The 123716-nt window shown below is 36.4% G+C and overlaps 3 protein-coding genes across 3 annotated transcripts; 1 reads left to right on the top strand and 2 right to left on the bottom strand.

Annotated features, from left to right (window-relative positions):
• Positions 1 to 5018: 5018 nt before the first annotated feature.
• Positions 5019 to 10888, bottom strand: LOC140152543 (uncharacterized). Its single transcript, XM_072174924.1, has 2 exons — positions 10761 to 10888; positions 5019 to 7720 (listed from the first exon to the last, which is right to left on the bottom strand). Exons 1-2 carry the CDS (start codon positions 10823 to 10825, stop codon positions 6880 to 6882), a joined length of 906 nt encoding a protein of 301 aa, XP_072031025.1. The 5' UTR covers positions 10826 to 10888; the 3' UTR covers positions 5019 to 6879.
• A 65-nt stretch (positions 10889 to 10953) lies between these two features.
• Positions 10954 to 36696, top strand: LOC140152544 (sec1 family domain-containing protein 1-like). The gene is made up of 21 exons (XM_072174926.1): positions 10954 to 11006; positions 13569 to 13639; positions 14390 to 14478; positions 15019 to 15109; positions 16326 to 16448; positions 16833 to 16920; positions 17253 to 17398; positions 18412 to 18497; positions 19648 to 19747; positions 20318 to 20454; positions 20729 to 20819; positions 28343 to 28416; positions 28785 to 28866; positions 29570 to 29734; positions 30630 to 30709; positions 31294 to 31432; positions 31916 to 31969; positions 32393 to 32445; positions 32742 to 32844; positions 33420 to 33503; positions 34035 to 36696. Exons 1-21 carry the CDS (start codon positions 10976 to 10978, stop codon positions 34062 to 34064), a joined length of 1917 nt encoding a protein of 638 aa, XP_072031027.1. The 5' UTR covers positions 10954 to 10975; the 3' UTR covers positions 34065 to 36696.
• A 2207-nt stretch (positions 36697 to 38903) lies between these two features.
• On the bottom strand, positions 38904 to 111402 carry LOC140152542 (uncharacterized). Its single transcript, XM_072174923.1, has 13 exons — positions 111113 to 111402; positions 97056 to 97153; positions 93403 to 93448; positions 82352 to 82452; positions 60382 to 60501; positions 59374 to 59524; positions 58743 to 58888; positions 53992 to 54114; positions 52988 to 53129; positions 51705 to 51871; positions 49753 to 50890; positions 48516 to 48644; positions 38904 to 47772 (listed from the first exon to the last, which is right to left on the bottom strand). Exons 1-13 carry the CDS (start codon positions 111309 to 111311, stop codon positions 47735 to 47737), a joined length of 2598 nt encoding a protein of 865 aa, XP_072031024.1. The 5' UTR covers positions 111312 to 111402; the 3' UTR covers positions 38904 to 47734.
• Positions 111403 to 123716: the final 12314 nt, after the last annotated feature.

Below are 123716 nucleotides of genomic sequence, written 5' to 3'. Positions count from 1 at the left end.
TTGTACATTATGGTCTACATGTACAATGTATATACATTAAGCCGAAATGCAGCCTGCTTCCTTACACCTGAAAAATATATTCAGAGTCGACACTATTTAGGGTAGGTTGGGTTACGCCAATCAAACATATTTTGCATAAGCAAACCCTTTCCAATGCACTGTACTATCATTTCCATCAAATGTCTTAAAATTACTTCTTATTCTATCTAATCTAAACCTTCAGTTTAGGATTATGACGATTTTGACTTCAGATAATACTGTGTTTTGAATGATTATGCATCTAAATTCCCACTATAACTTTTCATTTCATCATTTTGCATATGATGTAGAATCAACTGGAATGTAATGCCAGTGATGTTGTTGACTCACTGCTGCTCTTCTGAATTCATTTATAAAATGTCCGCTCCAGAGTCCCAGACCAAGGTGTGTTACCCAGATTGAATACTGAATATTGAAAAAAAATGTTATCAATGTGTTAAACGGGTGTCATCATGCAATATGTATGAACAGATTTTTTGAAGGGTTTAAAGAATTTGTCAAGTCTACTTGTTTGGAAAGTTTATGTGACCCAACACCAATACATGAGGCAGATGCTGGTAATTGCATGTTTAATTTTTGGGAATAAATGTCACATTGAGGATCGATTGGTCAATTTAGTAATATTTGCTGATTATACACCGAGTAATGTCACCAGAAAATGTAAAAAAAAGGTGTAACTGCTATTCCAGTTATAATTCATACACCATCCTCTATGGAAGACATGACCTTAATCTTCCATACAGTGAGCGCACATTTCAAATTGTGATACTAAAATGGGTGACTCCATTTGATATCTACACACCCTGTGTGAAAGAAAATGTTTTTGCAGATGACTTGTTTTTTAAAACACAATAAGAAGCTTAAGGGCTGGGGTATGAGCGTTTGGACAGTATTTATTTTGGGACATTAGAGCACATCAGACATATCGAATTGCATTCTGAATACGAAGAATGTCTTTCTGATATCAAATAATTTTGATTTTTGAAATTAGCAATTTAATACATAATTTATGGCAAATCATTAAAAATTGATATTTTTGATATTTAACAGTACTTAAAGTAAACTTTATAAATCTGATGATTTATACTTAAAGTGTATGTAGGTGGGATGAAAACCCGACGATCAATTGAAAATTTTGACCTTTCAGATTGAAGATATGGATTTTTTTCCAAAACACCAAAAAAATTAGGTCTTTTTGGGAAAAAATCCATATTTTCAATATGAAAGGTCAAAATTTTCAATTGACCGTCGGCTTTTCCTCCCTGCTACATACACTTTAAGAATATATCATTAGATTTATATAATTTACTTTGAGGACTGTTATATGTCAAAAATTTGAAAAATATAAAATTTTTATAATTTGTCATAAAATTTGTATTATATTGTGATTTTCAAAAATGAAAATTATTTGATATCAGAAAGACATGCTTCAGATTCAGAATGCAATTCGACAGGTCTGAGGTGCTCTCATGTCCCACAAAAATACTGTCGAAATGCAATGAACGCTCATTTTAGATCCCTTAATGTATTTCTGTATTAGAATAATACAAATTATAATTATTTGTAACCTAAAATGAAATACAGTTGACATTTATGGTATCAAAAGGTCTTTTAGTTTATATAGAATATCTAGTATTGTAATGTCAGTAACTCAATTTCAACCAATACTGATAATAGTTAAGCTGCTAAGCCAAATAATTGTGCACTTTCTGATACAAGCATCATAATTTGCACACATGCAGTACATGGTCCATAAGTTTATTTTAAGCTGTGGAAGCATTTTGGATTTGACCCCTTTACTTTTCACCCCTGTATGACCTTTTGTGACCTCTGGTGGTCACTTGGGGTCAAATCCAAAATGCCTCCATACATCTTAAAATAAACTTTGCACCATGTACAGCATATATATCGAGGGTATATCAGAAGGCCTTAACTCACAAAGGAATCCTTTGTGAGTTAAGGCTTTCTGTTTGTCAACCCTCAAATTATATGCAAATTATGATGCTTGTATCAGAAATTGTACCAAATGTGGGAGCTTAACTGTAATGTTTACAGCTTTGTTTCTGATCAGAGAAGATATCTTGCCCTTCCCAGAATCCTTTGCATCATGACACATTACCTCATTACAGTAAATGACACTCCTATTACTTTGTACAGGTTTTCTTTGGTTTGGTGAGGAGACTAGACTGGACAAGTATGGGTCGATTAGCCAAGAAATAAACATAGTTTGCAAGATCTGAATGTACTCTGTACTTTTTGTGCCTATCGACCCATTTTGCACTAGATAGCAAATCCGTACAAAAAATTTAAATGAAAGAAATGCATTGTGGGAAGTATAAGATATCTTCTTTGGTTTTGTATGTTTAAGTTCAGGCTGGGTCCAAGTTAATCAGTGGGGAGTACAGTGCATTCAATTTGAGGCTATTCAATTGATTTAATGAAATCAAGCATGATTATTTCTTATTGTTGTAGTTACTTAATAATTTAAAATGTTATTGGGTATTTTATACATGTTTGTAATAAAGATGAAAGAAGATGAAAACCAGCAGGCATATTGCAAGAGTTCTAGATCAGTGTGTGTGATGAAGTTTGTGTTTGGTTAGGTTCATTCCAATAGACTGGTTCTATCAAAAATGTGCTTATTTAAGTGGCTAGTTCATGTAAAAGCTGGCAACCAAATTATTTTTGTTAATTCAGGTATCCTGAATTCAAATATTTTGTCTGCCAAGCTGTATTTGAGCCCCATAGCCGTAACAAAGGACTCCCACAACCCCTACAGGATCATAGGGGCAAAAATTAAACATGTCCCAAATTCACTAGAAGCATATCAAATTATTCGCCCAAGGATCACAAAAATGAAACAAGTGTGTGGACTGCGGAGGACATATACTAGTAGTTACCAAGTTATGAGGCTCAACAGGTAACAATATGGAGGCAAATTGTTCAAGTTCAAGGGATTTGGGAAAAGAATAGTTTTTGCTATCTGCGATGTGAAGTTCAGATGATAAATGCAAAGGCCATTGAATCCTGCATCTTTTAGCTCTTTGTTGTGTAACATACCAACTAGACATTACAGATAGTGCATACTATTCTTTTTCTGAAACCTCTACTGCGGCCTATACACGATCAATTTGATTGAACAATATCAAAGACCCTAGATACAATAAAATCAAACTATATTAGATCTCTTCAATAATATTGAAGAATAATATTATTGATCCACGTTGAACCAGTTGCTGTAGTTTAGAACCAGTGGCATAGCAAGATTTTTGGAGTGAGTGAGGGGGCAAAGCCAAATTGCTGTTCCCATCTGTCAATTTTTGTAATTTTAAGGACGCTTTTCTCTTTGCCAGCCCATTTTAATCCCGAAAATTTATGTTGGGGGTGGCTTACCCTGGCTATGCCTGTTCAGAACTTGCATGCCAGCATTTCAGCTTACCTGGATATTTGTGTTAAATGGAAGATCAATTGCTACGTAAGTTTTGTTTAAGGCGATATAATACCCTGATTTTCATCAGTACCCCTCTTCTTTTTTTTCTTCCAAATTTATTAAGTACATATATATGTTTATCACCTCATGTCCTGAACTTATAAAATATATCTACATATAAAGTGACTTTCAACCATTTTAGTAAGTAATTTTAGCCCTATATATTTTTTTGTTTACTGTAACCTAGTAACTCAGATCTGTGTTTCATAACAAACCATAATTTATTCTTTACAAAATGTTCAAGTAGGGTACATGAATAGAATACATTAAATCCTTTGTTATACTCTCTATAGAAAATCTATAGTGGTGCATGCAAAATACCTACCATGATATAACACTGAATAAATTAAATAAACACTTATACAATAGATGCATAGTCATTAGTTGTTAGGAGAAGAAAAGGCTATTAGGTCACCGTATGTCAGGTTATAGGTCAATTGGTTCAGGTCAAATTTAAGCATCAATTTTGAATACACATGTGAGAGTCTGTGATATCATATGAGGCATAATTTTGATATTCTGTCTTTAACTGGATATATATCGAGAAGTGCATGGTGGATATACTAATATACCTTGGGATGTAAATGGTGAGTACAATTTAGAATGCCTAGTTGAGACGGATTTCACAAATAAATATAAAATAGTTACCAAAATCACAAAAGCTAAGCTTACGGAAAACTACCCAATATGGTTGTATAGGTGACAAGAAATTTTTCATCATTGCTGTAGTATGGTTGTTGTAACCTGTTACCTATGGCTTAATTAAGTTTCAGTGCAATAATGTCGCAAGTTAAAAATACAAAATATAGCTCAACATTGAAAATAGAAGCATTTTAACCAGTTCCTTTTTGATAGTTGTGGAGCACCAAGTTCATGAAGTCATAAAAGAAATCAGGAACCACTTATTCCCATTTTACATATCAACTTTATTTCCCTAATGTGTTAGCAACACATACCCAAAATTTTAACGAAATCCGTTGATAGTAAGCTTTCCAAAATGAAGTGAATTTAAATCATCAGTGATGTACCTCCTTTTGGCTTCTATCTGTAAAAGCATGTAAGCTACATTGATACCGATACCACCAATAAAACGAGAAGATTTGCCCCTTCATTTTGCATACCACTTTGTCCAATTTTTTTTTGTAATTTCTTCACAAAATGCAAAAAAATGCAAAAAAAAAAATCAATGGGTGTAGTACCCCCTTAAGGGGCACAAAGGATCACTCAAAGTGGGAAATTTTAGACATTGCTTTGTATTAAAAGACTAATGATGATCAGTACATTATTAAGTATATTTTCAGGAGGGAAATGATGCAAGGAACTAATGCAAAAATGAGCAGTTTTTGGGAAAAGCGCCAAATCTGATTTTCTGGGCCATTTTTTTTTTATCATAACAACTTACCCTAAATATCCAAATTGATGAAAATTGCATTCATGTGTTCTAAAGATACAACTCTACTAACAGTTTCCTCAAGTAAAAAACACTTCATTAGTGAGCTGAACAGGTCTTGTTCTCTTTTATTTTTTAAAACAAGGTAACAAACAAGTTCAAATACATTAAAAAAAAATCATCATTCAATGTAGCATGTGATAGGGAATCTTTCACCGTTGTTGGCATGTGCTGTCTACTGTAGATAGCACATGATATTGTCTACTTCATTCAGGTTAGCATAGTGAATCTTTTACCATTGTTGCTTATAGCACATGATTGTGTATACTTCACTCAGGGTAATATGTGATGGGGAATCTTCTTAAATTGTTTCCATCTGCTTTCTACTGTAGACAGCACATGCTTTTGTCTACTTCACTCAGCTAGCATTTGATATAAGGCATTTTTTAAGTACTCTTTCCCACCTGTTATATACTGTAAATAATACATAGTTATAGAGTGAATATTACATGCTTAACTCAAAGCTATAAAAAGTGTGCCACATTTATGTTGATCATCCTGTGTTGCCTAAGGGAGTATAATGGCAGAGAGGGGTTTTTGATCAGGATGATCAGGTACTTTATGTACTTTGATAAACCCAGGCTTCCAGAAAAATTCTGCTGTCTGGGAACTTGATGACAAGTGCTTAAAATTTTCTGTGAAATAACTGAAATAGGTCTATGTGCGCGTAGCGGACATCACGAGCACGAAGTCCTAACGGCCGAGGTCCAGGGCCCGCTGAAGGGTCCTGGAAGCTCTCAGGGTTTAGAATTAGATGCTCTCTCATGCAATCTGAGCCTTATTTTGGAACAGTTTTCTATAAAAAATTCACACCCTTTTTCACAAAAAACACAACTTAAATTTCAAAGTATATTACTGTCAAAACTCAAAAATTTCCAACAATGTTGTCAGTTTTTTGTCGTAAGTCATAGTACATATAGTATATGATTGATATAATCACATCTAGGGCTCAACCGATTATTGGATCGGATATCGTATCAGCCCAATATTTTCGATATCAATATTGGATCGGATGTCAGTAAAAAAAATTCAAAAAACACATTTTTTTAAATTTTTAAACATTTTTTTACAAGTTTTCTGCTACTTTGAAGAACCACTGGACCTATTCTGTAGGGCTAGGATTATTCACAGTTAATGGTTTGCATTATATACAGGATAACAAACTATAATTTTTTTTCTGATTTTTTTTTTTCATTTTTTCAAATTAACTGTGAATGATCCTGAAATTTCAAAGTCACCGAAAACTTTTTTAAATTTTTTTTTCTGTGACCTCAAGCACTTTCTGGGAACGCCATTCCCGCGGTTTTTGGAGGCCTGGATAAAGCATTCTATAATATGAACCACTGAGATTATATTTATGCAGCATTACAAATTGTCCTGCCTATAACTTTATTTTATAACAATGGGTCTTTCCTTCAGGTGAAAATGAAGATGTTAGACTCAATTTTTAGTGATGTTTCACCACTACACTAGTTGTTTCAGACTGGCAACTCATCACAAAAGGAAAAGACTCTCTAAACAAGGACGAGGGGGCCTACTCACTCAACAACATCTTTGACCAACTCATCATGCCCTCTACGGTGGTTCCTGTTGCCTAAAAAAGGAAACGGTCAGATGTGATGAATTGCCAGTCTGATGAAACCACTAGTGTATAGTGGTGAAACATCACTAAAAATGTGAGTCTAACATTTTTTATTGAAATTATAAAAAAAGAAATATGTTAACTGGCAAAACTGTTTTTGCCAAGCGGTTAAAACCACAGTTTTTTCCACCTACGGCAAAAACCTGTGAACCCATGTTCAGTTTAACATTATTACTGTATCACTACTGTGCATGCGCTGGAAGTTCAGCTCAAGTAATTCCAAAATAAACCCATAAAATGTTTAAGAATTGATGGAAGTCATTTGATGTTCTGCTTTTCCTCAAGCGTTTCTAAAGCCTTTGTCAAAGTTGCAATTTTCTGTTTTTGACGCCTTACTGTCTGTTGTAAGCCCTTGATTTTCTTCCTTAAACTCGATGGATTCTTGGCATATGAATGACTTCTTGGCATGCTGGATTTGCAATTCTTATATCTTGGATTCTGTTTGAGTATTCGAGCAGTAGCAGTTTTTGCAGATGTCTCGGATGAGTTATGTTGCCAGAAAGTTATAACAAAAGAACTGTTTGTTACAGAAGTCCTTTGATTATCAAAAGAACTGTTTGTTACAGAAGTCCTTTGATTATCAAAAGAACTGTTTGTTACAGAAGTCCTTGGATTATCCAAAGAACTGTTTGTTACAGAAGTCCTTGGATTATCCAAAGAACTGTTTGTTACAGAAGTCCTTGGATTATCCAAAGAACTGTTTGTTACAGAAGTCCTTGGATTATCCAAAGAACTGTTTGTTACAGAAGTCCTTGGATTATCCAAAGAACTGTTTGTTACAGAAGTCCTTGGATTATCCAAAAAACTGTTTGTTACAGAAGTCCTTGGATTAACAAAAGAACTGTTTGTTACAGAAGTCCTTGGATTAACAAAAGAACTGTTTGTTATAGAAGTCCTTGGATTTTGAAATAAAGATGGTACAGCAGTGTACTTAAGGCGTTTAAGGCGTTTGCCTGCTGAAATGTGCGACGGGCCCATGAAGTAATCATCAGATGTGAAATGCTCACTGCACACAATATGGTAGGTTGGCTTGAAGTCTTCAGACAACTTAAGAGCTTGGATCCACTTAGATAATAAGTACTTATTTACTTTAGGAAATCTGCAATGAAAAAAACAAAAACAACACACTTTGAGTATAATAATGCTGTGCCATTTTTTCTTTTCCCACTGAGAATCATCCACTACATAGAGTCTTATACAATAGGGTCATTTCATTTGCAATTGCTTCAATAGTTGGGGGGAAGGGCATTATGTATCCTTAGCCCTGGGTGCCACAACCCTTAGCTACGCCACTGCCCGCGTCAAAGATATTCTCGGGTGAGGGGTAGGGGCGCCAATTTTGTTTCTTGCCCCGGGCGCTGCCTAGTCCGAATAATCAGACCCAGAACAAAATATTAATTTCTGACATGATCGTGTACTGGGTCTGAACTGTTTACACAAATTGGACAATAGAAGCACATGGTTCTACGTGACAGCTTTTTAATCCCTATTCAGGTTACGTGAATCACGCTATTGTGGACCATCCTTCTGATACTTGAGTGTTTGGACAAGCGGAACGGTTTTTGTCTACCTCTCTGTTTGTAAACAAACCAGGAGGTCGAAATCGTCCTCCTCGCCGAATACGAAAGTCAGCGTAATAGTACGGCACTGGGCGCTACCAACACTAGTTACCGGTACGATCACAAAATGCCCTTTTAAAAATGGTCTAGATATACTATGTTGCAACAAGGGTGATTTTAAGCGGGCGACGGGCGCCGTTTGGCCCCCAGAAACCAGGCAAGTGCGCTCGTGACAAGGCAAAATAATATAGACGGGCGACACCCATTTTCTCCCGAGTGGCGCTCGTACGTCTCCAACACTACCTGACTCTAAAATTTAAGTAGAAATTACCTGTAAGCTTAACAAGTTTTGTTGACGAAAACATCGCTTTAAAATCATGAACTGCGACATACGTAGAATTCAGTGCCCAGGTCAGTCTGCATAAATTATTGTAATTTAGTTATCGGCAGCTTTCGATCGTGCACGAGTTGGACTCGGGAAAAGATTTCATTCATGGAGTTACCCCCGAAGATTTTCGGTAAATTATCGACTATTTCCGGTGGGGATGACGTCATGAACATGAACCATGACCCCATTAAATATTAAAATGGCCGTCACATACAGAAAAAACTATGGAAATTGATTGAGTTTTCGCCAAGTTTTTGCACCTTTTTCTGACCACGTTTCGGAACAAAACTGACATGGAAATGAGAAAATGTATCATAGCGACTAGTGATGGAATATCACGGCGGAAATGCACTTTAACGTTTTATTTGAGCAATAAAGTTTGTACAACACCGCACAGTCTGTGCACTGTGTAGTGGGGGAGGTGCACTGCAGAGAGCACGTGTTATGTGAGCGTACTGCACGGTGTAATTTTTTAATTAATTTATTTTTTTATTTTTTTAATAACATTATACTGCAGTGCTTTTATTTTAGATCCCCAAACTTGAAATAATAATTTTTAAAAAAAAGTGGCCCCTGGTTCATCCAAAGTGGCCCCTGGTTCACTCAAATCCAGGAACCAGGGGCCACTTTTTTGCCAAAGTGGCCCCTGGTTCACGCGCTCTTATTTTCACCCTTGTGTTGCAAGCGCAGCGATCAGGAAAATTTGCATATTAAATCGTTTCCGTACTGCTTTCCCGCTTTTTTAGAGCGTTTTATTGAAAAGGCGCCCCATCATGAATGCATGAATTAGGTATCACAGGGAAACCTCAGTTAACACATTTGTTAGTCAGTCAAAATGGCCTAAACCGGCAATACAAATTTACATTGAAATTAAAAAGAAGCTTTTAAGAAGGAAACCTTCATAAATATGTTGTCTATACTTCACTTGACCCACATATATGATTTTTTTTGGTGATGAGTGACTCGCACATGGAATTTCAGAGAGATTTTGATAGCAGTTCCATTAAAAAAGGTGCTATCGTCATGAGACTAAGATCTAGAAACACCCCCGTAAGGCCGTATAAAATTAATGTTTTGGTTCTCGTCCAGAGGATTTTCATGAATTGATGTGGGAGGGAGGTGTTTGTTTTTTTTTTTTTTTTTCCAATGTAAAATTAGCATTGTCAGTAGTTTTCGGTCTTCTCCAACAGTGCTCGAGGAAACGATGAGGCCCTTTTTTTTTTTTTTTAAATGTGAGATTCTGAGGGATAAACCCCTAGAGTACCACAAAAAGACTTGGAAGTGATGCTTGTTCTCTAACTTATTTATATGTATGAAGATTTCATAAATCATTCCAAAGTCTAAAAAATTGAAAAATCTAAAAAAAAAAAAAAAAAAAATCTGACAAATCCCAGAAATTGAGGAGGAGGGGACGAGAACCAAAATATTAATTTTACACGGCCTAATGCTGTTTTGGGGAATTTTGCTAGCAGAATCTTTTTGATGAAAGTCAATCTTTGACAAGATGTAACTTTGCTACGGAAATTGCGATGACATAAAGGTTTTCAGTGTTGGCTTTCTTTACTCAAGGGCTTTAATTTGATATATAAAATGATGCAGTTTGATGGCAAATTTGAATTCACCTGGCATACCTACATGAATGTGTGCCAAAATCACTTGCACCCCCCACCAGCCAAAAATTGCTTGCCCAATGCCCACCCCCTTTCGGCTCGCCAAAATTTCTTGCCCCTCCCCCAATTTTACCTTCCCCCAGCAGGGTTTATAATTATTGCACAGCCCACCAGGAATGGATCCAATGGATAGGCCTACTTTAAAGCTTTAAGGAAATTCGAATTTAAGGGTTCGAATCCCAGGTCCGGCTCTTTGTGTCCTTGAGCAAGACACTTCACTCTACTTGCTTAGTGCTTCGGAGGGCACTTTAAGCTGTCGGTCCCGTGTACATGCATATTTTCTCACATTAATGTAGTGTGCACGTTAAAGAACGTCACAGGCTATTCGAAAAGAGCAGGGGATCATCCCGGTCATGTTGACTGTACTTCAAAATACACTCATCTACTCTAGGTTCCAGAGTAAAAATAAGTACAGCTTGTCTGTACGCAGTGCGACAATACTCATACATATGAGGGAGGCACTTATAAGGAAGAAGAAGAATTCCTATAAAAATTATTCGCCCATTTTACAACAAAACTCACTTGTGAAAGTTTCTCGAGCCATCAGACGGCCTGTTCTTACAGCCCTTTACGATACAAGTCGGCATTTTGCAACAAATCTAGCGAAATTAAAATTCCCCTGAATTTCAGCTGCTGAATTTGGCTGAAACACCTGACCCGGGTACAAACATGTGGCTGCTTCCGGTGACGTCCTTCCAAAATTGATGGCGCTGTTGTTTTGATGTGGCATTTTCAAGATGGCGGCTACCATACGAGAGAAACAGATCGGTAGGTCACACATTTGTTTAGTTTTCTATTTTTATAGACATAAAAAGCTATTTTCACACAGACAGTATTGTAACGCATGTCACAAAGAGTGTAATGAGCTTATGCAAGGTGTGATATATAAATCAAGTGTTGCGTACGGGCTATTCAAATCTCCCCTTATGTTAAAGAAAGAGCAGAATTCTGCAGCCCATGCATGCATGAGCCATTGCGTTGCCCTAGGCCTAGGGCCTAGGCCTAGAACTCTGGCCATAGCATAGTATTTTCTTCATGGACGAAAGAGTAACAGACCGGGTACAACCAGTCAAAGTCCCTGTGTATTGTATGCTGTGAGTTCTCGCATATTCATGATTCACAGGACATGATGATGAGGGCTGATAGTTCGATCATGCCGTGTCTGACAATCACGCCAGCATGGGCCGTTGGCGTTGCTTTTGCATGCCTAGGCTTCGGCTTCGCCATGTTGAACTGCAATAGAGGCTTAGAGCGTTGCGTGCCTTCGCGATTACGTGATAGACCGTAAAAATATGCAGTAAACTTGTGCGTAGCAGTCTTTCCTGATTGCATTTCATGGAACAATCGGCCCTCATGCATTAATTATCAGGTGATTCTCTTGGTCGGGCGGACGTCACAAAGGGGAAATAGCCTTGTAAAACCAGTGTGCGCATGTGCAGTTCCCCTTTCTCGAGCTGGTTGCTATGGGCGCGCTTGTACAAAGGGGACGAAGGGGACAATGTTCCCGGATGTCCGACCGAGTGAATGCTGAGACTTTGACCAGTAGCAGGGGTTGATTTAGCCACTGGCCCCTGGCCAGTCGTATTCTAGTCAAGTCAGGAGATTTTCTGTCTGGATGGCACAATGGGCCAGTTGGAATTTTGGCAATTTATGAATTTATGACATGTTACGTATATCAGCAGTCATTGGCAGTGGATGCCCTTGGGCCAGCTGGAAACCTTCCCAGGTGGCCCTTGGGTATACAAACTCATTCGTAGCACATGTACAGCATAAATTGTCCCAATAATATTTTTTTTAGTACCGTATCAGATCATTGGAACGATTTGGAAATTTTGCTACACGCGCCCTTTATCAGTTTTTTTGTGCGCTTATTCCTTTAATAAGCGAATTCAGGTGACATGCAGCTTGGAAAAAACTTGGGTTACAGTTGTGGGGGAGGGATGTATCATGTCTTCTATCCGAAGAGCCACAGATGTCAATCATGTAGGTAAATCCAGCCATATACCCCGCAAAATTTATTTCTCAACACCCCCTGAGAAAATGGGCTAGCGAAGGATCTGGTGCTAAATCCAAAATTATGGATGGGCCTTTGTTCACTTTGCACCAAGTATTTTTGATGCACGGCGCTCTGGCAGACATAGGCCTAAAGGTACATATTCCGAGGAGCATAACAAACACCAAATTGGTATCGTATGACCTTTGATATGCATGCATTTTTTTGTCGAGAGTGACATGGTCTTTCAATTTGTGCCGAGTGTCCTTGGCAGACTTGACTCTGCTTCAGTACCGGTAGTCATGAAAGGATTCAATAGATAACATCTGCCCCACTAATCCAAAGCTATTGTCTGAAATTGCTCCTCGGAAGATGTATCATAAATAAGAATTCAGTCCTCAAAAGATAAGACTGCCTATCATTGAGGACTGAGTTCCGCAGTCTAGCGCTCCTGGCTGTAATAGGCCTAACTGTCAGTTTTTGTTCAATGTAAACCTGTAATTTCAGTCAGAGCCAATCGGGCCATCTGACTATGCATGGCGAATTGGTGGACATAGCTAATGCATGATTCTCTGTCTAAAATTTGTGGCCAAAGCATGGAATGTTTGCTTTTCATAGAGCAGAGATGAACAAAAGATATGTACTGGTAAATACAAAATCTATTTTTAAAATGATGATTCTGACAGTGTATATTTATAACCTTGCATGCTTGATGTGCGATATTTCTTCTTCTTCTTCTTCCTTATTAGTGCTGGCCTCATATGTACTTACATTGTATTTATCTGGAACCTAGAGTAGATGAGTGTATTTTTGAAGTACAGTCAACAGTACCAGGATGATCCCCTGCTCTTTTCGAATAGCCTGTGACATTCTTTAACGTGCACACTGCATTAATGACAGAAATACATGTACACGGGACCGACGGCTTAAAGTGCCCTTTGAAGCACTAAGCAAGTAGAGTGAAGTGCCTTGCTCAAGGACACAAAGAGCCAGCCGAGCTCAGACAGACTTCGGATTCGAACCTGTGACCCTTGGATTTACAGTCCAATGCCTTAACCGCTCGGCCACGCTCTCCTTAATTTCTATTCATTCAATGAATGTGCACTGTGCAGTACACCCATCGAATGTGTGTCATCGGCCCAGTCATCGGCCCTCAGGTGACTGTAGGAACCCATGGATTCGATCCATGTAACTGTGCAGTAGCACACCATAACCATTCATTGCTATCTACATACATGTATAACCAGTTTTCTTTCACAAGCAAACTAAAAAACCCAAAATTAGCCATTTTAAAAGCTGAAAATTGTAAGAGTTATTTTTTTTGTTTTTTTGTGCAGCTTCTTTGAAGCGTATGCTGAATTTGAATGCCCTACCTACAAAAGCATCGCTACAAGAACCAGTATGGAAGGTATGGTAATCTACATTGCTTGTTTTATAATTCAACACCTCATTTGTCATGAAAATATCCCTTTTTATTTTTAGAAATTGGAGAAGACTGAACCGGTCAGAGCTAAAGGTGTCTTAACTATTTGATTTTAAACTTAGGTTGTAACAGGATGACTTCAGCTAGGTTGTTAACTTTAGGAATAGACAAATCAAGAAGCAAACAGGGTCAGAAATTCGCAACCAAGTGCGAGAATCCTTTTGGATTCTCCCGGTGGAATTTTGCAAGAATCCATGGATTCTCGCCAATTTACTGTGTATGATAAATTGAAATATTTACGAGAATCCGTTTAGATTCTTGCAATTTTGTTGACGAGAATCTTTGCGAGAATGGATTCTCGCCGAATTTCTGACCCTGAGCAAAGGATATTGTGAAAGACAAACAAGTATCTGGCAAACAAACACATAAACAAATCCAAATGGGACAAAACTATTGAGACCACAAACAGGCAAATTAAACGTGAAAACATCCAGAGATTCTAGCAAATATTCTCCATTTTAGTATGCAGCAACAAACAATTAGGGTACACAAATTTTGTTTATTTAGTTACAAAAAGCTAAGTAATTTAACAACATTAGAACCAAAATAATGTATTTCTGTAATTCTGCTAATGCCATTAAAATGTATTGAGTGTACATTTTTGTTCTAAAGCTTAATAGATTCATTTTAAGTGGCTTCTGACATGTATATTTTGTTTATTTCTGTGATCATCAGGTGTTGGTGTATGACCGCTTTGGACAAGATATCATATCACCATTACTCTCTGTGAAAGAGCTTCGTGATATGGGTGTTACATTGCATTTGTAAGTATTAGCATTATATCAATAATTAGAGATGCCAGTTTTCAGGTTTTAACCTGAATTCAGGTTTTTTGTGAGTTCAAATTCCCACGTTTTTATTTATTTTCAGCCTGTTTTGGGGCTTTTTGGCCTGCATTCATGCGCTTTTTCAGATTTTCTGACCAGTTTCAGAACAAAGGTTTTTTGAGTGAAACTGAGTGGCATCCAAAGATCTTTTAGTAAAGCTAGATGAGAATTAGTGTACATGTTCATGTAACCCCTTCAACCATTTGCATAGAATTGGATACCAGGATCGTATTCTGATTCGTTGAACTTCTAATTAGCATACTTTTGGATACCTCCCTATTTGGGTTTACCTAATTAATTATTAATGACGATTACGTTGTTTACATCCCGATTGTAGACAAGATATTATCACAGCATCACCATCTGCTGAAGACGCTAGTTGAACTAGTGAAAAAGTTAAGTGAGCGAAAAAGTGAAGTGTTGAATTTAAGTTCTTTAATCAACTCACTTAGCTTGTGTTGTGTTTTTATCTTGTAGATTATTACATTCAGACAGAGATCCGATACCAGATGTTCCAGCTGTTTACTTTGTTTTACCATCACAAGAAAATGTACAGAGAATATGTCAGGTAAGCGTGGTGCTCTGGCCTCCTGAAATATATATCCTATCCACAATGCAGGAATATCAGAGAAAGGATGGATTACATATGACTTTAGCATGTTTAGTGTAACATAGAAATGATCAATTGAGAGAGCTAATACTGATTGTATTTTTGCTTAACTTAACTAAAGAAAATAGTATAAAAAACTTGTTAATTCCTAGATGGTCATGGGGGCCACACAAAAATTACTGGCAGGTCTAATGTCGTTTCTGTTCCAGATGGTTTCACATAACTAGGGCAATAACATTACTTAAAGTAGAACAATAAGGAATTGTCAGAATAATTGTAGATCATGTTATATATGAGACGTGTGAGTGAGACAGGCTGAAACTATACCTTTATTCTCATTTGTAACTGCTTTTGTTCTTTAGTGGTAACAATGAATAGATAATATAAAAATAGGTATAATAAGAAAATGTGTCATTGGGATTCATTTACCTGGACTTTAGAGTTGCCAGCCCAATTATTATTATCACCCTTGTATCCGATTTATTTGAGCATCATGCATGAGGCAGTATGCATTAAGGGTTAGATTAGGTATTGTTGGTCAAAGCAACCAAAAATCCATTTTCATTATCTAAATCAATATATTATTGAAAATGACTCTTTGATGTTTTGCAAAAGTTCATTCTACAAATCATACTTTATTGTTGTTAATGAGTTCTGTACGTTTTACAAAAGTGTTGTTGTTTCAGCCCTCTTTACAACATCACTCAAGAACCACAGGACCTACATAATACATATATATGATATTTGAATTGTTATACACACTCGCTATGAAGTGATCAATGCAATTTTTGCCAAAGCCTTACCATTCGCAAGATGCTGTGAATTACCAAATCGCAACAGTTCAAAATAGGTAAGGCAGGCATTTGTGGTCTGGTACAAAATTACTTGAAATGCCTGCCTTAGTATGCATTGCACATGCTAATGTTACATTGTCTCATATTCACCAGCGAATGTGTAATCCAATTATCACTATGTCAACTGGATTGCGCTTTTGAGTCCTGAATCATGATCGAAATGATCGCAACACAAAGTCTATAACATGTACTATCAATTCCAAAAGGTGTGTGATCCAGTTACCAGAGAGTTATGTTCTTTGCTGGCGAATAACATTTTCAAATGTGTAAGAGATTACATTTATTGCAATTTTTTTCCTTGAATTGATTTATTTATGTAGGATTGTCAGAGCCAGCTGTATGAGTCATACTATTTGAATTTTATCTCGGCCATATCAAGGCAAAGACTAGAAGACCTTGCCAGTGCGGCACTGCAAGCTAATGTCGTTAGTCAAGTATCTAAGGTATGTAAATGATTGGTGCAGAAAAATCCTCATATCATTTTAAAGATTTTTCTGTTTGAGTACTTCATTGGAATTTTGGCTCTTTCTTGAGTTACTCCAGTCAAATTGAGTGTATTTTGTGATTCTGATTTAACATGGATCTAACTTTCAAGGGAACCAACAACATAAGAAGATATCATGAATAAAGAAATGAGAATTGAAAATTTTCTCTCCCCCATGTGGTGTGAAAATGAATTCAAAAGTTGAATTGTCCTGATTGGCTTATTGCACCAGGTTTAGAATGTCATGCAACATCTCAAAGAAGGAATATTGGCAAAATTGAAATTGACAGTTTCAGCAATTTAGTAACTAACATAATGGTATCCGTTTTGACTTGCTCTGCAGGTATTTGATCAGTATCTAAACTTCATCTCGCTGGAGGATCACTTCTTCACTGTACGACATCAGAACCGAGATGCTATCTCATATCATGGTAGGTGTATGGAGATGGAGCCATTTGTATAATGCCTGGAGATATTCTTGTATTGAACTTGTCTGCTAGAAATTTGGGCAAGTCTTCAGTATAATTTTGGGGCCCCCTAAGGTGTTAGGACTTAATTAGGGTTAGGATTAAGAGACCAGGGTTAATATGAAGTTGCTCAAATGTGAAATGGGTGTTGATATAATCTTTTTCCTTCTTGTCTTAAGTATCTGATTTACCAGAACTATATCAGCAGTTGATGGTGCTATAATGACCTTGGTTACCAAGCATAACAAGTGTTATTGTGTTTCTGATCATAAAGTTAATTTGTCTCCATATTTCAGCCATCAACAGAGGAGATGTTAAGGATACAGAGATGGAGAGTATGATGGATACCATAGTATCCAGTCTATTCTCAGTGTGTGTTACATTAGGTACAGTACCAATTATTAGGAGTCCTAGAGGCAATGCAGCAGAGATGGTTGCAGAGGTGAGTGTAATGGATACCATAGTATCCAGTCTATTCTCAGTGTGTGTTACACTAGGTACAGTACCAATTATTAGGAGTCCTAGAGGCAATGCAGCAGAGATGGTTGCAGAGGTGAGTGTAATGGATACCATAGTATCCAGTCTATTCTCAGTGTGTGTTACACTAGGTACAGTACCAATTATTTGGAGTCATAGAGGCAATGCAGCAGAGATGGTTGCAGAGGTGAGTGTAATGGATACCATAGTATCCAGTTTATTCTCAGTGTGTGTTACACAAGGTACAGTACCAATTATTAGGAGTCCTTGAGGCAATGCAGCAGAGATGGTTGCAGAGGTGAGTGTAATGGATACCATAGTATCCAGTTTATTCTCAGTGTGTGTTACACAAGGTACAGTACCAATTATTAGGAGTCCTAGAGGCAATGCAGCAGAGATGGTTGCAGAGGTGAGTGTAATGGATACCATAGTATCCAGTCTATTCTCAGTGTGTGTTACACTAGGTACAGTACCAATTATTAGGAGTCCTAGAGGCAATGCAGCAGAGATGGTTGCAGAGGTGAGTGTAATGGATACCATAGTATCTAGTGTATTCTCAGTGTGTGTTACACTAGGTACAGTACCCATTATTAGGAGTCCTAGAGGCAATGCAGCAGAGATGGTTACAGAGGTAAGTGTAATGGATACCATAGTGTCCAGTGTATTCTCAGTCTGTTACACTAGGTACAGTACCAAACATTAGGAGTCCTTGAACACAAGTCCAGAGCATCCAATAACCTCCCTATTGTGATGGTTGAGTGGGGGAATTTGTTATCTTGTGTTCATCAGTCATTGTATTACCCTACTAACTGTATTAGTGCATTCAGTCTGAATTATGGAAAGAATCAGCATATATTATGTACTGCTGTTTTCCTAGTGGAGACTCACTCAGTATCACAAAATTACATGTACCTTGTTCTTTCTTGAACACAGACTTAAAGAATGTTATAAAGTTTACTTTTTTTGCCTTACTTGCAGAAACTTGATAAGAAGTTACGAGAGAATTTGAGAGATGCACGGAATAGCCTTTTCACAACAGATTCCATGCAAGCTGGGCAATTCAGGTTAGTGGGTAGTGTAGTAAATGACCACCAATATAAATATGCATGATGCATTCAATATTGAACAGAATAGTTGCAATACAAACACACCAAACATAGCGCTTAATATATAAGTGGGACATGTTGTACTGCATGTGTCAACTCTGTTTACTTATGCACTTGAAAAAGTAAGAAATGAATAATTCCTTGCTTACGAATACTTACTTGCTTAAGATGAGTGGTGTCCTCGAACTACAACAGCACGCCAAACCCTTCTGTCCTGTATGGCCGTTCCCAAATCCATAACATCCAGTCCAGTGTCCTGTTTCAATACATCCACGTATGTTAGAGGGTGTCTACCAGGTTTTCTGTTTCCATGTTTTGGTGTCCAATGGATCAGCTTAGCTACAGGTTCATTTTTGCTTCTGTATGCGTGCCCAGCGAAACGTGTCCTCCTCTCTCTGATCTTCTGTGAAAGTTTTGGTAGTTCCTGTCTAATTTATATAGGTGCTGTGATATCTGAAGAAATACTAAATAATTGGTTGGCATTTTTCATTGTTCGTTGTTGTTCCTTGCCCAGCATTATGGGTGCCTAATGCGCATCATGTTGTGTGGAAAACCTATGTGCTTTCAAAACATGCACCAAAGCAAGTATTCACCAGCAAAAATAACAATTGAAACATTCCCACCTATTTGGCACTGATGAAACTATAGTTATTGTGATATGTGATGTAATATAGAGATGGTTGGCACTGTTCCATGTTCTTGCCCAGCAGTATGGGTGGCCATCATGTTTTGTTGAGGATGTGTGCTTTCAAAACTTACACCAAAGCAAGCCAGCAAAATCATTATATAACCCTCTGGTAACTCAATGATGCACATTTTGGAATTATTACATATGGTAGACTATATGTGGCGATCATTAGATACTGGCGATCAATATAAAACTAGATTTGTATGTGCTTTGTACATACCTTATGTTATTTGTTATTAAAGTTTTTGTTTGATGTATTTGATGCACTTAGAGGCTTCTCCTGCATTTTGCGCTTTATAAATTTGTTGTTTTATTATTACACATGTTTATAAACACCAAGGTCACTTCATCTTAGCATTACAGCATAACATACATATAGAATCCAACCAATAAATCTGTATTTTGTACTTTTACTTGCAGTTTTCAGAGGCCTTTATTGGTAATTCTAGACAGAAATATGGACCTAGCCACCCCATTACATCACACATGGACATATCAAGCTTTAGCTCATGATGTCTTGGTAAGTCCATACGTATGTGGTTGATAATGAGAGCAGTGTACATTGTTGTCAGGCTGTTGGCTGATAAGATTATGCACCTTACAATAAGAAATGGAAAGAGTGTCTGAGGCCACCATGATAAGCAACAACAATATACAAAAGAAACATTGAAATGTGACGATTTTGGTTTCACATGGTGGGAGAATCAGTTGTTCCTGTCTTGTTTTTAATCACTTATTCTTTCCTTCATTTCTAATCATGGCTGTTTAGGGGACAAATTTATGTACTGTGTAATTTTGGTTCTCCAATTATACTATCAGCATATGAATGCCCAGAATTTAGTATTTGGGGGTAATGATGAATACATTGACCCTGTTAAGCTTTTTTTAATTAACAAGTTACTTTTAAGTACTGACCAAAGTGTTGATAAAATCTTACATTTCTTTAAAAAAAAAAAAGGGGGTGGGAATCAATTGGGTTATGTTTAGAACTTCTAAGTGAATAATAAAAGCAAATCTCTGTTGTTGGTATTTTATTGTTTTAGGCCCAATATCTTATTTGCTGTGTTTGTGTATTTTGTTTCCTTTGTAGGATTTACAACTCAACAGGGTAGTGATAGAGGAGACAGTAGACATGGGTACACCAACCACAGGCTCTAGACCAAAGAAGAAGCACAAAAGTTATGATTTGTCATGTACTGATAAATTCTGGATGAAGCAGAAAGGAAAGTGAGTAGCAAATAAGCATGGTGTGCATTACATTATATGTCAAAGCGACGGTCCTTCTTTCAACCCACAGCATTTGTTGAATGACACAAGTATACTGTCCCCATTGCGACATAAATAATATTACAAAATTTAGTATTTGCAGTTGTATTTTCATGTAGATAATACCAATATGAGTCCAAACGATATTTAAAATGTTTGCATTGCTCCCCTAATTCTAGCTTGATGACTTATAGCCATAGACATTGATGATGTGTGTGTTTATATTACTTCACAGTCCATTCCCTGAAGTAGCCGAGGCTGTACAGAATGAGTTAGAAGCTTACAGGTCATCGGAGGATGAAGTCAAGAAGTTAAAGTCTGCAATGGTAAATAAGTTAACTGAGAAGATGTCATGAACTGAAAATTATAAGGTTTCTTACTGAAAAAGTTGTCTTTTGTTGTACATTATGATAGTCAATATGGCTGCTGTAAGCTGATGAGGATAGGTACATGTAGTGGCAATATTAAGTTTGACTAAATGTGGTTTTGTCACAATAAGGTTATGACCAATTTAAAACAGATACAGAAGGACATGCCAGTTGAAACATTGTAATTTTCAGGTCATGATATGGTATATGATTTAGTTACTCTGCCAGTCCCTAGGTGGGCTATTATCTGTTTCAGCTATATAATAACATGTTGTGCATGTTATTATTAATGGGGAAGATTTTTGAATAGAGTGGTATATTTAATTGCTGATACTCAGAGCTCCAGGTAAGTAATATTGGTAAATGAAAGTGAAATTATGCTACTTATTAGAATATATCAAACAGACCAAGGATATAATGATGGGACACCATAGCTGGAACAGATTATATCGGATTAAATCCCTTTTTTGTGATGTGATCAAGCAACATAAATTGTTTGTCATGCACATTCAATATTGATTTTCCTACACATTTTGAAGCTAATACTTTGTAAACACATCAGTTTCAGAAAACCGCATCAAAATCAGTTGTTCCTGAGATATGATCAGCTAAAATATCACTTAGACAACTTTAAAAAAAAAAAACCTGCATTTTGTTTCCTGTGTACAAAAATTGACCTTGCCAACACAGGACTCTTCTGCTTCTGCATATATACTTCACAATACTCCAAATGGAACCAATTGGGTAGAAATAAGGCATAATGCTTTGAAGTGATGTTATTAGTCAGGACTTCAGGATCTCTTACTCTTAAGGTCTTTGAGTCTTGTATATCAATGTGGTTTTGTTGCATGTAATTCCATTCATTTGTAGTGTTTGGAACGTTTGAGTCGGCTTTTGTTTCCAGTTGGACAAAATTACATATGTTACGATAATATACTAGTATACATGCATTGCGTATGAAATATTACAAATGCAAGTGTACTTTAAGAATCTGAGAAAATCAGACTAGAAGTCTGAAGTCATACACAGTTGTGTCCCTTCTGAACTCAGTGGGATGTTGATAGACATAGCCAGGAGGCTTGTGATGATGAAAGATTCTGTGATTGTGTCTATGCTCAAAGAGAACAGCCATTGGGGGCTAATGTTTTTATCTCTGAAGACAAGGTCCATCAAGATGAACATTGCCACAAAATGTTAACATCTATGTCTATCACTTGGATTGTGATGTTTCATCATAGTATAGTATTTGTTATCCTCAGCCATTAGCATTTTAGATGTCTTCATATGTTTCTGAAATCCAAGTAGTCAACATTATCTCCAATGTCTGGTTTCTAATTGACTTTTTTTGTCTGTCAGCTTGGTATGTGATGTTGTCATCCTCAGCTGTTAACATCTATGTCTCTATTCATAAGATGGAAACATTGTTGTCTACTAAATCATTTTTACATTTGTCATATTCTGTATTATGTGGTTTCTGACCATCATTTTCTTTACCTCTTGAAGCCTACATGCACAATACATGCAATGGATGGCTTTCAGAATGACAAAGATTACAGGATTGAAACTTTTGTTTTCAGATCTTGAGTCATTTGTGCTCAGCTTTACATTTGTCTTCTGCTACAATAAAGGATGCTTAAGGATGCACACAGGATCACTGAAGTGTTACATGGCCAAAATTGAGTTTTCATCACTAATGTCATCTTCAAACCGTATTTTATCTTGTCATTAATAGATTTTAAAGAAATCTTAAAATTTGAACCATAAGAAAAGCTATCTTAAAGACCCTTTTTCATTAAAAATTCGTCAAAATGCAAAAGCAAATAAATCATTGTTTTCCCATAATAGATCGCGTTCTCAACGCTGCATCTGCGGCAAGACAGCTAGCAAAGACACGCACACATGGTAAACTGGATGGGCGAGGTGATTGCTGATTGAGGCGCTGAGTCGTAAGCAAGCGATCACTACCGTATTTTATCGTATTGATCTCTTCCAAGGTAGGTAAAGCTTGCACCATTGCATTATGAAACTGCGGGCCGACAGACCACCACCGCCCCCGCCCCAGAATCAGTAGGCCTACTCGATAAATTTCGCCAAAAAAGTGCTGATATAGTGGTATAAATTATAGGTTTTTTTTATATGAACATAATAGTGATTTTTTTTGTTTGTTTTTGTTTTGTTTTTCAAGTTTCATTCTGAACTTGAAAAGATGAAATTTATCTGTAAGTAGTAGTTACCCGTAAGAAGCCCTGTAATGATGACGCAATCTGGTAGATACGATAGAAAACATAGGCCCTAAATATTTTGCTAGTAGGCTAGACTTAGTCCGTATAGTACATCATTAGGCTTATTATTTTATGTTTAAAAATTTGTTTTATTTCATTCATTCATTCATTCATTCATTCATTCATTCACTTCATTGTTATTATTTGATTTACCAAGTTGGTGTAGTTGGACAAGAATATAGGCCTATTATATTAGCTTATATTTTATGCAGTCCCAGCCTTGGTTCGGGGGCCTCTGCGGTCGTTCAGTCTCGTCTTAATTTTGAAGACCATAAAAAATAGGGAAGCAGTTACTACCGGTAGGCCTATGTTAGATACCCAAGGCCCTGAGTGTTATTAAAACACGGATTTTTCAAACGTTCTCTACTCCTGATTGACCATTAATGCAATGTCAAAAACGTTGACATTTCAATACATCATATCGACTATCTAGGCATAGGCCTACAACTCTATGTCAAAAATGTCGATATTTGAAATCGGCATAGCGAGCACGCGTTTATGAAAGTATTATCATGAATGTTTTAATGCTAAATAATAATTTCAAACGAGAAATATAATCGAAAACGCAAATTCGTGCTTTTTTCATAACACATTTTAACTACATTTCCATTACTAGGCCTATTAGGTCTACCATATACCATGATTGCGATAAAACAGGGCTGTCAACTCTCACGCATTGGCCGTGAGTCTCACGCATTGGGTCACTTTCTCACGGTCTCACGCCAAGGTAGTATAATCTCACGCCTAGGTAGCAAGTCTCATAAAAAGCTGGAAAATTAGTAAAATCTCACGATCGTCATGAATAATTTGTTGCTCCTACCCCCCCGCCAGATTCTCGAGCGCCGTGGCTCAAAAGATCATGGTACAAAATTAACATTTGAGTCGGCAAATCCCTGCACGCTCTGTCTCACGCCAAGCAATTCCAAAAGTTGACAGCCCTGGATAAAAGCTTTTGGTTTTACAACACTTTTTGTAATGTTTTGGCGAATGCCTTTTATTTGCAATGTTTGTCTGGCTTTCAACTTTCACGTTTACAATGTTTTCTACATACTTTAAAAGGTAAACTGCTTTAAAGCATTTTTCGTGAATGTTTTCAAGCAGTGTTTTAAAACGCTCTTTATAGCATGATGCCTATATACGGTAGGCCTACTACATAAACCACAATCTAATTTAAAGCCATAAGTGTTCCGTTTTCTACTATTGAAATTCGGTTTTGTTAGGCAATGTCAATTACCGTGTTTTTCAGTTTTCTTGTGACCTCTCCGTGTTTTGCCCGTTTAACATAGGCCTACTTTTTGTCCATTTTACAAGAAGTTTATTCAAGACATATTACAACTTTTACCCCACTTTTTATACGTTTATTTGATTGAAAACAACAACAGACACACTTTTTTTAAAATTTTTGTTCGTGTTTGATATTCCGTAAAAAGTTAAAAATAAAATATGATAACAACAAACAATTACAATAACAAAAACGGAATATTGAGTAATGCGACACATCAGAATCTTTTAAAATTTTACTTTGGATTCCTGTGGTGTAGGCCTAGCTATAACGGGCGTTAAAATGCCTATCTTTGGCGCGGACGGGCCGCTGTGGTGCCTCTCAAGCACCAACTAAAAAGAAAAAGCAACGAGTAGTAACAACATCATGTTTGCTGTTCAGAAAAGGACAATGAACATAAAAATGCAATATTTGTCAACACCAAAAAAAAAAAGAAAATCACCAAAAACGATAAATTAAAAACATTGCATTTTTAAAGCAAAATTATGAAAATTAGTACAAAACAGAAATCGTAATTATCATGATTATGTCTCAATTTATTCTTCATTTCATAAAACTTCCTGATTATATCTGCTAAAATAATTGCTTGTCAGTTATTCTATGCTACTTTTAATGTTCTGATGTCCGCAAATTTTAATACAGACCATTTTTTTTTATACGGAACAGGACAAAATTGTGCTTAAATAATCATGTTTTGGTTCGCGGCAACACGACCATGCACTGTGCAACTTATTCGCGTAACCTGTCTGTCTGTCCCCGCGCCCTGTCGCTCCTCAAACGCCGACGCGACGCCGCGGCCTTGCCGGAAGCTCTGCTGCACCATGGAAACAAGACTGAGGTAAATAAAATGGCTACTCCATGTGGATAAACATCTGCCGAATGTGCACGGATAATTTTGTCATATTGTCTGTTTTACCTTCTAAATCACCAACAAAATGCCAATCTGCTGCAGTTGGACGCCCTTCTCATTTTCTAACTTGACCAAACGTCACAAGTCACCGGATTATATATTTATGGAATAATCTTCAAAATGGACCAAAATCCGCTGTATTTTTCTAAATCACGATTTTCGCAAGTTCACTTTTGACCACTTTTAACCATTTTTGGTCCGCCATAGCGTCTAAATGAAGCATCACTGAGGTAAGTTTTTAAGTCAAACGTTTAGATATGGCCAAAATCTAGATAGTGTTTTTTCCATTTTTTTAAATTAGGGCCTAGAACTTTTTTTATCACCCATGATTCAAATATTTGAACACGGGTCACACGTTTTTACTGATTTTTTGCCTATATTTTAAAAACTAAGCAAAATTTCGAAAAAATAAAAAAACACTTTCTAGATTTATTTGTCTAAATTAATAAAATTCATGTTTTACAGTTTTTGATTTTCAAATAATTTTTTATGGCGGACCAAAACTTTTTTGGTCAAAAAAGCCGTTTTTTGGGATTTTCTCGAAAATTGTACTTTTTGACCCAAAACTGACATTTTAAATGGATTTATGAGCTCATAAAAAAAAAAAAAATGTATACTTTTATATACTTTACATAAATAGTTTTCGAGTTATGAGGTGAATAATAATGGATAATTAGTGATCCTGTGTGCCTCCTTAAACATAATAAGATATTTCTCCATGCACTCGCACCATATAACATACTCTAAACATAACAAACCTTGTGTCGGGGAGTTACCTCTCTGCATCAGCTAAGGGCCAGAGTTTTTAATTTACTATGCCTAACAAAATTCAGGCTTCCTCTTTACTGAGACAAAAACAAAGATAAAATTTAAAACTTTCTCACTGTGTAGACCTGGAAATGTTTACCTGAGTTCTGTAATAACTCTTCAAAATTCACAGATGTAAGCTGTTTGAGCAAACAAGCATAAATTAAAACTGAACCGATTCTTTCTAACAACCAATGTGACCATCTCAAATACATTGTTTACCTCTCACCTTCAAAACTACATACACAATACCTGCAAGTTTGGGAACCACAAAGACTACCTCCAGTGGAAGTTGTGTTCCTCAGCCTATAGTGGTGAATAAGTTGTTGTTCAAGTGCAATACTGTACTATTCAACATCAACATAAGGTCCATCTTCAATTGGTATAACTTGTAACTTATACAATAAGCCTCATCATTGTTTATCATATAAAGATGTTTATTGTGTTCGCCTGTATCACTCAGCTTTGATTGTGATGCATCATCATTATATTGCCTTCAACCTATATTCAGTGATCACTTTTTGTCTGGTTCCTGATCACTTACTTCTTTATTCATGAGCGTAAATGCCTTTGAGAATCACAAAGACTACTGCCAGTGTATTATTTACCATGGCACTTACAAAAGAAACAAATCAGTTAACAACAAGAGAAAACAAATGAGTCTTTAAAAAAGTTTCTTGAAATGAAATGTTGTTGTGGCCGACTTGATGTCCAATGGAAGTGAGTTCCATGCTACTGTTATGTAGAACTTCTGTTTCAGTGTTACTGAGTTTGGGAATGGCAAGGCTGTGAAATGGCACATGGATATTGAAATAATCCAAGATGTAATGATGACTTTGGTCTTGCAAAGATTTTTAGATGTAGAGAAATATTTTGAACAGCCCTAGTTGTCTAACCGGAAGCCAGTGTAAGGTGTTAAGAAGCGGGGTAGCTTCCGTCCTGCAACCAACTTTCTTGTTGTGTTATTCTGTAAGCATTGAGATTTTAGCAAATTCTTTGCCAGAGCGTTGTAAAGAGACCATTACTGTAATCAAGGTGACATGAAATGAGTGCTCCAACAGCATGCAGGTGTCATTGGCATTGAATTGTCAAAGGCACCAAAGGCTCCTTAACTGAAAGTTGGTGGATTTACAGAGATGGTCATTGTGACTGGCTTATGTCCTTGAAGAGTCAAACATCACACTGAGATTGCAAACAATTTGAGATGGTTAATAAGTGGTTCTATGCAATACTATACTGATTGTGAATGCATCATCATTGCATTTATCATCATTGTCTTCAACATCTGCTTCCTGACTGTACATACTTTTTTATCCCTCAGCATAAATGCCACATCTTCAATACCTGTAAATGTTGGCCTTTTAGGATTACAAAGATTACCAGGTTTGAAACTTGTGTTTCCACACTATCAATTGCCAGAGCATAGAGTGGTGTTGCTGTTCCATTGCAAGCCTGTTCTATTCAACATCAACAACGTGTCCATCTTCAGTTGGTTAAAAACAAATCAAATTTGAACGTAAGGTCTGATTATTTTTATAATTATATAGCTGAAAACAATAAAAATACAAAATGATTTAAAAACATCTGTTGATAATTTAAATTTGAAACAACTCCCTTTACTTGATCACCTCCCATATGCTAAATGCTACTAAACTTGAAACTAGTAGGTAGCCCAATTCTGCAACAGTCACTTGCCTTCAAATTATGCATATACCCATGGAATCCTAGAGGGGATGCAATTGCAGCTGCAATTGATGAGCAGTGGTTAGCCTTTGTTGCATTCCTGATTTCAAAACCTCTTTTTTACAGTCTTCACATAGACCAACCATTGTGAAAATTAAATGGTGTTTATCACACTTCATTGAAAAACAGTGATAAATTTGATAGACTTTACATGGGTAATAGTGTAATGCAGTAATGGTAGAGTAGAAGGGCAGATCTTACAAATTTCAGTCTTTAAGATCAGTCCATTTTCCAAATTCTAGTAAGCAATGATATTTATGCAACAAAATAATATTGTTTTTTCAAATATTCATGCATAATATCTGTGTAAATGCAGAAAATATTAAGATGAGAAGCGATGTATGTTTGTGCAGCTTATTAGTGATTTCATCTCTTCAGTCCATCACAGTCAGCTTTACTAATGGTTATTTTCTATTACATACCACAATCTCACTTTTTGTGCTGTTTGTATTGACAGGGTTTGGAAGGAGAAGATGATGGTGCAATCAGTATGCTGTCAGATCATACAGCTAAACTCACATCGGCAGTCAGGTATGTAGGTGGGTAGTGGGGGGGTTGAAGATAATGGTGCAATCACTATGCATTCAGATCACACAGCTAAACTCACATCAGTGCTGGTTATCACTCCAAAAGCAGGACACACTCTTGAGTTTTCATAACATGAAAGATCTTTTCAAATCAATATCAGAAACATCCGGAAAACCAATGCGTGTTACAGGGTAACAAAGCGTATGGGAGCATCCTTACTCTTGCATAAATTCACATCGGCATTCACCAGTGACATGCTTTATGGAAAAATCACATAAAAATGTAACATGAGACACTATTTTAATCAGATTTATTCATTCAGCGGTTAAAGGTTTCTTTGTGTAACTCATATGTTGTAATTTGTCCCACAGTTCGCTACCAGAACTATTGGAAAAGAAGAGATTAATAGATGTACACACCAACATAGCCACTTCACTCCTCGATCACATTAAGGTAAGGTTGTGAAAATCCCTAGACACTGCGTAGTCTGCCATAGAAGATTGTTTCTCCCATACTCAGCAGGCATATGGAATGTCCTTATTGCAGTTTATAAATGTTTTGTTGCACATTATATGTCATCATTTATGAAAGACCTGTAATTTTCATTCTTAAATTTTCATCTCCAACCAATTTTAATTTTCCTTAGGCCTCCTGTTTCGTCAAAATAGTTATTGAACTAAAATTTTTTTACATAATCTAATTTACCACAATGCTCTTATTTATTTATTTATTTATTTATTTATTTATTTCACAATATTTCAACAGGATAACCTGCTCAATAAAAATTGATTTTCAGCAGGGCCCTGCTAACGTATAAAACACACTCTTAGTAAACAGATATGCAAAAATTTGACATCAACTCTTTTGCAAAGAATTGAAATACCAAATGTTTTATATTAGCCTGTGCATTTCTGCCATACTGGGTGGTCATGCATGTGGACCAAAACATCTCGCCTACATGTTTTGGAAAAGTCCGAAATTAAATGATAATTGGGGCATGAAAACCATGATGTTAAACTGGTCTGCATGTATGGTACATTCATTTCTTTTGCCATGCATGGGGAGATTATCTGGAGGCACAATTTTTCTCAACACTTTGTGATCAACATGGCTGAGACTTGACAGATTTGTTTTCTTATGTGTTGTTTGATTACAGGCTAGGAAGTTAGATGTGTACTTTGAGATGGAAGAGAAACTGATGAGCAAGCAGACCTTAGACAAGTCTCTGATGGATGTCATCTCTGACCCGGATGCAGGTACACCAGAGGACAAGATGAGACTATTCATTATCTATTACATCTGTACACCATCTGTCACTGATGTAAGTCACATGTTACAGGTCTTAATGGGCTCTTTCTATCCCGCATTATAGGCATGTTACTGTTATAGTTTTGTGATCTTGTCTTAGAATGTGTACTTATGTCAACATAGGTACACTACATTCAGTATATCTAACATGCCTACCTGTCAGGGCAAGAGTTTTTAATCCAAAACTGGTTGTACACACTTAGGGGTACTTTGAATGTGTTGGGTACATAAGGTGACAAAAATGAAGAATCCTATTCTACGGGCCCACTCGACTCAGTTTTAAGAAATTGAAGAAAATTGTTTTCCTTTACAAATAATGCCAACCCACACTTCGACAATTTCAGGATTTACAGATTTTGGTGACTTTTAAGGTCACTTGCAAAAATAAAAAATAAAGAGGCCCAACCGACCATACATGAAAGGTCTGTCCAACTAGGAATTACCTCAGTGGTGTCATTTCTTTTTGACATTTGGGGATTGGGTTGGAAAAAATTTCTTATTATAGTGACTCCAGCACCTTTTGGTGGCCAAATGAGTTTATGGTACAAATGTGCATGAAAACTTTTGCCATATTGAAGCTTAGTGGTGAGATATAGTGGATAAGTGGAACAATGGCCAAATATGAGGTTGATTCATTCCCCTTATCAAAATATGGGGGGGGGGGGGCTTATCCCCACCCCCTGGGATTTATGCCTATGCATTACCTTCATGTGAGCATAAACTCAAAAGATACCCTTGTATCAAGACAGGGATTATACATGCAGCATATGGAATAGAGCTGTCACAATAGGCTAAATTGCTGCCAATGAGCCATCAACATTTCATATCCAACAAGTTAAATATGAACATTGTAGTCTTCTATGATTTTAGATTCTTATTTGATCCTTTGCGGTTGTCTTATTTTTCAGGCTGAGCTTGACCAGTATGCAATATCTTTGGAAGGTGCAGGGTGCAACTTGGCTCCATTACAGTTTGTCAAAAGATGGAAGTAAGTCAATTTGACTGTGTCTTGGTTTACACCCCAAACATTATCATTACTTTTTAAGAGTACAACCCAAAAGATTGATGGTGTTCTATAAACAAATCTAATTTTGTAAGCTAATTTTGTTCTCAGCAGACCTGTTCCCGCCCTGCCAGAAACGTAAACCTGAAATGTTGAAAATTACTTTCTTCAGACCAATGTTCTTTAAAAATTTAAAATTCAAGATTTTAACTTCCCCTCCCTCCTGAAAGAAACCAGTTTCATTTATAGGATGTCATTAATCTTTTGGGTTGTTCCCTTACACTTAACTGCAAGACTGACCCCATAACTGCCCCACCTCAGGAGATTAGGATAAGGGTTTAATCTTAAGGTTAGGATTAGTAGACTATTAGAGATAAGTCCCTCGGCTAAACATCCACATGTGGATCCTACCGAGTAGAAGTAGAAGTAAGGTTAAGATTAGATTAGGATTATGTGAGGGTAATGACTATACTAAGCTGCTTCCACTTCTCCAATACAAATGCAGTGATTGTTATCGTAACCATCACTTTAACATTGTCCTCATTTGTTGTATTATTCTAATCTAATAGAGCATTTACCAAGATGGCAGTAGCTCCAAGCCAGTATGGAGGAGGAGGAACTAAGACAGTCAGTATGTTCTCTAAACTGATGAGTACGGGATCTCAATTTGTTATGGAAGGAGTCAAAAACTTTGTAGTCAAGAAACATGTAAGTACTTTAATAGTAAAGGCTTATCCAGAATGGTATTCTCAAATGAACTGCAATGCCACATGTTATATTATTATTTGTTGCCAATGCTAGCATTAGTGGATCATGCTGCAAAGTGGCTGACATCCTGAAATGGCTACTCCTGCACCGTTTGTGACATGTGGCAGGTCTCAAATGTGGAAAAAGCAACACATTCTATTATTATGCTTCAGTCAGAGAATGAATTGAGTGAAAAGAGGACCTTCCCTAACAAGTTAACACTTCTGAAACAGGGCAATTGACACAACACATAACCTAATTGAGAATGCCTGGTCTATGTCATGGTAGTGCTGCATACCAGGATCATCTCACCATGGTGTTAGTGAATATTGTTATTAATATTATTAATATTAAATACAATATTTATTTAACTAACCCTATTGCATTTTTCAACATGTGCTAGCAATAAAATAAAATATTTCTTCTATTTCCTCTCCCCTGTAGAATCTGCCTGCAACTCGAGTAGCAGATGCTTTGATGGAACTCAAGTCAAACCCAGTAAGTCATATAGCATGGCTGACAAGAGCCTGTAAGGATTAGAAATCTAGCATTTTATGTACATTTCAAGATATTTGTGTTTGATCTATAGCTAAAATAACAAGCATTTTGTGGTTATGGGGTCAAATTCTGAACTTGTTTTGTGTAAGTTTTGTACTATTTGCTTTGTGTCGGACACATCAGCAGTGCAATTGGTGGTGAATTAATGAGGATAACCAGCCAAATGGTTTTAACAGTGTGACTTGTCCACTTTGTGGGTGTATAATTCAAGGGCATTATAGTTTTTTCTTTCCGAAACGAAGCAAAGTTTAAGTGATATTTAAAAAAAATGTATGCCTATGAATCGCACACCCTCAAAGTGGACCAGTCTTATTGACTGACTACAAATTAAAGTTCTCTGTATGATTCCATTTTTTTTTTCAGGAAACTGATGATTATCGCTACTTTGATCCCAAAATGCTGAGAGTTACTGATAGGTAATAATAATGATAATAATAATAATAAACAGATTTATAAAGCGCTATAATGTAAAATAACCGTACAGTGCTGTACAAGTAAACCAATTTTAATTTGTTGAGTAAAAAATACAAGACTTTGATTTTTTTTGCATTGTCTTGATATCAATGTGAGACAACTCACATTAATTAAAAAGAATTGTTGTACAACTATTTATGTGATAAATAACATGCTGCAAAATTTGGAAAACAAAATTGCTGTACTTAGTAAAATCTTCATTTGACAAGGTGTTTCTGTTTTGTGTTTCTTCATACAGTTCTTCCATTCCAAGAAATAAGTCACCGTATTTAGAAGCCATGGTATTCATTGTTGGTGGTGGCAACTACATAGAATACCAAAACCTTATGGATTATGTCAAGGTAAGTGAACCATATCAATACTCTGTCCTTTGGAGGGGAGTTTTAACCTTCAGTAAATAATTGGGAGTTTTTATTTCTGTAGGTCTTAGTGAGTTAATTTTGTCACAAGACATAAAATATGATTCCAATTTCTAATTGTAATGACTTTATAAACTACTAGTATCGAGCCTTCCATGGATCATTAAAAAAGCCCAAACCCATGACTGTTTAAACCATATTACTCCCCAAACCAGGACTGTTTTTAAACAGGGAACGTGAATATTTAAAAATATTCACGTTCCCTGCGCCCATACTGGGGTAGTAATCTGCATGGTCAAAGCCTTTCCCTCAACTTAGGTTCACCTCAAGTTCGGTGATGTAGGTGCATTTTGCTGGTAGCAGTATCCAATAATATGCATTAAATTAATGGTGTAGAGTGTACACAAACTACATGCATGCATACTAGTGCAGTTTGTTGGAACTACTAAACTTGAGAGGAACCAAGTATATTTTTGAGTTTGGTATGTTGGCTGGTTTAATCATGAGGTAGTGGTATCAAAGTTGAAATCATCTTCCTCTTTCCTTTAATATTTCAGACCAAAACAAGTGTAGCTGGTATCACAAGAAAGATCACCTATGGATGTAGTGAAGTCTTCAATGCTGATGACTTTATTAAACAGGTAAGAGTCCATTACGTAAGGTAGAATGTTTACCATAACCTGAATGATCAAAAAATGCTAACCCAATCAGTTGTTTCTCTTGTTGAGAAATTTTGTGAAAGTTTTAGATAAGAGATTGAAAGACATGCTTTACAATATGAGTATTAATACTGCATTTACTGTTTGTGTTTTAGTACTTTACAAAGTGTAAATTTGCTCCTGAAGGGAATTTGAATAGATTGCATACTAGCCGAAATGTTTTTGTTTTTTTTATTCAGGCAGAGGGGTCGCAAGGCTTTTGAAAATTGAACAAAACAAACTAAAAACAAACTGTAAATATAATTATCAAAGTGCCATGGAACTTGCTTGCTACCTGAACATGAAGAGTATGATACTATGTGTATTACAATGTTTGACATTGCCTTTACTAACTTAAAATGTTTTTATATGACTATGATTGAAATAAGTCCATCATTGTAATGATCCATTAGTTGTATATTGCATGCAAACATATTTGCATTGAATCTTATCCAACTGTTTTTTATGTTACAGTTGACCAGTCTAGGAGAAGAAAAGGGTTAATGCCACTTGAAACTCAGTGCAGAAACTTTGCATCAACACTCTTCCTACATGATCATGACAGCACTGATGAGTAATCATCAAGCACCATAGAGATTGGACCCAAAGAGAACCAACTCTACCATGTTTGTGTTTTGCTTGATGGAAACAAAATAATGTACGTCTGGATTATTCCTTCATGAACTTGGCGAACTTTGATTTGAATGTGCACACATGTTTGCATTCTGTGTGTAAAGTGTTGTGCTTATAATGCATATTAAGTGCTATAGACCACTTGACATCACTGTTTATCAACAAAGGCGAGGGACTCATCTGTCGATATGGTTGAACGAGCCGCTATACACTGTTCAATGGCTTTCCTGTACTATATGAAATGTGGCGGGCGATTTAAAATGCACGTGCCCTTAGCAGACTACACTGCAGGGCAAAGAACAATGGAAATTGCCATAATGCGCGCGCATACTGCCGGGCAATGACGTCACATGGCAAGTGGTCTATAGTGCAGACGTTTATAACACTCAAGCTCAAAGATGCAAATCAATGTTCAATTTTGGACGCTTACAGATAAATGCCAGAAGTATGCTATTTTAGCCTCCATGCATGACAAACCAAGATTTATCATAGTGCTATGCACAAGGCTATTCTGAGTCTATACTCTTTGGGGCTAAGATGCTGTAAGTGGACTTGGACTTTGGAAAAGAGTGAAGTTGATTGGAATTTAATTCTCTGCATATCATGTCAGGGCTAGATTCATCCCACTGTGCACAAATTCAACTGGATTCTTGCAATGGGCTATTCCAGTTGCAATACACACACCCCCATGGAAAACATGACCTTAATTTCCCACACAGGGGGTGTAAGTTTCAAATGGAGTCACCCATTCAGGTAACCCCAGTTGAAATTCACACTCCCTGTGTGTAAGATCATATCTTCCATAGTGGGTGTTGGATATAAATGGAATAGCCTGCCCAATGGAGTTTTGTAGGAATCATATTGTTATGAGTTCAGCTGACTGCCAAATGCATATTCTTCTTTTCGTAAATTCATGTTATGCATGAATTTATTTTTGAATTAGCAAACAGGGGATCAACGCTTTACCTATAGAATGCAGCATATCAATTTTTAAAGGTGATCAGTAAGCAAAAGTGGTTGGCATACAGGGTTAGCGCAGAGCAGCGCGGTGGATGATGATCACTGTTAACAAATTGATGTGCTGCCCTATAAACGTAAAGCATTGATCCCTTGTTCGCTAATTCAAAAGTAATTCATGCATAACATGAATTTACCAGATTACAGATTCAGATGTTTGCCAAACTCTTAACGATGTCATTCTCACAGAGTATCTATAGTGTAGATTTTGAAAAAGTTATATGAGAATCAACTTTGATTCATGCAAATCTTTTTGTATAGGAATATTTGTGGAAAAAGGAGGAAATTAGTATTTATAATGGTGTATTTTCCGATATCTCCTGAAATTCTAAGCTATTTCAGTGAATCCATTTAAGTAATAAAGGATTGGAAATTTCTTTAAATATATTGATAAAAGAGATAAAAGCTGCCTTTAAAAACATTTACGCTGCTGTCTCAAACAGTTGTAAATGACTGAAAGCTTTTTGATATAACTAAAGTGCATTGACTTGACATATAAACTTACGTATATAGAAAATGATAATATATATGAATTTCTTTGGTAAAGTAATCAGATTTCTTGGAGACTTGCAATACACTTGTAATTTAATGGCTAATACGGCCCATACACGATCAAGTTAATTGATCAATATTGGGGACCCTAGATGCAGGACTGGATACAAAATAATATTTCTCTTCAATATTATTGAAAAGATCTAATCTAGTTTGATTTTATTGACGGTTGGACAATAAAATCACTATTATGTTCGTATGTAAAGTGCACAATGGTAGATTTTGTATCCACTTTTGTATCTTGGGTCTTTGATCATGTATGGGCCGCATAAGTCCCAAACTTTGACTACTTGATAGGCAGGCATACTATTGTTCAGTTGTCATTTCCTCTGTACTGAAGAACAGCCGGTATAATAAACTATTACCTATAACTGATAATTAGTATTCAGAAATCAGTTTTGACCCTCCTGAGGGGGGCCCTGAAAAAAATGACCATAAATTTTCCTGTGAAAATTGAGTTTATATGCATTTCTATGGGGTTGACCCATAATTTTCATGTCATAAAGGTGGTCTGTAAAGGGGGGGGGGGTGGAAAATTTCTGCGATCAAATTTTTTTGCATCAGGCCCCCCTAACAAGTGTTTGTGAATGGTCCCTAACACCAAAAAGTATCATGGTGGCAGAGGGGTGAAAGGGACCAAAATGTCCTACAGAGGCTGCCACCCTTTGTTATGCCACTGGTAATTGCTGTTCTTGTTGTCAAACAGACCTGAGAAGTTGGGATTTTACATAATTGCATGCAAAATCTATCATATGGTAGATTGTATTATCTGGGGATTTGATGTGGGTAATTTATTGAAAGGAAAATGAGAATCACACTTAACATTTCCAAGGGCACTAGATTGTAAATATGCTTATTGTGTAGTTAAAATATATATTCTGTGTGTAATATGGAGCACAATAAATAAGACAACATTTAATGTTTGTGTACTGTACTTTTTCTGCTTGTTAAAATATCAGGTGATGTATCCTTTGCAACTTACTGGACATCTTGCTATTCTTCCTTCATGTAAACATCTCAAAAAAAGTAATTGACCCCCCCCCTTAAATAATTACCATTATTCAAAAATGGGTGATTGTATTACAAATCTGTAAAATGCGTTGGAAGCAGAATTTATTTCTACAAATTTTGACACCACATTTGTAGCAATTGACTAAATATTGACGTCACAACGTACTCTCCCAACGAAAAGTTTTTCCGCAGTAACAATTGTTGAATTTTTAGAAAATAATACTAACTTGAAACCTATTTATTTACTTCAATATCATCTATGATACCTTTAATCAGTTTTAATCAACTTTTCAACATCAAAACATTGCTGGAAAATAACGAAACAAACTTTCTTATGATCTCATGAAAAACCTGTACAAAATCCCCATAGGAAACGTGGCGGCGCTGTGCTTAATTAGCTATTTATGACGTCACTCCTTCACGACCACCATAACAACAGATGACGCCCGGGGTATTTGAACTCTTTTTTAAAACATGTGATGCATAACAAATGATCAAGGTTATGAATTGTGATACTAGAGGAATAAAGCTATCCCCGATTACAACAGATTATTAATTGTTATGCGATTATGTTATTTGCCACGATCCAAAAGAGATAAATTCCATTCAGTTAATATCATGCAGCCTCACTACAGGGATTTCCTATCTGGCAGCGCATTATAGTTTAATTTCGACTTCCAAAATTGCTCAGTTTTAACATCAGATCAGGCTCAAAATGTCAAAAATTACCGATCACCAGAAGGAAATGATAGAAGCATATCATAGTGAAGGAAAATCTAACCGTGAAATTGCAAGATTATTGAATATTGACCAGGGATCTGTGCGATATAATTTGAGAAAAACAGGAGATTCATGGCTCAATGGACAATCGCCCGAAAAAAACACCAAAATAATAATAACAACCGAACCCAAATAGCGTTTGCATCAAACCACTGTTGCATCAAACATTGTTGATGATGACCAGCAGTGCAGTCGGGATAACTGCAAGTCGATCATGACAACTTTTTGATAGCAACAGGGTATTGACATCATAATGCAGGCGGTGATGGAAGCGATATCGCCAATTTTGAGGTCGCCATTGGATTAACACATAATCATGAAATCTTCACAAACAATTCTAAATTTGTTATGTGGTGTCACAGCAAAATTATCTTAATCTAAAACCGTCGGGGTACGACAGTGTACCATATTGCAAGTATGTTAATTTTCCATTTGTAATTGCTAGCCGTGTATTTTGAATGGGGCTGTCAGCCCTGTATCTTCGCCAGCCTCGTACGTCACATCACGTGTTGCGCTTCCTATGCCGCCTGATCATAATGAGCCTCATTAAACAGCGCCGCCACTTTTCTGAATGGAATTTTACTGTGTAATTTACCGCAAAATAAGAATAGTTTTTCTTTCTTTATTTTTGTAATAAATGAGGGTTCCAAGTTCCTGCAATTATGATTATTATTGATTAAAGGGTTTATATTTTAGTGACAGTTAGGTTTGATACGTTTTCCATTTGTAGTATCATTACAATTTAACAATTTCTGCGGTTATAGAGGGTGCGGAAAAACTTTTCGTCGGGAGAGTACATTTAAATCAATGTAGCCCAAGATTTGAAAGTTGCAGTAAAATTCTATTGATTTTGCATTCACTATAATGGAAGGAAATCTGTGTAATGATATCCGAGTGTTTTTGTATTGTAAAAATGTGTATATAAGTGCAACTTTCAAATCTGGCCCTCACTACATTTAATTGACCGGTGTTTTATTGTTTTTTAGGCTATCATATCAAATGAGGTGTCAAAATGCGCAGAAATAAATTCTGCTTCCAACGCATTTTACAGATTTGCAATACAATAGCCCCTTTTTGAATAATGGCCATTATTTAAGGGGGGTTAGTTACTTTTTTGAAATGTTTACTTCTCACACAGAATTACCATTTCCTTAAAGACTTCGTTGAGGGTTTATACTAATATTCTACAAGTTGTATAATCCCTCACTGAGATATTGATGCAAGGTTAACTCGATGCTTGTGTAGAATAGCAGGAAGGAACCATGCATGGCTTTTTGTGACTGGGTTTGATCAGAATAAACAGTCTCAAATGAAAGGTACTTCCTTGTTCAAGTTAATGACAACCATGGCAAAATACTCTGCATGGAGTTAATACATTTGTAGTCCTTCCCAATACCAGTCGAATGGGGCGTGGGAAAACCGGGACAAGTTGCTTCTCTGCATGACTATTGCTTTATTAAATCTTATTGTTTACACATTAAAAAACAAAATTTCAAGAATGAAGCAGACAAATATTTTCATGACATGCCACAATGGGGCATTTTATTGCGCCCTCAACTTTGGTCAGTTCTATATATTAATACAAGTATACCACAATTTCTGTTAGATTGAACCAACATTAATGAACTACATACCATATATTATTATTATGTATTAAGTCATCAAGGTACATACCCAAGAAAAATCTGTACATACATACATTTGAATACCACAAGCAGAAAAAAACATTTTAATTTCTTTTTTGAAAAATAGTTATTTGATCTGAATTGATACAAGCATAATTGATCACTATAACAGTTTATATACTATTGTCATTGCACATTGCTTGTTGTCTGTCACCTGTTGCATTTTGCTATACATATATGGGAACAAACCTATGATGATGTCCTATATATCAAAGTCCGTCCCTCTCCCTAAATCGCAAGTGTGATATATTGAAAATTGCCACCCGCAAGGTCAACTTCAATATTTTGACTACTTACTACAAACATAATCAGACCTTTTGACCCTCTCCCCCTATCAAAAGGACTTTTTTAGGCCATAATGGTCATTTTGTTTGTTCCCTAACAATAATCAATGTGATTTATAATACCTGGGGTGGAACATGTATAACACATAAGTCATAACCCATTGCAAGTCTCAGCTTAGATTATAATTTGCTCTACCATTTATTCGGTTTACTGTACATGTCTATGCACCATCCTTATATTCCAGTTGATATCCCTACACTCCCTATGGAAGACATGGCCTTAGTGACCCACACAGGAGGTGGATTAATTAACTCCCTGTGTGGATGATTAAGGTCATGTCTTCCATAAGAGTGTATGGATTTCAACTGGAATAGCCCAATATTCTGTAGATTTGCTGTACCATTTATTCTGTTTACTGTGCATATCTATACACTGTTCTAAGACCTGCATAAAAAAACCTTACAATGCTAGGTATTCTAAAGGATTTCCCCATCTTATCTTAACATGTACATCCTATTGAAAGAGTTATGAGGATTGGGAGTTACAGTAGGTTTAGGACTTACAACTCTTTGTGGAATCGTTCTGTGTTGTTAAGAATGAGCAATCACATTGAAATGACATCTTGATATCCATAAGGTCATTATGTACATGTATACATAACTTAAAACGATGAAATGAAAAGGTTGGTTCTACTCTTGGCAATCTACTCTGGATACTAAATCCACCGCATCAATGTGTACTTACTCAATGTGCACTTTGTGCAGCATGCTTGGAACTGTATACACGGTGCAAATGTTATGTAGTAAACAGTGTGAATTTTACAACATCTAAAACACAACCATTCCAGTGTTGCCACCCTAAAGGTCCATTCATACTACGCAGCAATTGCTTTGCAGTGCGTTGTCGATATATCGATTACTTTTTGCCGCAACTTGTCGCATTTCTCAGTTAAAATGTATTTAACTTTATTGCAATACCGCAATGCAGTATTTTGCAGTACAATAACGCACTGCACTGCAAAACAATTGCGGTATAGTATGAACGGACCTTCAGATACAGAAATTGAATAATTGGTGTAAAAAATGGCAAAACATGTTCAGTACTTTTCTGGATATTTTTAAATAACAAGCCATCATTCCATAAGACAACTTAATTACACCTTTCACCATTAAAAACTAATTGTTCCCAACTTGTCTAGTGTTACGATGCAATTTGGATATGCATATGACCGATATAAACAGCAGGCTTTTTTGTAGGTAAATGTATGCCAAGCTTGGAAGCAGGACATACAATTGAGGTAATTCAAGAGTTTATAGATCACTTGCACAGCTAAGTGACACCCATATGCAAACACATACAAACAAAATACTGCATTTCTGTGCAGCAGAATGACAACAAATTATAACTTTATTGTTAATTAAGGTAGGTGGGATTTATATGACATAAGCTCAGCAAAGTCTAAATGATTATCTACTTTTTGAAATAATTAAAAAAAGTGTAATAATCATGATGGAAATTCCTTTAATGCTTCATCTATTCACTGGCCATAAATCATCAAACTTTAAAATCAATGACCAAGAGATTCCCCTAAAAGTCCTGCTCCCATACATGATTTCACTATTGATGCAAACATTCTGGCAGAACTTCAGTAGTCAATTTACCACCACTCAGTTATGAAAATCTTCCAAACATTCAATGTTTATGGTACTCCTTACCAAAACTAAAATTTTGTGGAAAAGAAATACAATCTATTTGTATGTTACAAAATGTTACAATATGCCTTCGAGTGCTTCATGCAATTTGCCGAGCCTGAGTTGGGACTATGGCAAAAACGGCTTTGCACTGTAAATAAAATCTAATGTTGCCTTGTTGTCAGAGCAGTACAATACGGTGCCGACATGGCAGTGAGGTGATATCCGTCACTATGCTGTGATCATAACAATTCTCTTTTTTTCTCCTCTATATGGCAGTAAATAAGACTTGCAATTATTTTGTTAGTTGGTTCATTTTGAGTAATATTGTAATTTTGTGTGAAAGACAGTTGATCATGATCATGACATGTTTTGACACACTGTATGAGTTCAAAGAATGTGCTCTTAAGAGAAATTTATTCCATTCAGATTATTTGCAATAAAATTCTTGAGTAGTAACAATAATTTCAGTTAATTTGCAGTAGCTGTACATTGTGCTTCTTAGCTTTGGAATACATTAATGTTCTTTGAAATGAAATATAAAAAAATGGGAACTTGAATATTATGCAAATACAACATGCCATGTATTAATTGGTTCTATTATGTCAAATGCATATTTAGGCCACCACCGTAAAACCTCATCTACAAGCATATATAGCGTTTTTGAAGAAAGCTCAATTAATATGAAACAAGCGTGAATATACCAATACAATAGATTCGTCGTACAATACTTGTTTGTATGTGCTTGGATCTGTAATTTATTTGCTCAAACTCCATAATGGCGCCTGGATTAATTTAGCTTTCATCAGAAGCACTCTATATGCTTGTAGACGAGGTTTTACAGTATTATTTAGACTCAGTGCAGTTGAAAATAGAATTGATATTGAACTCATTTTTCTCCCTTCCAGGAGGTATGGAAACATCATCATACTTCTAAATTCTAACAGTGGAAGCTTAAAGGAAATCCCAACACTCATTTGCCTACAGTGTGTCCTGTCACAAATTGAGAGTAACACCATGTTGGATTCACACTGACACTTTCGAATCGCATGTGTTAATCTAACCCAGCAGGGCATATACACAAGCGTGGAAGTGCAGTTTGTCTGTACGCTGACGATGCAACCCCATAAATGCACTGCCACTGCGACATCCAATATGGCGTTCTCTCAACTTGAGACGAGGCAGACTATATAGGACTCAAAATTCCATTTTGATTGGGAAAGGTGTATGGGATGTGAGGGATACGACTGCCAATAAGACCATCCTTCTCCGATAATTACTAAAACAGATTCAACAATGCTACCAAGTATTTAAAATATCACAATATTCAATATTATGTTCCCTTACAACTTGTTTATAGTCCACTCCACCAGCAAGCAAGCAGCAGACTTTATATTTATATGTGCAAAATATATAGAAATATAACTAATACAAAATATATTTGATGTTCAAATTTCAACATCTTTTTTTAGAAGCTTATAATTTTCAAATTACCCTACTACCAATTATTTTGGACCATCTTCACTATGGGGATACTTCTAAATCCTACACGTATTACTTAGTGTTGAAATATTACAGTCATGGTTTATAGGACACAAATTACAGAGATACCACAGTCTTGACTCACTCAAACTATACCACTTATGATGATTTAAAAACTACTTTGTACTCCATGTCAGTCAACATGTGTAGGGTTGTATCTTTCCAGGAGAAGTAGATAAAAAACTGACTTCTCTTTAGAAAGATTAAATCCTACTTACACCACTTGGGTTATCAAATCATTCAAAACTTATTATCTAAATAAGAAGTGAACAGTTTGATATACTGCTAAAATAATTTAAAAAGTACCCAAAAAGCTGTACTAACTAGAGTACTAACTAGAGTCATTTAGTTTAACAACCCGTTGCCAGCCTCAAATGAGCATCACAATTATACAGAGTTCCTGTATGCACAGCGGGATGTACACACAGTCATGCACAAACATGGCCTTACACGACTCAAGAAATCCTGTTGTACATGTAAAAGATCAAGCCATCTCATATGATGCATAGCAAATACCTCATGTACATTTGTGATACAGGGTTTACATGCCAAAAACTTGCCCAATAATGTATTGCAGCAGGGGTAGAATTAGAACTTAAGACCACTGAGACTTTGTACCAGCACTTGCACCAATTCAGCCATCAAAGAAGTTTATGGCATCAAAGAATAAAATGTATAATACGATATAGGCCTTTGATCCCAATCTTGTTTCTCCTGCTTCTCTACCAGATGCATATGGGAGAAATAAAATTTGATGATTCACAGGTCTCTTCAAGATAGCTGCATTTCTTGGCTGTTAATATCTCAATTCTCTTCCACATAGTTATTTCATGTCTTAAAATATCATCATGAACACTGCATACTGATAAATCCCAGAAAACTATAAACCGGTCCTTTTGTATCATAACGAAGCTGTGCAAAGCCGTTTTCACCATTGTCACTGCCAGCACTTGGCAAATCACGTAGGGTACTTCACTGGTTATATATTTATAGTAATCTGTATTCAGCACTATGCACAATCACAATCATATGACAAAGATTTAAGGTTTAAACAATTCAGAAATATTTGAAAAAATATACACTATATAGCTATATAAACTAGAAAATTAACCAAATATCGAAGGGAAAGATCAGTGGGAGGAATATTGAAGCACAACAGAAAGCAATAACCACACAAATAAAAGTATGAAGCATTAATGTAACTTGTACTGTTAGTCAATAACACACCTGCTTGTCTCAGAAAGTCATTGGGAAATTTATATTTTGAAAATGATAGCAAATGTGTACTGGATTAGTATTGTTATATAGGAATACATACATTTGAATAGCAAAGAAAAACAGTAGTAAAAAGAGATCAACTATCTATAAAGATCTCCACTAACTGAGCTCTCACAAAATTTATGTCATCCACAAGTAATCAACATTCAAAACAATTCAATGATGTACTTGTGTGACTTGGCAGTTAACTTTGAAGCATTTTTTATCCTTTCACATGGATGAAGCTTTTGTCTTAAACATAATTTAGTAGTCAAATTATGCCACTTGCAGAACATGCAAGACCTCTATAGCATACATTTTTGTATGAGACGCCAACAAAAACCCTCAACTTTCACAAACCTTCATTATGCCGTACTATTAGTAACAACTTATCTGAAAACAAAACATTTTTCACTGAGTTTAGGTAGGATATTTCATATCTGTACACATCAACTTCAAGATGTATCTTAGTACTACCAAGGCTTGGTCCAAATAACAGGCAATGGGCTAGTCCAATTGAAATCTATACATCCCCTATGGAAGACATGACCTGAATTTCCCACACAGGGAGTGGATTTTAAACAGTCATCCATTTAGGTAACCCAATTTGAAATATGCACTCACTTTGCAGAAGATTAAGGTCATGTCTTCCATATAGGGCGTGTGTGGATTTCAACTGGATTAGCTCAATATCACCTCAACTTACAAGGTACATAATAACAGTTTCTGAAATAAAAATGTTCAAAATTTAAAGGCATTTAATCAATAGGATTGCTGTCCGATCATTCAGATGCTATAACAAAACATACAACACTATACACAAGACCATTGAATACCTTGGTGTGGCTATAAGTTGTGGGGTACCCATCGATTTTGATGTTTATTGAAAAGCCTGCCTCTTCCAAATGCAACACTGGATACTCCTCTGAAATTTCCTTATGCAAATTTCCTTATGCATCAATGAAATGAGTTGCCATTCATTTCATCCAGGAAATTAAACATGAAACTTATTGAATGCAGGAACTGAACTTTCAAATGTTGGATATCTTTAGCTTTATGACCAAGATATTAAGAGTTGTACTCTGTATAGCCTCATGAACTGTACAGAACTCCACTGAATTGGAGTGTTTCATTTGGACACTAAAATAGTGTATCTCTAGGATTCTTCGGAAAAGACAGAAATTGAATGAAAACTGGTATCTTAGTAAGGAGAAATTATTCTTGAAAATCCTATTAGTCTACACAGTAGATAAAAATTATTTTGCATGAATCAAGATCTGACAACGTACCAGAATGCTAACCTTGGTGATCAGAGTTAATATAGGGTAGGAAGAAACCAACCCTACACATTGTGTACACCACTGTCAGTAGCCATGTAAGTTCATTAATTAAGCAAATCTTGATTGTTCTGCAAAATTCCATTGTGAAGGACTGATAGTCATTGTAACCAACATAGGCCTCCTGTAACTTTCTCTCTGCATAAGCATATCAAATGACATATTGATTTAATATGCAAACATCCATATTTACTGTACAGACAATCTTTGAAAATTATACTTGGCATTAATATAATGAAGGCAAATTCACCAACCTACTATCTTGGATGTTTTCCTGAAGGCATTATTGAGCGTCAAGAAACTAATAACAGTTGCTATCCCCAGACTTCTAGCAATGTTCAACATTTATCACGTGTCTATACAAGCAATGATGACTCTGCCAGGATACAAAGCTCAGGCCACTAATTAGTTAAGCTTAAAATGTTTGACATTGCTAAATGTTTATCAAACATTGAGATGCAGCTGTGTGCCACCCTCAAATACATCAAGGTTAGTGTATTTGCCTTCATGATTGTAAAGCTTTTTGCTACATATTCACTGTCACAATTCAGTTCTTTTGTCAGCAAATAATCAAAGATGCTTGATTAGTACAAAATTAGGCTCCCAAAGGGCATTATTACATTCAAGAATTTATCGCCACAAGATTTCATTGTTTTCGAAATTTACAACACATATTACATTGCTGTGTGCAGAAGTTACACTGATATGACGACTTGTATTTACTTTTATGTGTATAAAAAATACTTTGGTGACACAAAAATGAATGTGTCACTTTATTTTTGTTTAAATAAATTGAAGGAAATATGCTGTAATATCAAATTATTTACAATAACAAATTGGCGTACGTGGAAGTCAGGAGGGACCTACATGATTTTGCTTGGTTTAATAGTTGCAAGGAACAAGAAAAAAAATAACACCAGCCCTATTACCTTGCACAATGGTAGAAACACCAAAAAACCAGTGCGTTTATGTATAGTGTTATCACGTTACCCCCTTTGATGAATCCAGTTTGAACATGTTATCGGCTTATACAGACAAAAATGGAGATTTGAACATCAAAATGACACACAAGAATGAAATTGTCCGACTAGATAAATCCCAGAGAACTCTAAACCGATCCTTTTGTATTATGATTAAAGAGGACAACATTATAATTTTTTGGTTTTGCCACTGTTGCTGCCAGCACTTGGCTGATCATGTACTATGGTTTATAGTAATATGGTATTCAGCAGTCTGGGCAAATCAATCCAGTTTCATCACTGAGAATTAAATCTGTTCAGCTGGTGTTTGGTTGGTGCTTGGCTGCTTGTAGTTAAGAAGATATTGATCTAGTAATTATTACCAACAGCTTATCATCACTAGTGCTCTCTGAAAGTACACATGTGCAAATGCCAATCATTTTGGAACAGGGGGGATGAAATGAGGTAGCCCTTAAGTGGCAAGTTTTCCGTTTTATGGAAAACATTTCAAAAAGTCACGGAATTGGAGTAGAAATGGAAAATGAAGTAAATGTAATTTTGCAGAGTTTAGACTATTAATTTCCACCAAAAATAGTGGCTAGGTTGAATGTTCTTATCTTATACTTCAATTCCTTTATGAACTTTCTTTTAAGCCCATAGTACACTTAATATTCCAATTAACAATTTTTTTGCTCTCTGATATGCAGAAGCATCTTTCGAAGTGCTATGTTAGTGGAGCATTTCTAGAAAGTTGACCAAATTCCCTAGAATAGGTGAACTTAAGGGATTTTTAGAAAACAGAAAAAAACACCAAAATTTGACCTTTTAGTAAATGGAAAACTTGCCACTCTAGGTAAACACCTATTGAATTATAACACATTTCCCCACAGTATAAATAGTTGCAATTTCCCCATACTAGATTACTATAAACTCCTCATGATGTGTTTTAAGCAATTTGCCAATCATGTATGGCCACCGTGGCAAAAACAGCTTTGATGTGCAAAATATTTCATAACACTGCCCTTTATAGTCACTATAATACAAAGGGACGGTTTGTAATTATCCTAGGTTCGACAGTATGAGAAAACCACAACTAAATGTACTCTGTGCAAGTGATGACACTTTACATTTGAGGTAGGGGACATTACACTTCTTTACTCAAGATCTATTCTCTAAGCATCTGAGTAGAGCATCAATATCACCACTGAGATTGAGATTACCACTCATCTAGCACCTTCTACTGTGTTACTTCTACACTTTGGTTTGTGATACATTGTAATCCTGCTTACAGGGTCTTGTGAGACTTTGGCAAAGATTTTGGTGGGTTCATCTAAATGATGAGATGTAACATGGTTTGGCTGGCTGGCTGGCAGGTGGTTCAATGCAGTGTGTCCATCCATGCTTCTCTGGAATCTGCTTCTCTCTTCAATCATCTGGTATAGGAGTTGCTGGGTTCAAAAGTTCTTTAAAAGAACAGATAAAAGAATACTTTTAATTATTGGGTGAGAAGTGATGTATTTTACGAGAGGAGAAATGAAAAATTACACTGCTTTTAACCCTAACACAGTACATGTAGTTTGACTGCCCCTGCCCTAGAGGAGAGACACCCAGTATTTGACAGTTTTTGGCATTCAGGGTGGAACCGGTTATAGATAATTTGGTTTATGCTTAATGACTTTGATCCTTAATACCAAAAAGAAATTAAAAAGTTGAATTCAACTGCTACTTTTCTGCAGTGTGAACATGGTATAGGATACATAACAGCTTGCTACAAGTAAGCAAAGAGAAGAAACACAGTTCAAAGAACTATAGAGAGTTCCCGTGTTTTGGGTTACCCGCCATCTTGGAGGGAAACCTAAACTCCGTTTACAATTTTCAGAATACCAACACTCGGCGCAATAATTAGCAAATGTTATTTTGTAGAATGTAGCACCAATAGGGTCATTGACCAAATCAAAGGAATGAGGAATACGGCGGTGCGAATCACGTTATAAACACTATTGTAGTCCGTTCCGCTTGAAAACACGGGAACTCTCTATTCCCAAGCCACCTTCACAAGACGAAACTACAATGGAGTGCACATCATAAAAAGGGTGAAGTAAGGCTCCAAAGGTGACAGTGCTGGTGTTCTACCAATGAATAGTTCCTCTACTCATAGAGATTTATCAGAAGGCTGTTCCCTATTGTTACCACACATGATGGTTACCTTGGGCAGGATGAGCAGACCTTGACGGTGACGGTAAATCTGCATCAAAAGTTGTCTTTACACTAGCCAACATCTCATTCAATTCCTTCTCAAAATCATCAACTCCTGAAAACTCCACATCATGAGCTCCTGTTGGGATTTTAAAAAATGCACAAAGAACTTGACATCATCATTTATCAAATTACAACAATTGGCTTCACTTAGTTTTGGAGTGACCAGCTGAAATCATACACCCCTATGAAAGACATGACCTTAATCTTCCAAACAAGGGGTGTAGATTTCAAATGGAATCATCATTTATTTCAAATGGTGTTACCTGAATGGGTGACTCCATTTGAAATCTACATCCCCTATGCTGAGGAGATAGAAGTCATATCTGCCATAGGGGTGTATGGATTTCAACTGGTATAGCCCAGAGCTATGAATCAAAGAAAGAAGAAAATAATGCCTGTCATCAGCATTCATATCTATGCCATGATGTATAATCTTACACAGTTCAGAACTGGCTGTGACATATTTCATCAGAATCTACATCTATTGTACTATTCAAAGAAGTAAGGCAAGAGGTAATAATAATGAGTTTCAGGCCCGTGCAATTTCTTAAACAAAGAATTCATCATGCCTGAGTAAAAACCTTAACTGTCAGGAAAACTGCACCACTAAAATTAAATATCCATTTACTTTTTTCTTGACATATTTAAAGCCATATTATAACATTTCTGTAAAAATTTATTTTCCATAAAATGTTAGCTTTTATTGTCAGATATGTCCCTTTTAATTTTGAGCCGAACAAGTGAGGTAAAGCATACAAAATTGGAATTTACTACTGGCGCCATGCGTGGTACTTGTGCGGTTGTAATTCGGTACGATCCTCGGGGTGTGTGTGTATGTGTATCCAGCACGCCGTGTACGTACTGTGCATACGTGTTACGTGTAATATTTCCATCGTAATAATAAAACGCCGGTTCCATCGTTTTATTAAAAATCTCGGATTTTGACAAAACTACAGCACCTAAAGTCTTGATTTTTGCAGAGTATCTTTATTGACTAAAGTACATTACAATCGTGTAAAAACAGAATTAAAAAAAAAAAAAAATTTGAGGCGTTCTCCTCAGCAAATGTTATAATATGGCTTTAACTAAGCACTAGCCTCAATGCCTCACCCTAACAGGGCATGGGACAATTTAAACCACACAAATGTGTGCATACTATAAGCATGAAGCATTACCATACTTACCCATATATCTGTTTGTTTGCCTGGGTGCCCCTAGTGTTGACTCTGTTGTATAATGTGTCGTTGTTGCCAGACTACTTGGAGGCAGAAGTCCATTTGCCAAGCTCATTACATCCCGGGAAGGAGAACTGTAAGCAGGATTCTCCTCCATAAAAATTTCAGGTACATCTGATGAATCTGCTAATTCAATATCAACATTGCTTTTCTGTTCATCGCCAATTTCATCAAGAACTGACTGTTCAGTACTATTGTCTTTTGGAATACTTTCATCAATACCTATTGCACTTGATTGCTGCTGCTGCTGTTGCTCTACCACAACTGTAGCACCAGACTTTGAAGGATCACTGTCATCATGATGTACTGTATTATCATCTGGGAGAGTCTTTGATATAGTACTGCTAGAGGGAGATGATGCCACTGTAGTAGTAGAATCATCTGCAGCATAAGGGTTTGATTGCGTCATTAAAGCTACAGCAGGGGCAACCGTAATCCCTGCTAAAGCAGCAGCAGGGGCAACAGCTGCTGCCACACCTTGATTAACCATTGGCTGCACAGGATGAGTTAACAGCTTGATACTGTCTGTGATACGGATACCTGGTGGTGAGTGTTCACCATCTGAACCTGATTTACCACTACTTGAGGATGAGGAATGATTGCTGGTTGGTACGGATTGCATAGTGTGTTCCACACTAGCTTGGGGGTTTTTGATTATGGAGGTGGTGGTGGTGGTGGAAGAGGAAGACGAGGGTACACTACTTTGGGTTTTGCTGATAGACGAAGGTGTATTTGTATGACCATTTACAGTGCCTGAAGAAGAGTTTGTGGTTTGTTTTGCACCATTTACATGATGCACTTCAATACCACTTAATGGTTCATGATTGGAATCCCAATTTTTGTTTGGTGATGATTCCTCATTGTCTGTGTTTTTAAGCATTACATGAGTGACAAGTTGCGAGGCCTCTGGACTGATTGGCCCCTCAGGACTGTCTAATTGCACCTGGGGTTTTCTCTTCTCATTATCAGCAGCACCTTCTTTTTCTGCCTTTTCTTCTGCCAGTTTGGCAAGCTCTCGATTACGTTGTAGGAGTCCTATGATTTCCTGCTGCAAGTTTCGCTGCAATTCTTCATACCCACGCATTTGCTGCAAAAAAAATTGAAACAAGGAAAGATATTAGAGTACTAATTACAGGGATATGTAAGTGTGAACATGAATATCTGCGGTAATCATACATGTTCAGCAGTAATGAACTCTAACTGCAGTCATAGAAAATGCTTTTTTGTAAAACTTGCTACACATAGTCTACCATCTGGGCATTTCCTTTCACTGCACATCCCAGATGCTGCCATGGCATAAGAATGCTATTAAGTTTTGGGGTGAATTTCAAAACAGTATTGTGCTGGGAGTATGATTTTCACAATATTGTATGTTGCACATAGGACATCTTAAAATATGGTTATCACTGATCTATTGTTGGCCAGTACAGTGTAGAAATATATAAGGTACAGTAGATGACACCTTAAGCTTGACAGTGACCACAGGAAAAAATAACCAGAAAGTATGTAAATTGTTTAACTATAATTTGGTTCAATTCAAGTTGTAGTGACATCAATGATTTTCCCTGCAAGCATGCATAACATGCACTTGTACACATGCCTGTATGCTCTACATGATTAATTTTGCATGATTCGATATGGCAGCCAGTGAATATGCACCTACATCACTACCAAACAAAGTTTGGGATCAGAAATTCGACTTATCTCAGTTTAATAACCTGTAACAGGAATCTTCTATAGTTAGAGAATTATACGTATTTTTCCTACCTCTGCTGTGCATCTATTATGTAAACAGGCGGTATCATTATTTACGTTCAATAACTAGGCTAAAAGGCCGAGTTGTTTCTATGCCATATATCATGGTATTTTATCAAATTGTTACTTGTCGTCTTTTCACTCACCGTATCTCTTTTGATATCTTTGTCCAGATCTAGCCTTAGCAATAGTTTGTTGACTTTCATTGCTAATGATAAAGCCATTAATCCTCCTGTCCTGATGTCATTCTCTCTCAGGTCCAATCTAACAATCTTGGCATTATCAGCTAAATATTCAGCTAACGCTATAGCACCTATGAATATGTGGAAAACAAATAAATTACAGTTACTGATAATGAAGTAAGGTTAAATGATCCAATATGCATGTGTATGTAAATAAAGCTAGTTATTAAGCCTTACAACTAGCTCTGATTGTCTTCACTTTCTGCTCTTTGCAATAAACTATTTTATTTGAAATCCACACCTGTCTGTGCAGGTTGATCCTGCTATTTCAATTCTCGCGTTTCACAATACGATGTGCCACCAGCGGTTGCTTTTGGCAGTCAAATTTTCGACTCCAGAGTCGACATCGCCGTTCTAGCTGCTATTGAATTTTCACGCGAGTGTGATAATAAATATGTTGAAAACAGCTCCACGAAGGATTCCCTGTGATCAATAGATAGAAAATGGATCTACTATATTTGTAAATTGTTGTTTTAGTGTGCATTAGCATGTAACATCATTATAATGACATTTAAACCCACAATGATGCATGTTCCTGTATTGTATTTGTATTACGCGGGCTTTGGATGTCGACTCATTTTCCCATGATGCACTGCGTATTTTGGTCTCGACCCAGCGACCGCTGGAGGCGCATCGTATTGTGAAACGCGAGAATTATAGTTGCACCATATCATTATGAACAAAGTGCTGAATAATCATGATAATAGTTTACTATAAACCGTCCATATCTAATACATGAAGCATTTCAGGTGATTCACAGAGCGCAAACAGTGATCAAGCTTTTGTGTTGTTTTATTCTGTCAACTGAGGGTAATGTTACTGATCTTTTAGTAGTGAAAGGTTTATACTTGGATTATATCCTGCAATTTGCCATGATCACAATGACATGATCAATCAAGTCACAATTTTCTTCCTAGTTAAATTCTATCTAAAAACGATTGCAAATTTTGAAATCCAGATTTTATACTCATTCCAATGTTCCAATTTGAAAACAAATTTCAACACCGATGGGTACCAATCATTTTAATACAGTCTGAATTACCCTTTACAGCTGCCACTCAGTAAAATAATGTGTGTGCTTGCTCACTGGAAGCTTGCTTGTTGGAAGAAACGGTCAAAAACAAGCACTCACACAATTATAGCAGCAGTACACAATTATAACAGCAGTTATATACACACTTGCCTACCTTGATCTGATATTCTACATGAATACAATCCTAATCTGAGCAGTGATTTATTCTTCATCAGGCCATCTTTGAGGATATGTACACCATCATTACCCAAGTGGTTCTGTCCAAGATTTAACGTCTCCAGACCTCCAACCATAGGCTGCAAATGGTAAACCAAGAAGATTTCAATTATATATTGTGATCCAACATATGGACCAATGCAGCAGCTATAATGCAATAAGGAAATGACCCACTCAATCAGAGACCAGCCTAAAATACAGAATTCGAAAATTATTGTTGTTGCTTTGCAACCAATCAGTACAGTAGATTTTGTTGCAAAATGATGGATTTTTCAGAAGACAACTTTCTTATGCTTTCTGTTGTCTGTGATGAAATTTATATTGGGTGGATGAAAGCTGTTACCCATCAAACAAGCAATCTACAAATATCTGAAGGTAAAAATGCATTCCTGGTATCACCTACTATTACTTACGATGCACATCCATTAAAAGTTTTTATTCTCGTTGCGATCATTAAATTTCAGATGAGTTTCAAGTCTAATTGCATGAGGCTTTACTAGATCAGCAAATGAAATAATATGGAATAAAATCCTAATCAGTTAATGAACTGAAGTGTACATTCAGATAAATCTATTCATTTTACTCATGAAGTGTGTCTTTTCCTTGAACCATGACAGCACGTCATACCATCCAATCCTTTTACTCATAAATAATACAGTTACACAGACACTGTCCTTTTACTCATAAATAATACAGTTACATTATAAAATGACAAGGAATAGGCTGGGAGCTCTGTAAAACCCTTTTATCAAAAGCATTTCCATTTTATAAATCTAGACATGACAGTATATTGGTAGTCAGAAGAGCAAGATCAATATCATCAATAATACGTCACATCCAGAGATGGCATGAACTTTTAATGGAAATTGATGTCATACAAGTGATAAAAAAAAAAAAAAAAGAAGGGAAGAAAGGCGAGAAGTGTTTATGATATTAACGTACCAGTGTCTTTGCTAAATGTGTCATTCCATTTTGTGTGAGTTGGTTGTTCCATAGTACTAGTGTTAAAAGTTGCCCCTCCAGCTGATCCAGAAGTCCTTCACAAAGGTGTGACAGACCAACATCCTGAAGAAAATGACAACAACAACAATAATAAAGTTTACAACCAAGTGAAATATCCAATATATCCAAGCATTTTAACTCCTTGTCTTATTACATTTTGTCTATGTATTTCACAATTTTTGACAGAGTGGTTCATAGCTGCAATTCCTCGCTGTATTTTCAACAAACAAAAAATCCCAGTGTTGTCTGCATGCAGAAAGAAGATTACATTTGGTCCCCATGTACTAACTATCATGGATCTGTACTCTCCTCTGTAAGCCTGTAAAAATGTTACATTTCCCACAAAGGTAAGGCAATTTCCTAAGATAGCAACATTTCCATTATAGGCCTAGTACCGTATGTATTTCTTTTTGGGAAAACATAAAATACCTATGGAAGTAACTATTCATCTACATTTTATGCCATCTTACATAATCTGTACACACTCAATATCCTACAGGCAGAAAACAGTCCATTATTCACACAAATAATTCTTTAAACATGCATAATTTATCAGTTATTCAACTAACATTGCAATTATCATAAATGTATACCGTTTCTTCAGTGAAAATAATTACCTTTTATTCAAACTGAATTTTGCAATCTATATACCAAGTTTTAAATTTTTAGCTTGAAAATATTTGTATAAGTGAAAAACAAACAATCCTTGAAAGTTTGAACTTGAGCAGACTCTGCGACTTGTTTGGGTAAAATGGTTGCCGTTATTTACCTACCATTCTGAGCACACAGCAAATGTAATTTAACCAAGACAGTTTGCAACAACTCCATAATCAGTTAGGTTGAGGTGTAGAATGTGGTGCAATCAGGCAAAATCAATGTTCACTTTCACACAATTTAAATTACACTTAAATAAATACTGCATTGTGTTAAAAGTACCATCAAAATTGAATTTTGAACATTTTTTGTGCTTCCTTGAAAAGGAAACAAACAAAACAAACAAAACCCTGATACATCATTTGTTAACTTGGAATTGATTTCATCAATTCATTGTGATTGTTTACATTACACACATACGATCCTCCATAAAAACACTGTGTGGCAGGGTTGCTTAGATTTAATTCTTGTTGATTTAATCACATGATTTTTTTCAGAAAAAAAAAATCAAGTTTTAAACCATTTTTTTAACTTTAATTATGGCCAATTCAATGTTGTTTTGATTAAAATAATCTACATTAGCCTATTTTTGATGTTCTTTGATTTTAAATAACTTTAATAAAGGGGTATTTTGTGAACCTACAATCAGGGAAATTAATGTTGGCACACTCTGGCATACTAAATGTAAATCGCCACCCCTCTCCCCCAGCACTTTTTCCATTGGGCTCTCCAGTCTTCCCAACATTGATTGAGGGGGAATGGGGGAGGGAAGGGGAAAGGAGAAGGTTTGTACTTCTCATCAAACATAGTTATACTAATTTCACTGAACTATCAGAGCTGCAATGGAGAGTTCCAATATATTATCAAGGTGTGCCAACTATTAATTTCGTTGATTGTACCATCCTTTTTTTATTCCCAAAATTTCAATTGATTCTGATTTTGCATTTACGAGTTACATGTATGCATGTGTATAACATTGATCCATAGGTCACTATGTCGTAAGTTTGTTCTGTTAATCATAACGTAAATGAAAATTTGACGATAATTTTGCCAAGCGAATAAATTTGCAAGAAATTGCTTGCACAGTAACATTATGTAGCCAGAACTATCTGTTATTGCTATAAAAATTGGAGGCTGTGAATCACACAATGCCCCTTTCAAGAACCTTTGTGGATCTTTTACCATCTTTTCAATGGAATTCTTTGATTTATCTCTCAATTTCACAGGCTTTATTTAAGATTTTACATCCACAATATTTTGCATGTGAGTGACAATTTGTTGAATTTTTTTTTATTAATTGGAATTGCCAACTCGGCATTGTGTTGAACCACTTTGGTTAACTTGAAATGGCGCTTATGTGGTTTTCACATCAACCTACAAATGTAGTTTGCAGCTAATTTGATCATAACTACTGGCAACTGAAGAATACCATAGATCCTGACACAAAATTTGAAGGAAAACACATACTACAAAAATAATTTCATTCTTTTTTCATATTTTAAACCCACAGGAAACAGACACATTACTTTTTAGCCTTATATACTACACCCCCGTACACTGAATATGAAAAGAGCACTTTTGCTACGATTTGGAGAAAATCCCACCAATTACTTTATTCAGCTGCTACATGTATGATTCTATTTCTTAACAAATTCTCCTCTTAAAATAAGATGAGATTTGGAAGATGTACAAATCAAATTCATTCCATGCATGTCAGTGAGGCATAATAATACCATCTGTGTAAGCTGTTATTTCATAATTGAATGATGAACACTTCAATGCGTATCATACTGTACAACTGCAGTGTCAATGTATACTATTGGTATTCCAGTTGTGTGTGTGCATTACTCCAGTATTCTGTATTTTATTATTCACATCTTATCATATTTTCCATCTTGCACAAATCTCTGTGGCATTATAGTGTCATATGTTTGTCAAATCATGAATAGCTGCCTTAGATGTTGTATAATTTTTCAAGTCTGGAATACCAAGAGTGTCAGGACGTTTAAAATGTAACAAAGGCAGCATACGAACCAGTCGACCCTAATGTCACATGCCTTTTGGCTGGTTTAGGTATACAATTTATTCAGTGTAAGAAAATAAAGAGGGGTCAATATGCCAGATATGAACTGAATCTTAAGCTGCCTTTTGTCAAACTCGTTTCAATAGGGTAATGGACATTGCCATCCACTCCCATTCAATAGTGAATCCTACATTTTGCTCTACAATGTATGTACATTGGGCTATTCCAGTTGATATCCATACGCCCCCTACAGAAGACATGACCTTAATCACCAACTCAGGGAGTGTGTATGTCAAATGGAGTCACCCATTCAGGTAACCCATTTGAAATTCAAACTCCCTGTGGAAAATTAAGATTATGGGGTGTATGGCTTTTATCTGGAATAACCCATTTCCCAGCCTTGAAATAAGCCATCTTTTTGCAGTTCCATCAGTACATGTAGGTCTTTCTTATGGTGTTGATAGGCATGTTGTGTCCGAAAGGTTGGTGCCTTTCAAGAAATCCCGGGCTTGCCCCCTTTAAAGGCATTGTCTCAAGGGTCCACCATATTTTGAGGCCTGTATATTTCATGTTGCACATGTAGTACACAGCACGAGGTTGGGAAATGTTACTGACATGACAAAGCTAAATAAGAGCATTTGAGCATATATGAAAATAGTTGTAATACAGCCCAAGTGTTACGCCCTAACAACTTTGGTCCAAGTGATGTGGGTAGAGGTTCTTGACCTACTTCCTTCAGCAACTCAACTACTTTACAAATAATCTCAATGGTCACAAACTCATGAGCAAACATCTGACAAATTTTTCAAATGCTCTGTTACATATGTTTGATTGTATGTAGGAATTCCACTGTAAGGTAGCCATGAAACACTAACATCTTTCTTGCACTACTACACTAAATTAAATCTAACTAAAACACCTAAAAATAACTTGCAATGCAGTTGACCTTGAATGGATATGAAATAAGGAACACTGAATATAAGTAAGCCATATGTTTGACATTTCTTGGGAAACAAATCCTATTGTATGTTTTTTTTTTACATTTTGGTCTTGTTTAGTTTTGTATAAACTGTTTTGCAAGCAAATGAAAAATTTGCCACTCTTCAAGCTGTCTCGATAGCCTATAACAGCCAACAGAATATCAAATAGTTTATTTTAAAAACCTTTATTCATGTGTGTGTGCTGAAATGAAAATGCCTTAAAAAATAGGTTACATACAGTACATACCACAATCAATATTCTTTGTACCCACCGTGCTACATTTTCATATCTGCCTTACATATTATGTTTCTACTTGCAACCAATTGTGCTGTTCACTTCATTTTATTGTGAATTTAAAGATGATAATATTCAATTGTGTTGAGTGATATTATAATACATAACATTACAGCTGAATATACATGCTGCAGTCACATCCAATTTAATTAATTGTCCACGTGACAGGTGGCAGCACATCACACTGCTAAGGTAATAACATAATAATGAAACCCAGACATCAGTAATTAAGAAATCTCAATTTACAAATTACCAAAATTTCATTTCTCGTTATCTGGACATTTTTTAAAACTTGCATCCTTGACCATAATCCATATCATCCATGCAAGAGTAACACTTCAACCTGTCCTAATTCCACCTGTCCTAATGTGTATTTTGTAATATTTTTGCAGATCATAAATTTTTGCCCTTTTTGCACTCAACACAGCTACTATAAAAATGTGCAAATGTTTTCTTTTATACCTATTATAGGTCCATGAAGAAAACTAAGAATCATGAATATAAAAGCATCAACTTAGCTCAAAATCAGCAAAGTGCAAAATATAAAATGTGTGAAAAGTACCACTTTTACAGTACATGGGCAGTGCATTATAACAGAGCTCAACGTAGCACAAAAATAAGCACTTAACCAATATTTCTGCACTGATTAGCTTTACTAGCCATGATCCAAGTTTACCCCAACACACTAGTCTAATTGCATTAAGATCTTGTTGCCTGACCTGCCTGCCTGCTAACTCACCTGTAAGTGGTTATTTCTCAGGTCTAATAATCTCAATCCACGGTTGTGCTTCAGCATCGCTCCTATCTGTATGGCATCTGATGGCACTAGTCTATTCTCTGCTAAAAATAGGTCTCGTATTGATGCATTTACCTTTAATGCAACCACTGTGAGGAGAGATAATCAAGAACAGAATGGTATTACCCGATATCCATGAAGTCATGTTTGATTGGAATTACCCAATGCAGAAGATTTATAAAGTGCTATAGCCTACATGTATCAATATAAACCAGACTAAAAAAGTTGAACTTGTGAAAAAACTGGACATGATTCACAAAACACTACAAAATCATTATTAACATTCTTTTCATTTAGATACAAATTTTAGTTGAAGTATCAACTGCCATGTCATACAGGTCCATCATTCTGAGCAATGAATGCTGGGTTGGGTTTTACAATAAGGTACACCACCCACCAGCTGCACTTAATTCTGTACGTATGCACCTTTCTCCAAATAATGAAGAGAATGTATGACAGGAGTCCAGATTATAAAGTTGCGCCGCACCCTGCCCACTAATCAGCATAATGTGTTCTCTTCAGTTGACATGACAGGTTACGATATTGATATAACTATGATTGATTCTTGACTTACTGAGTAAAAATAGCGGTCTACCAGACAAATTACATCCTTCCAGGTGTAAAACAGATAACTTCATATCTGCCCTTAGGGCTCTGGCTAGCATCGGCATACTGTGTTCTGTCCAGTTTGTGTTGCGGGCATCTAAACATTCCAAGCATGATGTCTGTGTAAAAAATAAACTATCAAAGTTATGCAATGTGATTGATAGGGGTTTTTTTTGGTCCAACATGACTTGACATCAAAGCAAAATAAAGTATGGCAGGAACTTTCACAAGGCTTTATTGATCACCTTTTGAGGGACACAGACTCACAACATTTCTTTTGGCCATAATTTGTGCATTTCAGATTGGAGAAACATGCAAAACTATGTTCAGAGCTATAGAAGTTGCAAAGAGTAACCTCCTACAAAAACAATTTAGTGATTTGGGTTGATTCATGAGCACATATGTTAGATACTGATAAATCCTTTGATTTATTACAATGTATTATGTCAGCATACAAATTCAAGTACATTGTAGCATGAAAAATTTAGTACAGTGCAGAGCAGAGCTGAATATAGCGTATACCGTAAAACTAATTTTATTTCATGAATTACAATATTTTGCAGGGGCTTACTTAAAAAAATCCACAAATAATTAGGGACTTTCAATCTTGTGAAATTTGTTCAAATGTTAAAGCAGAGCGAATTTAAATTCATGAATTCAAGCTCACAAAAGCAAAATATCTCATGACGGAAAACAAACATTACAAGAATCTTACTAAGGCTGAGAGATTTCAACTCATCATTTTCAATGGAGTATCAGCTTACAATTACATTGTACTTAGCCATTGCACCTGCTCTCTTAATGCAAGCTTGTTGCATTAATAAAGACTCAATGAAAATACTTTCAAATCAAAACTGAAAAATTACTTGAACCCCAAAGCATTTTTTATAAAGAAACACTTCTTTTGACTGATATTGGGCTGCAAAAATGTTGCAGACTTATTGAATGATTTGTTTTAACGTAATTAAATCCTTACCCTTTTAAGCATTCTAGCTGCTGCCTGCCACCCCCTGGCTCCTATAGATCTGTTAGCAGCCACTATCAACCTAATGGCCGATTCATAGAATTCCACCATATCAAATAATGCAGCAGCAGACTAGAGGAGAGATAAACACAATGAAAAACAATTGAATGATTAATGACAAAGAAATCTTTATATTGACAACACAACCTCAACATTGATGGTACAAAGTGAAATATGATTATGAACCAAAGAAATTGTTTACTGGCATGTTTAAAGCAGACACACTCTCTCCTTTTGTTTTGAAGAAAAAGATTTATATAGAGACAGATGATAAAATTTGCATGGTGCCATTTAATTTATTTTTGCATTTTTAAGCATGACTGATGGAAATTCAAGGATAATAAAATACATTTGAATCAGTTCAGAGGAACCCATGGTCTGAATACCCCCTGCACTCTGAGCAAAGTCTAGATGCGAAATACACAATTCATCATTTCATTCTTTTATAGCCTAAATGGATTCCAATAAAAGCTAAAATGAACTACAAATTAAATCCACTTAAAGCTGTCACTAATGGGGTCTTGAGATCCTTTCATCGTGTGATATAATTTAAGCATAAATGACATTTATTTTTGTGCTAAAAAGGTCATTGTGTACACCATACATAATGTAATTCAATTCATTTTTAAATGCTGCATATGTCATTTTGGTGAATTAAGGTTAAACAAAGTGTTGAAGGGCTTTACCTCCAGAAAAAATATATTATTACCTTATACGTAAGAAAATATGTCTACTTATCATGTGAAATTAAAAAATCCGGGAAAAATGTGTGAAAATGTGTTTTTAGCCTAATTTTCTTAGCTGTTATCAAGCACTATTATTCGATTTGTTTACAAGCGCCAAGCAACTGTCGTCTAGGAGAGTGATTGACATCTTTATTATTAGAGAAGAATGGAATCTGTATAGTTCATGAATATTCATGTCGTATTTATACAACCTGTATCCCAGCCATTTTTGCTTAGCTATCGTAATCGTTCATATAAGACGCCCATATGATCCATGGTGTTAAACTGATATATATCTCTCGGATCTGCGATCCGAAATATTGAATTTCAACTTTAGGCACATCTCTAGCAAGATAATTAAATACCTGTCACAAATAGAGGTCTTGAAATGTTACTTGCAACATTAAAAATGTGAATAGAGAACAAATCGGGTTCAAACATGCTTCAAAAATATGAAGGTAATTGTCAACGCCTACTACCAGAATAGCCGGAAGAGGGCAGACTTCATAAGGGAGTGTTCATAATATATTTTAGTGGGGGACAAAGAATTTGGAACTTATTTCGGGAAATTTCCTGGGTTTTTGTTTTTGTTTTTTTATTTTATCTTCCTGTTCGGGTGTTTCGGTTGGCACATTTTCGGGGCATTTTCATGCACTTCACAGGAGTTTTTCGTGGTTTCTCTGTAGCTGCCGTGTGTACTTTTCCCCACGTACAGGGTATAAATCCCGGGGTATAAATAAATAAATGAATAATAATATATAAAAAGAAAGAATCTGGAACTTCAACGTCAAAAAACAAAACAAAAACAAGACAAATTGTACCCTGCTAAAAATATCAACCCCTATCCTCTCTGAGAATAAAAATAATAAGACTCCAACCTCACCTGCAAAAAATGGTTTTTCGGGGATAATTTGGGATAAGTTCGGGCCTATTTTATTGCGACAATTTTCAAAATCTATAAGGTGAAATGTGTCGTGGGGATGTGCTGCAGATTTGGGGTGCATTTTCGCCATTTAGTTTAGACTCTGTTGTATTTTTAGACATGATTTTATTGACCCTCAGTGTCATGAAAATTAGGTTCAAGAAGGGTATTTTTCAATAATTTTCTCGAAAAGTAAAAATTTGCGAAAACTTTCAGTCCAAAAGTTGATACAATTTTGGGTCTGTTTTCTTCAAATTTGGTTTAAAATCGCATTCCTAGTTTTTCAGAGTCACAGCCTCGCATCCTTACCCAAACCAGCTTGAGAAGGTTCCCCCGGGTGCGTGCAAATTTGCAATTTATAGGCCTACACTCGTTATTTAAGCCTAAAATCAAAGTGTTAATACCATTAACACTGCCATGGCCCGCTTTTGTCGTGATGACTGGCTTCCAAAATGTAGGCCTATTTTAAATTGTAAATCTGGTCCCGCTTAGAGGTGTGTTTTTACCCGCTGGAGGTCTCTCCCTCGGGTCATGTGCCACAGTTTTGGGGTAGGCCTACCTTTTCAACGACTATGATGGGTGGGTTTAGGGTGCATTTTGGCAAAAGTGCCCTTAAAAAAGCGTCAAATTAGGCCAAATTTGGATGACTTTGATCCCCAGCGGTACAAATGATTTGAAGAGACTACCCCAAAGCGATATGCAATACAGCTCAATAGGCCTACCATATACGATTATGATAAGCCTGGCAACAATTGTCTATTTGGGCCCCCGCCCCCAGTGGGAAATTTGGTGGATTTGGGCCCCGCCCCATAGGGCCTACAGTCTTGCCCCTCTTGGAAAAAATCCCAGCTACGCAGGTGCGTGATGATGTTGCAAAGTTGCGGAAGTTCATTCATAAATTTCCCATTTCCACTCGACAACAACAGACCAGCACGCAGCGCGCAGTAGCTAATCCCCGAGCTATTAAATCAGAGACATGTGCGTTTCTCTTTCAACAGAAAATAATGTGACCATGTGACTGACACGATGTACGCTTCAAATAATTATGCTCTCGGCGTCAAAAGTATGATAATGGGAAATATTTATAATGAACACTCCCTTATTTAGCCACACCTCAGTTCCTTTCTCGGATTGCCTGGTATATCAGCAAAATCCTACACCTATCGCCTTCCCTTGGTAAAATCCTGATAAAACTCGTGATATTGAAATTGAATTTCAGCGCCAGAACTTCCGTCATTCTAGCATCATGGATGGATATGCAGTGGCGCCGCTGGGGGCAGTATTTCCCCAATATTTTTTTCTTTCCCATCCAGTTTTTAGGCAAAATCCCCACAATTATGTAATTTTCCACTTTTTTTTGCGGCAATTTAGTGCAATGATTTCCAAGTGCCCCGTCTCAAATTCACTTCCCCGGCCCCATGCCTTGAAAAAAAAAAAAATCTGGTTCCGCCACTCACGGGTATGGCCATAGCTAGGGGGCGTTCCCACCCCCCCCCACCCCCACCCCCCCCCAGTTGCCCTTGGTTATGCTGGACGTATGAGAAAGTTAGAGCTTATTCAATTCCGCCAATTTTAGAAATTTTAAAGGTAGGCCTATACCTACAGTGTAGGCATGTATATAGCCTATAGAAAAACGGATCACAGTCAAATAAAATATAAAAATCGTGAGGCCTAATAATTTTACCAATGGCATTTATTGAGCTGCTCACTTCTTGAAAATCCTATGGTTTAATATTGATATTATATAATTGAGCTCCTTGTCAAGCTCCTCAGTAGGCCTACACATAGGAGAGTGACTAACTGAGCTCCCGCTATTTCAGAAATGAAGGCCTGGCCTATTAAATGAATAATTAGGATTGAGGCAGCCTTTTGTTTCATTTTACAGAACTTTTTTAATCCCCCAAAATTAGTGGGTTTTTTTAATGGGGAGTAGGCTTTTAAAACGAAATTCAAATTTGGAAATATTTTCCATTGCTTAATGAATTGATCTGCGTGAAAATGCCTAAACATGTGGCCAGAGCCGAGCGGGATGACTGGTATAAAAATCTTAACTTGTGAGAAAGGACGAGGCCTATGGGGTTGTATGAGGCTGTGGATCACTAAATGCCCCTTTAATGTGTGTTAGGTAAAGTCATTCTTCCTCCCTTTCGACCTGCCAAAATTTATTCCCTCCCCCGGCCCCGGCTTGCCAAAAAATTGCTTTCTCGAAAGGCTGTGCAATCAGTACCGGTATTGAATTATAAGCCAAAATTTCCAAGCGACTCGCTAAAAATTGCCTCCCGTCTCCTGCCAGCCAAAAATCGCTTGTCCGCACCCCCCTGGACTGCCAAACTTTTGTGGCCCCCTCCCAAAAAAAAAAAAAAAATGCCCCACCCCCTTTGCATAGGCCTATAGCCTATAGGCCTATATAGGCATATGCCAATTTTTTGGGATCCCCAATTTCCATACCCATACCCATACCTTAAATGGATTTCTAAATATCTACCTGTTGCAAGCGCAGCAAGCATGAAAATGTGCACATTTTATTCGCCCTAACTACCCCCCCCCATTTTCACCTCCCTATGCACCAGGTTCATTGGCGCTAGATTTTAAGCTAGAAAATACCTAAATATTGTAAAATCCAAACTCGGCAACAGCACTTTGTGACTAAAGGAATTGGGCAAATACAGCCCGTCGCAACATGTAGTACGTAAACAACGTGTTTGGAAAAAAAATGAGAGTGTCACTTCTGGCCAAAAAAATTTCGAATTTTGGCCTTGAGCAGCGACAATCAGAGGTAAGAAAAACACAGTATGAGGCAGCTTGAAATATAGAATCACTCTATCAATTTTGAAGTTTGGACTTCAAAGCACAAGTCAAACGAGGTGAAATGGTTGAAAAAAAAATTGATTTCGCTGTATCTTTTTATCGCGAAACTAGACAATTTGGCAGCAGCGAGTCGGAAAAATAGCAAATATCTCAATTTTCTGCTATCGAAATAAAAATTTAAATAGCACCTGCATGCAGAAGAGGGTTTATAGAAATAATGTAGGTCAGAATTTTGTCTATGAAATCGTGCACGGAATTATTATTACTGGTTACAAAACGACATACAAGTGGAGGCCATTTTACTTCAAATTCGGCCAACATTTTAAGCTTACATGGCCACACGTTTTAAGTTGGGCCCATTTCGTGTGACACACTTAAAGTTTGCGCAAATCGCGTGTATTTTCGTTTCAATGGCTATAACTTTTTCAAACTATGCATTAACCCCACAAAAGTATACATTTTCTGGAAGCAAATTGCCTGAGGAGTTCAAAAATGCACTTAAAATTAACATAGGGTGTACCCCTAAAAGGTTATGAATTTGAGAACCTCCAAAATTCATGAAAAAAATACTATTGGAAAAATTTTTTTTGAAGAAATGCTGCATACCCTACAAGATTAATTATTGCAGATTTGAATTCCTCACAGTCAGAGCTTTCCAAGCATATATTACTTTCTATACCTCCGCAATGTTTACCATATTTTGCGCGGGGCTAGAAAAATGACCCAACCGATTTAATTTTTTTAACAGAAAATTTTACCTTGCCATGTTCTTACTGTAACTCACCCTTGAGGACACCAGACATGTATTAAATGGTCTAATTCAATTTGATAAGGCATACAAAAGCAGCAAACATACTAAAATAGGTATTAATTCCTCGTAATAAACTGCATTATCTCGTTGTATACAAATGCGTTGACTTCAGTGAAAATTCTCCATTTTTTGTACAAATTTGTACAACTTTACAGAAGAGTTATACTAACTATACAAAACAATTCAAACCATTGCTAAAAACAAAATTTACATTTTTTGTACTGAAACAGGGGTTGTTAACAAGCAAGCAGTAATGATGGTCATGTTCATTGTCCAGATTTATAATGCACTTGTACACATAATGTCTTCATGGTCCTCTTATTTTTCCCGGTCTGCTGAAGACTGATACCACAATATTTTAAAACACACTTCTGTGGTACTATGGCCTCCTCTCTTCCTTAGCAAACCTTCCTTTTTCCTTTAACAACCTTTGTACCTGAGTGCTATACATATTTTAATTACATGTATGACCAAAATCTGACTGCATATAATTGTTTTCAAGAGGAACCATGCCATCTGATGACATGAAGCAAGAAATAGGAATATAGCATCAGATGATGGTTGAATTGCAGTGACAGCTACATGTAGGTCCTTAACAATCAAACTGGTATAACCTGTGTCACATTTGAATCGGTTTCTGTTTGATCTGCAGAGTCCTCTGACACCCCCTCAAGCCATCATCCATATCATCACTTGCATTCACTCGGACATCGCGACAAATAGGCCTAGTTTCTCTTGGGTTTTTTTATCTGTTCAAGTCATAACCAAGTTTGTCAGTAATATATGCAAATGCTTTTTAATTGGCTTGATTAGGCTAAATATACATGTATGAGGTTCAGTTTCAGAATCTATGAATCAATTTGATGCCTTGACTGCAAAACTATGACCGTCCTGGTCAAAGTACTTGACGTACAGTCATAGTTCTACCAATGCAACGTAGGCCTGTAATTTAAAAATAATTCTTTAATTAAGGTAATTAACACTCATTAACAAACATCCAAATGATCAAAATCTGATTAGTTTTAGTAAATAGCCACAGTTTATGTACTCAAATGCAATAAATCCTAATATGAACATGATTTAACTTAGTTACACCACAGATGCCAATTTTGCTGCGCCAGATCCTCCTGCGCCAGATCCTCCTCCGCCCTGGAGCTTCGTTAATGAACAAGTAATTAACAGAACATAATAAATTTTTTACATGTGTTATCACTTCTATCCTCTGGCCCTGCATGAGTGCTTTAATTTAATACCAAATTTAGCTGTATATCTTGCATAATTATAGAGAAAATTAAACAGATGATGTCATTTGTGCTGCGCAGATGTCACAACTCCACCTATATATGGGCCCAGTTCAAAACGCATGGCCACATACAAAATCAAGACAACCAATATCAAGAATGAATATGCACATTCTTTTATTGACTTGTTTGTAATGTGCGTCGAAGTTCCCAACAAAATCGCCACTTCCAATGAGAAATTATGGCCGTGTTCCCAAAAATCTTGATGCTCCGGATATTGAAAAAAATTTGAAATGTTTGAAAAGTACATTTTAATTTGAGCCAAGTGGAAAATTCAAGCATAATAATGACCCTTACACTTTCAGCTTTTAGGCGTAGTTTGCGTTTTTCTCTCCGATATTTATTTCCAGAAATAGATCAGTTTAAAGGGGGCTACGTGCATCCCATTTTGCTTCTGAAAATGGCAAAATTGTGTATAACCTTAATATACAAAAGCAGTTAATTTATTTCTCACATTTTATTAAACTCTGCGCATCATAAGCAAAATGCATCAATTATTTAGGTTGTTAGATGTCATGGGTGTTGCATCACAGCAGCCGTAATTCAAATGTGATCATATTTTTCCAGGACGAGTGATTGCATAAAATCGATTCAACACCTTGAAAAGATGGAGGTGCCTTTTCAAAAATTACAGACACACAATCGCTCTCAACAATTCTTCAATCAATACTTATATTATTTTGATTTTTTTTTTCATTTTCATTTTCTTGCGCTTCGACTTAATCGTACAAATTCCTACGCTATAAAATATTTCCTCCTGAGGTGCCTGTGCATAAATGTCCAATTGGTAATAAATTACACTGAAATGCCTCCATGCTGATATATCATTACATCTTGCTCTCTCCATTGTTAAGAATGTGCATTGAAGCAAGATATTAACTCCGACATACTGCATATATATGATTCTGAGCTCATTGCTGTTTTTCATCTTCTTTAAGGAACAACACAAAATATTGATATCATCTAGATAAAAATAATTAGTTTAGTTTCATAGCTGACCCCTCCCTTCCCACCCAGTAACGAAACAAGAAGAGGGTCAAATTATTGATGTTTTAAGGGGTACTACACCCCTCGATAAATTTGTGTCTATTTTTGCATTTTCTCAAAACTAATAACACAGTGGTAACAAAAGTTATGTATATTATAGGGGCAAGGAATCAAATTACTACACTGGAATTTCAGTAACCCAAGACAAGCGGTTTGTTATTTATGATAAGAAATAAGGTACCGCTAGGATGTACCTTATTTCCTATCATATATACTGAACCGCTTGTCTTGAGTCACTGAAATTTCAGTGTAGTAATTGGATTCCTTGCCCCAATAATATACATAACTTTTTTTACCAGTGTGTTATTATTTTTTGAGAAAAATGCAAAAATAGTCACAATTTACCACAAGGGTGTAGTAATTTCTTAAAAACATAATAGACATTTTTAACCTCCTCCCTCCCTGAAGGATTTATACACTCCCATCAAACTTCCTGCCATCCCCCCTAAAAAAACCTATTTTACAAAATAATTTTGTCTTGCTTTTTCATGAATTTCAGGAGCTTTGAAACATTGACAAAAATATTTCAAGATTTTATACAACCCCTTGCCAAGTATGCCTGCTTAAAGGAAAATAAAAACAATCATGTGCTGTCAGTCATAATATTTTTTAATCATCCAATAAATCATTTGACCATATACCTTTAAGTCCTGGTAGGTAATCTAGACTTGAAGCTGTATAAACATAATAAATCTAATCATAGTCATGCCAGTGCTAAATTTCTTAACATGTACTATCTTCAGTAGACAGCATGCATACAATACTGTCAGTATTACACCATATTTAAAAGGCTGTATTGAAAATAGTGGATTGCATTTTGTGCTTAACTAATGCATATTATTAGTTATTACCGTATAAAGGTTAACAATGACATTTGAGATGTTTGTTTCTTCTTCTCATACAAACAAACACATACACACATCAAGTGTTATGCTCACAATGTACTCAAAATGACTGTATCCTTAAAATTGGTACATGGATAATGTTTTTTGGCATAGTGATGAAAGAGCAAAATTTCTTTAAAACATTATATAATACACTATCTTCAGTAGACAGCAAAACACTTTCACCAGTATTGTGTGCCAAGTAGTATTGAATAAACACAATTTGGTTACACAATCTACATCATTAGTTCTTCACTCTTTGAAAAACATTTAATAGTCTTCACTAATGTAACATCTGTTTTCTTTCATCACACATTTATGTCTAGATAGAACTAAATTCACATGCATAAAACAGCATCATGTCTACACTTTTAACAAAGGGAAGAAAGACTCAACAACACTGTCAGGTATTCTTTAGTTGCAGAATTGTACACCTGACACAAAAAGTAACTACAGTGTGTACTCCAGTTTATTATAAGCCTCCATTGTTCGTAAGTCATGAAATAAAGCAAATATCAGAGATACATTTTGTTACGAACAATGTCAGCTTAAAATTGTAAAAAAAAAAAAAATCTCGGGCCAGAAAGTCTGTTATCGTCTAAACCAAAAGTGACACTAGATAACATTGCAATGGGCACCGTACACCATAGAAAGTGTGCTTCATGCATGTATGCAAGCATTTTACCCGGATAGCTGTGCCGCAATATTCTCTTGACAATCTCATCAAGTGTCACTTTTGATTTGGGTGAAAACAGACTTTCTGGCCCAGGGTCTTTGTCGTTTTAGCTAAATTTTCACAAATGAGGTGTCAAATTAAAGAACACATCTTTCGTAAAGAAATGCATTTTGGATTTTTATTTTATTGCATGACCTATATTCAAAGGCGGGCTTTTAGGCAGCTTATAAAACTAAGTAGATACATTTTGTGTCAGGAGTATACCATGCTGCATATTTATGAACCTAATGACATTTATGAATGTGATCTTCTAAGAGACAACATTGTTTACTTTGTGCAATTTACTACCATTACCCATCCTTGCCTTCAGCAATGCTTAAGGCCGTACTACACCCATATATTGGTTTGATTGGTCTAAAAAATATTTTTTCATTTATAGCTAGGCGATATATGCACGGATCATGTGAAATAAAAATAATTATGAAAAAACTTCGTAAAAGTGTCCTCTTTCACCCATTTGTCTCAAAGTTGACTGGTTGGTAAGGACGCTTATTTTTTTAGCGATCCACTTTTTTACGTCTGTGACAGGCGGCGAGGAAGCGCAACATGTGACGTCGAGGCTGGCGAGATACACTGACAGCCCCATTCAAAATACACGGTTAGCAATTACAAATAGAAAATTATCATACTTGCAGTGGGGTACTTTGTCGCATTCCGGCGGTTTTGGACTAAGATAATTTTGCTTTGACACCACATACCAAATTTAGAATTGTTTGTGACGATTTCATGATTATGTGTTAATCTTATGGCTACCTCAAAATTGGCGATATCGCTTCCGTCACCGCCTGGTCTTTGATGTCAATTTCCATAGGGATGGGCGATACCAGCTTTTGGTACCGAATGTCGATCTAGAGCAGTCAGGGGGTGGGGGCCGAATTTTTAGAAAAAAATAAAATAAAATTGAAAAAAATGGTCATGGAGCGCGCTATGCGACACAGGAGGTTGTCTGAGGAGGATGTTCCCCTCAGAAGTAAGAAACTTGTGCAAAATGAAGATCTAATTGAAGCGATTTGGTGGACAATTTTGGCACTATTACTAGTGTAAAATTTTAGTTTGGCGGCCGAAAATTTGTGAAATGGTGCGGTTCATGAAGCCTTTCTTGGACAAGTTTCCCTAGTGTCGTAGGCCTATAAATTGTTTTAAACATAAATCGGCGAAAGAAGAAGCGAAAATGGCCACTTGTATATCGAAAATGAAGAAAATTGAAGTGTTTTGGTGGACCATTTTGGAACTAGTGTGTAAAATTTTAGTTTAAAAAAGCCGCAAATTTGTTAAATGATGGTCCATGAAACCTTCCTTGGACAAGTTTTCCCTGTAAGCCTATACCGCAAATTGTGTTAACATAGGGCTTAAATTTGCAAATGTTGGAAGAAGAGCGAAAATGGTCATATGTTTATACACTACGCAAGGGGGAGTCTGAGGGGGATGTTCCCCCCTGAGAAGTTTGAAAAATTTGCAAAATGAAGGTCAAATTGAAGCCAATTTGAATTAATTGCTTTAAACAGAAAAAAGGGCCCGAACTCAATTTGCAAAACTTGAGATTGGCAATTACTAAAGCATGCATAAATCGATGAAGTCGGTATGGAGTCCGTCTTAATACTGACTTTGGTGGCAAAATGTGAGGGCCCTGCATATCGGCGGACCGCAGTAATTTTCACATGCTTTTAGGACGAGGACCCGCCTTCAAGCAACTGATGCCTAAAATAATCGTGAGGCCTATATAGGACCTACTTCCAATCGTCCCGACTGTGCGGTTATTTACACATGGGCCTACTCAATTACGTGCAATTTAGTTTCTCTCCTCCTTTCCTCCATTTTCTCTTCTCTTTTTCTCCTTTCTTCCCCTTCTCTTCTCTTTATTTGGGGGGGGGGCGTAATTGAGTCAATGTGTAGGCCTATGTGGGGGATGGGGGGGGGTACGAAGGCCTACCACATTGAATACCGAACTTACTTACTCTTTGTGGGATTTGAATCGCAACACAGGTAATAATAAAACCAGTAGCAAACTTCACTTTACCAACAAGATACAACAACTTTACAACTTTCTTTTTAATTAATGAAACAAAGCTTATTTTTGACTCAGAGTTTAAATTTAAGATGCTAGCGAAGTCAATAACTTTGCACATTCTTCGGGTTCCTTTGTTTCCACTCTTGTTAAAAAGAAGACATAAAACCTGATGATCAGCTGACTCTTTCTGTTGACAATTTAAGTTTAAAACATTATTAACACAATTTTTGTGTTGAAATTAATTGTAAACATTAAACAAAACCAATACATTGGCTATAGTTTCAAATCTTTCATAACATATAACCGTGGTGTTTGTAAAATATTTTGTAAAAGATTTGCAATTAGGCCTACTTTGATTGGATTCGAACATTGCAACTTTACAATGCTCAAGAACACGAAAACTTGGGTGTGAAACATTGTTCAAAAATTGTATGAAATGAGGATTCCTAGCGTAAACTAGTTTCTATACACTTTTAAAATGTGAATGATAGGAGGTCTGTAGGCTAAAGGGGGCCCCGAAAAATTTTCGTGATGAATTTTTTTTTTTTTTTTGCTTCAGCCCCCCAGCAAGTGTTTGTAGAACGGTCGACGGTCCCTATAGGCCTACCACACACAATTTATTCGCTACCTGAAGTCGCTAATAGAGAATGAAAGATTTTTTTAAATATTTGTTTTCAATTTTGAATAATTATTTTTGTTTTCAATAGGCCTACGTTCCATAAAAATAAAAGTATTTTATCGAAAATAGCCGATACCAAAATGGTATCGAATCGCCCACCGCTAGAAAAACCAAATCATGGCGTCTGTACAAAAATGTATGCGGGAGTCTTTCGCAAGCGAATACAGTGAGTTTCATGGATTTATACTGGATTTATCCTGGATTTTCTTAAAGTGGAATGATTTCAGCATGCGGTACAGGTAAGTGACTTAAACTGTTACTACACGTGAACTAGTTGGGTGTCCCATTTAGCTATTATCATTGTGAACATACCGATTCACATTACAAATGCATTATAAATCATGTTTTGTAAGCTTCCGTATTTCCTCAGAAAACTGAGCAAAAATTCACCTAATACTGAAAACCAAGGCATTGACTGTTCTTTAATTTTAACCTTATCAAACCTGAAACAAATATGCTGCCTTGCGAACACAAATTTTGCATATCATTGTCAACTAGAAGGGGGGAAATAAGTTTAATTTCATTGATAACATGAAATTGATGCATATTAATGTTTTCAAAGCTGTGCATAATTAATTAATTTCCCCCAAAAAATAATTTTGATACTTTTAACGTCTGTCACAAATGCTTAACAAGTGTGTGTGATTTGATTAACGGTATCAATTCTGAAATTCTAAAGAAACTCGATTTTGTGAATCGAGGTCTATGTACCTCTTCCGAGCTTCTACCTTTAAAAGCATGTAAGCTACATTGATACCGATGCCACCAATAGAACGAGAAGATTTGCCCCTTCATTTTGCATACCACTTTGACCAATTTTTTTTTCTCATTTCTCCACAAAATGCAGAAAACCCGCAAAAAAAATCCAATGGGTGTAGTACCCCCTTAATCCTTGTAACAATAAATTTGAGCACCCATTTAATATTTAAACCTGTACTGCCGAACCTGCACAGAAGCAGTGTAGGCTCAATTCAATTTCTAATTACATGTACACAAGCCAGTTGATATGAACTGGTCTTGATGCAGTACACAAGTCATTCTGTCATATGATATATAATCACCAGTGGCAGTGCCAGATTTATATTAATTAAACCTAATTAAATTGAGGAAGAATTTCTTTCAGAGGGGAAAATGTGACATTCATGAAACATGTGGCAATTTTAGTGGTTTACTTTGTTCTGAGGGCATGTGAGAGATTTAAAAAAATTTCAGATGAATAAGTGGGGGAATGCCCCATATAAGAAGTAGGAAATGATGTGATGCATGTAATGAGAAAATAATGGTACCATAGTACATATATATATGCCCCCTTCCCAACCTTAGGCTTTCCCCCCTGTCAAAATAAGAAATTAAAAAAACAACTTTTTGGCCAAACATGTAATACCTAAGGCAAATTTAACCAATTGTTGCCCCACCCCTCCTCAAAAAAATACCAGTGTCACCACTGTCTTCCGAACCAAAGAGTTGAAAATCTGTTCTATAAAACAGTGTATTGTAAGTGTCATAGATATTATACATCTGAGACATGATCTGTACTATTTGACTATCATTCATGCATGAGCTACATTTGGATTGCTAATGTTATTATCAACACATTACACAATAAACATATTAAATCACCTCGATCAGATGAGCATAATTATTTGACAACTCATTACTACCCAAAAACAATGCATTAATGCCTGCACATATTGACACTTCATGCCTGTAAATAGCCAGGCAGTAACTAACCAATTACTTAATGTGCATTAAATTGATCGGTAAAATCAACCCTGAATGATTTTTATCCACATGAAGGCTATAATGGATAATATCCATTGCATGATACTGCACATCTATCAGTATGTAAAACATGGTTGGTTGGGCAATTCAATTAAAGGCTCTGTATTCTAATGCTAATGGTTAAATTCACTTTAGTTCTTTGTTTTCATTATAATGAACCATGGTGAGATAATGCTAATGGTACTGTTGAAAATGTTTCAAATATTGACTGTCACAATCATGGTACTTCTGATTTTAAATCCTATGATGTTGATAAAGCTAGCATGTCTTTTCAAAATAATGTTGGTACATTTACTTTTTCTGATTATACTTGCTCTAGTACCAAGACTAATTTATCAACTCATGATCATAATACTGATGAAAGTAATGTTTTAAGTAATGTTGATACTTCAATTGACAGTATGTCATCTTACAGTAGCAATACTTCTAATCTTTGTATACCAAACACATCGCTAAGTAATTCTTGTGAAAATGTTATTAATGTCAATGAGTTTAATTCTAATATGAGACATATTCCTGATGTGAAAGGTACTAAAATAATTCACCTCAACATCTGCAGTCTGCCAAAGTATATTGATGAGATCCGTCATTTTGCATTCAAAAATAATGTTGATATAATCGGTGTCTGTGAAACTCGTTTAGATTATACTTTTTCTGATAATGAAATTTCACTTAATGATTTCTCAATTTATCGTGCAGATCGATACAGAAGTGGCGGTGGAGTGGCTGTTTATGTTAAGAATTGTATAAATTATAATATTCGCCACGATCTCACACATAGTGAACTTGAAATTATTTGTCTTGAAATTATGCCACAGCATTGTAAACCTTATGTTATTATTTACTGGTATAGAGTGCCAAACACGTCTATTGAGCTCTTTAATCACATTGATAATATTATTTCTCAAGTTGATTCTGAGGATAAGGACTATTTCCTCATGGGAGACCTCAATTGTGATCTGATCTCTGATGATCCCCATTGTTATACAAAGAGGTTAATTGAGATGTGCTCTTCATATGATTTAAGTCAATTGATTAAAGAGGCCACTAGAATCACTCCAAAGTCTAAAACCCTTATTGATCATATTTATACATCTAATGCTAGTAAGGTGACTCATTCTGGAGTAGTTCATAATGGTATTAGTGACCATTCACTTATCTATGGTATAAGAGGCAAAGATAAAAATGTCAGTCAAGGTCATAAATTTGTCAAATCTAGATCATATAAAAACTTTAACATGTATTCTTTTGTAAATCAGCTCAGTAGTGTTTCCTGGGCCTCAGTATATGAGGCTGCTGATGCTGACTTAGCTTTAGATGAATTTGAGTGTATTTTTCTGAATGTTGCAAATAACCATGCACCTCTGAAGCAGAGAAGAGTTAGACAAAATTTAAGCCCATGGTTAACACCCGAAATTAGTGAATTGATGAATAAGCGTGACATGGCTAAGTTAAAAGCAGTAAAGTCTAATAATTCTATGGATTGGGCCAATTTTCGTTGTCTAAAAAATAAAGTTACTAGTGCAATTAGGAAAAGTAAGCGCACATATCTTACAGACTCTCTTGCTGCTTGTAAAGGTAATACAAAGAAAACATGGAAACAGCTGCGTTATATTGTTCCTTCTAGAAAATCATATTCTAAAATAAATTGTATTCGAAATGAAGATAGGGATATAACAGATCCAAAGCTCATTTCAAATGAATTAAACAAGTTCTTCACATGTGTTGGATCTAATCTTGCTGCCAAACTTGGTCCTGTTGATATTCATGATGCTTGTAGAAATATTGATAATAATGTTAATGATTCTTCCAATGATCTCTCCTTTGATATAATTCCAGTGACTGTTGAATATGTTATTGAACAATTATGTAATCTTCCTACCAACAAAGCCACTGGTTTTGATGAGATCCCTGCAAGACTTTTAAAGGCAGGAGCGTATGTAATTGCACCTATTTTGACTCACATAATAAATTATTCTATCATGACGTGCAAATTTCCAACAAATTGGAAAAAAGCAAAAGTCACACCTATCTACAAAAGTGGCCAGCATTCTGATCCAAACAATTACAGGCCTATCTCTATTTTACCAGTTGTATCGAAAATTATTGAAAGGGCTATTTTTGATCAACTTTATAGTTATTTAGACTCTAACAATTTGATCTCTCCTTACCAATCTGGTTTTCGCCCTTCACATTCTACTTCAACTTAAGCTTGCCTTAATAACTGAAGATTGGTTTGACAATATAAATGATGGTAATGTTATTGGTGTATCAATGATTGATTTAAAAAGGCATTTGATACTGTAAACCATGCCATTTTGATCAAAAATTACAGTGTTATGGAATCAGCAAATACAGTATTGATTGGTTCAGTAGTTATCTTTCAAACAGAACCCAAGCTACATCTGTTAATGGTTCTCTTTCTGATTTTGAACTTATTAGTTACGGAGTGCCTCAAGGTTCAATACTTGGACCTCTCCTTTTATTGTTTTCATTAATGATTTACCAAACTGTCTTAAATTTACTAAGATCAGCATGTATGCTGATGATACTATTATTTACTGTGCTGGCAAAAACCCAGCTGATATTGTACATAACCTTAATAATGACCTTTCTTCAATGAAACAGTGGCTTGACAATAATAAGCTAAGTTTGAATGTAAATAAGACTAAATTTATTATGCTTGGAACACCACAAAGATTGGCTAAAATTAATGATGATGTTTTGAATGTTCATATTAATGGTGATATTATTGAAAGAGTTTTCTCTTGCACCCATTTGGGTATAATAATTGATAGTAATTTAAATTGGCATGATCATATTGATTATTTGTTGAAGAAGTCTGCCAGGAGTATTTCTATGATCAGGAGGGCTAAGTCATTAGTTCCCATGAGTGCTCTCAAGCTTATATACAACTCTATTGTTGCACCACATTTCAATTATTGTAATATAATATGGGGTAATTGTACCAAAACAGATTCAATTAAGTTGCAACGAATGCAGGCAAGAGCTGCTAGATATATTTGCAATGTTCCTTGGGACACATCAGGGTCTGAAGTTCTTAATCAACTCAGCTGGTTGACACTTGCTGAAATAAGAAACATCCATTTGGCAGAGTTCATGTTCAGGGTTACAAACAACATACTTCCTGATAATATTTGCATGTTATTTGAGAAAAGGAATATAATTATAATCTCAGGCGTAATCCAAATAATGTTGATGTTCCTTTTCCTTCAAATAACTTTAAGAAACGCATGTCTTTCATACAGGGGTGCTCATCTATGGAGCGATCTCTCAGCTGAAGCACAGTTGTGTGATAGACCTGCTGCGTTCAGGAGATTGCTTTACTGTAATTATGAATTGAACTTTGCCTAAATGTTTGCTTTTGGTTATTACTTTGTCAATTGTACTTGCTTTGTATGCTTAATTTATATCACTTTGTCATATATAGTTTTTATACTTGTTTTGTATTTCCATTTACTTTTAATATCCTTGATTAATGATGTAATGTAACATGTAAATTTATATAGCAACACGGCCCCAGGGAAGACCAGCTCAAGGGCTGATCTGGGCTTTTCCGTGTATAAATAAAATTGAAATGAAATGAAATGAAATAAATCAGTCTCAACAATTTCCACCTGTTTAGCTTGATACATTTATCTCTCTCTTTCTAATGGATCCTACCATTTCTCATTTCTAAATATTTTTACCTAACAGGAATTTTGTCTGAAACTTAGTGTTGATATATGCCTAAAACACATATCGTCATCCTACTACAATAATTGCCCAAGTCATTTTTTGTAATTTTGAGAACACAGTACAAAATATGGTTCAAACATGCATCAGTTATTATTACCCTAATTATTTCTGATTATTCCATTTAATTTGTCTCATTATTTGTTCTTGTGCAAAGATTGGTGAATAAATATGTTTAAATGCATGCTTAAAACATATTTTGTACTTTGTTCTCAAAATTACAAAAATGACTACGGCAGTTAGCGTCGTAGGCTGACGATATCCTCCTTAATTATTTGCATATATTTGCATGCTTATCCCCCATGCTCACTACAACAATTTTTTTTTTAAACTTTAAAACCAAAATGCCATAAAAAAAAAAGGCAAAGGCATGGTAAGGTTGGTTCAGCATTAAAGGATTTCTGCACTTCCCTTTAATCCCTTACAGGCTTTTTCAGACATACTACTTTTATGCCAGGCTTTTATAAGCCTATCACAACTAGTGGTTCAAAGAAAACAGCATGCCAGCAACACTTAACAAAGTGTAATTTATCATACTCCTTCGCTTTTTCTCCAAACAAACGCATTAGTAATACACTCAAACACATCTTCTTACATGGTATTTAGTCCCGGCACCATGTGGGAGGAGTGAGGCGGCGACCCCATTCGGTGTACTTAAGTGTCCAAGACAAGGAGCTCAAATAACATCATCCTATTTCTATTTTATACTAATTTTCTAGTTACAATTTTTCATTCAAACATGACAGATGCATCCCGTTGGGATTGCCTAATTTTCCTGGGACCACTTAAGTGCAGAGTTAAGTAGAATCATCTAAGTTGTTTTCTGTGTTCTATTTCTTCAGTTCTCTTTCTATAGTTGCTACACTAAGGACGCAAGTGTAGATTCCTGATGTACCAGTTACTGACTGGTTTACCAGCACGCAGGTGATAGCTTGATTACTGTGTTTCTAATCAGTACAAATCTTGTGAAGGGCAATCCCTTCATTTAATTCTACTTGTTAAATGATTTTTATCACTATTTTAAAGGTGAAATATAGGCATTTTCTAGCAATTAGGAAATGCTCTAAGCCGGTTTTAAACAGATCAATATAGCTTTTGTTTCTACCTTGGGTGTTTTTATCAATAATCAATATAGTTTATGAGCTAAAATGACTAAATATGTAATTATACCAATATTTTGCTAAAAATCAATGTATAAATGTTCACCCACACTTACACATAGAGAAAAGGGAGAGAAAGGAGAGAGAGGAAGGGAGAGCGAGAGAGAGAGAGAGACTCATGACAATGACATACACCCAAAAACCAAGCTTGGTTATTGATTTTTTTTATTCACAATATAATTTGATTTTTAGAAATGTTGTAAAGAACATTTGTATCCAATTTTCAACATAGGTAATGTCCACATTCAATAACTACCTAGAGACATTTGATTCCATGCTGTTGCCTCCATTCCTTCAATTAACATCGCAATAGGAGCATTCTGAATATAAAAAAACTTCAGGCAATTTACTGCTCTGCTGCATTTATGTGCCTATACATACACTACAAAATCTCACAATACTAAAAGGAAAACTTCTACCTGGAAATTAACCATACATTTGACATACTTTACAGATTTTTATTACGACAGAACAAAATATAAGATGAAGCCTCAAGAAGTTGACACTGCCATGATTCAAATCTTTACGTGCCAACAATCAATGAAGCTGCCTTATTTTAGTTTCTGTAATTAGTTTGATTTTGATTTGTATTATCTTTTCAATGCCTATTTTCCATTCAAATCACTATTTTTTCAAATTTTATTTGAAATCAATTAGCCAACTTCATTTTTCTACATATTTTTTTTTGCTTTTATGTGTGTGTGTGGGGGGTGCATGTGACTGTCCTTTACACTGACTATTCTGATCTGTTCTCTAGGTTAACTTTAATCAGATACATTTGTAACAAGAAAAATAAATTAACAATGCTGTAATCTAATCTTGTTATTACTCTGCATATTTCACTCTAACAATTGATTAATAATTGATGACTTATAATCTACTGGTAGGTTGAATAGTCAGGGTTCGAATTCGTTTAAAAATTTTGTGTAGCAGTTTTTGGCTAATTCATCATAATCAGGATACTTCCATATACTAAAGCACTATAAAAGTGCTATACAAATGCAAAATTGGGTAGCAGTTACTTCAAAATGTGGAGCAAACTGCTATGCGATACAACCGAATTCGAACCCTGTGAATAGTATGGTCAATTGACAATACACAACTATCACATAAAGATGCTATCTACAGTAGATAGTTAATAGGCAACTTTCCACCTTGCACTTCCTCAAGTACATATTTCACCGTATTGTGCATTCAAGATGTTTAATTTCCGGTCCTCTTGCATCATAAATGGTGTCAAAAATAAAAAAAAATACCCTTCAAATGTGCCATTGCTTCCTTTCTCTCCACCCACATTACATCAAATATTTAGTGGGCAATTTCTACATTTACTGACTATACAGTCAGTCCCTATTTTCATTACTGCTGTGTTCAAATGAGCCGTACTAATTTGAGATCCAGTTCATCCTCATTTGTATTAATTAGTCTATACTTTCCAATACACCTGTTCAGTAAATGTCATACGATTTGGCTACATGATGTTGGGATACAGTTTGCATTTTTCAGCTCATTCCTGGTTCTGTGAAGAGGCAAATTATGGAAACTGTTGATCTTTCCTGAATTTCTGAAATAATCAACTTTATTTAATGATACAATGTATGTACATACGCAAGCAATCTATTCTACACCATCCCAATGTCCCCTTTAGCCAAAGCAATGGCTAAATGTAAGCCAGGGAATAAACAGGTAACCTTGGTTTGAAAATGAAACATCCTGAAATGAAACTTCCTGAAATGAAACATTTTTTCAATTTCCACCAAAACAAAAAGTTGTCCTGATTTTGTTTTTAAATTTAAATAATGTATCTTTCATTTAATTTTCAGAAAAAAATGACATAATTAATCCATTTTGATTCATTCACCAGCACTGTAATCAACTTGTCAACTAATTGAGTTTTTAATTGGCTAGCAGATTAATATACTGTTACAGTTCAGTACACATTGCCAAATTGCCTATCCTGGCCCGATCCTAACATCTTACCTTTAACAGTGATCAATGAGCTACAAAATTTCACTTTTATTAAAAAACATTTATCTTTGATGGAAGGATCAAGTAGAACTGAAAATAGCACACAAAACAGCCACAATTCATAGTACGGGCCAGGAAATTGTCTCGGGCTGCATACGCCATACACCATATTTGCTCACCCTCCTTAACGATGCTAGATCAATATACATTGCGTCGCTCGGCTCAAAATATTATTTTGTACATTGGTACAAACCTTGAATTACGCAGTACTTTGCCCTGATTTCATATGTATTAACGGAATAATTTGATCCAAATGTATTCTCAGAGTGTATCTATGAATAGAGGTCATATGGCCAGGTTACCTGTAAACCTATCTTTTGAATACATATTGATGCAATCAAGCTATTTCAAGAACACTTTGGCGCTGAAATTGACAGGCAATTTTGGATTTACAGCAACCTTTTGATTTTACTCAAATAAGATGTTCATTGTATCTGACAATATGGACTACATTTTATCAGCTCTTGCCTGCTATGGATTTCACACAAATAACAAATATGACGGTAGTCTAACTTATATTATCACATTATGTGACAATCTAACTACTCAATACAGATAAACATTTTGAAATTTGATACATTATCATCATAAATGTGTCCTAAACACTAACTTTCAGAGAGCCCCATTAGTCAACTGCTGCAAAGTTTTTGTCCTTTTTGTTAAATCACCAAGTTAGAGTTTTTTACTGTTTTTGTCACGCATCTTGATTTGATCCCAAATACAAGATTGAACTGATTGAAACATTATGCAGCTATCATGAGCTATGAGTTCATTTTTGTGTATAGGGTTATTGAAGCAAATTTTAAACCACCTTCCATATTTTTTAAATATTTTTTTGAGTCACATTTTTATTTGTTTGTTGTTGTAATTTGTTGTTGTTTTTTTGTTGTTGCTGTTCTTTTTTAATATAATTGGCTATGTTTTTGTAAATATCTTCAAAATGATCTTTGTATGGCACCTAATTTCTTAGACATGTGAAACATGACCATATAAAGCATGCTGTCACACGTTGCTATATATTGAGTAGACGTGAAATGTGTCATCTGTGACAGTAGCATCTGTTCTCCAGACACATCAGTGCCTCTTTTCTTGTATACAATCTTCTCCTTTTTATCCTATTTTACCAGTAGAATTTTTATCCTAGAGCATGTAAATCAATGATCCTTCTCATTTCTCCCCAGTTCCATAATATGTTGCCCTCAAAAGTGTATATTAAACTTGATTCAGCTGACTTGATTTGCCAATTCATGCCAAAATTCTAGCTGATTTACATACCTCATCTTCCAGACTACATGATTCTAAGTCCACTGTATTGAATTGCACTCGTTTGAAGAGTTCTTCCAGTGTTTCCACTACACGAAGATCAACTTTCTCACCTGGTTAAAAAAAGAAGAAATAAGGTGGAGGAAGGAGAGAAAAAGGAGGAGGGAGAAGATAAGAAAATAAATGTTAACAATGGGCAACATGTTGTAGATATTGTATCATATTAATCATTATTTGGATCAACCAATTACTTACCGTACTTGTGGAATTATTCAGAGGTTCTGAATCACAAAAAAGACAATCAATTGCAGGAACCTGTTTAGGTTCTCGTAAAGGGCTTTTGCGAGAACCTTTGGTTCTCATCAAAACCAGGCTACACAATTCAGAAATGAATATAAGTTGTACATGTACATGAAGGGAATATCTGTAGTTTACTATAACAACTCAAAAATAGGATCAATCCAATTCCATAAAAATTGGTAGCTTCCTGTTTGATATGTTTCAAATCAGCAGCAAATGTCTGTGTGGGAGTGAAAATATCTTAATATGTAATCTTAATGTACATACATGCACATGTGCTGCTACTTCAGAAGTTAGAATAGGCTGCACAATATTCATGATATTTACTAAAGATTGTCAATATAATATAATGTATTATAGAAATGATGTCCTCGTTTGGGCCCGTTGGCTGATTTGAATAAATTTGTGAATTAGTTGGCAAATGTATCTCATACATGATTGTATCTACATGCTTCTTCTTTATACATCACATTAGAAGCATCACAAATTACTGAGATTTGATGATTAAAAGTAATCAGTGGCGTCACAGAAATACAAGGGATTACTGGTTATACAATCTGTTGATACACTTCTGAATGCATTTAAAAGATTCTTTTTGAAAGGTTGGAGTCATAAAACACATCCTGGTAAACAAATTCTTGGTTGTTAGCATGTATACATACATGTATAGCAGCACTGTCAAATTGTAACATTAGATGAAAGAACAGAACTTTCTGCTTATGAATAACTGTTCATACATTTAATTCTCAGATACAACATGTACATTTGAAACCAACAATGGCATCTCATAAACATTCTACAAGCGTTTGACATTGAAAACCATGCATATCTTGAAAATATTAAACCAATCACGCTGCACAATGTTATTACTAAGCAGATGGTCGCTAAGGTTGGAGCTTCTGTGAAGTACGTAGTCACTGCGGAAAGGCTCATCTGTGTCCAACAATTATGATTAGGGGATAGCAATTGTAGATGTATCTAATAATCAAGACAATGTCTTAAAAAGAGAGCACACCTGCTAACAAACTGTATAATTTGTTATTGCTATCAGCAGTAGATAGCAAAAATACTACAGAGTACAATTTGGCTTGTTTGCATAGTTCGAACACCTTAAAATGGAAATAAAGCAATATCATTTGTTTACCTGTATTCATATTGATGATATGAATATGATTATTGTAAATATTTGAGGTTTGCAGAGTGCACACCTGTAAATTGGAATCTCCTGGTACATTCCAGACAAAAATCAGTGTTCAAAAATGGAATTTAATAGGCACTTTTTTTTAAATATTAAAAAAGACAAACAATTTGACCCTGATTCATGTTTAGTCCTTGGATACTTGATTGCCCATCAAAAATGAGCTATATCTGAATTTTTATAAAACTTTAAATAAACTTTCAAATTCAAAATGAGATTTCCATTTCAGAAACACAAGCTATTTTAGAGCCTAGTTGCCCATCTTGATATCTCTATATTGCCTATTTAGGATGATCTATTAAATAGTCCCCAATATTCTGCAAATTTTCACTGGACTGTGAGTCTTCTCTTCACTAGCTGTCTTCATCTGACCAACTTGCAGCTGGTACCAGTTTTGAAGTGCTCAGATTTAGAAACTCTGAGTCAAGATACTCAAGAAATTAACATTTGAGAAGGACCCTTTCTGTACTTAATTCGCAAGCATTTACAGGTGTGCACTGATATTAAAGAGCATAGCGTTTGATTCTAAAATGAAGCGTAATTTTCAGAACAGCAACAAAACCCTAAATAAGACAGGTTGAAGGGAGTTGATAAGCTGCCTCTGAACCTTCACTTAACAATTAATATTTGATTAAGTTGTGACTCTGCACAACATGAAGATCGAAATTTGATATTGTAATTCCCAAATGATTTAATCTTCATTACTTGTTGCTTATCTGCTCATCTTTTCCCACTAGGTAATGAATTCTACATCATTGATCAGCAAAATAGCACTCAGTCACTACACATTCTGCATTTTACTCAGCTCAACATATATGGGTTTACTGTTTGGAATTCTTCTCCATAATTGATGAAAATTAAACAATTTGCAAATTTAAGATGCCTCTCTAGTCTCTAGAATGCTCAATTCCAGATTCATGTCAAGAATTAGGGGAAAAACACAATGCTTGAATATATTCAGAATAAAAAACTTTTATTATGAAAAGAGTGAAAAAATTGTGATAATAAATAAAGCGTGAAAATTTCTACTTTTACAATCTACTTAATTTGAAAGATGTTTGAGAGGCTTTTTGTGTGCAACATTTAATAAATGAGAGTACACAAAATTAAATTGACTTCCCATGAAAGAAAGTTCCACAAAAATATTACTGTTGCATAATGCATAGGAACGTGCTACAGCATACAAAAACAACCCAACTGAAAATAGTCTCCATCTACAGTGAAAAACATCTCAAATGTAAGAAACCTAAGGAGCTCCATAATTGTCAACAACTACTTTAAACTCAATTTTAATGGTCTTAATATTATTAATAAATGCAAGCCTCAAGACATGATAACATTAAAAAAAAATAACTATGCAAATAATCATTTGGTGACTGTCTACATACACTGAATTAGGGTAACATGTTTTACACATCAAATTCAAAATATGGTATACACCATTAAAACATTATGTTTGATAAAAATAACTTGATTGGAAATGTGTTCGTTTAATATTGCTAAATGGTCACTCATCCAGGAATGTCCTAATTCATAGGTTTACTATTGATCCCCATTTTCATCACTTTGTGAATGGTGTGTTAAATGCATTACAAACCAGCTGTGTAAGGGAGCAGTGCGACGTGCCAGATCTCTATTCTCAAATCGTTGCACTAGAACTGCTTTAGGAAACATCTGACCTATTACAGCTAGATGAAGCGATATGACCTATCTGATTATTTCTGGCATAGCACTGCCAACTCCAGCAATGTAATCTGTTCTGCAACAATAAAATCCTCATTAAATTCAGAATATTATATCTTTTTCATGTAGGTCAAATTTTGTAAACAGCAAGTAACAAATCGATTTAAACATAAGATTCTGCTGATTATGTAAATGGGCAATTCCAAGCAAAAGTGGACATGACTCAAAAAAATGAAATTGCCAATATATATTTCTTTTAACTTTTATATTATTCCAAACAGATGTAAGGTTCAAGTTATAAACTTTTTTCGGCATTTTCTAACATTTTGGGTTTTTTTTAAAGTTCCTTTGGAGAGTGTATTTTAAGTGAAAAACTCCTGTTCAACTTAGATATTTTCCAAGTGGGCCTATTTTATTAAACATGGGCACTTTTCTTTTAAATTTGATACATTTTATATCTCTGAAATATGGTCTTCAAGAAACATCCAACACATTTTAAATAATCCCCCACCAATTTTTTTTTTTTTTTTTTTTTTCATAGCACTCAATATGGCGTAGCACGAGTTACCGAAAGATGCATTTTTTTATGTATTTTCAAAATGTTGGCAATGTAATTGATGCCACTTATTATTTTCCTTCTACTAGTAGTGCCTTGAGTAAAAATAAGAAATTAATATACAAAACACTATCCATCACATAATAATGACCCATTAAAACTGTAGCACGAGTTACCAGTAGCACGAGTTACCGATGTAGCACGAGTTACCATAGCCCACTTCCCCCTGTACCAGCAAAGGTAATGCAAAATCTACCACTTGGCAGCAATAGAGGATCTCCCAACTACATGAATATGCATTTATATGTGACCATGGTTTTATTGCGTTTTCATAGCACTAAATATGGCGTATACGAGTTACCGAAAGATGCATTTTTTATATATTTTCAAAATGTTGGCAATTTAATTGATGCCACTTATTATTTTCCTTCTACTAGTAGTGCCTTGAGTAAAAATAAGAAATTAATATACAAAACACTATCCATCACATAATAATGACCCATTTAAAACTGTAGCACGAGTTACCAGTAGCACGAATTACCGATGTAGTACGAGTTACCATAGCCCACTTCCCCCTGTACCAGCAAAGGTAATGCAAAATCTACCACTTGGCAGCAATAGAGGATCTCCCAACTACATGAATATGCATAAATGTGACCATGATATTGGTAACAGCTTTCTAGCAGCAGTGTAGCCAGTGTGGAGGGAGGCAGCCTGCCCCATGACAAACTAGAATTATGCAGTTCGTAATTAAGGTGCCCATACACACACACACACACAAAAGTGTGTAAATAACAAAGGTTTGTAAATAAAAAATAATATGCAATATGCAAATAAGCTCATTAATATTCATAAATATGCAAATAACATGACACAAAATTATACAGCACATCAGGCCACCATATCCAACCAAACCAAGTTTGAAGTTGATTGGTTATTGTGTTTATAATGCTGCAAAGTGGATTAATGAAAATGTAGGCAAAATTTGTAAATAAGCTCATTAATATTCATAAATATGCAAATAACATAACACAAAACTACACAGCACATCAAGCCACCATTATTCTATCACCATACCGGTACCAAGTTTGTAGTTATTGTGTTGGAGCTGTACAGTGGATTAATGAATTTGCTTCTGCCCGGACAGCCAAACAAAGAAAGAAACAAACAAACAACCAGGCAACCACACATGTGTGGGGGCCAAAAATTAAAGAGAAAAGTGACCTCCTGTCGCAGGAAAATTAAAGTAAAAATATGGAAGGCAAAGATAGAGATAAGATTCAAGGAGCCAGTTTCCACCCCGATCATGTGCCAAAATAGTGTAAATTTATTTATACCAAATTTTTGCACACACCAATAAAGTCCTTTTTTTTTTAAAAGCTCAAAGACTTTACATTGTACAGTCTCTCTAAAATAACATGCTATTTAGCATATATCCCACTATCAATACCTGGTCAAAATGATGCAACCAAAATGTTTAGCCCTCCACCCCCTAGGATCTAGCCTAAGAACCAATCAATTAATATGGGCCTCATGGAAGAACAGAGGATACCTTAAAACATCCACTGAATGAGTAACCAAGGCAAAAGAAGAAATAAAACAAACAAACAAAATAGATACTGGAAATCCTGAGATTAACAGCCACAGTGACATTGGTGATACTGAGATGTGTGTGGTTCTGAGATTTGTATTGGAAATTGGTTTGTTGTTGAGTGTAATGAGGCTCATTTTCCAGCTTAGTGAAGTGATTGAAATCGGGCAAACTAGAGTATTTGCACCAAGCAGGAAATGGTCTCAACCAAAAGATGACCAAACATTCTATAACTCAGAAAGCAATTTTTAAAAAACTTACAGAGCAAATAACCATGAACATTACAAGTTTTGTGAGGGAATTTAGAGTCAAATAACATGGAAGTAAAAGTTTTATCAATTGTTGACTGTTCAATTTAACTGTTTAAATTTAAGCCCTAGAATAAAATATCCAAACAGGATCAAGCAAGGCGTATGTAAGGCTGGGATGTTTGTATGTAATGTGTGTGTACATGGTATGCTGGTACATACACTGAATAGTGTTATTTGTACATAGATGGGTTATTTGGGGGGTTATTTGTACATAGATTGAGTTATTTGATCATTACACCAGTTGTTGAGGAATTGTTATCAAAAAAAATTGACATTTAGATGAACAATACCATTTTATATATGGCGGACAAACTGTAGCACGAGTTACCGTAGTACGAGTTACCATGTTTTTTGCCAGTCAATGTAAAACTATGAGGGGCACAACTTTTTAAGGTATACCAAAACAAACCTTATTATAGCAATTACTTATCATATAATCAATAAGGCTTTAGTGTTTTTTGTTTTAGCACACCATCAAAATAAAAATGAGTGATTTTTAAGCATGTCCTCTGCTCGTAGTACGAAGTTACCGATTTTACAGCTGTCCCATACATACAAAAGTTGATATCCTGAATTAGCAATACTATGAGGATCTAGCCTTGAATGTTGGGTATTAAAATACAAAAAATACAGATTCCAATCAAATCAATTTAAAAGCTGGAGCACAAAGTATGTAAAAGGACGCCATAAAGTGTAGCACGAGTTACCGTGGAATTGCCCAAATACAGCCCAGACAAAATTATCAACTAGATTTGTTTCATAATTCATATCACACCTCTGGCTACTATTGCATCGGTAGAAAAGCAGACAAATGTGGTGTTTTTACTTTCTTGCCACTAGTGTGATTCTGGTTACCTCAGACAAGGAAATTTGGAATATATTGTAACCCATCATATCAAACGTAACATTTGCCTCAACTATCTTTTCTGCTTTTTCTTCAAAAAAAAAATCTCACATTATTAAATAATCCCTCATTATTTTCTTTATTTTTTCATGCATATTTTGTTTATTCTCTAAATGTGGATTTCTGACAACTGCCTTATTTCAATGGATGGGTCACATGTAGGTCTTACAAGCGCACCATGAATTTGCTTCCGCCCGGACAGCCAGCCAGCCAAAGAAACAAAGAAACAAACAACCAGGCAACCATTTGGATAATGTTAGCATGTATAGACCACTTGACATCACTGTTTATCAACAAAGGCGAGGGACTCGTCTATCGATATGCTTGAACGAGCCGCTATACTGTTCAATGGCTTTCTTGTACTATGAAATGTGGCGGGCGATTTAAAATGCACGTGCCCTTAGCAAACTATGATGCGTATGCACACTGCAAGGCAGTGGTTTTCCCTCATTTTTGACTGTAACTCCACAACTGCTGTCTGTGCTGAAATAAAATTTCCATTGCAGTAGTTGTAGTCCTTGCCCCTATAATATACATATCTTACTTGTCCCCAATGCGCTATAATTTTTGCAAAAAATGCAAAAATAGGCACAAAATTGGGCAGGGGTGTAGTACCCCCCTAATTAGGACTCTTTCTGGAATATTTAATGACTGGCTGACCTTTGGATGTCTTTAATGTTTTATATTTTGTATCTTTTATCACCCTTCTTCAGTAACACAGTTGACTGGATCAAATTTGGACCCAAATCATCAGTGTTCGAAATATTGGTTGTCCGTTCGCCCGGGACAACTAAAAAAGTTGCTGGACAACCAAAAATACTGATTCGGTTGTCCGTCGGACAACCATAAATCTGTAGCCAAAACGGACCTTTGTACATGTACGTATGGACAACCAAAAACTTAGACGGACAACCAGAAATTGTAACCTGGTTGTCCGTGGGACAACCGTTTATTTTTCCTTAATTCGAACACTGCAAATCATTGAATGAAATGATTAGATTGCAAGTCTAGTACTAATCAAAATTCCTGCACAATACAAGAAGTCTGCAGAAAATAATTCTTGATAAATAAAAATTAAAAATGGTTATTCTAAATTGGTGCACTTAATTGCTTTTAATAATTATAGCATATCAAATAACTTGAAATATAAAAAATTTAATGTAGACTATAGAAAAACATTACCTTTGAGTCAGTCAAATGCACATATTTATTGTTTAGGCTATTGAAACTTGATGTTGAGTTTAGCGTCCCATTTTTTTCAGCTCATAATGAGGCAACTATTTCATTATTCATTATTTCTCAAGGTTTCATTATCAGCGGCCTTTTACCAATGCTTTATGCGCTTTTGTTCATTCTAATTGGGTATTGCCAGTTGCAATATATTATGTCACAACGGTGCCACAAACACACATAAACATATTTATAAAAGTATAATTATCTTGCTTTTTGTTTTTCAAGTGGTTTAAACAAACTAAATGTATTCCGAATCCGAAGTATACCATGCCAGTCTTCTTCACTCCAATTTGTACTAACCTCTCCATATACATTTGAGGATAGGGGAAAATGGGGGAATTGACTCATACAAAAATAACAATCATGCAGAACATTATGAAATAATTGTTTGGCACCAATTTGTCAAAACTAGGTCTTTCCTAGTTAAATTATTTACAACATCAACAATCTGGTAAAAACATTTTGGCTAGGTTGATTTTTCTTCTAGTCTACCCTGGTATCCCAAAGGTATAATTGAAATAATTGAATAGAGCAAGGGTCAAAAACCTGTATATTTTTAATGCTAAAATATTTAGATGGATTCGTCTAATAGTTCTCAAGGCTTTCTACTGTTTTTAAAGGGTTCAAATACAAAAAAAGGGCTTTGAAAATTTTGCACAACAAATTTTCTTTCTGGTTTAGTAGTAATTTGCAAAATAATGAATTATTTTCAGATTTTACATCTCAAACACGGCACAAAATTCATAACGCGGGCGGTGGACGCTAAACTCAGAATCAAGTTTCAAGTGCCTTATGTCTTCATGTCTTCAGTAGAAAGCAAATTGATTAAAATTATATGTACATTGTACATTAAGATTCTACCCACAGACGTGTTTTTAAAATAAACCACTTATAAGGATATTGTTCAAAATTGTTTATACTCCTTTTTGTAAATACTCTAAACCATTGGTGAATGTAAAACTTCAATAGTTGTATGGCTATATCTTGAAATTTATATTAAACTTCCTGGCCTTCCAAAATTTTTTAAAGTTCTAGATCTATACATGTACATGTAAAGAGGTACACCATTAATATTCTATTGATCCAAACTGGACAGTGTTTCATCACACACTGATTTTAGATTTGTTTTTATTGTTCATTTACCTAATTCATGCAGGGTTTGAGAAAATGTGTCTGAAAGATTTTCAAATGATTTCTACATTAGTTTGTTTTTAAAACATCAAGCTCATGAAATGTTTGCAGAAAACATCATATTGATATCCTTATAAATGAACCAGTGGAACAATATGTCAATACATTTACCATCCCTTTAAGAACTTCATACAAAAATACATTGTACATGTACTTGCAGTTTCCATCAATTTCAATTTCAAATAGGAATAGAAATGTCACAATTATTGACGTCATGACAACAAACTGTGAGTAAAACATCCCATCCAAGGACATCATCGGCAGTCAGTTGATGACCCAAGACACAATGTGATCATCTTACATTCCTTGCAAACAAAAATTGCTACATATAAAAACTGGAGTCACTTGACACTACAACAAATGTTGAGTTCTGGCAAAATTAAGACTTCCTGAAATTCTTGCTTTGTATTTTATTGTTTTCAACAATTAATTGTATAATAGGTAAAGTAAAATTACAAGTAAATTTACATATTAGAGAGCTTGTGATTTCCAAATGTACGTATCATACGCCCTGTGCATCTATTCAAAATCCCATCACATGAGAGTGACTTTGAATATATAGATCCACAGGCGTACCGTACATTTGGAAATCGCAAACTCTCTATAACTTTCATACTAAGGAACAACACAGACCTGGTACTACACTCAAAATGCATAAATTCATAGTTTGATCAATCACCATGAATCCACAATTCTACCAAAATCATGTCAGAGAGAACTAACCTGTAGAGTTCTTTGGGTTTTAATACATGTATGAATAATATGTAATTTGTTATGAAGGCCCAGGATTATAGGGGCAGAAGAGTTGAAGACTGACTGCCAGGGGTAGCACTAGGTTTTAAAACCAGGGGTTCTCAGAACCCCTGAACCCCCTGAAAGTGTTAAAAATATGCGCTCAAATCCTAAAATGAGGGGTTCTCTAATATGTTAAGTATTGAATGTACCATTTTATATGTATCAGTATCAGATTTTGTGATTTTGGCTATAATGATGTGTTACCGGTACCATTGGTATAATAGTTGTTTAGCCCAGCAAAAAGCGTGATCTCGCTTTTTCACGGCACGATTCTCGCCTGTAACCAACTATCTCGCTTTTAAGAAAGTTCCCGAGCAGTTTACTTACTATAAAAGTGTTGCTTTATGCCATAAAAGTTAGCGAATTCCACAAAATGCAGTTCAACTTGCAAAGTGCAGAATTCAACACCATTGGCACCACATGGAAGCAATGCTTTACTCAATAAAAATGACATTTCATTGCAAATGAGTTCAAGTTTAGGCCAAATATTATGATATTTATTGGATTACTGGAGTATTATGACTATAAAACATAATTCAAGGGCAAATTTTTGTCATTTTTTTTCTTCTGACGGCCGATCATTGTGTCGTATTTCACTGATGGCATATCTCTACACACCACCCACAAAGCATTTCTTTCCGATCCTAGAATTAGAAATTACCAACTCACGTCGTGTGTCATCATTCAGTACTGCAATAATTCATCAGCAGTGATTCTAGACAATATCGCAATCTGTGTAATTATGCCGGTGGTGTGTATTTTATTTCTATTTTTAAATTATGTTACAATGCTACTGGCGACTTCAATTCAACATTTATGTTACATTGCATTTTATGTTACATATTTTCTGGACGGGCCGTTAATGTTGGAGATCGAAGCTTTTATTTTTCTTTCTCGTGTTTTCATTTTTCTGCGCGCATGAAAACCCCTGAACTGATATGCAAAAATGAATATATGCCCAAACTTAAAAATATCGCTGTCTGGCATGAAACGCAGGTTAGCGCGACCCTGCTGACTGCCCCCATTCCCCAACAGGCACGTGTCTTTGTTTTTTTACCGGAGTTTGTCCCATAGCCTGGTAACAGAGTCTAGGCTCCAGAAATTAAAAACACAAGTTTGCACTATGATGGTGTCTAGTAAAATGTTATTTCACACAAATGTCCTGTCATCATTGTCCTAGACATGTTACAGTATATATGTAGACATAAAATTAGTTTCACACAGTAACCTTTGACGTCAAGTCAGACACAAAGAACCTATCAAATCAAGTTCATAGATTTGTTGACATTATTCTATCTTACCTTTCAGTGAAAACGTTTCTTGCCTTTGTGTGAAATCCCGAACAGTCTGTGAAAAGAGAAGGAGAGAAAAGTCTATTTAGCACTACACATTCAAAATAAGTGAAACTGAATGTAGAAATAATCTTGAGTGTTTGCTGTTTGTCCCCATAAAAAGAATAAATAAAGCTTACAAAATATATTTTTTGACTACTGAAAAACAATTAACAAAAACAACTAACTTTAAAAATGTAAATAAATAAACAAAAAAACAGGAAAGAATCAGAATGCTGCTTTCTGTAAAATTCAATATATGGCATTCATATTCATACACACATACTTCTGATTACGAAATAAAATTCAAATCACCATTTGGGCCTAATTAATTTGAAACCAGGGCAGTGTAAATAGTTACATGGATGGTTTGTACCTCACATTTTTTAGGGTGGCGGTACATGTAGCATTTTGTGTAGTGGAACACTGATCTCAAAATTGTCAGGATGGGGATTGGCCAAAATTGAGCTGGGGCCGGAGGCCTGCAGCGTCTCCCCCATCCTTTTAGATAAAAGATCAGCATGCACATGTCATGTATGGCGATTCCACACCAACATGGACATGATCTATAATAATTAAAATTTCCCAAATTCTTTTTCACTCTCAAGTTCTTGTAAACAAATCTGAAGATCAGGATATTTTTAAAACTTTTTTAAGACATGTGAGGATCAGGATATAAACTTTTTTAAGACACTACCGTAATTTCCATTTTCTCAAGCTTTTCTTTAATGCAGTAAAAATTCTACGATTTCATTGTGCATTTAGTACAACCCTGTATCTTTCTTTACAAAAGTAATCCTCACAATTCAAGATTGTAAACCGGAGACGTACTGCTACTAAAAAAAACAAAAACAATTGCAATTTTTTTTTTTTTTTTTCAAAGCTGGATCAAGTTATAACGACGTTTACTTACTGTTGCTTCTATTAAACAGCCAGGGACACATTGAATTAGTCCACATTGTTATAACAAGTAATTTACATTGTAGGGTCTATAACTTTTTCATAACTTTTTTCATTAACGCGCGAATCAATTCTGATTCGCATATCTGTCGTTCAATGCAAATCACAGCACAAATTGATTCGGTGATTTGTATCCAAAACATGCCCCTGCTCTCACTGCCAAGTCCAGAGGTCAAGAAACTCGGTTCAAGAAGAATTTTTATGCTAATTGCAACCAACCTTTTTGCAATTATTGTGGGCATACCGTTCTATACACTTTATGGTGACTTTATCATACATTTTAACCCTTTCGTGCACCGTGTCCTCATATGAGGACGGATAATAAATGCACAATGAAAAATGTATTAATACCCCCCTCATCAATGTGCAATGTAGCATTACAATGCCAAGACAGGGCAGTATACACTCTGAGCTTTTATAAATGCCTACAGGCTCTTTTTACCCCCAGGCACATTTCTAAAATTGGGATTTCACAGTCATGCGCTATTTTTTATGATCCCTGGATTCGGCCAAATTTTTTACCTGTTTTATGATGTAGGAAAGTGACTACAATTTTTTATTAGTATTTATAGATGTTATAGAACCAGCGTTCGAAATTTTGGTTGTCCGGTTGCCCGGGACAACTAAAAAAGTCGCCGGACAACCAAAAATACTGATTTGGTTGTCCGCCGGACAACTCATAAATCTAGCCAAAAGTCACATTTGTAGGCCTACGGACAACCAAAAACTTAGACGGACAACCAGAAATTGTAATCTGGTTGTCCGTGGGACAACCATTTATTTTTCCTAAATTCGAACACTGTATAGAACATAATGGGAACAACTATATTGTGACAAATATTTTAGAATACTTGAAAATAGTGAAAAAACATGTGTCCTCAAATGAGGACACTGCGCCATTGTGGTGTCTTACTATAGCACCCTCCCGTCCTCATATGAGGACACTGTGCATTTACAGATGTAACATTTACCATGGTGGTATAGGAAAATACATACATATAGAATGAAATAGGCCTACTACAGAGTGAATGTAATAATGATTGTATTTCAACTTGAGTTGTTGAACTCTAATTAGGCTAGAAATAACATCTAGTTGAATTTAAATTCTAATTTACAAGTTGTAATTCATGAAATCTAATTCACAAGTTGTAATTCGTGTACTTCAATTCATTTGTATGTACATGGTTGCAGACAAGTCACTTGTTTCTGTTTTTTTGCCTGAATTCCTTATTTTGTAAAGTCCAATAATATTTCTACATCATTTTTAGCCCAAGTTGTTTACATTTTACCTCAATTTCTCTATTATTTCAGAAAATGACTTAAATCTAAAGTTTTTCTATGTAGATGTAGCATGTAAATATTTGTAAATATTGACTTCCTTGTTGCGCAGTGTCCTCATATGAGGACATGTGCATAATTAATTAATGGAACACCGCCCAAAAAATTTGACACTGGGTATGTTCTTGTAATCCCTTTAGATGTACAAAAACACAATATAAAATTCTTTGTGAATTTGAAACTTAATTTGTGCATGAAAGGGTTAAGCTATATTCATGAAACACGGATTTACAAATTTTACAACATGGATTCAGGCTTTGAGTTTAAGGAGTGCGATCACACTCCTTAAATGATCATAAGGAGTGCGATTTATAACACTCCTTAATCTTTAAGCTTACACTCACACACGTATGATAATCACACTCACCATTCACAAAATAGCACTCCTCGCAAGTTAGAGATGTGCTTTTTATCACACTCCTCAATTTTTTTTAACTCAATTTTTTTGAACTCAAAACCTGTGGATTGCAACACTGAAAATGGATTTTAGAAAATAACTTCATTCACTAAATTTCTGTTACATTGTAGGCTACAACTTCTATACAAATGAATACCTGAGTGGAAGAAGGGCCCAACTCCATCAAAACTGTTTTTGAGATATTAAGAAAAAGCTTAATATTTGGAAAAGTTTTATAGGCACTTTAGGCAGAATGTTTTCATCTTCAGGGGACCTTTAATACACGAACATACAATATTACATACATTGGAAATTATAGATGACGTTTCTATGGCAACGATACAGGTCTTAATACGAGCTGGAGTTGGGCCCTTCTTCCACTAATATACTGCAAGTGCCAGTTCCGTAAGCAGATGTGTTATAAATAGCTACAGAAATTTGTTAATTATCCATTAATTGCACAAGTAGAAGCATGTAATATGTTAGCAAGAAAGTTTATTGTAGTGAAAAGCAGATTTCATGGCTGAACAAAATTCCTCTTTAACCCAATATTTGTAGAAGGGCCCAACTCCATGGAGTTGGGCCTTTCTTCCATGAAAACCATGATTAAGTGTACGTTTAAGACTATTTAGAGAGTGGATTTTGGCTCATCTTTCACACACAAGGAAGAACAATCTGCTGGCAATAAAATGCTGGGTCTAACTCATTTTTGTAAAAAATTGGGAGTTGGGCCCTTCTTCCACTCAGGTATTCAAAAGAAACTTGATCCTGATTGCTTTAAATTTGATCTATATTTCGCTCCTATATTTTATAGTTGAGCACTTTATCTAGTGATGGTTTCACTATAATTTCTTACTATTATATTCAAATATAGTTAAAATCAGTGCCAGGGTTTTATTTGAAGTTTTTGCTCTTGACTCTATCTTACCTGTAACTGTTGAAGAATTTTTGAATTGGGTTTGACTTTATTCTGAACACATGCTGCATGGTATGAAGCAATCAGTTCCTCTGTGCTAGTTTCCTTGGCTGAAAAGAACAAAAGCAAAAATAGAATTTGTCATGATAACCTGCACCTACATATAAACATGTATTGTAGGAAACTTATGCAGATGACGACAGACTGACTAGTAAATTCAATTTGGCAGCGATCCATATCAGCTGGCTATGCATTTTAACTGTCGGTCATGCAAAAACATACGAGGGGGTATCCAAAAGTTTTTGACATCACCAAGAAGCGAAGGAGCTATATCGATGAAATTTTGTCAGTGTAATTACTGGTCCTTATGTACATTATGGTCCAAAAATGGTCTCATAAGTATGTTTACTTTCTTTACAGGAGGCGCTAGATGGGCAATAGGCGCATAACCTTTTCATGATAAGATTCTCCACTTTCTTGAATTTCTTCACTGTGGCCGCATCATCCGAAAGTGATGGACATCCACTTTTTGGCTCATCTGTGAGGGACATGTGGCCAGTTTGGAAATTCCTTTTTCAAAAAGCAACAGTGCCATATGATGGGCAATCATCACCGTAGATAGCTTTCATTTCATCATAGATTTTCTGAGCATTGTAGGCCTAACCCTTCAAATGCAGGAACTTAATCACACTGCGTGCCTCAATTTTCACCATTTTACAGGTTATGCGCCTATTGCCCATCTAGCGCCACCTGTAAAGAAAGTAAACATACTTATGAGACCATTTTTGGACCATAATGTACATAAGGACCAGTAATCATACTGACAAAATTTCATCGATAAAGCTCCTTCGCTTCTTGGTGATGTCAAAAACTTTTGGATACCCCCTCGTACAAACAGTCAGAAAAGTGGAGTTGATTCTCCAACTCTAACGGATTTAGAATGTTTAATTATTTTTCATATGTATATATATTAATTACTACATATTTCTAAGAATTACTTGTGGAAATTTTGTGATTATGAATTCATCCGATCATCTGATAACAATGCAAAAAAATAGGCAATAAAGGCCACCTTCCCTGATCAGGTGCACAATGTTGATGTATGTCGTACATTCCCAAAGGTGGGTATGTCTTGGGACTCTTGCATCTTTTGTATCAGAATTGTGTCTGATCATAATCCCACCCCCTAATTACAAGATTTTTCAGCTTAAAATCCTGTGGGACTATACTCGGATGATTACGGTAAGGATTCAACAGGCCCATGACATTAACCTTTTGCAGAGATGTAAGGCAGTTACATGGCCAAATCCTGAAAATGACAGAGCCCTTGTGCACAGCATCAAACATGGAGCTCATCCGGTGAATAGGATTTGTAAGACCAGGGACTGTTGTGATGTATGTCATGAAATAGGGGAAGTTACCTTTCTAATCATGCAATAGTTTGTTCATTATGACTTTTTTGGAAAACCCCTATATAATGGCAATAACAACATCATTAATCAAGACTATTTATGTCATGGGGAAAATCCCATGGTATCAGTATGTTGTAATATAATGAACAATGATGGCAATGTCTATTTTAGAACATTGGGAAAATCCCAGATGGGGGATAAAACACAATGTATAAATAATAATTCTAGGCAGACCTGTATCGATATGATTGTAATGTGAATGGATGTAGACATATAGCTCTCAAAAAGAGAGTATTTTAAAGTTAAGGTTACACGAAGAAACGTATAATAAACGTATAAAAGACGTATAAAGTTGTTCTCTAAAAGTACAGCGTTTTCTCAGTAATCAAATGTCGCAGCGAGTGAAATGTTGGTGCATTGGATGTAGCTTAACATTTTTGTGTGTGTTATATATACAATTTTTTAGAATAAATTTGAAAATCCTTCGTTTAAAGCATTTTTACGCACCATGTTCACAAGATCAAAAACACGTTCCATGACGTTTTTTTTCAAATGTGCGCCCGTATAAATCCACGCCGAAAGTGATTGTTTTCTTCTTTTTCGCATTGTACTACAAATCGATCAAAGAAATAATGTTGCCATGGGGAAGAACCAAATACAGTACTTACCGATTAAATTTTAAAAGCCCGTTTTGGGGGAAAATTTTGGAGAATTTGCTTGAGAAAAAGCTGGTTTGTGAAATTATCGATATCTGATGGGACGTTAATTTAGACATCTGAATACCTACATTATTTCTCAACATTCTGCCAATTGCTATTCCATTTGATTTTCACTCCAAATTGAAGCTAGTTTTGCAAAAAACGAGGTTTTTCTCCATCGGGTTTGTCCAAAATTTCAGCAGCGACATGCGTGTTTATTCTAAGAGCCATTATGCGGACGCAATTGTAATCACGTCATTGCGTTAATTATATATCCCTTTCGCCAATTAATTGCGTAAGGTGATGTGTGGCCGAGCGGATAGAGCGTTGGACTTTGAATCTATTATGATTAATTTTTGTGGGTTCGAGTCCCCGTGTGGCTGAAATTTCTGGTTTTTTTCATCTTTTCTCATTTTTACTTCTGTTCTTCCCTCTTTTCTTTCTCCCTTTCTTTTTCATTTCTTGTTTCTTTCTTTCTTTCTCTTTTTCTTTCTTTCTTTCTTTTTTATTCACTCCTTTCTTTTATACTTTTTGTATATTTGATTGATTCGCTGACTACAGTGATTGATTGTTTTTCACTTTATATAATTCTGAAATTTGTAGGCCTGCTAAGTCTGTCTTGTTGAATATTCCCAAATTCGATTTACAAATAATAATTGCTTTGTGATGTTGTTGTTGATGTTATTTATTTATTTCATCAAAGATATCAAGGCTCTATAAATTTAATATCAACACATTTTCTAGACGGTGGCGTATCTTCATGAGTCGGGCATAGGGGCCAGAGGAAGTGCCCCCAATCGATTTTAAAATTGATAAAATCCTCATGAAAAATGCAGAAAACGGTTTGTGCCCCCCCCCCCCCACCCGCATAACGAGCTGAGCCAAGTTTCATGTCTTGACCGTGGATCGATATTCTATTATAATTATTAAAGTAGGCTTATAGGCCCTACCTCCCGACGCTTGTTCATTTTCTGCATGGCTGTTTCTGTTATGAACTTACGCCCTCTGAAATCAAGCGCATGAAAAACCTTTCGGCTAACCTTAATGTTAACCAGTTATTCTGGATACTCAGAGAGTATTACAAAGTGTGGCCATGGAGGATTCCTACAGTGCTACAAGTTCAGCCTTTGAGCGATGAAGATTATGTCTATGGATCTGGTCAAGTGCGGATACCGTTGTTTGCCCACTCGGCAATTGTTTTGTCCTCAACGACATGCTGAAATTATGGTTATTATTTTGGAGGTACGAAAATGGACCAAAGTAAGACATAGGATCTACTGCGGATTGTGTCGGACTTTATGGAAAAGGTTACAATAATTATCATCTGACAGGCTGCAATAGCCTTTATTATTGACACAGTAAATAGTGTTGATCTGGGCTAGCTTAGCTAATATGCTTACAGTCCAAAGGAAATTGCGAACCAGGATTATTTTACGTAGTCAATGCACTACTACTACTACTACTACTACTACTACAAAGTTCTTAGGGCGCAATTCGCAAAGAAAGCATCGTTGCGCTTACAGTAAAAAACAAATACATAAGAAAACCAGTTCAGAATAAAACAGTTCAGAATAAATAAGTTTTGAGTCTCTATTTAAAAAGAGTGACCGATGGCGAAAGTCTGATTTCTGTTGGTAATGAGTTCCAGCGCTTAACACCAGCTACAGGGAAACGACGATCACCGGCGACACTGATGGATCTATACAGCCAGGAGACGCGTGGTGTCATTACTTGATCTGAGAGTCCTTTGAGGAATATAAGGAGTCAGTTTGTTGGAGATGTACTTCGGAGCAAGGTTGTTGAGAGACTTGAAAATATACAGAAGAATTTTGAAACTGATGCGTTTATCAATGCTGAGCCAGTGGAGAGATGAGACTAATGGGTGAGCTTCGACTCGACGCCAACAGCAAAGATGACACGCGAGCGGAGTTCTGAAGTCTTTGGAGACGGCTTATGTCTTTTGCAGAGAGCTGAAGGAAGAGTGCGTTACAATAGTCGAGCCTGGAGAGTATCAGTGCTCTTACTGCATGATGGCAGGTCTCTTGATTGATGTAACACGGATACGCCACAAGTTCTTTATCTGGAAGAGCGTATTTCTGCGGAGAATGTTAACATGAGCAGTAAGAGACATGTTGGAATCAAAGTGACAACCCAGGTTGCGAATGACAGAAGACAGCTTGATAGTGGAGTCGCCGATGGTGAGTTGAATGTTCTGTATGTCCAGGAGCTTGAGATTATGATTTGATGCTGCAATGAAAAACTCAGTCTTGGAGTCGTTGAGTTTCAGATAATTGGCGGTGAGGCAAGATTTTATGTCAGCAATGCAGCATGATATCTTGTTTAATGCCTTGATGATGTCGTCAGGATTACGCGGGTTAAAAGCAACATACAATTGCAAGTCATCAGCATACTGATGGTAATCGATGCCGTGTTTCCTCGCAATTTCACCAATGGGCTTGGAATATGTGGTGAACAAAAGAGGTCCGAGGACTGATCCTTGTCTACTGACTACTACCTGCCAGTGTTGTCGGAGAAGATCTACAATACGTCAAAGAGCGTACTTGTTCCAAGAAAGGAATATATATATTTTTCTGTTGACTTGCTGAAGTCTGGTTTATGCATAGATTATCTAAACATGATGATCTATGGTTATTTGATTCAATGCAACTGTCAATATAAGTGGGGACAAGTCAACTGCATCGCAGTCCTGCTTCCTGAAGATATTGTGTGAAAGGTGGAAATAGCACCATTTTTGGAGAAAGCAGTGCAAGGAGTTAAGTTTGGAGAAAGCAGCGCAAGGAGTTAGTTTGGAGAAAGCAGCGCAAGGAGATAAGCATTTGGAGAAAGCAGCACCATTTTTGTGTGAGGATTTTATTCGCAAGGATATTTATCAATGCAAGTGTACAAAGGACTTCGCTGAATATGGATATACATCAGCCGTCCAGAACATTGCAAGAACTCTTTATGATCACCAAGAAGAAGAATGCTGGCTAAGTACTAATAAGTTAAATTAATCATTGTGATTGTGTGATTATTTTATATACATGTGCATTTGTTGTTGTATAATGTACCAATCATATACTACTTTCAATTAAAGACTTAGATGCTGATGTCCCTATTGACCCCGACTTCGGGGTGAATTGGGACAGCACTGGTCTGGATAGGGAAAGCAGTAAAGCACTACAATGTACTTTGAAGGAGTGTGTGCCTTTTTACCCAAAGTATGGAGGGAATCTAGGAACACTAAGTGAGTTTTAAAAAACAATACATGTCAGGGTAATTCATACAATGTACTACCATAAGGCCAAAAAAAAAGTTTGTTTGCCCAGATATGGGGTAAAAAGGAGTGGGTCAGTAGGTTGGTTTCCTTTTTTTTTTGTCTCAGATTTGTATACGTGTTGCAGCAAGTAGGTAAAATATGACATTCAGCCTTACATTTTGTACTTGTGTCAAAGTTTAATCTCTTTGGCAACAAAATGTTGATAAAGATTCAGTATAAATTGCAGTACAATATCATACTTGTCATGCTTGGTTCTCTATATTGATGCTGATTGATGGTAAAATATTTCAAGTGTCATTTGGCGTTTTTATAGGGAAAAAACATCATTTTCTTTATTTTTATATCATTGTTTTACACAAGAGCACCAATGGCGCTGTGGCTCTGTGCTTTTTTGAATGTGAAAGTAATTGCAGTCGATTGTGCAACAGGTGAAATCATATACATTGTATGTGCCAGATCACATGCAATCATACATCTTGCTGGTTGGTAGCTATCTTATTTGCAGAGCATAATACATCCATCAATAAGTTTCATATCCACATGAGGTTTTAGTAATTTGACCACAGATGACCCCTGAGTGACCTTGGATGACCCCAAAATGACATTCCAAAAATTTGGCTTGAAATGTTGACTGTACCCACCAAGTTTCATGCCCATGCGAGTTTTTAGTAACTTAACCTCAGATGACCCCTGGGTGACCTCGGATGACCCTGAAATGACCTTCCAAAATTTGACTCTAAATGTTGACTGTACCCACAAAGTTTCATGCCCATACAACAGTTTTTAGTAATTTGACCTCAGATGACCCCTTGGTGACCTCAGATGACCCCGAAATAACCGTCTGAAAATTTGACTCTAAATGTTAAGTGTACCCACCAAGTTTCATGCCCATACAAGATTTTAGTAATTTGACCTCAGGTGACCTCGGATGACCCCGAAATGACCGTCCGATAATTTGACTCTAAATGTTGACTGTACCCACCAAGTTTCATGCCCATACGACAGTTTTAGTAATTTGACCTCAGATGACCCCTTGGTGACCTTGGATGACCCCGAAATTACCTTCCGAAACTTTGACTCTAAATGTTGACTGTACCCACCAAGTTTCATGCCCATACGAGTTTTTAGAAATTTGACCCCAGATGACCCCTTGTGAGCTCAGATGACCCCGAAATAACAGTCCGAAAATTTGACTCATAATGTTAAGTGTATCCATCAAGTTTCATGCTCATACGACAGTTTTTAGTAATTTGACCTCGGATGACCCCTAAGTGACCTCGGATGACCCCAAAATGACCGTCAGAAAATTTGACTCTAAATGTTAACTGTACCCACCAAGTTTCATGCCCATACGACAGTTTTAGTAATTTGACCTTAGATGACCCCTGGATGACCTCGAGTGACCTTCACCCACTAACCAATACAAACTTGTTCTGTCTGGGGTCAAGATGCACCCGCCCACCAAGTTTGAAGAACGTGCGACCCCTAGTCTCTGAGAAAAAAGGTTTTTGCATATTATGCATAAATTATGCAAATTAGGTAGGTAATTACCATATTTTGCGCTGAAAATCGAATCAGGTCGAGATCCTCTGGTCATGCTACCCCCACCACGTTTCATCATCATAGGGCTTAGCATTCTTACGGATCCCCAGAAACAGCTTCACAAGGCGGATTTCTTCAGATTTCCAACCATTTTGTAGAAGCGTTCCGCATAAATTATGCAACTTAACAACTAATTGCGCATACTTTTCGCCAAAAACTAATCAGGTGATCAGCAGGTGTGTATCATTCCTGTCACAAGGTTTCGTTACCATGCGCCGCTATCAATTTGCGCTGATATTCGCATAAATTATGCAAATTAGCTATGTTAATTTGCATATTTTCACCGAAAACATACGACACGGAGCAAACTTGGATACCCTTCCTCCCACCAAGTAGCGCCCCCGTAGGTCTTACGGTTCCCCAGATACAGCTCCGGACGGACATTCGGACATCCCACCCCCACACACAGACGGAAATAGTGATTACTAAGTCCCATCCTGAACAAAGTTCAGAAATGAAATTTTATCAATTAGCGCTGATTTTTCGATAAATTATGCAAATTAGCTATGTTAATTTGCATTATTTTTCACCGAAAACATACAATTACGGAGCAAACTTAGATACCCTTCCTCCCACCAAGTAGCATCCCCGTAGGTCTTACAGTTCCCCAGATACAGCTCCGGACGGACACACGGACATCCACACCCCCGGACAGACAGAAATACTGAGGCGAGACAAAAAATGAAATTTTATAACAAATTTTGTGACTTGAGATCATTTGCATTTTTTGTAAACACCAAAACTGTTCTGTCCTGACATGTCTGTTGTGTCATGTGTGTTGAACCCGGTCCAACCGAACAATCGTAAGTTCTGTTCGGATCTGGATCTGCCTGGATTAGCCTACATCACATCAGTGTTTATTTCTGATAGATTTCACTTCATGATTTTTTCTTCAATTTCATCACTTACGAAAGTACAAAAGTAGACAAGCTAGTAGTCAGTATAACCTCGGAGCAGTTCGTGTGAGACCTACATTACATGGAATAGTAGTACATGGCTTCCGAATTTGGAACTTCACATGTTCAACTTGTCATGCCGGTCGAGTCCCGCGTTTACAACTAAAATCAAACCACTTCTAGATTAAGTTCATCGCTGAATTTTACAAATAACTTACATAAACATCTTTATATTTAATAAAAAAAAATATTATGGTATGCTCTCGTAAATGCTTCGAATGACATTTACAAGCTCATGAGCTCAGAATGGTAAACAAACTAGCGTATTTTCACCTCGATTATGCACCGTAGCTCTCTGTGGTTGAGTTTGCAAGGTCAGTGGGTCAGTGAACTTAGTCTCCTATGCAGCCAGTTTGGTTACGCTCCCTCCACAAAAATGTTTGTGTGGAAGGGGCGGAACCAAACTGGCTGCTGTGGAGACTACTGCAAGAATCGATCAATCACACAAAACTGTTTGCTGATTGGTTCAGAAATGGTGATGTCATCAATCAAGAAAAACTAATCGATTTATTGGTTCAAAATAGCCTCATAGAAAAGTACGAAGTTTGTTGAGCATCGTAGCTTATCGGTAAAAACGTGACCTTTAACAAAAAAATCGGCACAGTGCTTTCAGACTGCACTTGCGCAAGCCAAATAGTCCCCAGAAAAGTCATTTGTTCAGATTTATTCGGGGATTTATTCAAGATTCAGACATGTTCTTGACTATTTTTTGACATTCCTTACCTATCTCTTTATTTAAATTATAAAGAAATAGTGAATAAAAGTTAAGAAGTAGTCAAATAATTTCTGATCTGAACTAAATCTTAAGAAATGTACCTCCATTGGTTTCCGTCTGTATTACGCATCTTAAATTATACAGACCAGAATAATCTCTAGCACACACAGGGAACCAAGATATAACTCGATTATCGTGACTATTTTGGTCTTTTTTACCCAAAAATAATACTTTTATTGCCTGAATTTCAATAAAATCTGGAGTGCAATCGATTCAAAAATAACTTAGCCAAACTTAGAAACGAAACTTAAGTCTTCATATCAGTCATTAAATGATCCTTAGCATAAAAACCAACAGCGTATTGTGGCCTGAAAATGAATGCTAGTTAGTTGCATGACAAAGGCACTGATAAGCTCCGCTCAGAGCCAAAAAGTGTTTGATGTATTTTGATTTTTAGGGTCGGTCGTGTCGGGGACTCTGGGCAACACTTTGGCCTAACTGTTTAAACTCTGATTGATTGACAAAGTTGTTCAGGCCTGTCATAAGAAAAGGTAGGGTATGATGCAGTGGGGTAAGGGTGGTTGGGGTAGGGTGGGTGCTGATGGGTGATAGGGTAGTACTCCCTATTCCAGAAAAATGCAGAACTATTTTTTTTTGGATTAAAAAAATATTAGCCGGTTTTGCCAAATGAAACATAGCTTAATCCTAATCCTTTAAATGTAGTCCTAAAGTTTTTACAAGGGCTTAGGCAGCCAGTCGCGTAGGGAGTGTTTTCCACACCCAAATGTGTAAGTTACACACCCACTTTTTACCAACATGGCCTATACTTTGTACACAAATCATTAAATTTACACACCCAGATTTTTGAATTTATACACCAAACCTTCAAATCCTGCCTAAGACCTTGACTGGCAATAAAGTCAAATTTTAATATTCGGTCAATTTTTGGAAATAAGGGCCAAAAACATGCATTTTTATTTTTCGACCTTTTCTGTATTCTGTGACAATCAGGCCCAAAGACTTGCACAAAGACTAATTTCAAGTTTTTTTTGGAATTTACACTTTTTCAATTTTAACCAATTAGCAAACAACAAATACAGCCCCCGAAATGGTCTACTTTTAGCAAGCCTTAACTCCGAAACAGTTTAGTGATTTAGTCAAAGTTAAAAATGCGATCCCCAACCCTTTGTTTACCTTTGGACGAATTTGCTGTAATCTCCGCTAGCTCCGTGTTGAAAAATGTCCGGTACTTGCCCGGTACAAACATAGAAATGGCCACACCGCTTCAGTCCTGGCAATGAATATTTCTTGCATAAATCCAATGGTTCCAACGTGGGCATCACGATGATAGTCTCCTACACAACCAGATTGTGTCGGCCTGACGATCGTCAATCCTAATCGCTAAAGTGAGGACAGCGTGAGCTCTTACCTGCGTAAAAGTCTGTTCGACAAAGGCCATTGTGAATAAGGATGATTGACAGCCCCGTATATTGGGCAGAGCCATTATGCCCATATTAGGTGCATATATTACGGCGGACAGGTTACGCTGTCCACTGACCCTGACTGGTCGTCACGAGACAGGCCGTGACCTGGGTACATGTACAAAGCAGGGGATGCGACTGCGAGCCGCCATTTTGACACGTGGTATCTACTCTTCAGAAAAATTACTTTTGTTGACGTTTTATATCAAACAATTTTCGATAACAGATTTCTACTAGGATTTCAATTTTTTATTAATGAAGGTACATGTAGTTTTGAGGAATAACACGGGATGTTTTGAGTTTTATTACAACTGGTGGTGTAGGAAGGTGAGTGAATTCGTGAATGAGGCCGAGGAATGAGGTTTTGTTGTTTCAACGATCCGATAGTAGGATACTAAACGTAGGCTAAAATGTCTAACTACGTCATTCATTCGCCATGTTGACATGAAAACATTAGCTGCTGCGAGGTCAGTGTTGTTGAATTTGTTACCTAAATTCCTTTCAGGATATTCTGATTTCACTTATTTATAATGTGTACGAATGTGCTCCATACAAACTCAAAAGTATGAATGCAAGGTGTTACTGCCGACAATAGAAACATTGTTGCAAAGTCATTAAAAACAGGTATGTGATACAGACGTATATCTGGCTCCATACAGCAATACTGCATACAGCAATACGCAGTATTGCTAGGGCTGTAGTCGGCACAGTTTTTATTGTCGACATAATTAGATATACCGGCGTCGACAGTGTGTCGACAAACATAAAAAAAAATTCTAAAAAAAATTTAAAAAATTTTAATTTTCCAAAAATATTTTTGGCCAGAAAATCAAGTTATAGGCCCAAACTGACTTTTAAGGTTGGAAACCAGAGAAATACTGCTACTGAAAAAAAAAAAATGCCAATTTTTTTACAAAGTTGAAAAAGTTGTACATTTTAATTACTTTTGTTTCTATTGAACAGCTAGCAATGCATACTAATTCAATGTGTCCCTGACTGTTCAATAGAAGCAAAGGTAATCAAAATGTACATCCAACTTTGTAAAAAAAAATTGGCATTTTTTTTTTTTTAGTAGCAGTATTTTCTGGTTTCAACCTTGAATAAGGCTGAGACGAAGGTATATTCGTCTCAGAATAAGGCCACAAAAAAAAAGGTTTTTTTATTCCGACTTTTTTTCATGGTATTTTGTAGGACCCGGCAAAAAACGAGATCCAACATTTTGAAAAGCGAGAAAAGCGAGATTTCCCCCGAAAAATGGCACAAGAAGCTTTAAAAACGCCTCAAAATACGTAAAATAATAATAATAAAAAAAAAATATAAAAAAATATTGCCTACCTGGCCCTCTGTTGATCAGATTAGGTCAGTTTAGATTGTCATGTAATTTGTGAACAACTCCCTGAACTGCCGGCCCGGCGTGAGTCGAAGAAAAAGTGACAAAAATTTGACCATGAATTATGTTTTATAGTCAAAATATTCCACTAATTCGATTAATATAATGATATTTGGCCTAAACTTGAACTCATTTGAAATGAAATGTCAGTTTTTATTGAGTTTTTACACTCATCCATGTGCTTGCAATGCTGTTGAATTCTGCACTTTGGCGATTTTGGAACTGCATTTTATTGAATTCGGCGAACTTTTATGGCATAAAGCAACATTTTTATAGTAAGTGCACTGCTTGGAAACCTTCTTACAAAGCGAGATAGTTGGTTTAGAATCACGGCGAGAAAATTTTGAGAAAAAGTCTGATTTTTTCTGGAAAAACTATAAAAATTTTTTTTTTTGAAATAAAAAAAATTTCCGATTTGTTTTTTGTCAAATCGTGGGATTTTACAAAGCGCTGCGTCAGCTTTGAGACGAACCTTTTTTTTTTTTTGGCCTAACAAGTCAGTTTGGGCCTATAACTTGCTTTTCTGGCCAAAAATATTTTTTGAAAACTAAAAAAAAAAAAAAAAAAAATTTTTTTTTTGATGTCGACATGTCGGCATACGTGCCGACGTCGACATTTATGTCAACATAAGGCATGTCGACCACAGCCCTAAGTATTGCTGTCTGGTTAGCAGGTACGAATTGATTCCGCGTGAATTGAGACGTCGGAGCCGGTCAAACACATAGGACTAGCCTACATCCCGTATCCTACTATCACTCAAACAAGCAAATCTCTTCACGAATTCACTCACCTTGCGATCCTATATCATCAGTTGAAACAAACATCTAAGTTTCCAAAAACAACTTTGTCATTCCTCAAGTTCTACAAGTAACTTCATTAATAAAAAATTGAAATCCTACTATTACCTGTTATTGAAAATTTTGTTCGATTTATGCCGGGGATTTATGTCAACCAAAAGAACGCACGAGTCGAGTTCAGTTGACCAAAATGGTATCTGCTGCCTCCTGTCACCTCAGATATGACGTCAGTATCAAGCTGCTTATTAAATATTCATGAAAAGGTCACAATCGGTGGATCGGATTGGTTGAAATCAACGCCACGCTTTTTGACCTTACAGGGGTCAGAGTCAGAGATATGCATATTCATGTATGAAAACAGCGATGGCGCGGATATAGTATCATCACGGGACTGAGAATTGCGACATTTTCGATGTTTGTACCGGGGAATTTCAGACACGGACACTCCGCGGAGATTTCTGCAAATTGGTCCAAAGGTAACCAAAGGGTTGGGGATCGCAAATTTTAACTATCACTAAATGTTTCAGAATTGCGGTCGGCTAAAAAGTAGACAGTTTCGGGGACTGTAATTGGTGTAGATGTCACATTTTGAACAGTGAGCGATAAGTGACCAATTTCATGCTCAGCACAAGTGTTTATCTTTACTCAGCCTGGTAATACTAATACAGACGTTCTTTCCCCGAAACGTGATACAGGCCAGTAACGCAGTCTGGATACAAAACGTAGGCTAAAAATGTCTTAGGCCAAATAAAAAAATAAACATGTTTCACGTCCCCTCCCGCTTCCTTTTTTGAGGTTTTCTCAAATAATTTTTATTTTTTGAAATTCAGTTATAACGTTTCAAAAAATATGTCTAGGAAGTTGGGATGCTTTCTATAGCCTTGTTAAGATTACAAGAAACTGTTTAGGAAGGTTTTGTGTATTAGAGGGGGTGTAACTCTCAGAACAACAAATAAAAAAGGGCCTCCTCCTTTTTCCAGGCATTATTGTATGTATGGATTGTACGCTAAAACAGCTCTGAGTATGGGTATTTACAACAAATTTGCGATAAAAAATAGAAAATAAAAAGCCCCTCTTCCTCCTTTTTTGAAAACCCGGACATGAAACATGTTTTATTTTTTACTTGGCCTTATATGCATGCGCGGTCAAGGGTAGCGCTAGGTTGCTTTTTGGGGTCCCGGACCCACCAAAATAGAGTTCGGACCCCCTGTTTTTCAATTTTCTGCAAGTTCAGGGGTCCCTGCAGACCCCCGATTTTTCAATCTAGCACTATTGCAGACATACCATTTATGCTGCATTTGTGCAACTCAGACTCACCAAACTCTACTCAGGACCCCCTACTTTTTAATTTTCTGCAAGTTCGGGGGTCCCTGCGGACACTGGAGTGTTTAGTTCTAGCGCTACCCCTGTGCGCGGTGGTGTTCTTGAAATCATCTAGAAACGCTTCATTCGCTTGTGTCATTTCAGGCTGTCTTGGCACGAGTAATACTGAAGGTGGACCTGCATGTATGCTCATTCGACATTGGCAGTCATGCTGATATGAATTATGATTCATGACATGACATGTGATAAATACATCATTACATGAATAAATTCACACATACATTACATTGTACATGACATATCATGCACAATCAAATATCAATCAGTGAAATATAGTTACTGACAGTACACAATACTACACTATTCCTGTCCAGCATTTAATAAATCTACCTAAAAAAGAAATGGTGATACTTACCATCTTTCCACGGATTAGGAGCGTCAATTTTTCCACTGATTATGGTCTCATCTTCAGGAAAGTTCACGCGACGTCCTGGCAATTTTATTCGTGGCTTGCCGGATTTTGACGGCGATGTTTCCGGTGATATTTCTGGCGTTTCAATATTTTGTTCCTCCATTTTCCGACTAGAAGAATCTCTCAAAGCAATATCCTTCATCGAGCTACAAAATCTTCAAGCACGGACAGCTTAAGTATCGAAATCTTCCAAACATCTATCTGCTCTGCACTCCAGGAAACCTCCCCTTGGACGCCATGTTTACAATCTGATTTTGGTTCTCGCAATTTTCGCGAGTTGCTTTTCGCGAGATTTGCGGCTGCCAAACATTCATGTTACGATGGCTGTGATACGACAATAATTCAGACTTAGCGGTATATTGACGAATCAGCTTTGGTCTTTTAAAAGCTAATTTTGCGGGAAGTTTGAGCAGTGTCGGCTGCTTGGTTTGGGCATAGATACTAAGTATCTATGGTTTGGGCATCATTGAATGGCTGCCTAGTGGTGTTTAGGCCCTATAAATGCTTAGATTCTATAATAATAATTATTAATTTCTTTATTCATTGTAAAAGGGAGACACCTTATCCCAGTGTCGAGGAGCTTAAAACTACCTTTTGCCAGCATTTTGGCACTTGTGCCAACTCTTTCCATCTAGGCCTATGCTGGATTTTTTTTCCAATTGGGTACTTACACCTTGTCCCATTTTGGATGCTCCTACCTACACTACTCTATATTTCATCCTTTTCTATTTTTTCATCCTTCTATCTGTCTACCTTCTCTACCTTAAAACTTCCTTTCGCAACACAGCTGGTTAGGAAAGGTGAGCCAAGTTAGTTGGCTTGGTAGGTTGTTTTTTGTCTGGTGTTGTTTTTGGATTGGAGCTTTCGTCCTAAATATCGTAGAGGATGGGAGTTCTTATTCCACATACTAGGGTAAAGGCGCTGAATTCCAGTACTGATGGGTACATAAATCATATCACACTGGCGGTACAGGACACAGATCCCCAGTGTGAAGGTGACAGCGTAACCCCACACGGGCATCAGGAAATGGGCGATACTGTCAAATTAAATCCGGACTGTGGACTAAAAGGTTGTCCAGTGTCCACAGACGGACAACATCATCCATTTCCTTTTGTCGGGTAAAAGCTAGTGTGGGTGCCAGCTTGTGTTGTGACTTTTACTTTTACTTCTTCTCTTCATCTTTCTTTCTTGCTGTCCCAATCATAGTGTTTTGTGTAGGATGTGGATTCTCAGGGGCGCTGAGACCCCTGTCAGTATAACAGCAAGAGCTGACTTCAAGAACTCCTCTCTTCCAACTCGGAGCTCATCCAGCCTCTACCATGTTATCTCGCCAGTGTGGTATGAGTAGGCAGAAGGAAGGGACACTTTCGTAGGGTGAACCTTCTTTAACCCAGCTATGGGTAAATAGCGAATACTAGCTATGGTTTAAATAGTCGTCAATGGTCAACAGCATTGATGTATGTGTTGCGCCGGAGGAATCAACCGTATGGTCAACGACAAAACACAATTACACAAAGCTCACATCTGGCATCCAGGGAGATGGTTTGTGTCAAGAGGAGGCTAGTACTGTAAGAACTCAGGAATGGCCCTCTACTGTTGGTACGGAAGGACCTGGCCACCCACCGTACTATTTGGCCTTGAATGTAAGCATGAGAGTACAAAGTCAAAAGAAAACGATGGTATCGGAAGGTGCGACCCGCAGGCCGGAAGATACGTCAATGGCTACTGGGGAAGAGAGAGATGCTGCTCAGAGTACACCTGTTGGTGATGACAGATCAGGATTAAAGCCTGCTATACAGGAAGTCCTGTTCTTGACGGTCCCAGGAAGGAAAGGAACAGCACCCCTTTAAGGAAGCCAATAAATATTGCTACATGGAATGTACGCAGTATGTCAGGAGGAAAGATTGAAGTTGTGGAGAAGGAGATGGTTGCAAACAATATTAAGATCCTAGGAGTAACAGAGTTGTGGTGGCTTGGACAAGGGAGGTTCACTACAGATGATGGAAGTATGTTTATCTATTCTGGAAAAGATACTGGAAGGAAACGTGGAGGTGTGGGTTTCATAATAGAAAGAACCACAGCCAAGTGTGTTTTGGGATATAATCCAATAAATGAAAGAGTGATGACTGTAAGACTGCAAGGACATCCTTTAAATATATCTATCATACAAGTGTATGCACCAACATCAGATGCATCAGAGAGTGAGATGACAGACTTCTATGAGATGGTACAAGGAGTTATGGATAGTATACCTAGAAGAGACTTACTCATCGTACTGGGGATTGGAATGCTAAGATTGGCAAAATGAAGGAGAAAACTGGGTGTATAGGCCAATATGGACTTGGGATCAGAAATGAACGTGGAGACAGACTGGAGGAATTTTGTGAAGCTAATAACCTAGTCATTGGGAACACGTTATTTCAGCATCATCCACGGAGACTGTGGACTTGGATGAGCCCAGGAGATAGAACAAGAAACCAGATCGATTACATCATGGTCAGGAAGAGGTGGAGAACATCACTCCAAAATGTCAGGACACGACCAGGCGCTGACTGTGGTAGTGACCATCAGCTACTTGTAGCCAAAGTAAAACTAAAACTGAGAGCTAAGAGAGACAATGCACCACCTACCAGGTATGATGTTGACAACATTCCCACTCAATATTCAGTAGATGTGAAGAACAGGTTTGATGAGTTACTGAAAGTTAATGAAGAGGAGCAGACCCCAAATGAATTGTGGGAAGACATGAAAGAAGCAGTCCAGAGCACAGCAAAGAAGTACATCCCTAGAAAGATGAAACGGAAACAGCCGTGGATCTCTCAGCAGACCTTAAACCTAGCTGATGACAGGAAGAGAGCAAAGGCAGATGGAGGAAAGGAAGAATGGGCACGCTTAAACAAAGAGGTCTCCAATGGTGTTAAGGAGGACAAAAGAAACTACATCGAAAGGAAGTGTGTGGAAATGGAAAGATGTAAGGGTGACTCAAAAATAGCTTTTGGTATTGCCAAAGAACTTACCAAGAAGTGGACCCCCCGGATGGATGTTATAAATGATGAGAAAGGTAACACTCTTACCGAAAGTGTAGACATCAAAAGGCGATGGGTTCAGTATAGTTCCCAGCTGTTTGAGGCACAAGATGACAAGGTGTATGTACAGTGTGAAACGAGTGAGGAAGAACCTCCACCATTGAGATCTGAAGTTGAGCTTGCCATGGAACAAATGAAAAATGCTAAGTCACCTGGCATTGATAATGTAGCTTCTGAGTTGTGGAAGGCAACTGGGAAAGAAGGGATAGACCTAATGTGGCGTCTATGTGGTATCATCTGGAAAAAGAAGAAATGGCCGAGAGACTGGTGCAGGGCAGTATTTATTCCACTGCCAAAGAAGGGAAATTTGAAAGAGTGTGCCAATCACCGGACCATCAGCCTGATTTGTCATGCAAGTAAAGTGCTTCTGAAGATCATCATCAAGAGAATGAAGAACAAAATGGAGCAGGAAATATCCGATGAGCAGGCAGGATTTCGTGAAGGAAGGGGTACTAGGGACCAAATTGTCAATATCAGGAATGTGATTGAGAAATGCAGAGAGCATAGACTTCCTCTTTACATGTGCTTCATAGATTACAGTAAAGCTTTTGACTGTGTTAGCCACCCTCAGATGTGGGAAACTAAGAAAAAGATGGGTTTTCCAAGTCATCTTGTGGATCTGATCAGCTGCTTATATGAAGACCAAGAATCGGCAGTCAGAACAAGTAGTGGAGACACAGATTGGTTCAAGATTGGACTAGAGGCTTACGACAGGGCTGTGTGCTATCACCAAACCTATTTAACATCTACTCTGAAGACATAATGAGAACAGCTTTGGAGGGGTTTGAAGGTGGAGTGAAGTTTGGCGGTACAAGAATTACTAACCTGAGGTACGCCGATGATACCACTCTTATTTGTAGCAGCAGAGTAGAGCTGATTGATCTTTTGAAGCGCATCAAAGAGGCCAGTGAAGAAAAACACCTTCTCCTGAACACAAAGAAGACAAAAATAATGGTTGTAGACAGAGAGAGAAAAAGTGATGAGTTTGTGATAGATGGACAACAGATTGAGGAGGTGAAGCAATTTGAATATCTGGGTTCAATGATTAACAACAGTGGTGACAGCACAACTGAAATTAAGAGAAGACTGGCTATTGCAAGGACAACTGTGCAGGGCATGTCAAGCATATGGAAAAGCAGAGGCCTATCCATTGACCTCAAGGTACGCCTACTTCGTGCAACTGTGTTTTCCATTGCCACTTATGGATGCGAGTCTTGGGCTATGACCAAGAATGATAGGAAAAGAGTAGATGTTTTTGAGATGTGGTGTTACAGGAGGCTTCTACGAGTGACATGGAAAGACAGGAGAACAAATTCCTGGATCCTTGACAAGATTGGTACAAGTCTAACCATCAGAAGCGGCATAATGGAGAGAAAGCTGAAGTACTTTGGCCATATTGTCAGGAAACATGGAGGTGTAGAAAACAGATTTTGCAAGGGGCCATGGAAGGCAAACGAGGAAGAGGACGTCCACCAACATCTTGGACTAATGACGTGAAGCTGGTTTCTAACCAGGGAATGCAAGGTGCAACACACTTGGCATCGGATCGAGTGAGATGGCGTACTCTTGTGAAGACCACAGCAGCGCTACACAGCGCCACCTGACACAGAGAGAGAGATACGACAATAATTCAGACTTAGCGGTATATTGACGAATCAGCTTTGGTCTTTTAAAAGCTAATTTTGCGGGAAGTTTGAGCAGTGTCGGCTGCTTGGTTTGGGCATAGATACTAAGTATCTATGGTTTGGGCATCATTGAATGGCTGCCTAGTGGTGTTTAGGCCCTATAAATGCTTAGATTCTATAATAATAATTATTATTTTCTTTATTCATTCATTTATTTTCCTTTCTCTGCACTTATTCTTTCTTATGCACACACTTAAATAATCTCCTTCTCCCTCTCCTTCTCCCCCTCTTCCAGGCTTTTTTGTCTTCCTCCCCTCCCCTAAAATCTCGACCACCCGCACCCATCCGCTTCTCCTCTTTTCACCTCTCCATGGCTTTTAAAAATGGATATTCGTGATATTAAGAAATCCATTTGATTTTATTGAACAGGCCTATATCCATGATAACAACATACCCCGGTAATATACAGGGTGTAACAATAAAATTTGTACAATTTTGAAAATAGAAAGACACAGGTATCCCGCTTATTTTTTTACTTGTTATTTATATGTCTATCAAGATAATTTCTTTAGCCACCAGATAAGCTTGATTCCAATAAAATCGATGGTATACAAGTGAAGATATGGCCAATTATGTAACCTAGTCTTAAAACCGCTTGGGCCACTTTTGTCTAAGTGTTACAAAAGTGACTGAATAGAGTTGAACCATGGACCAGTTGGACGGTGCTCTTATGATAGGTAGTTTTAAACAATGGGGTATTCGAAGTGGTAGAAATGAGTTTTTGAAAGTCACAACTAATAAGCACCTACATAACAACCTCATTTACTAGATATCGTGGCTGCAGTTCAACAACTTCAACCCCAATTCACGTTGGAAGAGCGTATTTTTATGGTTGTGACATTCGGTAGACATGGAGTCAAGCAGAAACCATAAGATTGTTTATAGCTCGTTTTCCAAACTCACTTCTTCCACCAAGGCATACAATTACATTTAACTATGAGAAGTATGTAGAATTTGTTAACAGAAATGCTGGCAAAAGTAGTCACCCCAGAACAGCTAGAAGCCAAGCTGAACTTAATTTCCAAATTTTATTATTTTGTACTTATGGATGCAAGAACTGTTCTCAGTTTTCCCAATGATATCTCAGGGATATGAGAAATTGTGACCCATCACATCAAAACCGACCACTTCGCGACTGGCTTCATTTTCAAATAACAATGAAAGAAGATGAGAAAATATAAAGAACATAAAAAGAAATGTGAGCTTGATTTGCCTCATAATAAAACATTTTTGCTGTATCTGATTTCAACAAGTAAGGGGTCATTTTAAAGCTAAAAACAGCAGTTTATCCTAGTGTTTAAATCTAAAGATTCATTTCAGAAGCCAAGTGGTTGGTTTTGATATGATGGGTCACAATTACTTTATTTAGAAGATAATTTGAAAGAAATTTCATGACTTCGTTTATAGATTTTAAAGAAATATCAAATTTATAATTGAGTTCATGTTAATTATATGAAGAAACGCCACTTATAATTCTTTTGTGTCAGTTCTTTGATGTTTAATGCACGATAAGCATATCTACGCGGTTCAAACTTGATATGCGCAAACATGGCAAAAGTGGCCCAACACGTTTTCTGGACGATTTAATTAATCGGACATAACTTTTGAACCCAAGCTAGTAAAGAAACCAACTAAACGTCTTCTTTTAGCCAAGACATTACTGATTGTATTGCATATAACATTTGTGCCATAACTCTTTTAGTTTTTTCCTGAAAAGTCAAAATGCAATTGTATAAATTTTATTGTTACACCCTGTATAGCTGTGAAGTACCGGTAGTTAATTATAGAAAGTGACACAGATAGACCTATAGCCTATTATAGGCCTACCTGGCAGCAATGACGCGTTGTTACGGACAATCGATCAGCAACTCTATTTAAGGTTGGCCTGGAATTATGGAAACTTTCGGACCTCATAACTGCTAAATTATTAGTCTAAAGAATATAAAAGTATACATTTTAGAATGGAAATGACTTGATAAATTCATCTGTGAGGTCCAATTTGGGCCAAAATGCTCATTTTGGAGAAAATCCCAAAAACAGGTTTTTGGCCCAAATTTTTTGTGCAACGTAACAAAAAAATTGTTTGGCCAAAAATTTTTTTAAAATTATTTTAAAAACTAGATAAAAATATCTAGGACCCGTATTTTTATTTTTTGAATTTTGACCAACTTCACCAAAAATATTTGAAATTTGGGCGAAAATCAGGTTTTTTTATGATTTTTTTGAAAATTTTGCATTTTTTGACCATTTTTGGTGCAAATTTCTCAAAGTTGGTTCATCGAACTACAGCCAAAACAAAAAAATTACACCAAAACGTAATTTTTTCTTGCATTAATAATCTTGTATTATCATTGATACATAAATACAGATGGTTTTAATGGAAATCTGTATTTGGAACATAATGGGATTTATTAAAGATTTAATGAATTTATCATGAACTCCTTATTCGATTTGTTATTTTTTTACGAACACATATGCTCTGTCACACGAAGACCCCCTATGTTTCCCTTTGATCTGTCACCCAAAGACCCTTACAAGTTCAATTTGAACAGCAACTTTCATTTATCACTGATTTTGTTACTCATTTTGAAAAAACAATGAAATATGAAGCCATTTAGAACTAGAAATTCGATTTTCGAGGTTTTTGCGACGCTGTTTCGGCTCTCACCCAAAGATTCCATTTAAAAAAAATGTTCTCACCCAATGACCCCATTTTACATTTTGCTCTCACCGAATGCCAAAAATCATGCTCTCGCCCAATGACCCCATAATTTTTAACATTTTGCTCTCCTACACTTATATCCATTTCATATTGAAGTGCCTGCACCCCCCCAGGATTTTAGCCTCCGCCAGGGCTCGTACCGTAATTATTGCACATCCCAAGTCCTTCATATCCCGGGTTCATTTATGAAGGAACATAATTATGCAAATATGTTATGTTTATGTTTAGGGGGGTCAGATCGGCAGGTCCGATAATCTTAATTGCATACCGGGTATAGGGGCCGTTCACAAACACTTGATAGGGGGGGGGGGCGTGATGCAAAAAAATGTTTAATTGCGAACATTTTTGCAGGCGGAAGAAGAAGGGGCAGCAAAAAGAATTACTAAAGAAAAAAGGGCGGAAAAATTCTGAAAAAGGTTTAAAAAATGGTAATATACCGGTACCGGTAGGCCTACATCAAATACATTGCTTTTAGGGCGCTATAGCACCACGGTCAGCGGCCTATAATAATCCTTTTTCTTTGCTCTTTCTTTTTCAAACCACCGAACCACCGAACAATTATTTAACTTTTATTCCATGCAGATTTATGCGCACACGTTAAACTTGGTCAATTTCGCACAGTGGTCCTCACCGTCCTCTGGGGATAATTGCCTATCGATTGGATTGATCATGGATATAAACGTATTGGTGATGTCATAAGCTTAACTTTGGTGGACAATAGAATAACCATTGATTGACAAGGTTACCCCTGCGTCCCCTAGCCGCTTGTCTGCCGGGGCCACGGTGTTTTCAGACCTCAAAAATTTAGCCCCCCCGGCCCCCTTTTAAATGTGAAAATTACGGTCAACCCATAGAAAATCATATAATTTTCCCATGTAAATTTGTGGTCATTTTTTCAGCCCCCCCCCCCTTAGGAGGGTCAAAACTTTTAAGGGCCCTCTTTTTTTGCATCAGCCCCTCCTAACAAGGACAAGTGTTTGTGAACTGTCCCATAACCCTTCATATGGCAGTGTGGCGTCTCTGCTCTGCTGCTCGCCAAGAGATATCAAACAGGCCTGATATCAAAGTACGACTGGAGTACGAGACTACCGTGACCTTTTGACACAAAACCTTACCATTTCCTGTTCCGATGTCAGTTCGGCAAATCCGTCAAAACGAGCATATATGCCAAAACGGGATGTACATCCCGAACGGGATGTATAAGCGGGAGGTACATCCCGAATGGGATGTATAAAACGCCATGCTTACAACCGGGCGCACAGGGCCCGCGTAACTCATTTGCAGTGATTTATTCCAGGACATTTCTAATTATTCATGTTATTTATAGCCTTTTTTGCAGCACATGTTCTCAAACGAGATGGAAAGCAATTTATTTAAAGATTATAATTAATATATTTGTATGCAATATTTTTATCGATGATTTAACAGGGACTCAAACAGAAGATAGATCAGCCAAACATTGTTCTCTCTCAGAAAAAAAAGTGCAACATAGAACCTTCTCCCCCCGTTTTCAGCGCCCTAAAGCAATGATACTAGATATATAGAGCCTTAAAAAGTTACATAAAGCATAAAGACTCTACTTTCTAGAGTCTATATGCATAAAGAACCTTAAAGATTTAAATAGGCCTAGAGCGACTTTCAATCTAATTCTAATTAATTCAAGGACTCACATCGCAAAGTTAAGAAAAGTGAAAAGCAGTAGGCCATATGGTGTTTTTTTTGGATAAAACCATTTGCTTGGCTAAAGAAGATTTCTTTTTTGATATAGAATATTTGAAGGGTTCTTAATGTTCCATCTTTATACAAGGAAATGCTTTATTGTAGAACCTGGAACCCTTCAAGGGTTCTAAGTAGAACAGAAAAAAAGTTTTTGGCAAAAAAAAATACATTGTAGAACCAAAAAGGGTTATCACTTCTTTTCACTTTGTGATTAGTCCCTGAACTATTGATTATTATAAACTCGAAATTTGACACTCGATACTCGAAACTCGAAATATGAGACTCGAAACTCGAAATATAAGACTCGAAACTCGAAATATGAGGCTCAAAACTCGAAATATGAGACTCGACACTCGAAATATAAGACTCGAAACTCGAAAAATGTAACGCGAAACTCATGAGACTCGAAACTCGAAATATAAAACTCGAAACTCGAGATTCGAAACTCGAAAATTTGACTCGAGACACACGAAGTAGCACTTTTTGAATATTCTATAGGCGGTTACCCATATTTGGCGGTTCTCGGCCGGGCGCGATTACCTGGCTGATGGTGACTCTACCCACCAAGTTTCATGCCCATATGACAGTTTTTACTAATTTGACCTCAGATGACCTTTGGTTACCCCAAAATGACCTTCCAAAAATTTGGCTCTAAATGTTGACGGTACCCACCAAGTTTCATGTCCATATGACAGTTTTTACTAATTTGACCTTAGATGACCCGTGGGTGACCTCAGATGACCCCAAGATGAAATTCCAAAATTTTGGCTCTAAATGTTGTCTGTACCCACCAAGTTTCATGCCCTTATCGCAGTTTTTACTAATTTTACCTCAGCTGCCCCGTGGGTGACCTCGGATGACCCCAAAATGACCGTCTAAAATTGTGGCTCTAAATGTTGTCTGTACCTACCAACTTTCATGCCCATACAACAGTTTTTAGTAATTTGACCTCAGATGACCCCTGGGAGGGGGCCCCGGGGTCAGATGACTTAACAAACATAAACTTCTTCTTACCAGGACAGAACTACACCCACCCACAGAGTTTGGGCCACATAAGGACGGCCTCACACGACAGTTTTTAGTAATTTGACCTCAGATGACCCCTGGGAGGGGGAGCCGGGGTCAGATGACTTAACGAACATAAACTTCTTCTTGCCAGGACAGAACTACACCCACCCACCAAGTTTGAGCCCCGTGCGACCTACCACGGCCTCACATTAGCAGTCACAGACAAACAGACAGACAAACAGACAGATCTACAGAGAATAGCGTATTATTATATAGATATACTGATTTAGTGATTTTCATTCAATATGCAGAAGTCGGTTTTAGTGGTTTTGTAATTTCGTCCCAACCCTATAGGCCTAACCCCGACCCCAACATTTTAGTATAAACTGTGCTATATAGACCTAGCCATAGCCATAAAACTGCTAAATAATAATAAAACGTAAAAAAAATAAAAACCAAGAATTGTGAAGCGGATGCATGAAATTGCACTAGATCTATAACATGGGCATAGGCCTATCCTCGATATTGCTCAAGATTTAAAACGAGTATAGCCTACGTATCACACATCATGGTTAGGCTAGGCCAAAAAATGGCCAGCCTAAAAATGTTATCTGCATTTTTGTCTAGTCTAAAATATCTAATGCATTTCAAATAAACCATGATGATAACTTAGTCAATAACATAAAGTAAAATTTGACGAAAATTGTCAAATATAGGCTAAAAAGTACATGGGGATCTCAATTTGCAAATCTTATTTGTGTAAATGGTCTAGATATATGTTGCGAGCGCAGTGAGTAGGAAAATGTGCATATTTAAGTGTTTCCGTAGGCCTACTGTTTTCCTAAGCCTTTTAAGCGTTTTATTCAAAAGGGGCGCATGAATGTTTGCCAAGTCGCTTGCCCAACCCCCCCCCCTCCTCTCGGCTTGCCAAAAATTGCTTGCCCCCCCCCACCTTTGTTTCCAATGGATATTTTATTGTGAAATGTCATTGTACAAGGAATATAAATTTTTTTAAATTCCACATAGCCCCGAATGAAAAGTATAATTAAAATTATCTTTGTAATCACTCAAAAAGCATTTTGTGTGAATTTTATACATCCGAACTATAAAGTGCTATTAAATTTTTATGAGCCTCTTTATTTTACATGTAAAGTCTATGGGGTGACGATTAGAAATGGACGGCAATATTGAAAAACTCTCATTTTAGACATTAAAATGCGCATAAAAAAGAATAGCACTTAGTTCGGATGTAAAATTCACACCTGAGTGAGTACAAACCCCGGGTACAAACATAATTAAAGACCCATTCAGTGACCCCAGCGCAAGTGCAAAAAATTAAAATTGTTTATAAATTGCTTAAATGTGAAGGATAAGTCATTCAAATTGTCATTTGGTATTTTTGAAATAACAAATTTGGCAAAAAACGAAGAAAACAGCAGTACTGACGAAGTTGAAGCCGTTCAAATACATGTTGCTAATTTAGATACTGTCAGTATTTAAATTACAGATTCGTGTAATATGTCTTATTATTACACGGCTTTCGGCTGAACCACTCGCATGCTGTGTTTAGCACATCTATGACAATGACAAAGGTACCAAAATCTGAATTTTGATGATTTTTTACGATCGTCCGGATGAGCAAATCCTGGAATGGGCCCTTAAATACATTTCATTCGGGTGCTATAGCAAAAACAAAAAATGTCCTATACCTTAATGGTTATGGAACAAAGTTTCCCCCCTTTCAGCTCGCCAAAAATTGGCTTGCCCCCCTCCCCCAGGGCTCATAATAATTGTTACACGGCCCCTTAGTGTAGGCCTAACCAAGAAAATCATGCATTTATTTCAAATCGTGTTTCAAATCTATTAAAAACACACCTCATTGCATTGAAGATTCAAACATTTTGGCTCAAGATTGACATTAAAATTTGGCTTCCTATACCTGAGCCACACTGGGGTGCCGGGGGGAGTCCCCCACAGTCAGAAAATTGTGCAAAATAGGTCACAAACACCCATTTTGCCTCTATTTTATCACAATTTTTTAACTTCACCTAGGAAATATCTTTCAGCCCCCGCACCAAAATTATTAAGGGAGCTCCTCAGCTGAGCCCCCCCCCCGTTCCTGAGCCTATAAGCATCAACAAGATATTTAAAACATTAGAATTCTGAAAATTCACCAAATGACGTCTCAACACATGCACTGTGCTGTAGAGATCTTGGTATGATGTATCAGAGAAGATCTTCTCTGGGTGTACATGTTGTGTTCGAATTTCCGCGGAAAATCCAAGCAGCTCAACTACCAAAAAATTGCGGAGAATATATCATAAACT

This window comes from Amphiura filiformis, chromosome 5 (genome assembly GCF_039555335.1).
Source record: "Amphiura filiformis chromosome 5, Afil_fr2py, whole genome shotgun sequence".
In the NCBI taxonomy this organism is placed as follows: Eukaryota; Metazoa; Echinodermata; class Ophiuroidea; order Amphilepidida; family Amphiuridae; genus Amphiura; species Amphiura filiformis.
The sequence above is the reverse complement of the archived record's forward strand: the minus strand, read 5'-3'. Positions and strand labels throughout refer to the sequence as shown.

Bases quoted from the DNA above. Each gene is read 5' to 3' on its own strand.
- LOC140152544 (XM_072174926.1), top strand. From the start codon at position 10,976: ATGGCGGCTACCATACGAGAGAAACAGATCG. The intron at 29,735-30,629 runs GTAAGTCACATG...CTTATTTTTCAG, and splicing joins GTACACCATCTGTCACTGAT to GCTGAGCTTGACCAGTATGC. The intron at 31,433-31,915 runs GTAAGTACTTTA...TCTCCCCTGTAG, and splicing joins ACTTTGTAGTCAAGAAACAT to AATCTGCCTGCAACTCGAGT.
- LOC140152542 (XM_072174923.1), bottom strand. From the start codon at position 111,311: ATGAAGGATATTGCTTTGAGAGATTCTTCTAGTCGGAAAATGGAGGAA. The intron at 58,889-59,373 runs GTAAGTCAAGAA...CTCTCCTCACAG, and splicing joins TAGACCGCTATTTTTACTCA to TGGTTGCATTAAAGGTAAAT. The intron at 51,872-52,987 runs GTAGGCAAGTGT...ACATATTCATAG, and splicing joins ATGTAGAATATCAGATCAAG to GTGCTATAGCGTTAGCTGAA.
- LOC140152543 (XM_072174924.1), bottom strand. From the start codon at position 10,825: ATGCCGACTTGTATCGTAAAGGGCTGTAAGAACAGGCCGTCTGATGGC. The intron at 7,721-10,760 runs GTGAGTTTTGTT...TTTTCATTGCAG, and splicing joins GGCTCGAGAAACTTTCACAA to ATTTCCTAAAGTAAATAAGT.